Raw genomic sequence first — 140877 nt, forward strand, 5'->3', positions numbered from 1 at the left:
GAGGCTGAGGTGTCTTCCTCTGGGAGAAGGGAGCCTATAAGGAAGGTCCGGCCCTGCGCCTCTGGAGGCCAGGGGTAATGGTTGCTATGGAAACTGAGGGCCTCTCTGTGTGTCTGGGAGTTGTAAGGAGATGGGGATATGGGGGAGGGGGGCACTGAGGCACTGGATCTTTGAGCCTCTGGTCACCATGATCCTCATCTCCAGCCTGCAGCTGGGGTGGGATGGGCGATTCCCTCCCCAAGACCCTCGAGAGATACTGGGGGAGTTAAATGTGAGGAAGCAGGCACGGCACACAGTGACAGCCTGGCCCAGGATAAACCTTCAGGAGGGGCAGCGGGCTCAGTGGGAGGACCTGGGTCTACAGATCTCTGGTCACTTACCATGCTGGCCCCAGGCCTCCCTCAGCCTTACCACTCAGGGGAAACTGAGGTGTGGGGGATGCCTGCTGGGTCTGCAAGAGGTTGTCCTGGGGTATGAGTTGGGGTGGAAGAGAAGAGAAGGGAGACAAGTATGGGCAGATGAAAAGGTGCTGGTCCTCTAGGTGTGGGACTGAGTTTCAGCCCAGATCTGCCCAGGACTGCCTGTATGACCTTGGACCAGTCAGCTCCCCTCTCTGAGCCTGAGTTCTCATCTGTAGCAGTTAGACTGGTCTCTCTCTTCCCCTGTGACTCTGAGCAGACTGAAAGAGTGAGGATCCAGCCCAACCTGCCCAGAAGCCCTTCTAGCCCAGCCAGGTGGCCAGGGCCAGGCAGGGGTCCAGCAGGGAGGAGCTACCCGGGCGCCTCCTGCACACACAGCACTCTTTGTCTTTGGGGTTTTATCAGTCCTGGGATCTGGAGAGGAAATTCAGGCAGCCCTGCTGCTGCCAACCTGGTCTGGCCCAGGCTCCCTCCAAATTCTGGAGGGAGGGAGGAGGGCCAAGCTCCAGACCCAGTGCCTCCTGGCTGCAAGGGCTTATTCTGCCTGGGGGCGGCTGCTCCTCTGTCTTCAAAGCTTCTTTCTCCCCAGAAGCACAGTCCTGGGACCACCAGCCCTGGGAGTACCCAAGAAACCTCCCAGTCTCACTCCCACTCCCACTCTCCACTCTCTCCACAGCTGCAGAGGGAGTGGCAATGGTGACGTCTGGGGAAACAAGTTCACTGTCATGGCGAGTGGAAAGAGGAAAGCCTTGTGCGCTGGTCCTAATCCCACGCTGAATGGTCTGTGCGCTGGTCCTAATCCCAGTTGTCAGTTTGCTTCCTGACAACAGTTCCCTGCCTCATTCCCTGGTACGAGGAGGGAGAGCAGCTATAATTCCCCACTTCATGGGGTGGGGGTGGTGAAGGCAGTGGAAGGAAGAAAGGGTAAATGGCTTCTTGGTAAGGTGTGTAGCTTAAGACACCTATTCTGTGGTCAGACTAAACCAGCATTTGAATCTTGACTGGGGGTTATTACGCAGATCCTTTCATCATCTGGAGATACTATCTGGAAGAGTGTATTAACCTATTGCCATGGAATCGATTCCGACTCATAGCCACCCTAGAGGACAGAGTAGAACTGCCCCGTAGGGTTTCCAAGGAGCAGGTGGTAGATTTGAACTGCTGACCTTTTGGTTTGCAGCCGAGCTCTTAACTCCTGAGCCACCAAGGCTCCAATACATAGCCAGTACTCAGTGAATGTGTGTTGAAAGTGGATGGGGATAACAGTCTGCCCTCCATGGACTCAACTGGGCCTCACAGGGACATGGAAAAGGACTTGGACAGCATCCTTTCCCCTAACTCCTGGCTATAAAAATTGAGGGCCTGAGAGGCCCCAAAAGAGACTGTGGATGCACAGCCTAGACTGACGACCCCAAAACTCCTCAGTGAGGCCAGAATGCTGAACAGAAGATTCCAAAGGGCAACTTCAGAAGACGAAGTATCATAATGAAATGTGCAAAGACCGGCATTCAGAAAAGCAAAAGGGAAGAACATGCCTGGCATTTCTTAAGCTAAAAGAACTGAAGAAAGAGTTCAAGCTTCAAGTTGCCATATTAAAGGATTAAAAATGGAGCCCTGGTGGCACAGTGGTTGAGAGCTCAGGCTGCTAACCAAAAGATTGGTGGTTTGAATCCACCAGCTGCTCCTTGGAGACTCTATGGGGCCCTTCTACTCTGCCCTATAGGGTCACTATGAGTCAGAATTGACTTGATGGCAATGAGTATGGTTTGGTTTGTGGGCAAAATATTGAATCACACAGAAAGCATCAAAAAAAGATGGGGCAAATACAGAGTCACTGTACCAAAAACCATTTCAGGAGGTACCACATGATCAAGAACCAATGGTATTAAAGAGGAAGTCCAAGCTGCACTGAAGGCACTGGTGGAAAACAAGGCTCCAGGAATTGACAGAACTGAGATGTTCCAGCAAACTGATGCACTGCTGGAGGTTCTCACTCACCTATGCCAAGAAATGTGAAACACAGCTACCTGGCTGTGCTAGTTATCTAGGACTGCTGTAACAGAAACTCGACAAGTGTATGGCTTTAACAAATAGAAGTTTATTCTCTCACAGTCTAGTAGGCCAGACATCAGCTCCAGGGGAAAGCTTTCCTGGTCAGCTCTGGAGGAAGGTCTTTGTCATCAATATTCCCCTGGACTAGGAGCTTCTCCTTGCAGAACACCAGGTCCAAAGGATGTGCTCTGCTCCCAGCGCTTTCTTGGTGGTATGAGGTCCCCCAGTCTCTCTACTTTCTTTTATATCTCAAAAGAGATTGGCTCAAGACACAATCCAATCTTGTAGATAGAGTCCTGCTCGTTAATATAACTGCCACCTATCCCACCTCATTAACATCATAGAGATAGGATTTACAACATAAAGGAAAATCACATCAGATGACAAAATGGTGGACAATCACACAATAGTGGGAATCATGGCCTAGCCAAATTGGTACACACATTTTTGGGGGACACAATTCAATCCATGACTGACCAACTGACTGGAAGAGATCCATATTTGCGTCTATTGCAAAGAAAGGTGATCCAACAGAATGTGGAAATGATCAAATGAAATCACATGCAAGTAAAATTTTGCTGAAGATCATTCAAAAGTGGTTGCAGCAGTACGTGGACAGGAAACTGCCAGAAATTCAAGCTGGATTCAGAAGATGTGGGATGAGGGATATCATTGCTGATGTCAGATCGATCTTGGCTGAAAGCAGAGAATATAGAAAAAATGTTTACTTATATCGACTGTGCAAAAACATTTGACTGTGTGGATCGTAACGAATTATGGATAACGTTTCAAAGTGTGGGAATTCCAGAACACCTAATTGTGCTCAGGAGGAACCTACACATAGACCAAAAGGCAGTTGTTTAAAATCAGGAAAGGTATGCATCAGGGTTGCATCCTTTCACCATATTCAATCTCTATGCTGAGCAAATAATCCAAGAAGCTGGACTATATGAAGAAGAACGGGGCATCCGGATTGGGGGAAGACTCATTAACAACCTGCGTTATGCAGAGGACACAACCTTGCTTGCTGAAAGTGAAGAGGACTTGAAGCACTTACTGATGAAGATCAAAGACCACAGCCTTCAGTATGGATTGCACCTCAACATAAAGAAAACAAAAACCGTCAGAACTGAATCGATGAACAACATCATGATAAAAGGAGAAAATGCAGAAGTTGTCAAGGATTTCATTTTACTTGGATACACAATCAGTGCCCATGGAAGTAGCAGTCAAGAAATCAAATGACATATTGCATCGGGCAAATCTGCTACAAATGACCTCTGTAAAGTGTTAAAAAGCAAAGATGTCACTTTGAGGACTAAGATGCACTTGACTCAAGCCATGGTATTTTCAATTGCCTCATATGCATGTTAAAGCTGGACAATAAATAGACAGAAAAACTGCTGCCTTTGAATCATGGTGTTGGCGAAGAATATTGAAGATACCGTGGACTGCCAGAAAAACAAACAAATGTCTTGGAAGAAGTACAACTAGAATGCTCCACAGAAGTGAGGATGACGAGACTCCCTACTTTGGAGACATATTGTCGTAGGGACCAGTCCCTGAAGAACGACATCATGCTTGGTAAAGTAGAGGGTCAGCTAAAAAGAGGAAGACCCTCAACGAGATGGATTGATACAGTGACTGCAGCTGTGGGCTCAAGCATAGCGACTCTTGTGAGGATAGTGCGGTACCAGGCAGTGTTTCGTTCTTTGTAATAGGGTCGCTATGAGTTGGAACCGACTTGATGGCACCACCAACGTTTGTGGAAGTCGACTGCCACATTTTTCTCACGGGAGCGGCTGATGGGTTCCAGCAGCAGACCTTCCGGTTAGCAGCCAAGCGCTTAAACAAAGCACCACCAGGAGTTTTTGGAAGAGGAATTAGGTAAAATAATGTACAATATTATATTCTCTGATATCCGCAAACCTGGGGGCCGCGGTCCCCAACGGCGCAGGCCCGCCCCCTTCCTGCAGCCAATCAGCGGCCGCCTCCCCGCAGCACCTGTTCGCTCCTTCTCCGACCTCCCCTCTCCCATGCCCAGGAGCCTCTACGGTTTGGGAAGGGATCCAGAAGTAGTCTCCATCCCTTGGGGCACGGCTGAGGACCAGGAGGCGCATCTGGGGGCCGGAAAGTACTTTGAGATGACCCTGAGTTCAAGGACCAAGTCGGCCCTCAAACCATTGTATAGATGGGGAAACCCGAGGCCCAGAGGGGCTTATCTCCCACCCAAGGTCTCCCCCAGCCGAGGGCAGAAGGCTGGGCCAGGGTTTTCTCCGCAGAGGTGGGAGTGCAGGTGCGCATTCTTGGAGGTCCAGTACGTGTGGGAGGTGGTACCGCAGCACTAACGATGCTGGCCAGGGGACTGGGATTGCGCTAGGAGGCTGGGCTCCTCGCTGCCTCAGTGTCCCCAGCACCACCTCTGTTGGGGGACGGAAGACGAGGCAACTGGCCAAACGCGAGCCTGCCAAGACACAGTCCGACTGTCCTGAGATTCTCCTCGCGCCTCTTCAAGTCTAGCAGAGACTCCTTTCCGTGCGCTGCTTCCCGGCCCTTTTAAAGCGGGCCCTTCCGTTCGAGACTCTCGGCGTTCGATTGAAAAGATTCCGGGCTCCTGGCCTCTTCTCTAGAATGAACTGCTCAGACTGCCGCCAGAGCTTTCCCGGAGCTGCAAGTGCGCAGGCGCAAGGGCAGCGAACCCGGAGGGCGGAAGAGTCGGGTCCAAACAGCGTCTGGATGTGTCGGGGCAGAAAGTGTGTTAACCAATGACTTGAAGGAGCAGGGAGGGTGGGATTAGGCCCGCTGTTGCTAAATGCTACCGGAGTAGAAGGCGATTTAAGAGATGGGGTGAAGGCAGCTTCAATGGCCCTTCACGTCACCATTCCTCTGGCCTGCGGAAGTTAAGCAACGGAGAGGCGGGCCTAGGACCGGAAGCAGGAAGGAGAGCGCAGGAAGCAGGACGCTACAAGCAGTCTTCTGTCGGTCTGTGGGTCTGTCAGTCCGGAGGGCAGGATGGAGAAGTTGCGGCTCCTGGGCCTCCGCTACCAGGAGTACGTGACTCGTCACCCTGCCGCCACGGCCCAGCTGGAGACGGCGGTGCGGGGCCTCAGTTACCTGCTGGCAGGTGCCACCCTGACCTTTGACCCATACCCTTCGGGGCCCTGACCTCTGACCCCACCGGTCCCTTTCTCTGCGGAGTCGTAGTGGTGACTGCTGTGCTTGGGAAGTCCCTTCCAGGTTCCTGTAGGGTCCAGGGAAGGGACGTCTGGGGACCCAAAGCCGCAGGGTGAGGCGTCCGCTCACCAACGCTTCTTTCGTGCCTTTTTCCCAGGTCGCTTCGCCGATTCACACGAGCTGTCGGAGCTGGGTGAGCCGACCTCTGGGGTGGGTGGTGATGGTCCAGGGCCCAGGAAAGCTCCCAGAGAGGGTCTTTGTCGGTTACAGCACCCTGAATCGGACAAAATGCTGTGTCCACTGTCTTGGGTCCCTCGTGTCCCCGTAGTGAAGAGACTTATCTGGGGACTATGACTGAGTGTTCACTGCCGGTCAGACGCTAGGCTAAGCACCTTTCCTGCCTTTGCCCGGTTAAACCTCCCTACAGTCCAGTGAGGTGGGTGCTGTTATTGTCCTCGTTGTCCACTTAAGGGACCAGAAGTTCAGTGAGGTTAGGGATCAGGCACTGATGGTCCCAGATAGGGTTCAGACCCAGATCTCTCAGATTCCAGGATCCCCAGACTGTAACTGCCTCAGTATGTGCTTGTCCAGTGAGTACTGGAGGCCCTGAGAGAATGAACTGGGTTTTGAAAGGGAGGGAGGGAGTAGAATTTCAGGGACGGGCCGCAGAGACAGCAAAGGCCAGGAGGTGGGATCATATATTCATGGCTGCTTGGCACATAGCAGGCAGTTCTGGGCACTGAATGATTGGTGCTACCCAGCAGGGCAGTAGCTCCTTTATCACTGAGCTCCACTTACCCACTCTTGGTTTAGCATGGAACTCTGAGGAGGTGGGTGGAGAAGCAGGTTGGTTTCGACATAGTCTGTGAGTGGCCCGGAACAGCAGATAACAGGCAGTCTCTGTAGCTCTGGGGAGAATATGACAGGGATAGAGGTGGTAGAGCCAGCGCCTCAAAGCCACACTCTGCCCCTCAGTGTACTCCGCCTCTAACCTGCTTGTGCTGCTCAATGACGGGATCCTACGGAAGGAGCTACAGAAAAAGTTGCCTGTGGTGAGGATTCTGCCAGGGACTGGGGGTGGGAAGCACAGGGACTCAGAAAGGAAATAGTAATGAGCCCATGTGTACAGCCTGTGCTATAGTCACAGAGTACAAGATAGGCTTGTGTCCACTGATGCCTCACACCAGCTCGTTAAGTGAAGTGTAAAGTGTTGGTGGCCTCATCTTTGGATGAAGAGACTAGGTTTCAGAGAGGCGGAGTAGCTTGTCTCTAGGTCACCCAGCCTGTTCGTGGTGGAGGTGGTGTTTGAACCCAGGCCTACACACTTTGGCTTGGAAAGGGGACAATCCATGTCTGCTGTCAGAGGAACCCCCTGGGGGAGGGCCTGGACTAGGGGCACCCCCTAATCTTTTGGCCTGGGGCTCTTGCAGTCGCTGCCCCAGCAGAAGCTACTGACCTGGTTGAGCGTGCTGGAGTGTGTGGAGGTGTTCATGGAGATGGGGGCCACCAAGGTGTGGGGTGAAGTGGGCCGCTGGCTCGTCATTGCCCTCATCCAGCTGGCCAAGTAGGTTGGGACTGTGGAGGGCAGGACCTGAGTGGGGGTGACTGGGTTGCTGTACTGATGGTGCTCAGCAGAGCACCCTGACCCCTCCTGGCTCGCCACACCCCCCAGCGCTGCAATGCTCCCTCACCCAGGGCTGTGCTGCGGATGTTTCTGCTGATCTGGTTCAAGGCTGGCCTCCAGACCTCACCCCCCATCATTCCCCTGGACAGGGAGACCCAGGCGCGGCCCCCAGGTAAGCTGCCTCACCACTCTGGAGGGGACTGATATGTGGATCTGAATATAGTACTCTCCATTTATGGAACACATCTACTCTCATTGACTGATTTTTCCAGATTACCCTATATTTTATGGAAAAGGAAAACAAGTTAGGTTAGGGACAGGGTCAGAACTGGACCCAGGACATCTGATATCAGAGTCCACATTTTTTTCTGTGGGTAGCAGGAGGAGGGGACAACATCAACAGGAGAGAGGGGTCCTGCCAACCTCATCTACAAGAGTCACAGTCCCTGAGGCAAAGCACCCAGCCAGCCTGTCCCATCAAGCCTTGGGGCCTATCACCTGTGGTCCTCTGGGCCCTGCTTTCCTGGCCTTGAATAGGGACAGTTCTTTGCCTCTCATCATGGTCACATGAAAGCAAAGGGCTGAGAGGGTACAGCCCCTCTGGTGCTGTGGTTCCATAGACGTAGTAGTCCGGGCCCCCTCTGCCTTTCTCCCGTATCTGGGGAGCCTGGTTTCTGGCTGGCTCTGGGTGCACGTAGATGCTGCTCACAGGCCAGGGAGGGCTGCAGAATGCTCCCCCTGTGGACAGCTCCTGTGCTGAGCTTCAGCCCCTGGCTGCCATTTCCTTGAGTCAGCCGCTGCCTTCGCACAAGCTCTTCCGTTCCTCCCTGAGCTTGTGAGCATTCGTTCCACATGTGTTCCCTGCAGGCTCTGCTGGAGTCATGTGCCTCTGACAGTGGGGCTTCTGTCTCTCCCTCCTAGATGGTGACCCCAGCCCTGGCAGCCAGGAGCAGCCCTATGTGGGGAAGCGGTCAAACCGAGTGGTGCGAACCCTCCAGAACAGTAAGTGTAGGACGCAGCTGGACTGGGCGCCCAGTGCTGAGGTCAGTGTGGGCCTGAGGGTTGGCTCCTATCACTGCCCTCATTCCCCCTGCCGGCCTGGGCCTGGCTCCCTCATCCACAGCCCTTGTGTTCCAGCCCCGTCCCTGCACTCCAGGCGCTGGGGCGCCCCCCAGCAGCGGGAGGGCCAGCAGCAGCATCAGCAGCAGCAGCACCAGGAGCTGAGCGTCACCCCCGCCCCACTGGGACTGCAGGAGACGATCGCAGAATCCTTGTATATTGCCCGGCCCCTGCTGCACTGTATCCTCAGCACAGGGCGGGGCCGGGGCTGTGGGGTGGGGGCAGATGGGAGAGTGGGTGCCGGGCCCATGTGCCGGAGACCTCCTTGACACCTTGGCCGTCAGTGCTCAGCCTGGGCCTCTGGGGCCAGCGATCGTGGAAGCCCTGGCTCCTGTCTGGTGTTGTAGACGTGACCAGGTGAGCCTGGGCTTGCCCAGGGGCTTCACTCCCACCACTGGGCCTTGGGCTCTCATCAGGCCCCATTCTCCAGGCCTTGAACGGGGGCAGTTCTTTCCCTTTTGTCATGGCTGTGTGAGAGCAAGGGCTGAGAGGATACGGCCCCTCTGGTGCTGTGCTCCCATAGACATGGTGGGCTGGGCCTCCCTGCTGCATGCTGTAGTCCCTGGGGAGCCTGGTTCTTGGCTGGCTCTTGTCAGGTGGCTCCTGTTCCTCCTGTGCTGCCCCTGTGGACACCCAGCCCATGGCCCCTTCTTCTCCCATGGACCCAGACCATGCCCTGGCCCTGACCGTGTCTCCCACCCCCAGCCTGAGCCTCCTGAGCGACAGGAAAGGCCTGAGCCGGCGAGAGCGGCTGGAGCTGAGACGCCGGACCATCCTGCTACTCTACTACCTGCTGCGCTCTCCCTTCTATGACCACTTCTCTGAGTAAGGCCCGTCCCCCGGAGTAAGGCCTGCCCCTGGCGTGGCAGCACTGGAGGGCAGGGGGCCAGGGAAGGGAAGCAGAGCACAAGGGTACCAGCACCCGTGCCACCTTCTCTTTCTCCCTTCATCTCCCATCTGGGGCTGACTGGGTGTGTGCTGTGTGCTGCCCAGGTGCAGTCACTCCCTCTTCACTGGGTGCTGGCCCAGCCCCGCGCTGAGAGCATGGGGCCAGCCCCAGCAGAGAGATACCAAGGGGAGGGTGCTGCGTGCTGGCTGTCCACATCCCCAAGCTCATTCCCTCCTTTTCCAGGCATGTGGTTTGGATTAGCCTCACTTCTCAGAGGAGGCAGTTGAGGCTCTGAGAGGTTGGGCAACTCACCAAAGCCAGCCAGCAGACTGAGCTACATCTCAAATCCATGTTCTCCCCTGGTCTGCCCCTGCCTTACTGAGCCCCCACCCCATCACCTGTGAGGGTCCAGAGCTCCCAGCCTCAGCCAGATGCACAAAGACCTGCAGGGGAGGAGGAGAGCAGGGACGAGGGGCCAGGCCTCCCAAAGGCCTGCCCTGGTGACTGCCTGGGAGCAGAATGAGAGCTGAGGAGGGGTCCCTGCACAGTGGCTGGGGCTGTAACACAGACTGGAGACTCCTGGGACCCCCTTTGTCTGGGTCTCAATAAATGCCCTGCTTAAGACTGAACTATTATGGCCATATAACCCTTGTATTTTTTTTAAAGACAGTAGGAAACATTCTTAAGCCATGTTTAATACTGTTGCTGTTTTTGGGTGCCATCAAGTTGATTCCAACTCATAATGACCTCTTGGGGTAGAGGAGAACTGCCCCATAGAATTTTCTTGGCTGTAATCTTTACAGAAGCAGGTTGCCAGATCTTTTTCCTGCGGAGGCACTGAGTGGGTTGGAACTGCTCACCTTTCAGTTAGCAGCTGAGCCCTCACCCACCACTCTAATCTTTGGCCTGTAAGGTTTCTGTGTGGCTCAGCTCCTCTGCCAGCCTGGGGCTCCCTCGAGGTCAAGGGCTGCAGTGTCCTTCCACTGAGCCCACACCTGCCCTGGCACTGCTCCATACCTGGCACTCGGGAGCATGTGCTGTTGAATGTGGGTGGGAGGAAAGGAAGAAAAAGAGAAAGGAACGGGTGAGTGTCTGAGGTGGTGTTGTGAGGACAGTGACAACCAGAAGCTGATTGTGAGTTTCTGGGCCAGTGGCTGGGCGAGAGCAGAGACCAGAGCCAGCCCCAGTGGCCTCACCCTTTGGTAAGGGGCTATCCTAGCTCACTGCCTTCAGTCAGGTGGTCAGTGAAGGCTTGTAGCACCCTCGTTTTGTAGAGACCCAGACCTCCACTCAGCCCTGTTTTCTTCTCCCCCCAGGGCCAAGATCCTCTTCCTGCTCCAGCTGCTGGCAGACCACGTCCCTGGCACTGGCCTGGTCACAAGTAAGCATGCGTTGGAGCGGGGTAACTATCGAGTGCTGTGGCCCTCGTGTGTGGGGCTGTCCCCCTTGAGGAAGTTCTCCTTGCCTCCTTGTAATTTGATTCTTGGCACAGTCAGGGTCAGGTGACAGTTTCAGGGCATGGCCCCGGGTGGCTGGCAGACCCTTGAGGTGGCTGGGAGGAGGGGTACTCTGGTGGGAGGGGTGTTAGACCACATTAGGCTCAAAGCCTTTTTCCTGCCTCAGTATCCTGGGGTGATATGAGACAGTCTGATGTGGGTGAAGGACTGGCTGGCAGGAAGAGGCCTACCATTTTGCTCTGAGACCCCCACCTCACAGACTTGGGTCTGGCTCTGTCTACAGAGGGTCCAGCCATTTGGCTTCCCTGAGCCTGAGGGTCCCTGTCTATAAATGGGACCCTGCCGATGTGGCCTCCCAAGAGGGGAAGAGCGAGGTCTCAGTGGAGCTCCTGGCAGTGCTGTGTTTGGGTGGCAGTGGCTGAGTAGAAGGGTTGTGGGTAGAGCACAGCCCCAGCCTTGTATTTGTTCCTCTCTCTGTTGCAGGGCCACTCATGGATTACTTGCCTATCTGGCAGAAAATTTATTTCTACAGTTGGGGCTGACAGATGTCCTGTGGTAGGGTGTCAGGAGGGGCGGGGCAGCATGGTCTGCTGCCATGGGCCAGGGTGGCACAGCCCTCGGTCCCCTGGCCCCTCTTCCCTAATAAAACTGACTCTGGCCATTTCCAAGCATGTGGCCTCTCTATGCCCATGCCCAGGGCACCTGGCTCGGCTCTGCTGACAGCCCCGATCCCCACAAGTACTCCCCAGTGCCCTCGTGACTTTGAATAGCCTCTCCAGCGATGGAGTACCACAGCCCACACTGTCACTATGTCATGAAACCGCCACCAGGACTGGGACCGAGTTTCCTTGAGCCACCGAAAGCTATTTCACAGCCCCAAGGCCCTGTCGAACCTGGGAAATGGAGCCCCTCGCCTTGGCAGCTGCAGGGGCAGAGTGCTGTCTCTCACCAGTTCCTGCTGGAAACAGACAAGACTGAACCTGGACAATGGGGTGACAGCTTCCCAGTGTGTCTTCTGCCCAGAGTCTTTGCTGCCCCTTCCTTCTGCAGGGCCTGTGACTCCTGCAGCCCCAGGCCGTGGCTGCTGGCCGACTCCTTGGTACAGCCTCGTCGATGGGCCCAGCTCCAGTGCAGAGGGGCACCACAAGGCAGACAGTCACCTCTGCCCCACCACCCCCAGTCCAGACTGTTTTTGTACACTGCTATTTGTTGCAGTGCCCCACACATTGTCAACTAATGCACGCAAAGTTGCACCTAACCCCTAGGTGAAAGCAAGATGCGTTTTCCCATAGGAAAGACTGTCAAGCACCAGCCAGTCCTGGGGCCGATGTTGGGGAGGGACTGGGAGCCTGAGTGGCTCTAGAAGAAAGCTGGGTGCAGGTTCAGAGGGGATGAGCAGGCGTCTCCCGCCCTCACTCTGCGGCTCTCTGCTTCCTCATAGCCAAGTCTGCCTGGAGCTGTGCAGGCTGCTGTGAGGGTGGAGGTGCCTAGGTCAGGCCGGGCAGCAGGCCAGCTGCTTCCTGTCCCATCCTTCCCTGTCTGCCCCCACTGCCCCTGCTCCCTCTGCTCTGTAGAGAACCATATTTTTCCTGCTGGAGTTTCTATCCAGCCCAGTGCACCTTCAATCATGAGGGCTCAGTGCCTTACTTGGTGCTGGGGCATCATTCTGCATGTCCATGCCTCACCCTCCCCAACATACCCTGGGTGGAGAGCCCCCGCCTGGGAGGTGCCAGCTCTGCTCTTATATTGCTTTCCCCACCCCAGTCCTGGGCTGGGAAATGAATATGCTGACCCACAGGGTAGGGGCAAGGGCTGGACACTGCACCAGGACCAGAGCTCTGGGCCCCCTGGCCTCTGCTAAGTTGAACCAGTGTTGCTGGGTACTTGCTCTGTAGCGAGCCCTGTGCCAGGTGCTGTGCACTCAGAAATGAGTACAGTGCAGTTAGTTGCCCTCAGGCTTTCATCGATTAACGGAGGAGACATGTAAATGCATGCAGTGCGTGGGTGGGTGGTTGCAGTAGAAATGTGTGCAAAAACTGCACTGGGGGTGGTAGGGACTGTGTGCCTGGAGACGGGTGCATGGGAGTGACTGGACGATCAGGGAAGGCTCCACGCAATGCAGGCTTTTCAAGGATAAACAGTGCTCAATAGGCAGAGGGGAGCGAGGTTCTGGGTGGGGAATCATGACCCGCGGTGTCACAGGGAAGTGTGAGGGGCTGTAGTGGCAGGAGCCGAGGGGATGAGGCTGCAGAAGAATGTCAGGGCCACACTGAAAGCATTGCATGTCCAGGCCTGTTTTTAAACATCATTCCCGCAACCTGGTGGTGGGTGGAGCTGGGGGGACATGAGCAGTGACAGTCGGGGCAGAGACCTGTGGCAGTCAAAGGGTTGAATTAAGGCAGTGGCAGTGGGGCTAGGGAGATAAGGATGTAACTGAAACAGCCCTTGGGGACTGGCTGCGGACTGAAAGCGTCTAGGAGGCAAGAAGACCCAAAGACAAGGGGCTTTGGAGTGAAGCAGAGCATGAACTTCTGGGTTCATGGTGGGGTGAACCACAGTGGGGGCAGAGGGCACAAAGGCAGGCTCATGGGAGGTGAGCTGTGAGAAGTTAGTCTGTGGGCTCACAGCGCAGGAGAGGACTGGGCTGAAGGAAACCCCAGAACTTGTCAGCTTCTAGGGATATTCAACCAGGAGTGTGAATGCTGCCACCCATGGGGAGCCAGAGTGGGAAACAAGGCACCTCCCTCTCTGGGCCTTGAGCACGACTCGAAAAGGACAGGGCAGCCAGTAGGTCCACTGTTTTTGTAGAAGTGCCTGGGTAGCAATTAAAAATAACGATTCCTTGGACTCAACCTTCAGATTTTGATCATGTAGAACTGGAGCAGGGCTATGGATTTCCGTAACCAGGAACAAGAGGATGAGTGAGCTGCAGCTCCACCTCAGACCTGTGAAGTTACTCTGTGTTCCCCAGCACACTAGCATGGTGCATATGTTCACTCAGCAAACATTTACTGCGCACCTCCTTGGTGTCCAGTGTGGGACATTCCGCAGGAAAAAAACCTCATCATCCCTGCCCCTTTGCAGATTCCACTCTGTGGAGCAGGTTCAGGGCTTTGTCGCTTCACTTGAAAACCCTCTTTCCAGCCTCAGGGGTGGTGGGAGGGACCTGTGGCGCCCCTGGCCCAGGCTGTTCTAAGCTGTGGGGAGTGCCCCAGAGAGTGGGAGCCCACACTGGCCCCTCTCCTGGTGGCATCATGGAGTGGGTCAGGGTTAAGTGCCCCTCTCTGGGTTCTTCAGCTGGCAGGACCTTCCTGGGACCACGGAGACAGCCAAGGGAGGGCAGGAAGGAGGCTGAGAGGGAATGGCCGGGGCTGTCCGTGGTGAGCCTTCAGTGTCTAGGACCTCGGCTGTGGGCCTACTGTGTGCCAGATTCCATTGGGCATGCTGTGTCCATTACCTCCCAGTCACTTCCAGGTGAGGAACCTGAGGCACACACACTACATAATCTGCCCATCTAGCAGGAGACATGGTCAGACTCTGAAAAAGACACCTGTCCTGCTCCAAGGTCTGTGCTCTCGGTCCTTGGGCAATGACACTCAAGCAGGGTGTGTGGTTTGGCACCTGCTGGCCTACAGCATCAGTGTGGAGTTTTCTGGCCTAACCCCAGAGCTGTTGCTGACACTGAGCCCTGGAACTAATGCCCTTTGTGAGGTGGCCCTGAGAGTCTGGGCAGTAGGTTCCATCCTACTGCTGGGGGTGGGGCAGGCAGAAGCTGGGACCAGGGACCTTGTAGGAGATGGTTCTCGCCATGCTGGGGACTCTGTACCCCAGGGCTGGGCTGAGCCTGTTCCTCCTGTACCTTGTCCTGGCAGCCGCACTTCTTCACCCCCAGCCTCTGAGGTAATGCCTGGTGGAGGAGTGCTGGGCTCCACAGGGTCCCAAGGGCCTTTGAGCTGAGCTGGGGGGCTCTGCTGTGCTGCCCTCCCTCCCTGGAGGAAAGGCTGGCCCCGTTTATCCCATGTGTCAGGGGTCTTGCAGAGTCCCCCCACCCTGGGCACTCCTCTCTTCACAGGGAGGTGGTAGTGGTGGCAGCTTGAGGAGCCTGCCTTGTCTTTGGGGACAGAGCTGAGTACCCCAACATCTCCCACAGGCCTCAGGGATCTGTTCCTGAGGACTTTTCAGCCCCCCTGGAACTCTCGGAGCCCCTTTCCGGCCTGGTTGATGGTATTGTCTCTTGCCCCTTCCCTTTTGTCTCCTCCCATCCCTGGGGGAGGGCACAGCTCCAGCCTTCAGGGTCTTCTCATCCCAAAACAGCACCTGTTAAAGGGCGACTTCAGCCCGCTTCAAACCCAGATTCTCACTCCCAAACTGTCTTCTCTCCCTTTAGACTATGGGGTCCGACCCAAGCACCCCTGGCCACGAGGGCCGCGGCCCCTCCTCTCCCGAGCCCAGCAGCGCAAGCGAGACGGGCCGGACATGGCTGAGTATTACTACGACGCACACCTGTGACGGGAGCCCCTTATAAAGCTATTCTGCACAGCTAAGGCTTGGGCTTTCCTGGGAGTGCGGGCTAGGCGTGGGAGGGGTCCATGGAGATACACCCACTGTGGTCCAGACAGGAAATGGCACTTTAATAATCGTGGCCAGGGTGACAGAGCCAAGATGAGGCTACGGTTGAAGCAGCCAGGAGGCCAGGCCAGTCAAGCACCTCCTTCTCCTGCCAGGCCTGGGCCCTGCTGCAGTCTCTTCTCCTGCCCCGTTGCGGTCCTAAGCCTGCCAGGGGCCAGCATGCTGGCAAAATTAGAGGTGGGAGACATCCTGAGGCCACATGAGTGACAGAGCTGAGAACAGGGGCCTCACCTCCACCTGGCGCCATTTCCTTGCTGGAAAGTCCTCAGGAGGTGGCTGGCCTTGGCCTGAGCTCAGGGCTCCTCGGTTGGGGTCGGGGGCAGGGGGTAGGGTGGGCACTCGCAGGTGGCATGGGCATGGTCAAGGCAGGAGCCAACAGCCAAGGGGCCCAGGCAGGGGGGTGAGGCACAGGATGGGGCAGAACCCTCTGCTTCAACAATGGGTGGGTATCTTTCACAGCCACTGGCCCAACACCCCCAGCCTGTCTCCTGCCAACCCTGGGCAGCCTGCTCTGTCCTCCACAGATGAATCTAATCCCATATATTACAATAAACTGTGTTCGCCTCTCCCCAACCCCGCCCGCCCCCACCCTCAGCCAGCCGCCCCCACCCCCCATCCTCTGGTGGTGGTGGGGTGCCCCTCCTGAGCAGGGCCACCTCCCGTCAGCAGCCAGCTGTCCTGGCACTGGCCTGGGCGTGTAGAGGCAGGCAGCGCTGCTACTCCAGGTAGATATCTTCTGTGGGGCAGGTGTACTCCACAAACTGCTTGTAGAACTGCTGGAATGCTCTCCTAGAAGGCAGGCAGACAAGACACATGGGTGACCGGGGGCCACTGCTGAGAGGAGGCAGAGGCTCTTTACCCAGAGTTCTCCAACTGCAGCCTTGGGGGCCTTTGGTGGGCCTCTGGCTCCCCTGGCCGGCGCCGCTCAGCTCTGTTGTCTATGAATCGGGTTTCCTGAGCAAGAATTTCATTTGAAAGAAGGTCCAGCCCCTAATTTAGGAAACTACTCTTCAAGACCACCCAGCCCTCCCTCCAGGGTGGTCGGGGGGACTGAGGGATGGGGCTGAGCGTGAAGAAGACACTCTGGGGCCGGGACCTGGCAGGACACATGCACACATACCCCACAGACTCCGCCAGGGCTTTGGTGGACTCCTCAGACACAAAGACGTGGCAGGCGAACCGGTGGTCAGCGGGGTGCTTGGTGATGAACCCAAAGTACCTGTGGGAGCACAGCAGTCTATCTGTGGGCAAGGCAAGGGCTCACGCCAGGCCCGCTCGGGCCTCCGGCCTATGTGTAACGGTTCCAGACCACCCTCTAACACCTCTACCCCGCTTCCACCCCCACTTACTTGTTGTTCTTTGGATGGTATCCACAGAAAGAGATGTTTTTTAACTGGAAAAAGTGGCTACATTTATTCCCCTACAGGAGGGAGAAGAGAAGCAAGAGGTGCTCTCCCAGCCTGCAGGGGTGCAGGGGTGCAGGCTGGGAGAAGATGGATACCTCTTCATGGCACATCTGGTAGGTAAGCCAGGGCTGGGCCAGGGCAGGGGCAGTCACCTTGGCCTCCTGGGAGTCGTCAGCCTTGACTCCTATCTTCACGCCCCGCACGCTGATCTCTAGGACGCAGCTGGAGGGTGGGTTAAAGTGCACGGTGAGCCGGCGGGCGGTTGCAATCTGTGGGCGATGGGGCAGAGGACACATCAGGTACCGTCTGTCCCTCTGCCAGAGGCCCCGGCTCCTGGGCTTGGGACCTGAGAGGTCTTTACTGCCTCTGATGGGAGGATGGGGATTGGGCTGGGGGTGGGCAACACACTAGGAAGGGCAGAGAGGAGGATCCAGGTACCTTTTGCATAGCGGCACAGAGGACGTCATTGCCCTTGTGATAGGGGACCTGGACTGAGCCCAGGAACTTCACCCGGAACTGGTCCACCCAGTCACTGCTTTTGGCCACGGCTGCAAAGCGAGCGTGAAGTCAGGTGTGGCCAAACCCGTGGCAACGGGGAGCAGCCCAGCAGAGGAGGGTGAAGAGTGTAGAGTGACAGAGCCAGCAAGGGGTGCCACAACCCACAGATGTCACTGCTTTGCTGGGCCTCACTTTCCTCAACTATGAAATGGGCGGAATCACCTCTGCTTGGCCCCTGTAGGGGCACGGCCGACGAGGGGGCTGGAGGCAGCAGCAGGGGAAAGAGGCGCTACCTGCCATATGTTCAGGCTCCTTGATGACCTCGATGGCGTAGTAGGCAGGAAAGACGCCCCGGGCCCCTGTGCGCATGTTGTAGGCCTCGTACCAGTAGTCCTCGGCCTGCAGCTCCACCAGCAGCGGGTCGTCCACTTCCAGCTCGAGTTCATCTTCGTGTCGAGGCACAAATCTGTCCCCAACCGGGTACGTGAAGAATCCCCTCAGCAGGGCCTCTCCAGCCAGACCCTCCTCCCTCCGCCTGCCCTGGAGGCAGGGAGCCGCGGTGGCAGCGTCAGTTCAATAAACACTGCCAAAGCTTCCACTGTGTGCCTGACACAGCGCTAGCTCCTGGGGGGGACCAGAGCCTATCAAACCCACCTCCTGCCATCAAGGAGCTCAGGAGCAAAGAGAAGAAGTGAACAGAGCCACCGACAGAGCTGTGGGCCAGGGGGTCACGAGGAAGCAAGCACTCCATGTGGGGGCCTGAGGGTCCGGTCGGGGTGGGGGCTTGGGAGTGGTCAGGCACCCTGCCCCGGGCCAGTCCTGGGCTCCCACACTGACCATGGCACAGGCCACACTGCACTGTCACCAGCCTGACTCAGTTCCTAGAGGGTGTTCACTGCATGCCCAGGGCTGAGGAGGCGATGGATGGTCAGGAGGTGATGATGGCACAGGCCATGAGGGGAGTGGCCCTGTGTGCTCCTACCTGAATATGGCCCGATGGGTCTGTTCCTGCTCCTCCCCATTGATGATGCAGGAGAACAGTCCAAAGGACTCTGCACCTGTAGGTGAGGAGATGGAGCTGGAGGGGGTGGTCCCAGCTCTGGCCAAGTTTGGGGGGTAGGTAGAAAGTCCTCAGTCCTAATGACCTGAATTGATGGGGCCTGAGGCCCTCACTCTGGCTCTCCCCACCCATGCCCCCAGCGGCTTCCCTCTTGCCCACTCACTGGAGGAGCGAGAGCGGCCGCTCATGAAGACGTTGAGGAACTTCTTGGAAAAGTGGACATCCGGTTCATCAGGCGTGGAGTCCTCAGAGAGGCAGGCGGAGGGCCGGGGCTGGGGGGCCTCCTCGTACTCCTCCCCAATGGCCGACTCATAGGGTGAGGAGGCGGAGGCACAGTTGTCGTAGACAGTGGCCGAGTCACTCTCGTCGCTGTAGTCTCCGAAGCACGGCCGCAGGCTCACCAGCTCTAGCTGGGCGTGCTCATCCACCACCAGCGTGTACTTGACCGAGTCATAGGACAGGGCGCTGGTGTCCGAGCTCAGTGAAGCCCGCGGAGGCGGTGGTGGCTCCCCTAGGCTCCCCCGCCATGCTCCGGCTGGCGGCTCAGCCCGCTCTGGGGACGACAGGCAGTCGAAGCCCTCGTCTTCTTCGCTGATGGAGGGGTGCGGCCGCCCAGCAGCTGAGGTGTAGGCGGCAGGGTCTGGGTCAGAGCTGACCGACATGCGGCTCTCAGCCGGCGGCAGGAAGGCGGAGGTGGGCTCCACAGGGTCTGGGGGCCTCTGCACTGGTGTCAGGTAGATCTCCTCGGTGGCTTCTAGCCGCACGTCTGCTTGGTAGTGGATACGGTCTCGATGCGAGTGGCCCCGGCCACCAGATGGGGCGGCAGGGGGGCCACCTGGAGGCGCCATCTGGGTGGCAGTACTGCGGCGGCAAGGACTGTCAGTGGAGGTGCCTCGATCCTTGGTGGGAGCAGGGCTGCTCTGGGGGGGCAGCTCATCGCTCAGGCAGATGTGTTCATGTGGTGGCGTCTGCTCCCCTGGAGACGGGCAGGTCAGGGCTGGAGACAGGTGCCCACACCCCTGACTCCCAGGCTACCTGCTCTCTCCACTCAGCATCTCGACACCAGAAACCTAGACAAAGCCGCCCCTGGCAATGGGCTGTTGGCAGGCTCTGGGGCCAGTCAACTCACTCATGCACATGTCATGCTACAGCTGACCTCTGCCCCCAGAGGGGCTTGCTCAGGGCTGCGGGCTAGGTGGGTGACCTCTATTCGGTAGATTGGGGACTGCTGGGTTTGCACTCTGAGGCTGGGACTGAGTCAGGGCAGGGTGAAATAAAGGTAAGGGGAAGGGGCCTGACTTACCCGTCTTCAGGGGTGAGGATGACCGAGACACCCGATCCTGCCAACTGTGCTTCTTGCCCAGAGAGTTATTATTCAGCGTGTCCTGTGCCAGGGACAAAGGGCCCTTGTGGCAGAAGCGGTCAACAGTGCCGGGCACAGCGAGGCCCTGGTCCTGCCCCCTCAGGCCATCCCTGGGCAGTCCGTTGCCCCCCTAACTTGTCACAGCCCTCACTCCCTAACCCTGCTCTGAAGCAAGCAGGAAGAGTAGCCCTCTCAGTCAGGGCTCTAGGGTTGAAGGTTCCCTCCTTCCTGATTTAGGGAAGTCAGCCAACCTCAAGGAGATGCTTATATCAGCCTCACAAAGGTAGAGACGGCCTATGTGTGTGGTGGTGCACGGGGAAAGGAGCAGGGGGAGACGCTGGGCTTCTCTGGGGACATAGCCAGACCGCCAGTCCCAGATGTTGAGGGTTTACATGTAAGATGCTTAATTCCAACCCAAGTCAGAGACAGGGTGACCCCTGCCCTGGCACTTAGGAGGCCAGGCCTAGGGAAGGGGCAGGGGCACTTTGGCTGAGCCTGACAAAAGCATGAGGAAGGGTCTCCCCAGCCGCTGGACAGAGACACTGAGAAGAATCACCCAAATGCTTAACATACCCCCTCCCCACCCCCACCCTGGCCAGTAGCACAGGACTGAGGAGTGACAGGCACAGTTGTCCGTAGCTCTCCTTCCTGGATCTCCTGGGCTGCCCATCCCACCTTCTAACTCCCCTGGCACGCCCCCCGCCCCCAGCCACAGTGCCTGTATACAGGGCTCCCTACACATAACTCAGGCCCCCTCCCTGGGGAACACCCTTAACAGCTCCCACATGCCCTCACATTCATAAGTCTGGCTGCCAAAATCTATTCCAGAGGATCCTGGGAAAGGGATCAACCCCCTTGCCTGCAGCCCCTGTACCATCCACCAACAGCCCCACCTCCCTGGACTCCCCCTCTCTACCTCTCCTGACTGGGCCTAGAAGACAAAGGGCCACAGCCAGCTCTCCCCACCCTCCTCAGCCCTCCTTGGCATCCAGCCACCCAGCCCAGGGGCCCTAGGCCCCCAACTCCACCAAGCGGTTCTATCCCCATTTCTCTTCCAGGCCTTCTGGGGACTCCCAGCCACTTCCCCCTGAGCTTCCCAACTCTCCCCAATTTCTCATGACCTTCTTTGGCCCTAACCATTTCAGATGCCCTATTCTCCAGGCCCTGCTTCTGCCCCACCTTTACCAGGAACCCCACACCCTAGAGGAGAAACTCTCACAGCCTCAGGTCCCAAGCTCCAAACCATCCCACTATCTGAATCCCCTACTTCTTTCCTACCCTAACCCTTCCACCGTGCCCGTCAACCCTTTACTCCTTCCGTTCCTCCTCAAGGCTCCAAAATTAGCCAGCTGGACCCCTGGATCCTACCTGCCCCGCAGAGCCCACCTGCCCAGGAGCTAGCTACTGAAGCCTCTCTCCATGCCTCTCTCCAGGCCGAGGGACCCTCCCCGCGCCACACCAGCAGTGCCCTCTTCGTCCCCCAATCCGAGGGCCAGACCTGAGCCCCTGGAGGCGCTCAGCGCCCCCCCCCCAACACCTTCCCAGCCCATCTCGGGATACCGCCCCCTCTGACCCGCCCCACGCCACTCGCGCCTCACCTGAGACCGCGGCACCTGCGGGAAGAGGTTGAGCGTGGTGGGCCTCTTGGGTCGGTACGTGTCCCCGCTCCCCGGACCCTGGACTTGGCTGCGGGGCGCAGACTCCTGGCCAGGCTCAGCCTCCGGCGGCCCCGCGCTCAGCCGCCGCGCCGCGCGCTCCTCCTCGTCCTCCTCCTCGTCGTCCTCGGCGCCGGGAGTGTCCCCCGCCGCGTCGATCAGGTCCATCTGCAGCATCTCCGCCTGCAGCCGGCTCCCCGCGCCGCCGCCGCCGCCGCCGCCACCCCCAGACAGCAGCCCGGCGCGCGGGGGCTGCGCGGCGCGGACCGAGGGGTGTCAGGGGGCGGGGCCGCCGGGGAAGGGGCCAGAACGCCGCGCACCGCCCCTCGCCCCCCGTCCCCCGTCCCCCGCCGCCTGGGAGAGTCCATTCCGCGGCCCCGAAGGGGGGAGAAGAGGGAGGGGAGCAAAGCCCTGGGAGAAACAGTCGCTCCCTTTCGCCCGTCCGCGAGGCCTCGCGAGGCCGACTCCGCCCCTCCTACCCCACTTCTGTTGATGCCTGTGACAGTCCACACCTCTCCCCTCCCCTCCCCACGGTTCCCCCCTTCCTGATTCTTTACACCCTCCCGTTCCCTTGGCAACGGGCGGTGACCTCACCCGGGTTGTAAGCCGAGCCCAGAGTGAGGTCACCGCTGTTGCTATAGGGACGCAGGGGTCGCTAAGGAGTTCTGGCCCCGCAGGGGCTGGAGCTGGGGCTGAGGGGTTAGTATTTGAAGGAAATTGAGTCTCCGCCAGGCGAGGAATTGCGGGCAGGCCGCAGCGCAGACCGGAAGGACCTGAGAGTTGCCCGAAGGGGGATGTGAGAGGGAAGGGCAGGAGTGGGGAGCACCTGGAACAGTCAGTGCACTCCCCACTCTCCCCTGGAATTTTTTTCTCAGCCTACCCCTGCCTTGATAGTTCAGAGCTCTGCCTCCAACGCCCTGGCACCTCGGACAGATCCCCTGATCCTTCCATTTCCTCACCAGTTAGTTCGGGATAATACAACTGCCTCCTAGCTTCCCAGAGAGGTGTTGCGCTTGTCTAAGGGCCCACAGGGTTTGATTACACCCCTAGCTAGTGCTGCCCCAGAGCCCTGGTTGGTCGTGGGGGCTGTCCTCTCCCAGGTTCTGCTTGTGCCTGTTGGGGGCTGGGGGTGGTGCTGTGGGAGTTCAGAGCAGGTGTATGACCTTAGAGTCCAGAATAAGTGGCCCCTGCCTCCATCCCTTCCTGGACTGGCCAGGAGTGGAGGGTTGGGATAAGAGGTACTAGGGGGCTATGCACCCCTCAGTTTCCTCTTGCCTGGCAGATCTTATAAGATCTCTGGAGGCAGCAGGAAGTCAACATAGATACAGGAACCCCTCCCCAACTCATACTGTAGATCTGCCTTTGCTAAAAACAAACCAAAACTAAACCCGTTGCAGTCGGGTAGATTCCAACTCATAGTGACCCTATGGAAGCAGAATGCCACATCTTTCTCCCACAGAGCGGCCAGTGGGTCCAAACTGCTGACATATTGGTTAGCAGCCAAGCACTTAACCACTGCACCACCAGGGCTCCTCTGCCTTTGCTAACCACATTCTTAATACCATACCTACTTTAGCTACCACCCTCCTGGTGGCTAACAGCTAACTCTGAGCTTTGCCTTCCATTTCCTAGCTAGCCAGTCCCTTCTTCCTGTTCTGGAAAGACAGAGTGGGGATCCCATCTGACCCAGGCTCCCCAGCTGCTGAGAAACCTCCTTCAGGACAGAAGAGAACCATCTGCTCTGTGACAAAACCAAGGGGTCAAAAGCAGCAGCGATGTTAACTTCCCAGTGGGAGACTTTAGGACAAGGTAGCCAGAGAGGGTCTGGAAGGTTGTGTGGTGTGGTCTGGTGCACAGCAGCCAGCAGCCACAACAGCCAGGGCTGCCTTGGCTCATCTTTCCTGCCCCAGAGCACTGCAGATCCCATCAGACTCCACCCTGCTGTTTCAGGCCCTCTGCCAGGGCCACTCCCCAAAGAAGTTAGGGTAGTTGTGAGCCTTCCCCTAACTCTGCCCAGGATTTCTACTGCCCTAGACCCCAAGACCTTCTGCCCTCTCCCTTCTTGTGGGCAGCTGAAGGGGCTACCTCCTGCCTTAATCTTAGCAAAAAAAAATTCTGACTGACCATCCAAGGTATGCCAAGCATTGTATTAGATATTTCCTGCATGCTATTTCATTTAACGAGGGTACTGTGCAGACCCTGAAAAGCCCCTTGAACACAGAAGGAGGTCCTCACTACCGTTCCCAAGGATCCTGCCCCCATCCCCGACTTGGGGGCTCCTGGGAGCCTGCCCTTACCCGTAAGGACAGGGTGTCTTTGCACTGCAGGCTGATGCCACACTCATCGGTGATCTCTGAGAGGTCTTCATCCTCAAATTCCTCCAGGCTGATGTCATGGGTGAGCCTAGGAAGGATGGGAAGCCAAAGTTACACCCAAGAGGGACTGATGAGTTCACTGACGTTTCCCAAGGCGCAGCCTCTTGAGGGAAGATCACAGCCCCCAGAGGACAGAACTGTACCAATGCAGGGGGCTGCTAACAAGCAGGCAAAGTTCTCAGCTGGTGCCAAAAGGCAGTCCCTTGGGTGGCAGTGGAAGGGGAGGCTCCAGGTTCCTTTAGCTCCTCCTGGTTGGGAGGTGTCCATCTTGGTGCCAACCAGAAGGCAACGCCTGGAAGGCCCAGCTGGTCTTAGCCTCAGTTCTGCCAGCAAAATGCCTCCCAGGCAGGGTCAAGGCAGGTGCCAAGGCCAGCTCACCCATGGAAGGCAGAGAGCTGAGTGGAAGACTCCAAGGGATGCCAGGAGTTAGGGGGCTCCATGTGCAATCCCTGCAGCAACAAGGCCTAAGGTCCCTCCCCGGCCTCAGAGGAGTGATCCAGGCCCACCAGCCCAGGAAGACCCCACCTCTTGAGCCCTGGGAACAAGTGAAGGGGAATCTGGTGCGTCAAGGTGGGTAGTTGCAGCTTGGTCTTATCTCTTCAACCACAAAATCTCCTCCTTACCCAGTGTTCAGACCCTAAACAGGAGACTGCACAGATGGGGTTCAGGGAAGGCTCCGCATTGGGGACAATACAACTTCCTCAGGAGACAGGCCAGACCACTTCAACAGAACCCCAACTGGCTACAATGGACCCCACCCCCCCCCCCCCGCCACCAGGCCAGCCCCGTGCCCTCACCCGAGAGTGCAGGGCTATGTCAGCCACTGAGGTGTCTGCCTGCCCCCTGCCCCTGCTCACCCCTGGTCCTGGCCATTCCGCCTGGTTTGGTGAGGGTGGGATGTTTGGGAAGCCTAGGAGAATGTCTGAGCCTTTCCCCCAGTGAGACCACGAGATCGAGGCACAGAGCAAGGGAGATTCATTAGTCCAAGGTCATGGAGGAGAGGTGGTAGCCCAGTCCCCGGGGGAGCCTAGGAGGTCCGCACACCCTGTCTCTTGTCAGGATCAGACGGAGCAGAGACCCAGTGCTTGCCTAAGCTGCCCCCAGCCTCCCCCACCCGGCCCATACCCCGTACCAGCGTTCCCACTGGTCCTCCAACCAGCTGTCATTGTCTGGGCTTGAATCCATCTTCAGCACCAGCTGCATGGAGAGCCCTGCCCGGCCGGGGGGCTGCAGGGCCCCAGGGCCGCCCTCTCATGCCCAGGAGGGTGGGGGGGGCTGGAGCCCAGGGCAGGGCTGGCGCTTCTGTCCTCCACCGCCTGGGCCTGCCTCTCAGTGTCCTGCCCGCTGCAGAAGCCTGGGGAGCTCATTAAAAATAGATGGGCAGGGAGAGGCGGCCGCGCTGCGACCCGGGCCCCAGCCCCAGCTCTGCCAGCCCAGCCCTCAGCTGCAGGCGGCTCCCTCCCCCGGCCCGTTGCGCTGCCGCTGTTGGTGCTGCCTCCCCCGCGGGATCAGGTTACTGCAATCGATGCCACCGGCTCCACCTGCCCTTCCAATGCCCCTGTCGGGGGCTGGGGTGGCCCCCCTTCCCGGCCAGCCCAGGCTGGTAGGAAGATGGCAGAAATCTGGGATGTTTTCTCCCAAAAGCCAGCCCCTGATCTGCTTTAAAGGGCCAGCGCCACACTCAAGGTGCCTGGTGGGGAGCAAGGGGGGGCTTCTGGAACACCCCATGCACGGGCACCCCATCCACGCTGCCACAGCTCAGCCCCCACACCTTAGCAGGGCAGCATCTGCAGGCCCAGCCTAGTCCAGATGGTGTGACTGGGGTGGATCTGGGGCCGCTAGGGCCCACCTGGAACAGGACAACCCTCACCCCCACCCCGGGGCTCAATCCTTCAGGACCCAGGAAGGGCCTAAGGGCGCAGGGGGCTCTCCAGGCAGGGCCAAGCACAGGCCAGTGTTTGGAGCCCTAGGAGCAGGGGTGGAAGGGCTGCTGGGTGGTAATGAGCTTCCTGTTAGTGAGGGAAGCTTACTGTCAGTGTTTCCTGTGGAGTGAGAGAAACAGACGCTGGAAGGTGAGGGGCCTGCACAGAGGGGTTTGGGCAGGGACGGGGCTGTTTAAGGCCTCTTACGACCTGCAGCCAAGCTGGTGGTTCCCAGGGACACGGGGAGGAAGGCCCGACCCCAAAGCCACAGGAGCCCTGACTCAGTCTGGCCAGGCAGGACAGGATGGCATCTCTAGCCCTGCGACAAGACCCTGGGTGCCCAGCACTAAGTAAGTGTTCAATCCACACGCGTCCCGCCGGCCTCGGACCCTCGGGCCCCACAGCCGCGGAACCAGGGTCGACCGGGCACGGCGACGGGGCGGCGGTGGATTTTTTTGGTTTTTTCTCCCTCCCCCCATTCCTTCTTTTTCTTTCTTTCTTTCTTCCCACCTCTCGGCCGCCGCCCCGTCATCCTGCTTCCTCTTCGTGGACTCCAGGTCGACCAAGCTAGCTAGGGGGGGTCGCGGCCCCGAAGGACCCCGTGAATGATGGCTGCCTGGATGGACCCCAAGGTGGTGAAAGGGGGACCCCTGCACGTCTGACCCTCCCCTCAGATGCCCCACACTTTGCCAGTGACTCCTGAGCACATCTGTGTCTTCTCCCTTCTCTGTCCCATAGGCAATCTTGCTTCAAGTTGTCCCACATTTCTGCTTCTTCCCCGCCTCCACCCTCCCAGACCACCCCACTGGCCTGACTCAGTCTCCCCATGCCTGCATCACTACACTGGCCACTGTCAGGCAAAGCTGCCTGAAATATCACCGTTTTCTGTCTCCCTTTCCCCCACAAATCTTCCAGGGCTCCCTGGTGGCGGCAGGCTCCTTGGCCTGGTATTCCAGGTCCCAGCTCCCTATGTAACTGGCCCTTTACTGATCAGGCGCCTCAGGGCTGATGCAGTGCCTTACCCCGCTTCCCCCGTGCCGAGTTTAGTGCTTGGGATGGAGCGATGGCAGGCTCTCAACCTGGCTTGCTCTGTTCCTCCAGGGAGCCCTCCTGGCCCCCAGGGGCTGCCTCCTCTAAGTCCTTACAGCCCCCTGGCAACGACAGTCACTGTTCTCCTGCCATCACCTCTCTTGAGGTGTGTCACCATCTTCCTGGATATAAGACAGCATGGTGGAGCAGACAGAAGCTGGCCTTGGTCAGAAACACCCCATACCGCTCCCCTCTCTGCCCCCGCTTTCCTCCCCAGGCATCATCAAAGGCAGATGGAGACATCCCCCATCCTGTACCCAGCAGGCACTCAGTACACACCCTGCTTCCCCCCTCCCCTCTCCCAACTGGACTGTGTGCTCCTGGAGGGCAGAGCTGGCAAGGCCATCTCGCATTCAATAGGCACTCAGCACATGCCTGCCAGATGTTTGTCAAAGGACATCCTGAGCACCCCCTCCTCTCAAACTCCAGTGTCAGGGGCAGAGCCTCAGGGTCTGCTGTGGCCTTGGGCTGGAGGCTTCTAGCTCATCTCTACATCCTTGGCATCACCCACTATTCCCACTTGCTTGGATGGCAGGTGTGGGGTGGGGCAGGGACAGGTGTGTCAGGTCCTTTGCCTTTGCAGGACCTGAGTTAACTGGGCAGGGGTGGAAAGAGCACTGAGCTGAAGGTCAGAAAGCCTACCCTGGAGGCCTGGCTTCCCTGAGGCAGGCTAAGTTAGGGTCCTAATCTTACTTGTTGGGTGCTTCTCAAGAGAGGCAGTATGGGAGCATGGCCACAATGTCCAGCTTGGAGGCTGGAGGCCTGGGATCCATCTGGTCCCTCACACGCGAGGCACCACAGCAATCAATCCAAACCTGCTGGCCGTCTGGGTTAGAAGGTCTCCAAGGTCTCTTCCCAATTAACATTTGGTGATGCTGTCATGAGTGTGGTCTCAGGAGACCTCTCTGACCTTCGGAGTTTATCTTTACACCCAAAGCCCTTTCTTCCTGCCTTAACCTTACCTCCTCCTCCTTCCATGCCCGGCCCTTTCCTTGGCCAGCTGGGCTCCTCACAACTTTCTGAACATTCTGTCCTCCACGACCCTCACCCTGGGCTGAGCCTTCCTAAATGGTCCTGAACAAACAATGCCTTTCACATTCTGTCTACTTCATGGCCTTGTTCCTTGCCTTGCGTTGTCATGTTCCCTGTTGTCCTGGTTCCACCTTTCTGATGCACGACTTTAACTCAGCAGTGGGCTGAGTTAGAAGTGTATACAAAGTAAAAGTTAAGTGGTAATGTGCTGGGGTTTAGCTGAGCAAGGCCAAATCTGCACTAAAGGCCATTCTTGTGCCTGCCTGGTCCTGGATGCCAGCTGAGTGACCTTGGGTCCCAGCCAGGGTATCACCCAGCCCCTCATGACAGGGGACACCTGTGGTCCAGGGGCTCAGCCTGTGTCTCTGTGGCCCTCTCCATGCTCAGCACAGAGCTGGGAGCCAGGACACCTGTTGCTCAGCTGCTGAGCTCTGGCTGGGTTCCCCATTTCCCTCTGGCTCCCTTGCAGGCCGTTTTCCACCAGGCAGCCAAAACCAATGTCTGGCCAAAACTAACGTCTGAAATGCAAATCTGGCCCTGTCACTCCTCCCCAGCTCACGAGGCTTCAACAGCTTCTCCTGGCCTTAGGGAACCACCAATGGTCACTAAGTTGATTTTGACTCATGGTGACCCCATGTGTGATGCTAGAATAGAACTTTGTTCCTAAGGTTTCAGTGGGCCTTTCTTCTGAGGTGCCTCAGGGTGGACTCGAGCCTCCAACCTTTTGGTTAGTGTGTTAACCATGTGCACCAATCCAAGGCTTTAGGGAAACAAGCCAAAATTCTCACTAGTGGCCTGAAGGCCCTGTAAACCCATTCCTCCCTCCCCTCCAGCCTGTATCGTCCCCCACCTCTCACTCTCCAATCTCCTGTACAAAGTCTTCTCTGACCTTCCTGAGGAGGCCAACCAGCCTACCCTTGGAGGCAGTGAATACACCCTGATCAACGGCAACATGTGTGCTGCAGAACAGGAACTTAAGAATGTTGTTGAATGAAACACGGGTGTCACAGGGTCTTTCTGGAGTTTCCCCTTGAAAAGCTCTAAGTCAGTCCCCCTTTTGACTTAGAGAGTCCCCGCCTACACCAGAGAGTCTGGGGTAGGATGTCCAGGCCTCCTGGGATGATGGCACTGGCTGAAATGGTGGGGGAGGGAAGCAAGCCAGGCCCAGGTTCATTCTCAGGACCCTCTCTCCATCCCGACCCCCCCAGCTCTGGGTGGACCCTAGAGTAAGGCTGGGCGTCTTGCTTTGGTCTGGAATTATCTTCCCTACCATGTCCACACTGGGGAGATCTCCAGTGAAAAACAGAATCCAACCCAATAAACTGAGTCCAAAGGACAACCCCCACCTGGGGTTATAATGTGTGTTTCATGGTTAAATACCTTGATGCCCATATGTAGCAAGAACTCTGGGACCCAGTGACGCAGCTTTGGGAAACTACCAGGAGGAAACAATCCCACATGTGGAAAAACTATTAAACAAAGATGTTTATTCCTCACAACAGCAAACACTGCCCAAAGCCAGGGGGTTTGGTTAAACTGGGACCATCCGGTGATGGAACACTGGGCAGTTTTTTGGAATGAACATTATAAAGTCTGTGTATTAATGTGGAAACTGGCAACTAATATAATGAGCAAAAAGGCAGAATATATGCCCCTATGGTTTCACCATGATGAATCACCCACAGGAAAATCTCGTGGACATGTGGCTGTGAGATGTGGAGGAATCCGTGGAGATCTTTTCTCCATGGCAAACGTTCTACACTAGGTCACACCAGCTGAGCGCCCCACTTCTAGTCCTGGCTCTGGGTGGCCTGCCCTCTCTTGGAGCTGTCAGTTTCCCCAGGGCAGGGGCCATCATATTCTGCTTGGCACTGACTCCCCACCCTTGCTCCAATCCATGCACCAAGTCCAAGACCCTGCACACAGAAGTTGCTAAATAAATGGTTATTAAAGGAAATACTGGTTGACTGAGGCACTGGCAACCCCACGAGTGGGAGCTATGTGTCCAGCACTTGTATCTCCAGTGCCTAGAACAAGGCCTGGGATGTAGTAAATGCTCCAACATAGTGTATGAATGAAGATAAGAGGAGGGCTAAGGTCCTTTGCCATGAAACCAGAAGAATCGGATGGTGCCTGGCTATCATTACTGATTGTTTTGATCAAAGATTCTATAGAAGAATCCTGACCAAAAGGGGGAAGAATGCAGGACAGAATTTGAAATTCGCCTTAGAAGCCAGACGTTTTGGAGCCATTAAGGCTGGATGAACCCCCAAAGCTATGGCTCTGAGATAATCTTTAAACTTGAAACTGAAACTATTCCTGAAGGTTTCATTGAACCAAAAAATAGTTTATCTTAATATAGTATGTCTACGTTGACCATTGTGCTCTTTTAAAGAATTATCTTTAAGATATTGAAAGATTAGATAAGAAGCTTAGGGGGCAGTGAGTCTAAGTCAAGGGTGGTAGAAAAATTCAGAGAAGGATAGTGAGAATGTTTGCACAACTTGAATGTAATTAATGTCACTGAGTTGTACATGTAGAAATTGTTGAAATGGTGTGTGACTGCGTATGTTTTCAACAAGTAAAGTTTCAAGCCCTGAAAAAGAAGAGCAGAGCCAAGGGACAGAGATGGTGTCCTAGGGTGGGTGAGAACCCCTAGGTGGGAATGCTGGCAGTGACCCAGTTTGTAGGACCCATTGAGGCCCCAAGTTGTGGGTTGTGGCCCATTCCCAGGAATCCAAGACCAACATTAAGGCTCTGGCATCAGAGAAATGAGTGAAATCCTACAACTGGGTCACCCAAGGATCACCAACCTCAAATTCGGCAGGCCCCCAAATGCCTTCATATCCTGGTCCACCAAATCTCTCATCTCCCCTAGGCCATCCCTACCCCCACTCTCGAAGGGGCTCCGGCATTATCCCGGACTCCTGCCTCTCCTCCATCCCTTATGCCCGATTTCTCACCACGTGGGTCAACTCACCTCCTGAATCTTCCTCACATCTTCTCCCCGGTCCTCTTTCTCCCCTGAGAATGACCAGTCTCCCAGCTGGCCTCCCAGCCTCCTCATCCATTCTCTACCCAGCAGCCAGAGTGATTGTCCCCAAATATCAATCTGATGCTGCTGTTCCCTGCCTAAACCCTTGCTGGCTCCCGTTGCTTGTTGGTGAAAAGGCCAGGGTCCTAACAAGGCCTACAGGTTCCCACTCACCTGGCTGGCCACACACCCACCAGGCTGGGCGTCAGACACACCCTGCCCCCACCTGCTTTCCCTGGACTCTTCACATAGGCTGCTCTCCCCTTTTCATACCCCCACCCCTTTCACACAATGCTCAGGCTCCCACCAAGCCTGAGCAGAGATCTCCCTTTCTCTGGGGACCCTCTGAACCTTCTCTTGAAACACTCAACATGACCTGACCTGCGTCATCATGGCACCCACCAGCTTGTCTGGTAAAGTCTTGTCTGTCTGTCTGTTTCCCCTCTACACCGTCACCTGTGTGATGGCCAGAGCCCATGTCTGTGCCTCTAGAGTGCCTCCCCAGTGAGCCTGGCAAAGTACAAATATTTTTGGAGAGAACAAGAACGACCAAGTACCAATAAGGAGGTCCCTGGTGACGCAGCTGAGCATTCAGCTACTAATTGAAAGGCTGGCAGTTCAAATGTACCCAGAGGCACCTTGGGAGAAAGGCCTGGCAATCTACTTCCAAAAAATCAGCCACTGAAAGCCCTACCGAGTGCAGTTCTATGCTGACTCACATGGGGTCTGCATGAGTGGGAATGGACCTGACAGCACCTGGTGGTGGTGTCAGCTCTTGGCAGCCTCATCTCTCATCCCCAAGGCAGTGTGGTGGGCTAGCAAGAACGCCATCCAGGGAGTTCTATCCCAGCTCTGCCACTAACTTGCTGTGTGTTCTCAGGAAAGTCCTCCCCCTCTCTTGTTTCCTCATAAGTAAAAGGACTTCCCTTGGCCTAGGGTTCCCCTTCCACACACCCAATGCAGTCTGCTGACTTTACTCTCCGTGAATACCCCTTTGTCCCTGCTGTTTCTGCCCCCATGGGCCGTCCCTCCCCTTTATTCCACCTGTCCAACTCCAACTTATCCATTGTGTAAATCTTTTCGAGAATTTTTTATAGTTAACTTGTATCACTTTAATTTTAAATTTTCATTTATTATTTTGTAAGTTACAAAAGTGACCCATGCTCATTATTAAAAAAAAAATAGTAATAATACAGAAGTATGTAAACTAAGAAGTGAAAATCCCTCACCTGATACCATAAACAGGAGAAACTACTAGTAATTGGTTGGAGCAGTTCTCTAATCACACACACACGCCCCCAACATGTTTATTTAAAACGACCACCAACAAACAAATGTTCCCCATCCTCCTAGGTCCACATCACACTTACCCCCTCCACTGTGGAAGCTATGATGCTGAAAAGGTTTCAGCAGAACTTCCAGACTAAGATGGACTTGAAAGAAAGGCCTGGAAATCTACTTCCAAATCAGCTGATGAAAACTGTCTGATCCGCAAGGGATGGTGGGGACGGTGCAGGACCGGGCAGCATTTCGTTCCATGTGCATGTGGTTGTCATGACTCGTGGGGGCCAATTCAGCGCTAACAACAACACTCGTAACATTCAGGTATTGAGCCCGCATGCCTTCTGGGAGCTGACGGTGCTGCTGAGGGCCCAGACGCACGCACACACACACACACACAAAACAGCCCCACATCCATACGGCTCTTCATTGCTCTTGAAACGCTCAACATGTAGTGTCCCAACTGAGTCTTAGGGCTGCCCTGAGAAGGGGTCAAAGCAATGAAGAAGCAAAGAAGAAACAGAGGCTTGGTGGGGTTAAGTGCCCCATCTTGGGGCACTTAGCTAAGAAGGCCAAGCCAGGATTCAAACTCAGCCCAGTTGGCTCCCTCACCCCAACAAAGAGGCCCAACAGCACTAACTGCACAGGGTTAAATCGAGCTGGGCCAAGGGCTGTGAGAGGCGGGACAAGGGAAAGGGCAGCAAGGGCTGTTGGAGCAGGCGGGGCAGGCCTTGAGGGCCTGAGACACAGACCCCTATTATTCACACAAGCTGACCTTGTCTTCACAGCCAGGCCATGGTGTCCTGGAAGGCCAGGCCCACGCCTCAGCCTTATTGCATGCTGCCACCCTCGGCCCACATGGCCCGGAGCTGGACACACACTCACTGGCTGGCGTCCACCCCATCAGCTGTTTGCACTACAGCTTCGTAACAATCTGTCTGCCAGGGGGCAGGGCAGGGATGGAAAACACTGGTACCTGGGGAGCAGAGGCCAGAGGCAGGACCTGGGGGACAGCGGATACCTACACACAGACCTGGGGTCCCTTCCAGCCTCGACCTCTGCCTATCTCAGGATCCTTAGGCAAGTCACTGTGCCTTCCTGCAACTTAATGTGCTCATCTTTACAACAAGCATACCAATACTCACTCACAGGGTGGTCACTAGGGTTAAATGAGCCAACACTGGGGAAAAGCTCTGAACAGTAAGCTGCTACAGAAATGCCTCCAGACACTTATTGAGCACCGACTCGATATCCGTGGTCTCGTTTTTACGCAGGGATTAATATTAGCAGTTAGGACTTAGGACAAAAATCATACAGTTGGTGGTGCTAGAATTGGAACCAAGACCCTTGACTCTAAGTGCAATGCTCCTCCACTGCCGAGGGGCCCCCGTCTGGGCCAGCAGTGTTTCCATGGAGGCAATGTGTGCCACGGCAGGTGGAGTCTCAGCCTGAGGCCCCACTGGTCTGAAGGCGCTAACCACAGAGCTTGGCCTTCTCCATCTGGTCCCCTTCCCTCTGGTTTTCTGGCTCAGCCCTGGGCCTCGGCTCAGCTCCGGGCCTCAGGGGAGGTTCCTGGCCCTGATGATGCCATTAGAGATCCCCAGAGGTCCTGGCCCACCTGAGGGGGCCAGGGAGCCAGCCATCTTCTGGTCAGAGGGGCTGGCGCCAGAGCCCAGCTGGGGCCCGGCTGGGTTGGGGGCCCCAGGAGAGGTGGAGGCACAGGCTCATTATATGGAGAAACAATGGGATTTGCCTAAGCCCCTTCTACTAGGCTCTGGAGCAATTACACCCTCCTCTTCTTCCCAAGTGAGGTCAGGATTATGGGGGAGGGGCATCTATCCTTCCTCCCAAGAACACTCACTTCAATTCTCTGAAATCTCCCTCCTAGTGGGTAACACCAGACTGCGGGGAGAGGAGAGGAGGGTTGGAGAGGGGGAGTTCAGGTCAGGGTCTGGGTATTTATCCCAGCAAAGGCCTCCCAATGTCCCTGGCTCCTCCTTGGCCCTCCAAACCAGAACACCCTCCCAGAACTGGGCCTAGGATCCCGGGGAGGAGGGAGGGGCGGTGGCAGGGAGGGCGGGGAGGGAGGAGGATTAGAGCCTACTGCTTGCCGAAGTCCACAGAGGGTCCAGGCGGAGCCAGACCTGAGAGTTGGGCCCATCTGGCCAGGCAGGTCTGGGGAGGACGCCCCGACTCCTCCTTCCAGCACCAAGGTGGTCAGCTGCCCCAAGAAACTGGGTCTCACCGGGCACACCAGCCTACTTCCATCTCGGTTCAGAAGCCTTCGGATTGGGCACAGGCAAAGTTCCAGCCTACGTGCCTCCTCCGGGATCACACAATCCAGACCTAGGTCCAGCCGCAGCCCCAAGTGGGGGCGCAGGCGGCCTCTGAGCCCCCTCCTCCAACTCCAGCTCCGGATCTCCTACCCTCGAATGTGGAATGGCGGAGGGAGCTGCACCATGAATATGCAGGGGCAGTCTGGACTGGAGGTTGAGGGGGGCTCTGGGTGGGCTCCGTACAGTGAAGAGACTCCTGTGCCCAAGCCGCCCTCTCGCTCCCGGGGTCCGGTGTGTATGTGGGGGGGGGGGCAGATCTGTACCGGCTGAAGGGTGGGGCGCGCGAGACTCGGGGTTCTCACCTGAAATTGGGAGGCGACGCGATGTGCAGCCCCAGGAACGGAGAGGCGGCAGGCGGGGACGCGGTCCCCCCGCCCAGGCCGCCGCTCTCTCGCTCCGCCATTCTCGGGCCCAGCCCTGGCCATCCGGGCGGAGCGCGGAGAGGAGGAGGCGGCGGCGGCTGAGAAGGTGGTGGTGGCGGCGGCGGCGGCGGCGGCGACGGCGGCGGCGGCGAAGTAGGCGCGGCTAGGGGGCCGCCACCCGGGCTCCGGCTGGGCGGGCTCGCGGGCGCACCTGCGCAGGGCGGGGCGCGGCTCCGGACCGCGCACCGCTCGGCACTGGAGAGAGCGCCCCCGTGCGCGCCCCGGGCCCTCGCCGGGGTCTCGTGCGCCCCGCCCCCTGCCCCGCCCCCGGCACGCCGAGCCCCGCCCCGGGGCGCTCGCCGAGGTGCTGAAGTCGCGCCCCCCCCCCCCCCCCCCGCCTCGGGGCCTCTGGGTTTGGCCTCGCTCCGCCCTAAGTTTGATGCTGTCCCTGTCCCCCACCACAAAGCCTCCCTGGGGGCGGGTCTAACGCCCAGGCATCATCAGGTAACTAATGACGGGCCCCTTAGTCCCCAAGGCCCTGGTTGGCTCCCCCGCAGCAGACAAAGAAGGCAGGAAAGGAAGGTCGCTGAGAAAGGAGAGAGGGTGGTGAAGAGCAGAAAGGTTTGGAGTGACGTGGCGTGAATTCCCAGTGAATAGGCGGTGGGGCGTTGCATTCGTGACTTGACAGTCCTAAGGTCTGGTTTTCTCATCTGTGAAATGGGGACATTAATACCACTCTCATGTTTATGAAAATACAACGTAATATGAATGTGTTGTCACCCGAATCCAGGCAACACCCCTCTCCTGCACTAGGATCCAGGCCTCTCCCCATTCCTGTCCCTTTACCTTGTCCCTCTCCTCCCTGAAGACTGGCCCCAGGCTCTCTTCAGCCCCAAACAGCTACTAAAGGTGAATTGAGTCCTTCCTCTTGGCTTCTCAGTCCCTCAACTTCCCCTACCTTATGTCAGGACTTGCCCAGCTTTCTCTCTCTTCCCATTTACTGCCTCAATTGCATTTCCTGCAAAGCACCTCTCTTTTGCCCCCACAAATACCCCATAGCTGGCTTCTCTCACTCTAAGACTTTGGGCCTTTCCCTCTGCTCCCACCTGTTGTCTTCCTGGGATTCCTTTGGTTAAGTTTCTGTTCCCTCCTGCACCTCTGCCCCTGCCAGGTTGGGGCTGTGGTTCCCTCCTGATCTTCTCTCCCCTCAGAGGGCTAAGCCTCGACCTGCAGGCCTTACGTTCCCTGCTTCTTTCACAGCAGAGGCTGTTTGACACTTAGGCCAAGACCACGGCCCTCGCTTTGGTGGGTCATAGAGCTTCTGGCCAAACCTCACTGGCTTCTCTAGCCAACTGAGAGAACCACACAGGTCCTGTCCTTCCCCTCCTTGGAGAAGGGGCAGACAAACTGTTTCACAGCTTGAGGAATCCTATTTGCAAATCTGGACTGCCAACTGGTCATGCTGGCCTCTTTTCTTCCAATGTAGCACCCAGAAAGGAGCTGCAAGCACTCACCTTGCAATAAACAACCTTTCAGCTACAGCCACAACAACATTCCAATACCTAGAACCAAAGGCCCTGGCTGCTTCTCTTCTCCTTGCCCCTGGGGCCCAGACGGGTGGCCACTTTACCTCTCCCACTATCTTGGCCCAGGCCCCTTTCCCTAGGTCTTCACGTTAAACATCTGCTGCTGTGTTGCCTGGCTTTTCCTTCCAGGAAAGCAGTCTTGCCATCATGGGTAATAATTGTTCCTTAAAGTATGTGGTTGTCTCAGCTACGGAGGATGGGAAGGTCAGGAGTGTGTGTGTGTAGGATAACTCTCTTCCAGAACCTTCTACCCAAGAACAAAGGAATCTTAGCCTCAGGGCCAAGCCAAAGCCACATTAGACAGAAACCAGGAGAAGGGAAGGACAGGCCCAGGTGTTGATGGGGAGACAGCAAGAGCTTTAAAACAAGGCCAAGAATAAGATAAGCCCCAGGGTTATGTTGCTCCATTTTCTCCCTTTCTCACTGCAGGGCAGACTGTGACATCCCTGGGCCTTCCTGAAGTCCCTTCCCACAGGGAGTTGGTATGGGGGCTACCAAAGCCCCCAGCCCAGTGGTCCAATCCAGGGCAAGTGTCCCCAGCAGGAAAGCCCATGCACACTGCACAGAAAGGGGCCACTCTCTGGCCACATGGCATGGGGGAATGCCAGCATCCAGACTCTGGGCATAGCTATGGATAGTTCTTGACCATCTACCCACACAGCTCACTGCACAGCTGCAGCTGAAGTGGTGGCACTGAGGTAAAGGATGGACTGAGGGCCTGAAGAGGGCCTGCCACCATCTTGGGTGGGGGGGCATAAGGGGCTGACAGGTAGGGTCACCACAGGACAGTACTCAGGAACCCCATCCTGCGCTGGACTGCTCAGCACCATTATGGCCAAATGACCCCAACACTGAGCACCCTGCTCTGGAGCTATCATTGGTCTGCTGGGCTGCTCACCTGGGACAAAGGAGGGGCGAGAGGCTCTGCCTCCAGCAGGATCAAGATGGTCTGGCTAAGGTCTCAGCTAGGCTCAGCCTTACCAACCCCAGTCCCCAAACCTCCCACAAAACTGACAACAGCACAGCTTTGCTTTGACAGGATCAGATGTTTATAAAACGAGTGCATGTTCACAAACAAACTGCGGGAGAAACACACCTTCCCAGCAGTAGAAAACCTCTGTATAAAGTGCATTTTGCCTGCGACCATCTCTTCCCCATGCTGGCCCTTGGATCAGGGTTTGCATCACTCTGTGGCACCCCCAGTGCTGCCCGAGCTAGAAGAGGGGAGGCGTGAGGCCCCGGTGGAGCTCCAGGCCACTGGCTGTACCCTCTCCACCCCGCCCCTCCAGCTCCAGGGGTGGACTGCCCCACCCCACTGCAAGGTTGTCCTGGGGGTGGGCCAGCATGCGAGGGAAGGTGGAGAAGCAGGGGGTGTGGTCCCGCCCGACTTGTGCCTTAGGGGAGAGAGCCACCATTAAGTCATCAGTACCATCAAACCATCCTGATGTTTGAAGGTGCTGCTAAATAAATACTGATTTTGGCCCTAAGCCCTTGGGCATCCTCCATGTCTCAGATTAGCCCTTCCAGGCTCACTCCACTCCCCTTCAGGCAATAGCCCCGATTCTCTTTCCTCCTGGCTGGGACTGAGGGAAGCCCTCAACCCAGTACTCTGAATACACACCAGATGTGTGCCCTACCCTCCCCACATGATTACAGGATATTTCTAGTAAAGGTGACATACAACAGTTGGACTCTAAAGGCAGCTCTCTGGCTGAGAAAACTGAGGACCTCTCAGGAAGAAGCCTGTCAACATGCTGGACAACTGCAGGAGACAGGGGCATGACCCCAGGGCTCTGGTCTGGGGACAGAAGACATCGAGGGACAGGGCAGGGGCCAAGGGCATTAACAGCTATGAGACTACGAAAGGTCACAGGGGAGGTAGAGAGGAGAAGGCCAAGAAGCCAGCTTAATGTTACACGTGAGGACAAAAACCCAAAGAGGAATCGGCCTCTCAGCTACACAAGCACGTGTATGTACGCACGCATGCACACACAAAGGCACACACAGACACACACACGAACTTTGTGGCCCAAGTGCAGGCCACAGCGTGGAAGGAAGACTTGCTCCAGCTGACAACACAGTCCTTTTCATTAAGTGTTTCTCAACAGAGGCCTTCGACAGTGGGAGGGGAGTGGTGGGCGGCACTGGCCATTCCCGTAATGCGAGGCTTGACTCCTCTGGGTCAAACCTCCCACCTGATGCTTCTGGAAGGGTTGGTGTGTTGGGTATGATCTCTAGTTTGACCTCTGCCAACTGCCTCTGGCAGTCCCCTGAGTCCATCTGCCTGGGTTCTTGGAGTCCAGCTACTGGGACAGCTGACATGGCAGCTTGGATGATATCCAGTGCGGGGTAGGCCCTGGAAGGCTCCAGAAGAAAGACTAGAACGGCCTCCATGGCTGGGGGTCAGCTGTCCTCACTGGTGGCACTGTGGTCTTGGAGTGGGGCCACAGGGGCTGGGGCTCTATGCCCCCAGGAACCTGGCCTCCTCATGGAGAAGGCATGTCTGCCCCTGCCCTCCCCAGCTCCTGGATAAGCTCCAGGCTGGCTCTTAGCTTCTGGGGAAGTACAGAGCTGGAATTCTCTTCCTAGCCTTGGGCTTTCAGCTCTGAAAAGGCAGCTGTGCTGGCTGAGGCTGCTACCTACAGTCTGCGTACATCCCACCAGGCAAGTATTGGGTATCCTTCCATGTGCTGGTTGGTGGGAACTTTTCAGAGCTATCATCTGTACACAGCCTTGTGCTCAGTCCCACGTACCCGAGGAAGGGTCTGGAGGACCAGAGCAGGGGCTTTTAAGATGAGAAAGGTGCCAGACCAGGTGGCTAGGTCTAGACGGCATCCATCCACTCCAGTCTGCTCAGCCTCCAGGGTCAAAATGCAGAACTTTGCAGGGCTCTGGCTGCCTCTAGAATCCCATACTCTTGACAAGAGCCAAAGATGTTGCCTTTCTGCTCCTTGGCCTGATGTGAGGAGGGTGAACTGAGGAGGCAGAAGCCAGAATCCCAGCTAAGATCCTACCACTATGTTCCACTCAGACCAGGCTGTTGGCTGGTAGGGACAGGTCTCAGCTGTGACATCTAGCCTTGTGTCTGGAGGCAGGCACAGCACTCGAGGTGAAGCGTGCTGCAGGGACTGCTCCAGCCCAGGCAGCATTCAGAGTCACAGAGTGTAAACAGACACATGCACACACAAACAGCACACCACTCCCCCTGCACAGGCGCACACAACACACGCACACACGTCTTTGCGAGCTCTGTCAGCGCCGGCTTGCCCGCAGGTTGCGCTCTGCTGCCACGGTGGCTGCCCTGGCACCCAGGCTTGGCTCACGGAGCAGCGGCTCTGCAGCTGGAAGAGAAAAACAAGTGTCAAAAGAACATTTAGGAGGCTGCTCAGTTGCCCAGGGACACCAGCTCCTCTGGCTGCTTCTCTAGGGACACTCAGGCTGGGAACTGGGAAGTCCCTAAATAATGAGCTGCAAGGGCCACGGGACCAGGGATGAGGCTGTTGCTGGGATGCCACTGGACTGACTGCACACTGCCCCTCTGAAGTGCTTAGACAGGATCTGCTGTCCCCTGCAGACCCTCTGGGCCACCTCTGAGGCACAGCTGAGGGCAGCCAAGGAAGAGGAGGAAAAGGTCCCCTGAGACTCACCTGAGGCCTTTGGTGACACTTGCTCAGATATGACAAGGGCAGTGTCTCAATCAAGACACAGGGACTGTTGCCAGAAATGGAGAATCAGAAAAAAATAGCTGGAGGGGAGGCTAGCTGGGAGAAGTCATTTTGAAGAGGAAGGCAAGGACTGAGTATAGAATCAGCAGGTGAGCAAATTTCCACATACAGATAAGAGAGGCCTGGTGCAGCCCCGCAGGATGGCTGGGAGGGGGACAGGAGACACCAGATGACTCACTGGGAGATTTATAACATCCGGAATCTGGGGCAGAGGAAAGAAATGGCCTCATCCCTGATAACGGACAACAAGGTAAGCCCGTCATAATGCTGGGTGCCTATTTAAAACAGGCTTAGTGTGTCTGGGATTCTGCAGACACACAGTGCTCCATTAAAAGGTTTGTCCAGTTTAAATTTTGATGAGGCAGATAATAACATCACATCTGCTCACCGAGCCTACCGTGGGCCAAGCGCTGTACACCTGTGACCTTATTAACCCTGAAGATACGGCCTCCAATTTTATATAGGAGAAAACTGAAGTGCAGAGAGGATAAGTAACTTGTCCAAGACTAGAGCATTCGTAAGTGCCAGAGCCCATGTTTTTACAAGTAACCTCTCTCTACAGTATCACCCACTAAAGCCTTTACTGAAAAACCAAACCCAATGCTGTTGAGTTGATTCCGACTCATAGCGAACCTACATGATGGAGTAAAACTGCCCCATAGGGTTTCCAAGGAATAGCTGGTGGATTCAAACTGCCGACCTTTTTGGTTAGCAGCTGAACACTTAACTACTGGTGTCACCAGGGCTCCCTAACTCCTATAAAAACTAAAAACAAAACCCGTTGCCACCGAGTTGACTCTGACTCATAGCGACCCTGTAGGACAGAGTAGAACTGCCCCATAGAGTTTCCAAGGACTGTCTTGTGGATTTGAACTGCCAAATTTTTGGTTAGCAGCCGTAGCACTTAACCACTATGCCACCAGGGTTTCCAACAGAGGACCTAAAATGAAGAAACTCAACATGATGGCACAAAGACTAATATCTAAGTAATGAAAGTGGAAGTTAAGACGTCACTGGAAAAGGGAAAAATGTCCTTAAAGAGTCAAAGACACTGGGCTATCCAAGATACAACAATTAGTCCCTAATTGTTTGGAGCAACAGAGGAAGAGGAGATCCAGGAATTGGAGAAATAAATGGTTTGCAGCTCTAATTGCCTTGCCAAGAGACCAGAAGAAACGGATGGTGCCCGGCTACCATTCTTGAATGTTTTGATCAGGGACTCAATAGATGGATCATGATTTAAAGGGGGAAAATGGAGGAAGAGAACTTTAAATTCTTATTGGAAGCTAGAATTACTGGACACATTGAGACTGGAGGGACCCCCAAATCTACTGCCTGGAAACAACTTTTGAACCTGGAGCCAAAACTATCCCATGAAGTCATCTGCAAACTAAATACGAATTTATAAATAAATACATACAGAATATCTTTCCTGAGCTTTGTGCCCTATTGAAGAATTACCTATAGGAGACTGAAATGACAACAGCAGCTCTAAACCACAGGTGAGACCTTGAAGGGGCAGAGAGTGTAAGTTAACAGCAGTGAATCAACAGGGGCAGAGATGGGGAGGGTAGTGACACAACGTGAAGAACGTAACCACGGTCAATGATCCATGCGTGTAAAAATTGTTGAACTGGTACATGTTTTGTTATGTGTGTTTTCACCAAAATAAGTAAGATTATTAAACTGGAAAAAAAAAAATAGTCGAAGACACGCGCTCAAAATCAGTCTTCCACCCCATGGAACTCCTTTAAGGTCACATGCTAACTCTGAAGCAGATTTCCCCTGGACAGTGATATTTTATGCAGAAGCTGAGAAAAATAAAGAGCAAGCGTAGGAGTGGTTACCATATGGGTCAGTACTGAGTGCCTCATTCTTTCAAATGTATGTTATTTTCAGCAATTTTCCCCCACACGCTTCTACTATAAAACTTAGCCATTTTTTTTCACTACCAATAAACATATTTGTTACTAAGGTGTGTATCGTTTATTGAAACATGCTGACCGTGTGCCTACATTCCATATTCGAGTCTCTGCCCCACTGTTAAACCAAATTGATGATGGCTCGTTTTCTAAAACAGAACATTTCAGGATGAGACAGTATAACTCTGAGACCCTCCTTATCTGACGCCTTCATTTCCTCTATTTTCTCCACCTTCAGGGATCGTGAGACAGAGTGCTTTCAGATTCCTTATAACAGGGCTCTTAATCTGGGGTTCCTAAACGCTTAGGGCATCCAATGTAGGTCTAGGGGGTTCATCGAGACCCTGAAGTTCTATGGACATTTTTGTATGTGTGCGAATATGTGCGGTTTTCCAGGGGAGAGGCTTCATCCTTTACCCATCTCATGATCCTCAAAGGGGTGAGTGTAACCCAAAGAAAGGTTAAGAATCAGTGCCTACACACAGAAATTGCTGAGATGGCGCAGGTTTCGTTATGTCTGTTTTCAGCACACACACAGAAAGAATCAATGCCTTAGCTTAGAAGAGGGGTGAGGTGCAGTGGGTGGATGTAACGGTAACATTCAGATCTACTGATTCAGGCACGATTTAGTTGTGGGCCAGGCCCATGAAGGGTTATTCTGGCCTTAAAGAAGCCCTAGTAAACCTGAGGACTCAGTGGTTAAGTGCTCGGCTCCTAACCAAAAGGTCAGCAGTTCAAACCCGCCAGCCACTCCGCAGGAGAAAGATGTGGCACTTTGCTTCCAACCCATTGCTGTCAAGTTGATTCCTACTCATAGCAATCCTAAAGGACAGAGTGGAACTGCCCCATAGGGTTTCCAAGGAGCGCCTGGTGGATTTGAACTGTCCACCTTTTGGTTAGCAGCCATAGCTCTTAACCACTATGCAACCAGGGTTTCCTCCATAAGGATTGTTAGGTACCATCGAGTTGGTTCCAACTCATAGCGACCCTACGCACAACAGAACAAAACACTACCTGGTCCCATGCCATCCTTATAATCATTGTTATGCTTGAGCTCCTTGTTGCAGCCACTGTGTCAATCTACCTTGTTGAGGGTCTTCCTCTTTTCCGCTGACCCTGTACTCTGCCAAGCACGATGTCCTTCTCCAGGGACTCATCCCTCCTGACGACATGTCCAAAGTACGTAAGATGCAGTCTTGCCATCCTTGTTTCTAAGGAGCATTCTGGCTGTACTACTTCCAAGACAGATTTGTTCGTCCTTTTGGCAGTCCATGGTATATTCAATATTCTTCGCCAACACCATAGTTCAAAGGTGTCAGTTCTTCTTCGGTCTTCCTTATTCATATGATGCATATGATGAGATGGAAAATACCACGGCTTAGGTCAGGCACGCCTTAGACTTCAAGGTGACATCTTTGCTTTTCAACACTTTAAAGAGGTCTTTTTACCCAATGCAATGCATTGTTTGATTTCTTGATTGCTGCTTCCATGGCTGGAAACCCTGGTGGTGTAGTGGTTAAGTGCTACGGCTGCTAGCCAAAAGGTCAGCAGTTCGAATCCACCAGACGCTCCTTGGAAACTCTATAGTGTCCTACAGGGCCATTATGAGTCATAATTGACTCGAGGGCATAAAGATCAACCTTAGAAATCCTATGGGGGCATTTCTACTCTGTCCTACAGGGGCGCTATGAGTTGAAATCGACTTGATGGCAGCAGATTAACCCAAACCCTTCAAAAACACCAATGCTGATAGCCAAGGTTTAGAAGAACCAGCTCGTCTTTGTCTACAAAGCTAGTCAAAAACTGCTCAACTGGTGACTCCATCTGCTTGATCAGCAAACAACTCACTGGCCTGTGCTCCTGTTTGGAGCTGGGGCTAAGTCTGCAGAAACGGGGCCTGGGGAAATCAAACAAGGCCTTGCAGGAAAGCGATGACAGAGCACTAAAGGGAAGGAAGAGCAGCCGGGGGAGCGGCACCCAGGGAAAAATGAACTCATAAAATATGCACTGAAAGATCAATCTCTTGGCTGTCCAACTCCTTCACCTGTCATTAATCAGGCAACATAGAGCAGCTGAACAAGAAATAAGTTAACGACTGCCTCTCTCTTTGCCCCTGCTATTAGTTAGGATGGGCTCCTGGGTACCCCTGCCATCACACTCCTTCCCAGCCATTAGAAGCCACCAAGAAACCCAAAGCCCTGAGTTGATACTTTTCCCGATCCTAGTCCAGGAGGGCTGGGTGTAAGGAAGCACATTATACAGGCACGTGTGTGTATGTACGACAGCAGAGGACACCACAACAAATGAATGTCTAGGGGGAACTTTGTGGGCAGACTGTACCCCATTGTACTTCAGTCTAAAATGTTTTCTTCTCTCTACTACACTGGGCGAGGCACAGTGCCCAAAAGCTTCAGAGAAGCAGAGACTTTGGTAAAAAACAAAAACCAGTTGCCACCGAATCAATTCTGATTTATGAGTCAAGAGAAGAATTCTGCACCTGTACGAGGCAGGGCCACGGTGGCTCCACAGATACATCCGAACTCCCTGAGGGACCGAAATGCTGGGCTGAGGGCTGTGGGGACCATCACTCGGGGAATATCGAGCTCAACCAGCATCACAGAGTTTCTAAAGAATATGTTCTACGTTCTACTTTGGTGAGTAGCGTCTGGGGTCCTAAAAGCCTGTGAGCAGCCATCTAGGATACTCCACTGGTCTCACCCCTTTGGGAGCAAGGAAGAATGGAGAAACCTAAAGATACAAGGGAAAGATTGGCCCAAAGGACTAACGGACCACATCTACCACGGCCTGCACCAGACTGAGGCCAGTACAATGAGATGCTGCCCTGCTACCACCGCTGACTACTCTGACAGGGATCACAATAGAGGGTCCCAGACAGAGCTGGAGAAAAATGGAGAACAAAATTCTAACTCAAAAAGGAAGACCAGGCTTGCTGGCCTGACAGAGACTGGAAAAGCCCTGAGAGTATGGCCCCTGGACACCCTTTAAACTCAGTAATAAGGTCACTCCTGAGGTTCACCCTTCAGCCAAAGACTGAACAGTCCCCACGGTACAAAACAAGAATAAAGCGGTGCACCAGCCCTGGGGTAGGGACTAGAAAGCAGGACGGAAGAGGAAAACTGGTAATACAGAACCCAGGTTTAAGAAGGGGAAGTGCTGAAATGTCGTAGGGTTGTTAACCAATGTCAGAGAACAATGTGTGTACTAATTGTTTGATAAGAAACTAGTTTGTTCTGTAAGCCTTTATCTAAAGTACAATTAAAAAAAAGTTTTAAGATTAAAAAAAAAAAGTAGAATTGTGCTCCATAGGGTTTTTCAATGGCAGATTTTTTCAGTAGATCATCAGGCCTTTGTTCCAAGGTGCCTCTGGGTGGACTCAAACCACCAACCTTTCCGGTTAGCAACCAAACCGTCTGCACCGTCCAAGGACTCGAGAATTTGGTACCGGCCCCCGAGTTAGGAATACAGAGAGGCAGCTGGGCCTTGCCAGGGTGCAAAGCTGAAGCACTCAGCTCAGTCCAATTCCTCATGTTGACCGCATCTTGCCCCACAAAAATCGCATAGAAAAGTGGAAGGGATGCCAATCATTCAACAACACTTACTAAGTGCCAGGGCAAGTGTGAGGGACACTGAGTCCAGCTTCTCATTCTCAGGTCAGGAAGTGAGAAGCAGAGAGGTGCGGCAACTTGTGCAAAGTCTCACCGCCAAAGTGGCCGAAGTGGGATTCAGACACTGGGCTGAGTGCAAAGACCAGGCTCTTTCTGAGTGCCACGGTGCCTTCTCTTCTGATGGCTGTGTAGCATTTTACAGTCTGCCCAGTGTCTTTCTCTATATTATTTCATGTAATGAGGACATATACAATTAGACAAGTGTCAAAAAGACAATAAAGAGATTCCAGAAATCAGCTTTTACATGATAAAGTCCTATGGCTAGCAAAGCTCTAGGGAACGAAAAGTGGGAGAGGGGAAGAGGCAAACCTCGCCCATGGACCTTTTGTATCAATGGGGCTGTTCTCAACAGATCACTGTGTACCAGCCAAAGGGCGAATGGGACACGTGAGCTGTTCTCCTATGGTAAAATAATTGGACCAATGAGAAAAATCTGTAAACAATTCAAGGCTAATGGAATCCTGAGCCGTCAGCAGTTTTGGGGATTATGGGGAAGCAGCTGGAACAATAGCCATTTGGGGGCTGGCTTGTTTTTCAGTTTAGTGAATACTGCAGAACAGAACAACGCAAAACAGGCAGCAAGTGTAGGCTTGAGGCAAGCGCGGAACCTACCTACAGCAGGGCCTGGTTTTCTACACGATCAGTTTAAATTGTAAATGGTTGTCTGCCCTGTGGACTGCCAAGGCCAGAGGCATTAGAAAGAAGAGGATCCTGAAGTAGAGAGCTCAGAGCTAAACAGATCTCACAAGGTCCAGGAGGGAGCCCTCAGGCTCCTAATCGATGACTATTCGTACTTTACACTGAAAACCAGAAAAACCCCAAACCCACTGCTGTTGAGTTGATTCCGACTCATAGCAATCCTATAGGACAGAGCAGAACTGCCCTGCAGGGTTTCCAAGGAGCTGCTGGTGGATTCGAACTGCTGACCTTCTCGTTAGCAGCTGAGCGTTTAACCATTGCTCCACCAGGGCTCCTTGACATGGAAGGCATCTCACAGAGGTTGTGTATCCAGCCCAAAAAATGCCAGGAGCAGGAAAGAAAGGGGCAAGTCTCCTGGCACTCAGTATGATGCCTGATCAACTTGGGCCATGTGGCCACAGCTTTGCAGTCCTGGCTCTGACTGAAGTGACAACAACCCTATCAGAGCTGCCTGAGGAGCACATGCAAGGTGACAGAGGGACTGCATCTGTGGGGACGTTTCAATTATTCAAAGATGTTTCACATATGCTTTTCATTTTCTTTCCCCAACATGTATGTTGGTGGGTAAGGCAGGTGACAAGACGCTATTATCACGTTTTTACAATGAGGATGCTAAACATCTTCAGGCCCAGATGTCACCATAGGGCACAGTGAGACCCAAGTGCACTCTTTCCTCTCAGGGTTTCTAAACACGGTGTTCTTCCCCAGTCTGCCTCGGAGGGAAGTGATGAACCTGTCCACGTCCTCTGCCCTCCTGGCCCCCACCTCCAACCTCCACAGCCTAGCCTGGCCTAACTGCCCAATCAGGCAGCAACTAAGAACATAGTAAAACGAGCCCTGATGGCGAAAACGGTTACGTGGTTGGTGGTTTGAACCCACCAGCGGCTATGCGGGAGAAAGACCTGACGATCTGCTTCCATAAAGACTGCAGCCCAGAAAACCCTATGGGGCAGTTCTACTCTGTCACAAGGTTGCTGTGGGTTGGAATTGATTCAGTGGCACCCAAAAACCATCAGCACAAGGGTACAGTAAACCTCTGAGAACGAGTCCTTCAAATCCCAGTATGCTGATGGACAATTTCCTGGACTGCAAGGCAGGCAGGCGACAGGCGTCAATCTCAGCACCCTCGTAATGCCTTCACTTGGGATCACTGCTACAGCCTCTCAGCTGGCTCTCCTGCTTCCTCTCCGGGGCCAGACCAACGCCTGGTTAATCCTCCCAAAATGCCAGTTCCATCACATCACCCTCCTGTTCCACAACGCCCCTTAGCTCCCTCTGAGTTCACCAGAGGACGCATCTGCCTGACATTTAGACCTTCCCTGGTCAGACTCAACTATAATCTTATGTTCTTCTAAAATAATAATTACAACAATACCCATAATAATCATAGCTGCCACTTACTGAGTACTTATCATGAGCCAGGCACTGGGCAAAGTGCCGGGCATATTCTGCAGACACTGTTAGCTGTCTGCCAGGACCCACAATTCTGAGACAACAGAACCTAAATTTGTTCAGGGGGCTGTGGGCCTGGCCCAGACAACAGAATGTGACTGGCCTAAGTCAGTGACTCTCAAAGTGTGGTCCCTGGACCAGCAGCAAATGCAACCCCTGGGAATTTGTTAAAAAATCAGATTATTGGGCCCTAACCCTGCCTTATCAAATCAGAAATGCTGGGGTGGGGTCTAGCTATCTGTGGCTTAAATCCTCCAGGGGATTCTGATGCCCCCGAAGGTTGGAGAAGCACTGGTCTAAGCCAGTCCTGACAATTCTGATTCCCACTTCCTATCTTGCGCTTGAATTTGTGACTCAGTTCTGGCTAATGAGACCTGAGTGAAAGGCGGGGTGGGGGGGGGGTGTTCTGGGAAAGCTTTTATTTTGATAAAAGGAAAGAGGCCTTCCAGGCAACACTTAGCACATAAAATCACAACCTCCACTGTGCCCCAACTTTTGTTTCTATCTTCTTACCAAACTTTATATTTTCTTTATAGGACTTATAGCCTCTGGACATATATATCTCTTTATTTGTTTACCGTGTCTCCTCCCACTAAGATGCACTCCAAAGGAAGGGACTTTGTCAGCCTTGCTCACAACCATATCCCCAAGGCCTAGGCAATGTCTGGCAAATCGTGGACACTGATGTATGTTTACTGAGTGAATGAGTACAGCTGCCACTGTTCTTCCTTCTCTTTCCTGCAATGAATAAGGAATTGATGGCTACAGCTGTGGCAGCCACCTTGCAACCATGAAGAAAAGGCCAAGAGACTCTCGGAAATATTCACTCTGACACTGTCGAGTCACCAAACCAAAACCGGCAACACGTACCTCCGGGCTTCTTGTTAAAAAAAAAGAAAAAGAAATCTCCATTTGTTTAAGCCACAATAGTCAGGTTTCAATTATTAGTAGCTCCACACATTCCCAGTGGCAACCATTTCGGCTGAAGGGTAAGTGCTGTCTAGTTTATAAATGAGGAAACTGAGTCTTGGAGCAGTTAAATAATTTGTACAAGATCTGTATGCTTGTAACTACTACGGATGTAACTATTGAGCAGTTCTCCTTGTCTCCTCACGACCTAAAAGCAATTCACCTTTTAGTGTAAGCGTCCGTCAGGCATCTGAAGCACTCCAGCCCACCGAGAGCTGCCTTTTGATAAGCTTGTACTGTCTAGGAATTACAGGTTATTTGTCATCTTCTCCTAATCAGACTGTTAAATCCTTGTGGATGCCTTATGCATTTCCTTCCTCATATACCTGCTGGCAACAATTTCATGCTGAGTTAGATGCCACTAGCTCACTGATCAACCTTGACTCAAACATTTAACCTTTCTGTTCATCAGTCTTCCCACCTGAAAACCAGAGTATCAGCCTGGTGAGTTCTAGATGTGTAATACAGAAAGAACCTTGCTTAGTGTCACAGAGCTAAGAGATGATTAAGTCTGCACAGTATAGAAGCTTGTCAGTGCTCCCAGAAACAAGACAGCATGAACTTGACTGTCAGCAATGTCTGTGACCAAAAGGCTCGTCAAAGGGCACAAGCATCCAACAGTCACCATCTTACTGGGCATAAAAGTTCAGACACACAAAAGAGATGGCCCCAGCCCTGGCTCCAAAGTGAGAGGGATCTGGGAAAAAGAGAATCAATTGCTCCACTGAGAAAACTGCTCTCCAATCTAATGATGCAGACACGACTCAAAAACAGCCCGATGGAGCAAGGCCCGGGGTTTGGGGACCATGGTTTAAGAGGACTTCTAAGTCAATTGGCAAAATAATTCTATTATGAAAACATTCTGCATCCCACTTTGAAATGTGGCGTCTGGGGTCTTAAATGATAACAAGCGGCCATCTAAGATGCATCAATTGGTCTCAACCCACCTGGAGCAAAGGAGAATGAAGAACACCAAGGTCACACGACAACTAAGAGCCCAAGAGACAGAAAGGGCCACATGAACTAGAGACCTACATCATCCTGAGACCAGAAGAACTAGTTGGTGCCCGGCCACAATCGATGATTGCCCTGACAGGGAGCACAACAGAGAACCCCTGAGGGAGCAGGAGATCAGAGGGATGCAGACCCCAAATTCTCATAAAAAGACCATACTTAATGGTCTGACTGAGACTAGAGAAATCCTGGCGGCCATGGTCCCCAGACCTTCTGTTGGCACAGGACAGGAACCATTCCCGAAGACAACTCATCAGACATGAAAGGAACTGGACAGTGGGTGGGAGAGAGATGCTGATGAAGAGTGAGCTAATTATATCAGGTGGACACTTGAGATTGTGTTGGCATCTCATGTCTGGAGGGGGGATGGGAGAATAGAGAGAGTGGGAAGCTGGCAAAATTGTCACAAAAGGAGAGACTGGAAGGGCTGACTCATTAGGGGGAGAGCAAGTGGGAGTACGGAGTAAGATGTATGTAAACTTATATGTGACAGACTGACTTGACTTGTAAACGTTCACTTGAAGCTCAATAAAAGTTAAAAAAAAAAAAAAAAAACAGCCCGAGATGATGCTCACAGCAGACCAAACAAAAACCAAACCCATTGTCGTTGAGTCGATTTTGACTCATAGTGACCCTACAGGACAGAGTAGAACTGCCCATAGGGTTTCCAAGGAGTGCCTGATGGATTGGAACTGCCAACCTTTTGGTTAGCAGCTGTAGCTCTTAACCACTACGCCACCAGGGTTTCCTCAGAGCAGATATTAATGTACATTTCCCAAAGAAAGGCATCAAAGCCCTTCCTTCTCTGGGGAAGGAGGAGCCAGTTTTTCACACCATTCAGGAGGCTCCTAAGAAGGCTGAGAGCTGACAGAGCAGCACAGAGTCTAGCGGCCCTTAAGTGGGGCTGAACTTGCAACATCCGCTAGGTGGGGCTGGTCTGAGTGAGCCGCAGTGTACCCTGTCTGCAGAAGGGTAAGTGCTGCCCTCCACTGGTCGGCCTGCAGAACACAGCCTGCTGGGGAGAATCAAGGGGCTTGGAGCATCCTCAGATGCAGCCATGAGGCCATTTCTCCCACAGCTCCACATTTGGGTCTCATTCTTTTCGTTGGATCTGACTCATTTTGAAAGGCAGAAAGAGCCACAAAAAGGAGGGGGGGAACGATTCTCTAGCTGGCAAAGAAAGGAAAGAGATGTACCTTTTTTGTATTTTAGAGAGTACAGAAGTCAGAAGGATGGAACCTTAGAGTTGAGATTCTCAAAGTCCTGTGGTCCCAACCAGTTTTTTTTCAGTGTACATAACTAAAGTTTTATTGGAACACAGCCATGCCCATTTGTTTACACGTTCTCTATAATGCATTCAATACATGCCACAGTGGCAGAGTTGGACAGTGTGACAGAGACCTTACGGCCAATAAAGCCTAAAATATTTCCTATGTGGTTGGGCCTTCTATAGAAAAAGTTTGCTGACCTCTGCACTAAACCACTGTGTTAAAAGCCTGGAGCCAGACCTCCTTGTTAAGCTCGAGGACAATATGGAGAATGATGGATGATACCAGCTTTACTAAACCAAAACCCACTCCCATCAAGTCAATTCTGACTCACAGTGATCCTACAGGACAGAGTGGAACTGGCCCCCCACCAGGTTTTCATGTAGTTTCCTGTATCTTAATCTTTAGGTAAGGCTTCCTGGGTGCCACAAACAGTTAAGCACTCGACTACTAGTCAAAAAGTTGGTGGCTCGACAACGATGAATCTGTGAAACATTTCCTAACATGGAAGAATCTGGAAGCCATTATGCTGAGTGAAATTAGTCAGTTGCAAAAGGACAAATATTGTACGGGACCACAATTATAAGAACTTGAGAAATAGTTTAAACAGAGAAGAAAATATTCTTTGATGGTTACGAGAGTGGGGAGGGAGGGAGGGAGGGTATTCACTAATTAGATGGTAGACAAGAACTATTTTAGGTAAAGAGAAAGATAACACACAATACAGGAGAGGTCAGGACAACCGGACTAAACCAAAAGCAAGGAAGTTTCCTGAATAACCTTAACACTTCGAAGGCCAGCGTAGTGGGGTGGAGGGGGGGTGGGGGTTGGAGACCATGGTTTCAGGGGACATCTAAGTCAATTGGCATAATAAAATCTATTAAGAAAATATTTTGCATCCCACTTTGGAGAGTGGCGTCTGAGGTCTTAAACGCTAGCAAGCAGCCATCTAAGATGCATCAATTGGTCTCAACCCACCAAAAGCAAAGGAGAATGAAGAAAACCAAAGACACAAGGTAATTATGAGCCCAAGAGACAGAAAGGGCCACATAAATCAGACACTACATCAGTCTGAGACCAGAAGAACTAGATGGTGCCCAGCTACAACTGATGACTGCCCTAACAGGGAACACAACAGAGAACCCCTGAGGGAGCAGGAAAGCAGTGGGATGCAGGCCTAAATTTCTTGTAAAAAGACCAGAATTAACGGTCTTACTGAGACTAGAAGGATCCCAGAGGTCATGGTCCCCAGACCTTCTGTTAGCCCAAGACAGGAACCATTCCCAAAGCCAACTCTTCAGACAGGGATTGGACTGGACTATAGGATAGAAAATGATATTGGTGAGGAGTCAGATTCTTGGATCAAGTAGACACATGAGACTATGCGGTCAGCTCCTGTCTGGAGGGGAGGTGAGAGGGCAGATGAGGTCAGAAGCTGGCTGAACGGACATGAAAGTAGAGGGTGGAGAGAGGGAGTGTGCTGAGTGTGCTGTCTCATTAGGTGGAGAGCAACTAGGAATATACAGCTAGGTGTATACAAATTTTTGTATGAGAGACTGACTTGATTTGTAAACTTTCACTTAAACCACAATAAAAAAAAAAAAAAAAAAAAAAGTCGGTGGTTCAAGAGAGATGCCTGGAAACACAGCCCAGGTGATCTGCTTTCAAAAGGTCACGGCCTTGAAAACCCTACGGAGCAGTTCTACTCTGCACACATGGTGTCACCATGAGCTGGAATCAACTCAACGCCAACTAACAACAACAACCTTTAGGTGGGAGGGCAGAAGTTTCCACAACCAACCCCCTCCCTCTCTCCCACCTTGAAGCTGCTGGGACTCACTCTCAGACATCCTTGCTCGGCAGCTCTGGGCCGGGCAACTTGGCCACCCTGGCCCGTTTGCTGAGTTCTTCACCAGGTGGCTCCTCAGCTGCTTCCAGCTTGCGTTTGGGGGATGTTGGGCCACTGGGTAGTGGTCTTGGGCCTGTAGGGAAGTGTGTCAAAGTGTCACACAGACTATGCAAGGGCAGTGCTTTAGCAGGGGCAGGGGGCCTGCTCACTTATGGGATACCACACAGTGCTCCCGACTGGCCCCTCGGCCTTCCTTCAGCAGTGACCTTGCGTAGAAGTGCCTGCAAAGAGGAGGACCAAACCTGCTGGCAGCAGGGCCAGCTTTTGGCCCCTAAATCTCACAGGCCCTAGGCCAGAGCCTGACTTGGCCCGTCTGCTGTCCCTGCTCTTTCTAAGATGAGGGACTTCCTCTGCAACCCTGTAATTGGCCCCAGAGCAGAACGTGCACAGCCTCACCCAGACCCAGGCTGGCTGGGCAAACAGGAAGAAGTCTGGGAGTTCTGGCAGTCTCACATTATCAGCCTTCCTCCCAAAGCTGGAGGGTGTTAAGGATACAGCAAATCTGCCTCCTTTTCTCTTTCCTGCCATCAACCCGGCCCCGCTGCCGTCGCTTGCCTGGACAATGACAGCAGCCTCCTCCTAGCCTCCCTGTGCTCACTCCCTACATGGAAGGCAGAGTGACATAAATCAGATCATGACCCACCCTGCCGACCACCTTACTACTTCTCAGGGCATGATGACAGGATCCTAATCCTCCCCAGGGCGCTGAGCCCTGGCCCATCCTCCTCCTGCCTTCATCTCAGCCTCACCCGTCCCAGCTCCTCCCTCAGGACAGTCTAGCCACACTGGCCTCCTTCATTTCCTTGAATAGGGTAAGCTAGTGCTTGTCTCTGGCTTTTTTTCTTGTTATTCCTGTTGCTTAGAATGTTCTTCCTCCAGTTTGTGGAAGGTCTATCTCCTGCTCATTCTCTGCTCAGGCAGGTGTTCCCGACTACTCCAATCTACAGTAGCCCAAAGTAACCACTTCTTCCTTCCCTAGTCACCCTCTATCAAACCACTCAATTTTATTTCTCCCCAAAGTCCTTGGCATGAAATCATCTTCCTTGGTCCCTGTCTCCCCCACGTGGAATCTAAGCCCCATGAGGGACAGGACTTGTTTTGGCTTCTATCCTCAGCCCACAGTGACTGAACTAGAGACGCTTCACTATGCTCTGGGAGGCGCACAAGCTATGGAGAGGCCAACTGGCACTCACCTGCACTGTTCGAGCTCCCAGCCTGGCTTGAGCTGGGCTCAGCCACAGGGCTGCTGAGGTCTTCCACACAGGAAGGGACAGATGCCAGGAGACCTGGGAGAGAGGCAAGGGAGCAGTCAGAATATAACTGGACAGGACTGCAGAGGGCCACAGGGCAGGAGATTAGGGAGAAGGGGTTGGCCCATGACACTGAGAAGCCATCTCTTCTCATCACCCCACAACTGCTCAGGGAGGCCCAGCCTGTAGACCCTGGGAAGTCGGGTCTACTTAATAGCCTGGAAGACAGCACTCAGCCTCCATCTGCAAATGTCTGGAAATCCCCACTTGCCCCTCTCGGAGCTCACAGGTGTCCTCCCCTTCAGGGAGCTAGGGGGTGGGGTGGGGTGGGGTGGGGTGGGGTGGGGTGGGGTGGGGTGGGGTGGGGAGTAGAGGCTGCTTACAGAGTCCCCGGTAGCGGGACAGCTGCTGGTAGATCTGCTTCATTCGCTCAATGTTGAGCCGGCTGGTCTCAGCATGGTTGACGATGGGCCGTGGGTAGTCCACACCAATGATGCACTTGGCTGCCTTCTGAATTGACTCGGGGGCATTCCAGGGCTCGTAGATGTAGCGAGAGGGGAACCCTTTCAGTTTGGGCAGGTATCGCCTGAAAGATACATACCGGACGACCCGTCACCACACTTGGACCCACCTTCAATGGGCCAAGGGTCTCCCACCCGAGAAGAAGGCTGCAGGGTCAGAAGCCAGAGTGTCTGGTCTGCACCCTTACCTGATGTAGTCTCCGCTGGGGTCCGTGCGACGGCCAAAGCCCACAGGGCAGTAGCAGTGGAAGAACTGCTGGAAGAAAGCACTGCAGGACAGCCACATCCAGCTGCCCGCGTTCACGCTGAAGTCTGCATCCAGAAGCAGCTCGTCAAATACCTGGAGGGGGCGGGTGGGGAATCAGCCTCCTTGGGGACTTATGGCCACAGTGGTTTCCAAGTAACCGCAGTCCCCAGTGGAGAAAAGCCAAAAGCTCTCTGCTGATGGCATGCCAAGCAGGGTTTGGAGGGAATCTCCTGGACCCAGGATCCCAGCCCATCCCCCAACCTGGAAGAGGGCTGCCCTTTGCTGGGCCTGACCAGAGGGGACAGGCTGCTTCCCGCTGCGAGGGCACTCACCCGGACCCCGCTCTCCCAGCTGACCCAGAGGTCCCCACGGGTAAGGAAGCAGGCCACGGCGTGCCGGGCCAGATGGTGGATCCAGCCCTCCTGCCTCAGTTGGGTCATGATGGCGTCGATCCAAGGAAAGCCTGTTTTGCCCTCGGCCCACTTGGCCAGGGCCTCTGGGTTGCGGTCCCAGGGGATCTGGATGCAGATGGGGTTCCCCTCCATGCGGTCAAACCTGGGGTTGTTGGTGGCTGCCGTGTAGAAGAACTCTCGCCACAGGAGTTGCCCAAATAGGGAGAGAGGGGGTGTGCTGTTCCGCTTCACCTGAGGGGCGGGGGGAGCACGTGGTTACAAACACCTGACCGGCTCTCGGTACGCATTGCTCAGGCCTCTCCCACAGAGAAATCCGGAGCCACCACAAACTTGGTGGCTCTAAATCCCCTAAACACATGGAAGGACTACCCCTCGAAGCAGCAGCAGCACTGTATGCCTGCAGATTAAACCCCTCCTTGGCAATGACCCAGTCCCTGGCTGTGCTACTGCCCTGAGGAGTAAGGTGGCTGGAGAGAGTCAAGCAGTAGAAAGGGATATCCCAGCAGGATTCTGCGTTAGGAACCAGATGCCGCAAGACTGGGCCATGATCCTAGTCCTCACGGCTCCCTGTCTGGCTCCACTTCCTAGAAAGTCAAAAGGAAGTTTCCCATCAGCAGGCATAAAATATGCTCAGTCTAGATTCTGATTAGGTAAGTTATATACAACAGCCTGAATCTGGGGGTGTGAGGGAACGAAAAGATCAGGCCTCCATGTAAATAATGATTTTCTTAACATTACAAGATGACCCACCAAAGTGGCAAAGCCACCCCATGCTGATGTTGGCACAAAATCCTGATGCTGGCATGGATGAGGAAATTACATTACAGACTGTAGACACAAGGATGATCTGATGACTGTGAACAGGCTGTCCTCTCTCCTTTGGGGATGTGGGAACACAGGGTTATTTGCCTCTTAGGCCGCATGCAGCCCCTCTGAGTGTTTCCTCCATCGCCGACGGGCAACAGCTGCTCCTGGACTGTGCTTTTAATGCTCTGGTGCAGCCCCCTAGAGGGTGGCTGTGCTTCTCGGCCTAGGCCTGGCTCTAGACTCACCCTTCCTGCCTCCCACCCTGAGTACTTTGCCCCCATCCACCTGCAGCCAGCAGACCTGCCACCTCTAGGGTCACACCCAGCGGTCTGCTTTTCTGCCTGTCCTTCTGCTCTACAGGATGTGCTTGGCTCTGCCACCTCTTGGACAGGGGCTCTTCATACCTCCTCCAGGCTAGATGCCCATTTAAACCCTCTAGGATGCACAGCCCAGCCCCTCCCATTCCCAGGGCTTTTTCAGGGTGACTGACTAGCCCAGAAGGCCCTGGCCCTCTAGGTGCAACTGAGAGCAGGGGCGTGCTGCCATCACTCCGCCCTCACCTTCTTATACAGCTCCCACAGGCGGTAGTAAAACAGGCGGCAGGAGAGGCAACCGAAGCGCAGGTAGGGGCTGAGGCCCGTGGGGCTGGCCAGGAGGGAGTTGGCATTCATTCGGGGTCTCTCATAGTTGGCAACCCAAGCCTACAGTGGAAAAAGAAGGGGAAGATAGGAAAGGCCTGAGAAAGACTCCTGACTTCCTGGCATGATTCCCAACCAGGGCTGAATTCCAGCTCATGGAAGTGGCCATTGTTTCTTTTCTAGGCCTCCCATTTCCTCCACTGTCCACTCTACTAGCACTTCCCTCCTCTACTCCTTCAGGACTCAGGGGCCTCTGACTGCCTTTTCAGACAGACTTTTCTACCAGGTCAAGGCTCCCCACTCCTCCTGCTCCCCTCCTGCACACACACTCTCCTGTGTTAGGATATCCCCTTCCCACTGGCATTTCTTATGCGAATTGCTAATATGTCAAGTTTTCAAATTGAAGCTGGAGAAAATTAAAACAAGTTCACTAGAGCCAAAGTATGATCCTGAGTATATCCACCCTGAATTTAGATACCATCTCAAGAACAGATTTGACGAATTGAACACTAATGATGGAAGACCAGACGAGTTGTGGTATGACCTCAAGGACATCATACATGAAGAAAGCAAAAGGTCATTAAACAGACAGAAAAAAGACTATAATTGATGTCAGAAGAGACTCTGAAATTTTCTCTTGAATGTACAGTAGCTAAAGCAAATGGAAGAAATGATGAAGTAAAAGACCTGAACAGAAGATTTCAAAGGGCACCTCGAGAAGACAAAGTCAAATACTACAATGATAGGTGCAAAGACTTGGAGTTAGAAACCCAAAAGGGAAGAGCATACTTGGTATTTCTCAAGCTGAGAGAACCAAAGAAAAAAAATCAAGCCTTGAGTTGTAATACTGAAGGATTCTATGGGTAAAAAATTGAAGGATTTAGGAAGCATCAAAAGAAGATGGAAGGAATACACAGAGTCACTGTACTAAAAAGAACTGGTCGACATTCAACCATTTCAGGAGGTAGCATATGACCAAGAACCAATGGTACTGAAGGAAGAAGTCCAAGTTGCACCGAAGGCACTGGCAAAAATCAAGGCTCCAGGAATTGACAGAATACCAGTTGAGATGTTTCTACAAATGGATGCAACGCTGGCAGCACTCACTCTTCTATGCCAAGAAATTTGAAAGACAGTTACTTGGCAAACTGACTGAAGAGATTCATATACATGCCTAGTCCAAAAACGGTGATCCAACAGAATGTGGCAATTATCAAACAATATCATGAATATCACACACAAGTAAAATTATCCTGAAGATAATTTGAAAACAGCTGCAGCAGTACATCGACAGGGAACCGCCAGAAATTCAAGCTGGATTCAGAAGAGGATGTGGAATGGGGGATATGTTGCTGATGTCAGATGGATCTTGGCTGAAAGCAAAGAATACCAGAAAGATGTTTACCTCTGTTTTATTGACTATGCAAAGGCATTTGACTGTGTGGATCATAACAAATTATGGATAACACTGTGAAGAATGGGAATTCCAGAACAGTTAATTGTGCTCGTGAGGAACCTGTACATAGAGCAAGAGGCAGTCATTCTAACAGAACAAGGAAGTAATGCATAGTTTAAAGTCAGGAACGGTGCGTGTCAGGGTTGTATCCTTTCACCATACTTACTGGATCTGCATGCAGAGCAAACAATCCAAGAAGCTGGACTATATGAAGAACAGGGCATCAGGACTGGAGGAAGGCTCATTAACAACCTCCGTTATACAGATGACACAACCATGCTTGATGAAAGTGAAGAGGATTTGAAGCACTTACTGATGAAGATCAAAGATCATAGCCTTCAGTATGGATTACACTTCAACATAAAGGCAACAAAAATCCTCACAACTGGACCAATAAGCAACATCATGATTAATGGAGAAAAGACTGAAGTTGTCAAGGATTTCATTTTACTTGGCTCCACAGTCAATGCCCATGGAAGCAGCAGTCAAGAAATCAAACATGATGTATTGTACTGGGCAAATCTGCTGCAAAAGACCTCTTTAAGGTGTTAAAAAGCAAAGATGTCACTTTGAGGACTAAGGTGCACCTGACCTAAGCCATGGTATTTTCAATTGCCCCATATGCATGCAAAAGCTGGACACTGAATAAGAATGAAGGAGAATTGATTCCTTCAAATTATGGTGTCGGCAAAGAATACTGAATATACCATTAAAAAAAAAAAACCATTGGTGTAGTTTAGATTCCAACTCACAGTGACCCTATAGACAGAGCAGACCTGCCCCATAGAATTTCCAAGGAGCAGCTGGTGGATTCAAACTGCTGACCTTTTGGTTAGCAGCCATAGCTCTCAACCACTGCATCACCAGGGCTCCAGAATATACCATGGACTGCCAGAAAAGCAAAATCTGTCTTGGAAGAAGTACAGCCAGAATGGTCCCCAGACACGGGGATGGCGAGACTTTATCTCACATACTGTGAACACGTTACCAGGAAGGACCAGTCCCTGGAGAAGGACATCACGCATGGTATAAAGTTGCGGGTAAGCAAAAAAAGAGGAAGTTCCTCAACAAGATGGACTGACACAGTGGCTTCACTCATGGGCTCAGGCACAGTAACGACTGTGAAGATGGCGCAGGGCCAGGCAGTGTTTTGTTCTGTTGACACAGGATCACTTTGAGTCAGAACCAACTTGATGGCACCTAACAACAACAACATGCTAAGTCTTACTAAGGTGATACCTTGATTCACAGGACATTTTGAGAATTTGTGTTTTAAAACACTTAAGTCTCGACTCAAAGTAATAAATTTCTAGTGGTTGAATTTTATACTTTATGACTGTATGTTGGAGAAAAGGGTTTTTGGCAGGAAGACTCATATGCAGCCACCTACTTCATCTGTTTGAAAAGCCAGCCCTACTCAAATTGGGGATTCACGTTTCCTTTTGTGCCAGGGACCACACTAACAACAACAACAAAAATAACCTACTGCTGTCGAGCTGATTCTGACTCACGGCAACCCCATGTGTTTAGAGTAGAACTGGTCCATAGGGTGTTCTTGGTTGTAATCTTTACAGAAGCAAGTCACCAGGCCTTTCTTACATGGCATCGCTGGGTGGGTTCAAATCACCAACTTTTAGGTTAGCAGTTGAGCATAAAGGGATTTCATATACGTATTATCTTACTTTAACCTTCACAGCAGTCATACTTGGTAAGTGTTGTTACTCTAAAGTTACAGTGGAGAAAACTGAGGCACTGGGTGGGTAAGTAATCTGTTTAAGGTCACGAACAGAAAGCCATGGTGTCAGGATTTGAATGCTGTGCTCACCCCACTAGTTCATGCTAGCAGAATGTGAGAGGGAGACAAGAGCAAGTGATGAGGTCCTCGTCCTTGCCCTCAGTTATTTAATTTGTGGTATGATCCTGAACAAGTAAGTTAGTCTCTCAGCTACTTACCAGTTATATGAGAACAAAATTTCCTACCACCTGGGAATAAAAATAGCTACCGCTACTATCCAAAAGGTCAGCAGTTGGAATCCACTAGGTGCTCCTTGGAAACCCTATGGGACAGTTCTACTCTGTCCTATAGGGTCGCTTTGAGTAGGAATCAACTCGACAGCAGCAGATTTGGTTTTGGTTTTTCGGGGGATAAAATAAAATGACAGATATGAAACAATTCTGAAAGCATCAAACAACGTCTATCATTATACAGAAGAAAGGAAAAAGGCTTCTAACCCGTAACCTGTTGCTGTCAAGTCAATTCCGACTCACAGTGACTCTATAGGACATTATAGAGTAGAACTGTCCCGTAAGGTTTTCAAGGAGCAGCGGGGTGGATTCAAACTGCTTACCTTTTGGCTAGCAGCCCACCAGGGCTCCAAAAAAAAGGTTTCTACCTTCTAGGAAAAAAAAAAAAAATCCCTATCTCAGGCCCTGCTCTATCTATCTGCTAAGGGCCCCTGAAGTTGGTGCTGCATCAGAGGTACCCAGGAACTGCTCGTCGCCGTTCAACAGGGACTGGGAAAGCAGGAAACTCCCAACCCATTCCGGAGGAGCAGCACTGTCATGTCTGCAGTCATTTGTGATACACAATTGGTCTTGCTTTTATCAGCAACTGCCACTGGTGTAAGGCTTTACTGTCATAAATCACGGTTACGTGCTTGCTTTCCTTTGAGCTTAACAATCCTCTCAGGCAGCGTTTATCATGACCTCCTTTTGAAAATGAGGAAACTAAGTTCAAAGCATATGTGACTCTCCTGAGGTTACAAAGATGGTAAGGGGCAGGCTGGGCTGGACTTGGGCTTCTGACGCCAGACACCGGTCTCTCTCCACAACATCTCCTACTTCTTCGTGGTTAACTCCTAGCACTCGCCCCTTCTTCTCCATGTTGACCGTTTTACCAACTTTACACCCTCCTCAAAACTCCATCTGTCCTGACCTTCATCAGATGACCTCGCTTCCTCATAAAGGAAATGGAAGCAATCAGGTGGAAACACCTCAACTTTTAGCCACCAAATCTACAAACTCACCCGCATCCACACCTCTGCCCCTTCCCCCCGCCCTGTGACTCTGTCCAGGACCATCTGGCTGCGAAGCCCTCTCCTCTTCCTTCTCTCTCTTGCACAGTCAACCTCTCCCTCTTTACGGTCTCCAGTCCAAGAACACTGGAGAAATTATTTGTCTACACATGGGTCTTCTCTCCTCCCTCCACAGCCAAACCCTGTCCATTTCCTCACCCCACCTTCAGTTCCTAGCCACCCCAGCCTGGCTTCTGCCTTCACTCAACCAAACTGGCTCCCACCGAATGCTGAGCCATTTAAGCAGGGACAGAAAAGATTGTGATTTCAAGGGCCAGTTGATACGTCTGGAAACTAGGAAACTAGGAGCTGACCACTCTCCACAGCCATAAGAACCTCCTCTGCTCTTCTAGTCCCAGGTATGAGGTCTTGGGACATGGTGGTGAAGTGCTTGTGGGGCCCCTTTCTTTCCCATTGCCAAGTCCCACTTCATGAAAGGTGAGCCACTTGTTGTGTGCCCAAGAAAATGGAAAGCAATGCCCTGGAGGAGGCTCAGCAAAAAGTGGGGACACACGTATACACGACATAATTAATCTCACGTACTTCAGTGACCAGATACCATCTGAGTAAGGAGAGCCTGCCCACCGATACGAAGAAAGGCAATCTAGTTTAAGCCTCAGAAGCACATAGAACAAGGTCTTGCTCTACTACTTACTAACAGTGTGACCTCAGACAAATTACTCAACCTCTCCAAGCCTCAATTTCCTAATCTATAAAATGGAGAGCTGGACAATGAGTAAAGAAGACAGAAGAAGAATTGATGCCTTTGAATTATGGCGCTGGTGAAGAATACTGAATATACCACAGACTGCCAGAAGAACGGAAACCCTGGTGGCATAGTGGTTAAGTGCTATGGCTGCTAACCAAAAGGTCGGCAGTTCAAATCCATCAGGCACTCCTTGGAAACTCTACGGGGCAGTTCAACTCTGTCCTATAGGGTCACTATGAGTCGGAATTGACTCGACAGCAGCGGGTTTGGTTTTTTTGGGGGCTAGAAGAACAAATCTATCTTGAACGAAATACAGCCAGAATGTTCCTTAGAAGCAAGGATGGCGAGACTGCATCTCACGTACTTTGGACATGTTATCAGGAAGGACCAGTCCCTGGAGAAGGATATCATGCTTGGTAACGTAGAGGGTCAGTGAAAAAAGGAAGACCCTCAGTGAGATGGACTGACACAATCGCTACAACAATGAGCTCGAGCACAACAATTCTGAGGGTGGCGCGGGACGGGGCAGTGTTCTGTTCTGTTGCACACAGGGTCACCATGAGGTGGAACCGACTTGATGGCACCCAACAACAACAAGAAAATGGAAAGAGTAACAGTTGCCTTGTAGGACTGATGGGAAGGCTAAAGGAGACGGTGCGGTGCTTAACCTAGAAATGCTCACCCCAGTGACTGGCACATGGTACCAACTCAATAAGTGGTAGTTTTTTTTTTATTATTGCAGAGGAAAAAAATTTTTTTTTTTTTACATTATTGCAGGAGGATTTTCATTTTCCCACCAGGTGGAGCTATGAGGCACTAAGGGACATGCACTGGACTCCACGTTCCTGCTGCCTGGGTGTCAGCACACACAGTTCCCAGGGGTCAGAAATGGGGGCCCATACCTTCCGTTCCAAATGCTTATCCAGGCGGGCCAGAGCTTCTGTCTCTCCTCCTTGCCAGACAGCTGGGCCAAGTCCTTCGGTGGGGAACCCTGCAGGAGGAGGCGCAGGTCACGGGACTGGAGGCCAGGCTGGCTCATGGGGAGCTCAGCACGTCTTGACGCAGTGTTTTACTCTGTGTGTATGGGAACTAAACCACAGTGTCCCTGGCTCTGCTGGGGTTGAGTCACCCTTAGGGTTTCTGTGTGCTCTAGGTCATCCTGGTTCTCTTCCCACTGTTACTATTTCCCCTCCTTTCCCTTGTCTCCCCCACCCCAGATGCTCATCATTCCAGGCAAGTGACAGCAATCCTGGCCTTCTCGCCCTTTAAGGTTGACTGACAACAACTGTGGTTTTCAGGTGTGAAGATTACCTTTGCTCAGATCAAAAAATGGGGGGAGGTGAAAGGGGAGGGAGAAAGGATATGGTCAGTAACCCAGAGGATGACAGACTCCCTTTCAAGAGGCAATGCTAGTTATCCTGGCATTGAGAAGCCCACTGATGCCAGCACCAGACGGGTCTACACAGTCTGAGAGGGGGAAGTACGAAACTGGAGGCATGACTGAGAAACAGAAGATTACATATGTCAGTACGAATGGAGAATGGACTAGAAGGACACACAACAACATTAATAGTGGTTATCTCTGGGGGCTGGGAATTGTGACTGTTATTTCCATTTTTGTTTTTCTGTACTTTCTCATCTTTCTATAATAGCATGTATTATTTAACAAAGAAGAAAAAAACTGAGGGAAAACCTCAATGAGATGGATTAACACAAAAGTCACAACAGTGGACTCAAACACACCAACCATCATGAAGATAGTACGGGCCTGGGCAATATTTTGTTCTGTTATACGTAAGGTTGTCATGCATCAAACCGACTTGATGGCAACTAACGACATTGCAAAGGAGAGTCCAGCAGGAGGCTGTGGGCAGGAGTACACACCTAGCTCCTCCAGGGACGGCACACCATAGGTTTCGTCGTGGTTCTCCTGGATCTCGGCCCTGCAGCTCTCCATCTGCTGGCTGGTCACCGAGCCCACTGGCTTCTTGGGGAGCTCCATGCGGCTGATGATGGCCTGAAAGCGCTTGTAGGTAAGGGGTGGCTTTTGCCCATTCAGCTCAATGATCCTGGGGATTCCAAACACACCTGGCATCACTCACGAGGCCATTTGTTTTGTGGCCTGGCCCACTCAAAAAAAAACCCAGACTTTGAAGGCTCTGAGGTGACTTTTCTCTTCCGCTCATGGGTCCCGCCCCTAAGTGGGAAGGAGGGGGCAAGGGAGGCCGTGTCTCCATTTTACCGAAAGGGAAAATGAAGCCCAGAGAGCTGGAGCAGGTGCCTCAGGTAATGGAGCAAGGCAGGGCCAAAACTGGGACTCAAGTCCAGGTTCCCTGGTGTCCTCGTGGAGCCACCTGAAGACAGAGACTGACCATATCTCGCTAATCACAGAAAAGTCCCCACTGGCCTTCTTGGTACTTGGCCTATTCATCCAAGCTGCAGTGTGGCTGGGCCTTCCTCTCTCCCCCAGCCAGGGCCTTGGAGGATGTGCTCTGAGAAGAGCCATAAACGTGTTCCTTTCTGAGAAAATCATTCCTTCCTGCCTCCATTTACTAAGAACAGAGAGGCCAAGTATAGCTTGTCCTCCCTAAATCAGACACCGGGGCTGGGAACGTTAATAGTAGCAGTGAATACCGAATGCTTTGCAGTTTACAAAGTATTTTTCATGTGCAGAGGAAACATAGCTACTCCTGCAAGAAGGCAAGATACAGGAGGGTGAAGCGGCAAATTGAGGATGTTTTATATAAGGGTGAATTGGGACGGTAGGCAGCCAGATTCCTGGGGCTCTTGTTGGCTGAGAAGTAGCTTACGCAAGACCTGGCTGGCGGGCTAAGTTCATTTCTCAGTTTGTTTTCTCTCTTTCTCCCTCTGCTAGCAGAGAAATAAGGTTGCTGCCCTGCAGTACCCCCCGCCCCTCTGGCACGTGGCAGGAGGAGGAGCTCCACACACAGCATCTCCTCCAGACGGCCCAACTCACGTGCACAGCTGTGTGACCTGCACCGGCCTTCTGGCAGCCACCAGTGGGCGGGAGAGGGGGCCGGGAGCAAGGTGGCTGCTGGCTCGGCGGCAGCAGCAGCAGGAGGGTGACAGGAAGGGTTGGAGAGGGTTTCCTCCTAGACTCTGAAAGCACAGAGGCCTGTCGCCAGGGGGAGAGGCTGCTCTGTGGTTATCAGCTCCCTGCAGGGATGGCTAGGGCCTCCTGAGCCACATGGAAACGCATGGCCTGGAAACCCAAATAGCAGGGAGCCCAGAGAACTCATGCTAGGTACAGAAACTGGGCCTATCAGAACAAAGATCTGTCGGTAGGAATAACAGACAGGGCCCACTGAGGTCATACGGCAGCCTTTGAGGCACAGGACGGAGTGGGGGTATGAGGTGCAGATGGGGCTGCAGCCGTATTTGGAGCTGATCAGGAAAAGGTCTGTGCAGGTCCTTAGACAGGATCTCATTCCTGGGGCCTAACCAGCCTTTGCCACCCAAAGAGGGTAAAGCTCTTTGTGACTCGCTCTACAGGCCCCAACCCTAGCCCCTTTTCTCCAGCTTCTAGAAAATGCCACACGGTATCTGCCAGGTGGCCCTATTCTGAGCCTCCTCAAGTTCTACTCAGCAGGGGACCAAATCACCAACCCTCACAACTGGCCCCGAGCCCTGGGACCCATCCCTCACCTGTCCAGGTCATAGAGGGTATGAGAGTTCTCAGTCACCACCTCCACACCAGCCTCCTTGGCCATCTTCATGATGGCGGCATCCCGTTCTTTCCCAAAGGGTTCAGAGTCATATTCAAAGGTCAGGCGGGTCACGCCCCATTCCTGTAGGGGGAGAATCTGTTATGCTCAACACTGGATTTGGTGGGAGGGGGAAGTGGGACACTCGGCTCCTTCCTGGGAGGGAAGAGAGTAAGTCTAGAGACTTAGCCGAATGGGCTGCAGGATGAATGAGAGACAATGACTTGAACAGGAAGGCAAACAACTTGCGGTTCATAAGGTTTGAGGACGGCAGGCCAGTGGGGTGAGACCAGCAGCACAGATACAGCACTGCTGAGGGAAGTGGTCTCTGTGAAGCCAGGCGAGAGGCAGGCTGCCCCACGTAGCTGCGGCATCCCTGCAGGAGGAGAATGCAGCAGGAGCTATAAATACAATGCGCCCAGGGGATCCCCCAGTCCCAGAAAGAGGCACTGACTCACTGCTGGAGACAAGGCGGGGGCAGGAGACCACCATCTCCTGCTGCTCGCAAGCCTTCCCCAGCCCATCTCTCAGCAAACTTGTGGCCTAGTTTCCCTGGCAGATTTGTGTGATGTGAAGTGTCCCAATGGTTTCCACAGCAACGCTGCTGAGGCCAGTGGCAAACAGGGCTAACAGGCTCCAGCTCTCAGAGTCAGGGAAGGAGGAGCCGTGTTCCAGGGGTCAGAGAATCCAGAGACTAGAAGGGCTCTGTGTTGAAAAAGGAAATTCTTTTCCAAGCTTGTAGTCATTTGTGGCAGGAATTTCTAGACCTCTTCGCAATGCTGAGAGCCCTTGTGGTGCAGTGGTTAAGAGCCTGGCTGCTAACCAAAAGGTCAGCAGTTCGAATCTACCAGCCTCTCCTTGGAAACCCTGTGGGGCAGTTCTATTGTGTCCTATAGGGTTGCTATGATTCAGAATTGATTCAATGGCAAGGGGTTTGGGTTTTAGCAGTGCTGAGAGAGAGCTGGCCCAGTGAAAGACTGTACAGACAACCCACTTCTGAAAGCCCCAGAGCATAGAACCAGCAAGAGGTAAAATGTATTCCAGCCAAAGTCTCTGATCCCTTCAAGCTCTTAAACCCTGAGCAAAGGTCCTGGCCATGCACAGACTGGCCTGATCCTGACCCAGGTCTGCTGGGATAGGTATGGGTCCTGAGCAGGGCTGGTATCCCAAGGATAAGAGCAGTAAACATTTACTGAGTCCACACTATGAGCCAGTTCATATGGATTACATTGTTAAATACTTAAAATAACTCGGTGAATGATAACAGTATTATTATCAAATGACACCTCCTCCAAGAAGCCTTCCTTGACATCCTCCTTCAATACGATTTTTCTGCCCTTTGCCCTTTCTCCATTACAGCTTTGATCACCTGACAATAAAGCTGCCACTATTGGCCCGTGTCCCCATTAGAGTGTGAACTCTCAGAGCAGAAACCACACTGGCTCACTGATCCTGATCCTAGGACCTAGTATGGGGCCTATACATACTAGAAGCTCAGTTAATAGAGGTTGGAGGATTAAATGAATGAGCTTTCTGTATCTCTGGCTATAACAGGGCTGGCCTCTGAGGTGCTGGGGGGACAATGTGGCAAGAGAAGGGAGGCAAACATCTTTATATGGTGTGGTGGTTAAGAACGCACTCTGGAGACACAGAGCCAGGGCTCCAATCCTAGACCACCACTTATTAAGCCTCATGACTGTGGGCAAGTTATTGTTTCCTCATCTGTAAAACAGGGATAACAGCACCTCCCTCTCAGGGCTGCTGTGAGGAATACGTGAGGTAATATATGCCACGCACTCCGAACGCTGTCTGACTCACAGTCAGCCCTGAGTGAAGGTTAGCTATTACATGTTGTGGAATCTGTGTAATGTGTACAGGGGTGACTTGAGTGACGGAGTGTTTACTAAGCTGCTTGCCTTTCCGTGAGACCTTTACTTCCACCTTATCCCCAGGAAGAGTAGGGAAGGATGCTGGATTGGACAGGCACATAAAAGCAATCATGTGCTGTGGAGGACGAAGGGAAGCTGTCTGAGAGCCCTCTGTCCATGAGTATTTAGACTCTATTTGGGCCTTCGGGCTTTTTTTTTTTTAAATTGCGCTTTAAGTCAAAGTTTACAAATCAAGCCAGTCTCTCATACAAAAACTTGTACACACCTTGTTATGTACTCCTAGCTGCTCTTACCCTAATGAGATAGCACAGTCCTCCTCTCCAGCCTGTACTTCCCGGGTCCATTCAACCAGCTCCTGTCCCCCTCTGCCTTCTCATCTCCCCTGCAGACAGGAGCTGCCCACATAGTCTTATGTGTCTACTTGAGCCAAGAAGCTCACTCTTCACCAGTATCATTTTCAGTCATAGTCCAGTCCAATCCCAAGCCCTAACAGAAGGTCCATGGTCCCTCCAGTCTCAGTCAGACCATTAAGTCTGGTCTTTTTCCAAGAATCTGAGGTCTGCATCCCACTGTTCTTTTGCTCCATCAGGGATTCTCTGTTGTGTTCCCTGTCAGGGCAGTCAGATGTGCTTTTTAAAGGGGCTGGGGAAAAAGCAACTGGCCACCTGATACAGCAAACTGAGGCCTATGTGGTACCCAAATGAAGGTTTTATCAATCACTTACCCTGGGGAAGCAGGGACACTCCTTCTGAAAGACTGGCTTCTTTTTTATTCCCAATAAATAAGCAAGACAGGAAACTCCCTTGCTAAACAGGAAACCCCACCCTCAAACTCCTGGCACAGAAAAAGTCCTAATAAATCTTTCTGGCTTGAGCCAAGCAAACAGCTAAGGAAGTCAGTGATATCCAGGGCGGAATGACTTGCCAAATGCCATGTCTGGACTGGGCTGGGAGCTTTCCAACAAGACGCTGGTTTCACAGAATTTTTTCCTTAATAGTTTCCATACTGGCGTCAATGTGAGCAGCTGCCTTTGCTCCCAACTTCTCTAGCAGCCCCAACCATTTCCATTTTCCCAGTCAGAATATCACATTGTTCACCTGTGGGGACCCCTGGGCAGCAGACTCTCACTGTCTTCTCAGGGCCTTGAGTACATACTCACCTTGAACAGCCTTGGGAACACGTCAGCTGGCTGGCCCCGGACTACAAACAGGCGGGAGTTTAGTTTCCTTAAACTTGTGTCCAAATCTTCCAGAGACTGAAGTAGAAACCTGCAGAGTCCACACAGGCCTTGTCAGTCGTCGTACAATCAAAAGTAGCTCTTTGCTAACAAAGCAGGGAGAAGCTAGCCCACTGTGCAGCCAAACAAGGAGCATTACCAGCACTAGGATGAGAGAGGCAGGGGGGCTAGCCCCAGAGTGAGATGGCAGTGGATCAGGGCTGCCTTGCTGAAATCCTGGGTTTGCCTCCTACTAGCTGTGTGACCTCAGGCAGTTATTTAACCTAGTTAGCCTGTTTTCTCCTATCTCATAGAATTGCTAAGGAGAAGAAATCAAACAATGAGTGAAAAACATTTAGCATAGTGCCTCGCCCATAGAAAACACCAGAAAAATGTGAGCCCCTTCTACTGCTACCATTCTCTGGGACCCTAGGCAGTCACTCATTCCCTCTAGGCAGTCACTCATTCCCTCTAGCCTCAGGCCCTGTATGTAAGTGTCTGCGCTTGTCGCAGGATGGTATGAAAAAGCTAACAGGACCTTAATGCTGCTATACCACAGCATCACAGCATCGACCTTGTTCATCAGCTGGCTTTTGTGTCACAATCATTTCGCCAACTTTTTTTTTTTTAAGCAGAGGAACAAGACTGCAATAAAAGACCAAAACCTGTCCCCCCACGAGTTGATTTACACTCCAAGCAACCTCAAGGACAGAGCAGAATTGCCCCATAGGTTTTCCAAGAACTGGCTGGTGGATTCAAACTGCCGACCTTTTGGTTAGCAGCCAGGTTCTTAAACAATGCGCCATCAGGGCTCCAGAGGAACAAGACTGAAATAGCCCTGGAAAATCCCACCTACCCTGGTCCAACAGACTCTGTGCCTTTCTGGATTCATGTCTCTGGGCTGCATGTGTTTCTCCTGCCACAGCCTGGGCTGCGCCCCTGTCCCTATGGTTTTCCAGGGCTTGCCTGGCAGGTGGCTCACTCTCCACACCTCTCCAGGGCTCTGGCATCAGGCTCTATCCTGAGAGGGAGAGGGTCTAGAAGAACCTTCTTGATAGGATCCTCATAGGATACCTCACACAGTTGAGGGAGAGGGAGCAGGGTACTGTGGATCTCAAGAGCTTTAAGCCAGAGAGGAGTACCACATTGAGCTTGTATCACCAGGGAAAGGAGAAGGGGGTTAACACTTGCTGAGTACGTTCAGTGTTTTACTTTATTTTTAAATTAAATTATGGTCTGATCTGTAACCGATCATGAGGATGGAGCAGGACTGGGGAGCGTTTCATTCTCTTATGAATGGGTTCAGGGTTGACTCTATGGTAGCTGACAAGGACAGCATTTTAAACAGGTAACTATTCATATGGTTAAAAATTCAAGTTACAAAATGGTACACGTAAAATGTCTCCACCTCTTGCTTCCCCAGGAATTTAATTCCCCTCTCTGGAGGCAGGAAACCCTGGTAGCATAGTGGTTGAGAGTTTGGCTGCTAACCAAAAGTTGGAATACAGCAGGTGCTCCTTGGAAACCCTACGGGTCAGTTCTACTCTGTCCTACAGGGCCGCTATGAATTGGAATTGACTCAACGGCAATGGGTTTCTCCAGAGACAGCCAATATAATCTGTTATGCTTCTTAAGTGCATTTCCTCATTTAATCCTCTCAACAAATTTTGAAGGGAAATGTTATTATTCTCATTTTATAGATGAGGAAACTGAGCACAGAAATGTTAATTAATTTGCCTAGGGTCACAGCTATTAAATGACAAAGCTGGAACAGAAACCTAGGTTGGTCAGGCTCTGAAATCCATGTCTTCTCTGTGCCCCATTCTTAAAGCCTTGTAGGCACGCCAAACACTGCTGTAGGTTCTGGGGTTTTGCAGGACCTCGTGTATCTGCGATCCACTTCTCTGGCAGATGCAAACCTGACTACAAGTAATCCACTGACATTCTTCCCTTTCACCTCGGGAACCAAGCCCGACAGCTGAGCCTACATTTCCAGATACTGCTGGGGCGCCTCTACCTACCCTTTGGTGTCACCCACCCATCCAGCTCCACAGACTTTATCTCTCTCAACAACGGGAATCGCCACATTTCATCCTGAGCACGACGAAGCCCGGTCGGTGTGTTCCCACGGCACAGCACTTTCTCTGACTTGCAGAGGCTGCCAGGGAACCTGCTGCCAGCCAGAACCCAACCCCGCTGCTGCTGACGTACAGAACCTGCTACACTCCCACAGGTGAAGGCCACACACCCACATTCCAGCCTGAGCTGAGTCCATGCTTTGCCCAAAGCATCATGCAAGCTACAGAGCACCAGAGCATGGGGGGAGCCTCCCCAAGGGGTTGCAGTGGGAGGCTCTGATGGTTTATGCAAATTGAAAGCCCTGCCTCCGTCAATTTCTGCTTTTAAAAAACTAACACTCCCAGAAAAGGAAAGAGGAGACAAGAGTGACGCATTTGTGTTGGCCTCCTCTGAGGTCTCACATGCCTCCCAGAAGGCAAACAGAGATACATGCAAATAGCTTCATGCCACCTGAGACCTGCGCCCTGCCACGCAGAATGCCTGCAGATGATCCTGGTGGTTCAAATTCCACAACTCCAGGACAGGTGACCTCCATCTGTGCTCCAGGAATGTCCTTGCCATGCCTTGGGGGCCTCTTTCCTCACAGCCCACCAGACTGTAGAAGGCTTACGATTTGAAGCTATAGATAAGGTTGAAAAGGTTGAAAACTCTAGACTCCAGACCAGGAAGCCAGCTGCCTTCTAGAGAACCTTATCCCTAGACCTCATTTACTAAACGGGAGATTCTTTTGCAGCTTCTTTGAGGGACAGATAATTCCACGAGGGCCCTTTTCTTCTTTGGCAAGAGATGTTGATAGCTGAGGCAGGAAGCAGAAAGCCCACCTCTCAACTCAGCAACTAAATAATGATAATCACAACAGCAGCTAACATTTAATGAGCACTTACAATGAGCCAGGCACTGTTTTACATACATTACCTCATCTAATTCTCACAACAGCCTTATGAACTAGATACTATTATTATTCCCATTTTATAGATAAGGAAACTGAGGCACAGAGAGATCAAAGAACTTACCCAATGTCATACACCTAATACCAGTACCAACTGCTGTCAAGTCATTCCAACTCAAGGTGACCCCATTCGTGTCAGGGTAGAACTGTGCTCCATAGGGTTTTCAGTGACTGATTTTTCAGAAGTAGACCACTAAGCCTTTCTTCTGAGGCGTCTCTAGGTGAACCTGAACCTCCAACTTCCTGGTTAGCAGCTAAGTGTGTTTAACTATTTGTAGCACCTAGGGACTCCTTCATGCACCTAGTAAGTGGCCAGAATTCAAACCTAGGCAGTCTGGCTCAGAGAGTCTGTGTTCTTGACCACTGGGTTCCATTACCTCTCAACCAAGGCTTAGCCATCAACCAAGGCTTAGCCATCAGGGAGCATCACAGCCCAACTCAGACGCCAACACCCTTGCTACCTGAATGTGGTCTGCAGATCAACAGCATCAGGCTTACCCAGGAACTTGCAAAATGCAGAGTCTCAGGCTCACCCCCAGACTTCCAGAATTAGAATCTGCATTTTAACAAGATCCCTGGAGGTTTTAAAAGTACTGCTCTAGAACACTGAACTTTACTTCTAGCTTCTGTTTACAGGTTGACTTTCTTTGGTTTCTACTAAGCCTTCCCTCATCAAGCTCCTGGTTTCTGCCTCCCCTTTGGCCCTCTAAAAATACTATTTCTTTCTTCTCTCCAGAGGCAAGCCTTGTAAGGCTCCTGCAGGACGAGAGGGCTCAGGCTGGCCTCCACAGGAGGCAACAGGAGACAAGAGACAAGAGAGGGGTCCCAGCACCCCCAGCCTCTTTGAAGCCTGGGGTGACAGCCTGGCAGGACAGTAAGGTAGCCTGGAACAGAACTGTTGCAGGCGAACACAGAGGCAGTCTGCGTTCTTTCTACCAGGAGAAGCCTGGGCCTCCTGTGCCTCTGTAGCACCCTCCTCTCCCCATGGCCAGTTTCTATTTACTCCGAGGTAGGACTCTAAAGAAAACTGGCCTGGGCGTCAGAGGCGCTAGTGCTGGGGCTGGCACTTCACCCTTGGTTGCTGTAAGCTGAGCCCACGTGGCTCGAATTGGGAGCACAGAGTCCTCCCTGTGTGGGCAGTTTAAGCTTTCTGCTCGGATTAGACAATGTGTGCAATTGAATTATATTACGTAAGTACGCCGGTGCCAGGGGCAGACAGAACTGGACAAATTCAAACTGGATTTCCAAAAATACAGACAGGACTCTAATTCAGGCACCCCACAGGGCTAGCCCTGTAGGATAAAAGAGGCAGACCCTTCTGGTTAAGGATCTGTATTTAGCAAAGGTCTGTCTGGGGGATGGCCAGTTTTGTGTTGAGGAATATTTTGTTTATTTGTCGTTAATGGGGGAAGGGTGATAAACTCCTTTTTTGGATCTAGATCTGCCCTTGACCAAGTTTCTCTGCTTCAAGCCAGGGTTATCTAGCCATAATGACAATACTACAATCCAACTCAGGCTGGCTACATAGGCTATAAATAGACACTGTTTCTCCTAAAGAATTTAGAGGGCTTCCCATGGGAAGGAGCCCTGGTGGCACAGTGGTTAAAGTGCTCAGCTACAAACCAAAAGGTCGGCAGTTGGAACCCACCAGCTGCTCTGTGGGAGAAAGATGTGGCAGTCTGCTTCCATAAAGATTTACAGCATCAGAAACCCTATGGGACAGTTCTCTGTCCTATAGGGTCGCTGAGTTGAAACTGAGTTGAGATCGATGACAGCAACAGTTTTTTTTTTTCAAAGCCCCATGGGAGAAGCCCTGGTGGCCAAAGGGTTGGTGGTTCAAACCTACCCAGGGGATCTGCTCCATAAAGATTACAGCCTAGAAAACCCTATGGGGCTGTTCTACTCTGTCACATGGGGTTGCTGTTGAGTTGAAAACCAACTCAAGAGCACCCAACAACAAACCCAGTGGAAAAGGATAACCCAAGCCCAGAATCCGTGACAAGGACTGATCTCTAAGTACTATACAGATAAAAATAATCTCAAAGAAGACGAAGATGAAGGTTTTCATCCTTTTTGGGCCAACAAACATTTCCTCAGCAGCGGAACGGTAAAGTGACTTGCTTGGGTACCAGTGTGAATAGCTCAGAGAGACTAAAATTTCCCCACCAAGACTGGAGCTCTCAGTACCCTTCTCACTGACCAAGTTCCAAGAAAGACCCACCTATGATGACAGTCCAACAGCACCCAGCATTTGGGAAGAGAGGTACATTTTCCACTATGCCTCCTGGGGAGTTCCCATTTCACCCCACTTACTAATTCTGAACTAGACAAGCTGAGCGAGAACCCATTAGTTAGCTGGCACACATTCCTACCAACTCCCTCTGTCCCACTGGTTCCTGAATGCAGATGCAGCCCAGCGGCAGGGACAAAATGATCTGAATAAAGAGTGAGAACTGTCATCACCCACACAAGTTGCAGTAGGGCGAGGGGGCAATGAAAAACTGCAAGAGCCAATTTCAATATCCATTTTTAAATCTAGAAGCTGCTCACAGCTTCCTTTTGGGGGGGGTTCTGACTGTAGTACCTCCTAGGTTTCGGGAATATATTGGGGTAAATAGCAAAGGACTCAGCCAATTTGTGCTTTAAAAAAAAGTCCTAAGGCTCATCTAACTGCAGTTAAAAAAAACCCAGTGAGCCCATAAATTTCCTACTACCACCAAGGAGGGGGTAGTGGTGGTTCAGCGGTAGAATTTTTACCATCCACGCAGGAGACTTGGGTTCATTTTTTGGCCAATACACCTCACGTGCAAACACCACCTGGCTGTCAGTGGAGGCTTGTGCGTGCTATGATGCAAAACAGGCTTCAGTGGACCTTGCAGACTAAAACAGACTAGGAAGAAAGGCCTGGTGATCTACATCCAAAAATCAGCTGGTGAAAATCCTATAGATCACAATAGTCTGATGTCATTGTGCATAAGGTCACCAGGCGTCAGGGGCCAAAGTAAATACACATATTTCTTCATTGCCTTTCTCTGTTCTTTTACTCTTAGAGAACAACGTTCATGGCTATCTTAATTTGATTTCATCCACAGAAAAATGGTAGGTAGGAGTTAGTGCAGGAAGCAAAAGAAATCACAGATTCTGATTCCCCCTTCTCTTGCAAATGGTTCTGGGCCCCCCATTCCTAGGGAGGTTCCTTAGATGCAGCAATTCAAGCAGTTGCAGTGCTAAGACATTATGCTACAGCACAATTCTCCCAGACCACTCCCAGATCCCAAAACAGCCACCGGAAGATTACACACATTGTAGTTATGCGGAGGTAGGGCTCCACCACTTCCCCTCACCCCCAACTGGTGCACAAACCCCTCCGCAGCTCTGCCGCTCCCTCACTCCCATGAGGAGCAAATAGTCTGGTGGGGGTGGTATGAGTGTCTCTTCCCAGGCCCCAGAAGCAGTTACCATATTCCATCTGTTTTGTGTTATTTCACCTCTTTCTTCTGAATGCCAAAACGAATCAGACTTCCTGCCAGCACACTGCAACACATTTCCCAGGTTGTCTGGCTTGGGTCTGTGGTTCTCTAGTTCTTTCTCAAGCTTTGCTGCACGGGAGAGCTTTAAAGCCCTGATCCCAGATCGTACCCCAAAACAATGAAATCAGGATCTCAGTGGTAGGGGATGGGGAACTCAGGCATCTTTTAAAGGTCCTTAGGTGATTCCAATGTGCAGCTGCGACTGAGAACCACTGCTCTTGCTCAGCCCGGTTCATTTTCTTCATGGCACTTAGTTCTACTGAATTATGGTTGTTTACTTGTCTTCCTCCCCTAAAATGTAGCTCCAGGAGCCCTGGAGGCACAGACACCACGTCAGCTTGTCCACAGCTGTACCCCTACCAGCACCTAGAGCAGGGCCTGGCAGATAGTAAACCAAACCTGTTGCTGTCGAGTTGATTCCAACTAATAGCGACCCTATAGGACAGAGTAGAACTGCCCAATAGGGTTTCCAAAGACTGCCTGGTGGATTCCAACTGCCAACCTTATGGTTACCAGCTGCACCTCTTAACCACTACCCACCAGGGTCTCCTGGCAGACATCAGGCACCCGCTAAATAATTGCTCAATTAACATCTACATTCTTGCAAGGCCCGGACTTTAGGATTTGACTCAGGCATCTGGCCTGCCACATTCCTTTTCTCCTTCACTCGCGACAGCACAATCACAAGAGAGTGACCCAGAAAAATTTATCCTGAGTTTAATCAGCAGCATAACATTCGTTGTTGATTTTTAACCACCCCCCATTACCACAGCAAAGGAGGCAGTCCTCTACAAGGTCCCTTGAAACTGAATAAAAGAAACTTCTTTGTGACAATGTAACAGTAAACAGATTCCACGGACTCTGCTCTGACTGGCACGCTGCCACAGGAGGGGGCAAAGTCTGAGGCTTGGTTTATTGTCTACACTAGAGATGGTCATTTGAGGATGTTTGTCAAACCCAGCCTCCTATCTATAGAAACTGGAGCAAAGGCAGCGCAACAGGGCAGACTGGAAACTGTGTGGGCAGGCTCTCCACAGGACTATCTTTAGTAGTTCCCTCTAGAAAAATGGGGCAGGAGCGGGCATTTAATAGACCCCCTTTACAAAGCGCTCACTCTCCTAGCAGGGCATACACCTTGGAGATTAAAAAAAAAAAAAAAACATGGTGTGCTGAGAGCCGCTGTATCCTGGGAATACCCCTGCCCATTGATGCAACAAGGCATAAGCAAACATCCCCCAGAACAATGCAAACAAACCAAGCAGGTGCAGTACGGCATTTTGAAAAGTGCTGGGTACATAATGTTTCCAAACTCCTTGGTCCTGAACACTGGTTATGGAGAAAAAACATCAGCTACCTATCTGCTAATTCCTTCCCATGTCCCTGTCAACTCCATCTCCCAGGAGTCATCAAAGAGAGGTCTCCGATACCATAGCTTTCCTGCTCCCTTGCCTTGGTGTGTCAGTTCATAAAAGCCTATCTATAAGGGCTCAACTGCCCTCTAAAATCATCTTACAGGAGAGAAGGAAGCGGGCGATACCTTGTTTGGTTGCTTTTTTTTCCTAGCAAGCTCATAGCTGCTAACAGAATTCTCCAAAATGGGTTAAGTACTACTACTCTACAATTGGGGACACACAGTGCCTCTAACTGAAGATGCCCTTGGGGGAGATGGCACCTGCCTTACCTAATGCTAAGCCAGGGTCTCTAGACACCTCCAGAAGCAGGGCCTTCTGGGTGGAGGGGAAGTCAGGATGGAGTAAAACAAACCAAGGGTGACCTTCAGGAGCTCAGCAATGGGCTCTTTACTTGAAGTAATGGGAGTATCTGCTCTGCCCCAGGATCAGAAACCCGTCCCCGCCCTCACGCCACAATATCTCCTTTTCCTCCCCTCCCTGGGCACACCCCTAAGAGACACCTGGAGTCCCGGTTCTGCCACTGGCTGGCTGCATGATCTTGGGCAGGTCAACTTTGTGCCTCTAGGGCTCAAGGGCGTCATCTGTACAATGGGGATCACACCACAGGGATGGTGTGAGGCTCAAAGGGGATAAAACACGGTGCGAAAGCCCCTTCTTAGAGGTTGAGTCCTCGCCCACCTAAGGGATTAGTGTGATGACTAACTAACCCCCTGGTGCCAGCTTCTCGCCTCTGGAGACCCCGCTCCGTCTCCCTGCCGCGCCTCCCTCAGGCCCGGGTCTTCGGGCCGTGGGTGGGGGACAGAGGCTCCCCCTTTGGAAGGGCCCGGGGGTCAGCCGGCGCCTCCCGGGCCTGCGACCCCGCCCGGGCCCTCTCACCTCCATCGGTTGATCCCGACCGAGGAGGAGGCCGCGAACCAAGGGTCGAGGATGTAAACGCAGCGTACGCAGCGCGCCCCGCGCACAGCCGCCAGCAGCGCCGGGTTGTCGTGGAGTCGCAGCCCCTTGCGGAACCAGTGCACAGAGGAGGCGCCATCCATGCTGGGAATGGGCACCAGGGCCGCCGCTCCCGCCGTCACCACTGCCGCCGCCATCACCGCCTAGACTGCTCTGGCCGGCGGCGCTCCGCCCCCGACAGCGCCGCGGGCCCCACCTCCAGCCCGCCCAGTGACCTATGACGCCTCCGCGGCTTGCCGTAGCTCGGCCCCTGGGGCTCTGGAGCGCCTCTATCATTGGCCGAGCGCCTCCCTCCGGGCGATTGGCTCAGCGGCGCGAGATGAGGGCCCGCCCCCTCACGTTCCCACCATGTGTCGCCGCCTGGGAGGAGCCCGCGGTCTTGGCTGCTGACGCAGGCGGGCGTTCCCAGTGGAGGCCAGGGCGTAGGCCGGGCCTCAAGGGACAGGATCTCTTCCAGGCGTTCTAGTCGGAGCCTGTTGCTAGAAGAAGATGCCTGGGCTGGTGGGCGTTGTTGTGACTCCAGCCAACAGCACTGGGCATATTTAGGATATAGCACCTACCCTGGGTGCCACTTGGGGGAGGGTGGGGCGCCAATGAGCAGTTTCCATCTAGTTTCCATCTTCAGCTTTGAGAGATCATTCAGCAAGTTAAATCTAATTGTCATAGGTATTATTTTCCCATAGATACGCAGCTGCTCTGTACCCCACTCTATTAAGTCATCTACGTCATTCTACTAAAGCTACCATTTATGGAGTGCATCTCCTATACAAGCAACGTGATCTTCTTACATAGACTTTCTACTTTACTACTTTCATTCAGTTTTGCCAGTTCTGTTCATTCAACCAAGGAGCTGTTACCCTAATTTTACAGATGAGGAAAACAGAGGCTGCTCCAGGTTGACTGACTAGGTCAAGATCATAAAACAAAAAAGAACTCTATCCAGATTATTTGGGAACCCTGGTGGTGTAGTGTTAAGAGCTACCTCTGCTAAATGAAAGACTGGCGGTTGGAATGCACCTTGCGCTCCTTGGAAACCTTATGGGGCAGTTCTACTCCAACCTATAGAGGGCTATGAGTCGGAGTCAATTCAAGGGCGATGGGTTTGGTTTTTTGTTTTTTTCCCCAGATTGTTCTCATTTTGAAGCCTCTGCTTTTATCCACAAAGCTGTGCTTCTCTCTGTGCTGAGCTCCTTGGCATTTGCAAGAGAAAAAGTCTGGAATGGAGGAGGCGTGCCCTGATAATGCAGCAGTGGAGTGTTTGGGAGTAGGGAGTGGGAATGTGCAGGATGTGGGTTGAGATAGTAATTATGCCATCAGATGAATTGATTTTCTTTTAGTTCTATATTTAGTAGACCTGATGGTACTATTAAATGCAAAGCATTGTTCTGGATTCTGTGTGGGATTTAGAGATGTGGAGGACACTGTCCCCACTCCTCTGGGAAGCCAGATGGGTCCTTGGGTGTCTTGCATACTGCCCCATTTCACTCTGCCCTTCTTCTTATCACTGCCCCTAGTACATGGTACTGGAATTGCTTGCTTAATTGTCTGCCCCATTAGACTATAAGCTCCTGGAAGATAGGGGTTGTGGCTTTACAAATGTATTTCCAGGGTCTATCCCAGTGCTTGGTATTTGATTCTCAAGGATTATTTGAGTAAAAGTTGAACAAGGACAAGAGTCTCAGGTTGTCAGGGACCTTAAAGGTCTATTCTAGTCCCCCTCACCTGACTCTGCCCTTATTTTTGAGTCTTCTCTCCAAATGCTTGCTGAATGAGTAGATGCCACCTCTTGTTACTTTTCTTTTCAGGCTTTGTGTTCCCACCTCTTTTGTGCCCCTCTTCTCTCCACAAGGTTGATGCTCTTCTAGGAATAGAATAGAGAAAGCAGGAAATGGTTCTTCCCAAGTAGCCTCAAATATGAGTACTCTCTTCCTCCTCTGAACTCCCATAATGCTTTATCTGTAGACTGTAAACTCCGTGAGGGCAGGGACTGTGCTTGTCTTGCTCATCGGTGTATTTCCAGCACCTATCCTGGTGCTTGACATGTAGTAGGTGCTCAGTGAATATTTGTTGAATGACTGAATGCCGTTTATCCCTTTCTATCTTATTAGGCTATTTTGAGAGGCAGTATGATGTAGTGGTCTCAGGCACAAGGTCTCAGGCATTGGAGTGATTAAGTTCAAAATCTCATTCTGCTTTAACTGTGTGTGACCTTGGGTAAGCTAGTTAACCTCTCTGTTCCTCACTTTCTTAATGCATACAATAGGGATGATAATAATTTCTAGGACATAGAAAGCACTTACTAAGCATCAGCTACTATTATTTTGAATGGCAGGATCTGTGTCTGATTTTGTCTTCCTTGTAACATCTAGCCCAGAGTCTTACGTGTAATGAATGCTTCATAAGTTGCTGAGTGAATAAAAGATTTTACTTACTTTTTTAAAGGGTCGTCAACATTATACCAATAATGGAAACTGAAGAGAAATAATTGCCATCAAGTCCAAAAACCTAACAAATCAATTTTTTCCCCATGTTTCCTCCTAGGCTCTGTCAATAAGCACCTAAGTTTTATGGCTTTAATCAAAGCAGAGGCACAGTTTTGTAGATTCTTTTTAAACTTAAAGTATTAAGCATATTCTATGTTGCTATGTCTTTGTTATTTCAATGACCATATAATCCTTCATCAAGTTGATAGGAAGACTTTTTTTTAAATTGCATATTGCTTGGATTTATTACCAGGGTAACGTTCAAAAACCAGGAAGTAAATCCGGCACTGGATAGAATATTGGAATGCAAAGTCCACTCTTGGTCTTTACACTTTGAAACGGACAGGGAGAAATTGGAGTGAGACCAAAGAGATGTGTAAATTGCTTAGGAAGTGAAATGTCATTGGGGGCGAGGCGTATCTAAGCATGGCAGGTATGGCACGTGCCCTGGGTGCCACTTGAGGGGGCATGGCACCAACGAGCGGTTTCTATCACTAGCTGTGACAGCTCATTCAGCAATTTAAAACTAATTGCCATAGACATTATTTTTCGTAGCTACGCCAGGACATCTCATTATTTACAAGCATTTCTGACCAGTGGTTGCTATGAGGATGCCAAACAGTTGCTCCTTGTTGCCAGGAAGGGTAGACCAAAAGAAGAAAGGCTTAAAGTAGGAGAGTAAGAGGTGGTTTTAAAGATGAACCAACTAGCCTGGAAGTGGATGGTGTCTTTCTTCCCTGATGATACTTAAGAAGACAGATCTGTTCACGTTTGTCCCTCTCTGTTAAAGTCCTGCATGGAGACTAGATGAGACAACTTTCATATTCCCTTTGAACGGCGAATTGAGTAAATATTTGATGACTGGTTGAAAGGTAACCAAGCACCGAAAGGAGAGGCATCCCTGACGAGTTTAAGTTACCCGCGCCCTCTAGTGGTGTGACTGGGAACGAAGCCGTGGCCCAGTTTCGGGCTGAGCCAAGAGCACCCCGGCCCTAGACTCCTCTCCTTAGTTACTGGCCTTAAGAGCTTGCAGCTGAGGCATTTCTATTTCCAAGACTTTACGCAAGGCTTACTTTGATGTAGTGACATAAAATGCTCATTGTTTGAACTATGCAGCTTGAGAAGCCGTAAAGCTTATTGAGAGCGTGGACTGTAAGGCTGGAAGGCCTGGATTCCATTCCAACTACCTGATTACTTACTTGGGCAAGTTACTTCACCTCTCTGTTCCTCAATTTCCTCATTTCTGAAATGAGGCTTGGCTTTTCATTCTCTTAATAATGTTTGGGGATGAATAGAAGTTCTTAATTTTAATGTGGTCCAATTTATCCATCTTTCCCTTTATGGTTAGTGCTTCGGTGTCTCGTATAAGAAATCTTTGCCTACTTCCAAGGTCATGAAGATATTCTCCTATATAATCTTCTTAAAACTTTATTGTCTGACCTTTCAAGTTAAATGTACAATCTACACATGGCGAGGGACTTCATTACCCAGGGCTAGATGGTTGGGAACTGGCTTCCTCTGTTTCCTGGGCCACTTTACTCCCAGAAGCCCTTGGGCCCAGGCTCTCTTTATGGATAGACAAGAGAGAAGGTAATATGGTGCTTCCCATGCCTGCCGGCCAGCAACTAAACATAACCCCAGAGCTTCCAGTGGTGGTTCTCAAATATAAGTGTTCCCTGGAGTCGTTTGATTAGCACATGTTCAAATTGTACGCGTCCCTGGGTTGTGTAAACAGTTTACACACTTGGCTGCTAACCAAAAGTTTGGAGGTTCGGGTCCATACAGAGGCACTTTGGAAGAAAGGCCTGGCAATGTACTGAAAAAAGCTGTCATCGAAAACTCTATGGAACACAGTTCTGCTCTGACACACATGCGATCACCACGAGTCAGAATCGACTTTTTTTTTTTTAATGATGTTATGTTACTATTATTATTGGTAGCAGCAGCCACAGAAGCCTCTAGGTTCTCTCTTTCCTGCCCAATAGCAAGGACGCAGTAAAACCTTCCACACACTCCAAGCTTGTAAATGTTTATTATACTGATTTTTGCTGGAAAATGGTGGAAACAGCTAGATGGAGCCCCTCCGGGAAGCTTCTCATCTGTGGAGGTGGAAAAAGAAGGGCATTTTAACTGGGACAGGCAACAGGGGCCATCCCATTAGCTCTGGTTCATAGAGATGCTGCCATATTCCCTCTGTGTTCTGTGCCTTGCTTAACCCCTCACAGATATGGCCAGGCTTCCAGAGGATTTGTATTCTAAGAATGAAGTTGTGACATGGTGGCCTGAGGCTGAATCTGGTCCACACATGTGCCATACATGCTGACACAATACATATATATATATTTAAATTTTATTAATTTTGTTGTTGAGAATATACACAGCAAAACATACACCAATTCAAGTTTCTACATGTATAATTCAGTGACATTGACTACATTCTTCAGGTTATGCAACCATTCTCACCCTCCTTTTCTGAGTTGTTCCGCCCCCCATTAGCTTAAACTCACTGCCTCATACAATTATTTAAAAAATTTGAGCCATTGTTTAAAAGCCAGGAGATTGCATGTAAAAGTTTAGATTTCTGGCTCCTTTTGCAAAATTAGAAGTTCGAGCGATATAGGGCCACATTTCCAAATGGCGAAATCTGAGAGGAGCTGAGTAGTAGCTTCCCTGGTTAGACATGTCCAGCTCAGCAGCCCCCCACCCAGCTCACCTCCCTCATTTATGTTACTGTTGTTCTCTGTTGGCACTTCCATTAGGAGTTGACTCCTGTGATGAATAAGTGTCCATCTTCTCTGCTGCCTTGGTTTCCTGGTGCTGCTATAAGAGAAATACCACAGTGGATGGCTTTTAAAGAACAGAAATTAATTTGCTTACAGTTTAAGAAACTAGAAGTTTGAATTCCAGGCCCTGGCTCTAGGGGAAGGCTCTCTTTCTGTCTGCGCTGGGGGAAGAAACTTGTCTCAGCTTCTGTTGCCCTGGCATGCCTCCTTTCGTTGGTGATCTTCACGCTACATCTATCTTCTGCCGGTTTGTGTTTTCTTCTGGGTCTAATCTACCGTTTTTATAACTCAGAAGCGATTAGGTTTAGGACACACGGGACACGGATATGATCTCGTTAACATAACAAAGAAAACTATTCCCAAAAGGAATTACATTCACAGGTATAGGGGTTAGGATTCCAACACGTGTTTGAGAGGACACAATTTGATCCATAGCACCTGCTATTGGAGCAGGAGGTAGGGAAGCAGAGAGGGAGCAGAGGTCTACTTAGAAGAGGGCAGCAGAGATGGATGTGGGATGGAGCTCAGGCATCTTGCGTTACCCATCACTAGCTCCTCCAGGGCAGCTCTCTTGTATCCAGCAGGCTCTCTTCTCAGAGCTAATGCATGCTCCATGCTGGGTGGTGGAACAGGCCTGGGAGGCAGAGGGGACAAAGTTTCATCACTCCTTCTGGTGCTGTTTTTGTTAGTTGCCATCAAGTTGACTTCAACTAATGGTGACACCATGTGTTACAGAGTAGAACTGCTCCATAGTTTTCTTAGCTTTAATCTTAACAGAAGCAGATCACCAGGCCTATCTTCCGTGGTACTGCCAGCCTTTAGGTTTGCCATCAAACTCAAACCATTTATGTCACCTAGGGACCATTCCTCTTTCTGCTACCCTGTAATAATCACGTCAACTGTTTATGTACCTAGACAGTATGCTAAGCATGTAGCACACCTTATCTCAATCATTGCACCACTCTCTGGAGTAGGAGTTATCATCATTCTTATTTTACAGATTAGGCAGCTGAGGTTCAGAGACATCAAGGCATTTGCCTAAGGTCACACAGCTAGGAAGTGGACAGGAACTGTGGCTGCAGCAGAGATGTTCTCTTGCTCAACCGAAGTCATGCGGCTGGTTGATGGCAGAGCTCAGTTTCTAATTCAGATCCAACTGACATCAAACCCCAGAAGCTGAAAACTGGTGGCGAGAGGAACAACTAGTTTGGCCAGCAATATTTTTGAAAATTTGGAATTTTGGACCTTTTGCTGGGCTACCTGCCCTCCACCAGTACCTGTTGCCTCATGCCCTGGCCCATTCTCTCATGTGTGTTTCCTGGCCTCAGGAGGTAGTGACAACCCCTGCATGGTCTCTCGAAGTCCTGCAGTCTAACCTCAGGTGAGCTTGAGCTCTTGGTTCCTTCAGTGGTGTTACTAAGGTTGGTGTCACCCCCACCTAGACCTCCTCTGGTGCCAGACCATACAGAATGCTTAGTAATGTTTTTTGTACTAGCGTTACTTGTATATCATAATTTCCGTATATGACTCCTTCTTTTCCTTTTATCACTACTTCATATAGTTCACAAATACTAATTACCACAATACTATTCCTAAAATGTCAGAAAATCCCACCCCGAAAATAAGTGGCTGTAAAAACACTGTCGGCAAGGAAAACAGCAGACTGTGTTTGTAGCCTGTGCGGATGAAACCACGTGATTTGAAGCATCACTGTAAGTGCGTAATAATGACAGCTCTGACCGGAGGAGGACATTAGCAGGTCCAAAAAGTAAATTAGCATAGAGTTTTAGTCTAGTAGGTATACTGATACACGTAAGCTGGGCTTAGGAGAAACGTTTTTGTTGTAACTAACTACAGGGATATTTTTATAAAAAATAATAAATTTCTTCTGAAACACTGCAGAGAATTTTATAGATGGTCATTTTGGTGTCCCTTCCTCTGACAGTGTTACCCAGTGTGATCCACACCCCTATACCGCCCCCCTAGTGATGCCACTGGGTTCCAGTAAAGAGCTGGAGATCTGTGTTTGTATCTGTTGACCCCACCTCACCAGGATTTGCAAGAGTTGAGAGTAGAGACTAATATGGTTTGGGTTCAGGCTCAGCTCCCCAACCATCATGCCGTAATGGGGGGGGCTCCCTCTCTGGACTGAAAGCCTCCTATAAACCTTCTGTGGCTATTTTTTTGGCTATAGGACAACCTGGGAGTCAGGCCATTGGCCTGGCAGAAATGCAGTTGTCCCCAGCCCCACCCCTTCCTTAGACTGGCGTGGGGCTCCTCTGACAATACCACCTTCTCCCAAGCCAGCTTCCACCTAGACAGAAAGACGATGGGTCACTGGGGACTGTAGGAATAAACAAAGACCACCCAAATCAGAACAAAAGGGGCTACTTACTCAGAATTTGCTGTAACAAGGGAGTCAGCCACCATCACCTGTATTTGGCAAAGACTCAAAGGCAGGCAGAGGAGTGGGAAAGTGTAGAGTCAAAAGAAGGGAAGGCTTCAGGCGTGCTCCAATTGGAGATTGTTGGCACGGACGAGTTGGAGGCAGGCTAACGAGAAGCAGGGCCTCTTATGTGATTGGTTAGTCCTGAGTTGGGAGTGGCGGTGGGGGGCAGAAAATAGGGAAACTGGCCATCATTGACCCAGTCCTGTCAGTTCTGGGCCAGTTTCTGCAGGGGCTGTAGTTTGGCTTCTGGGATGACTGCTGCAGAGGTTATGGACCAGCTTTCTATTGCCATGTATGGTCTGGCCATTGTCCATCTCTATACTCAGCCTCTCAGCATGCGGAGAGGGTACCCAGCTATGTCATCTGGGGCGTGTTGCTAACCTCTTTGGGTTTTCTCATCTGTAAAATAGGGATGCTAATAGTATTTCTCTTAGAGTGTTAATAGGTGTTACGTGATTAGAATAGTACCTGGCATGGGGTGAGCACCCAACAAATGTTAGCTATTATGATGATGATGATGGTGCTCAGTGGAAAGGGCACTGGCCGGTGGAGCAGGTCTGGGTAGCTCCAGTCCTGGTTCTGCCCCATCACTCTGACTTTGGGCAAGTCAGCCATACTCTCTGAGCCTCAGGCCCGCCTGTAAAACAATGGAGCTGGACTCAGTTTTTCTCATCTGGCAATTAGGGAAGAAAAACAATCTCATGTTTCTGTGACGCTTTATAGATTATAGGACAATTTTATGTAGGTTGACTCCTTAAATCATCTCTTAAATTAGAAAAATTTTCTTTTTTTTTAGTAGGAGGAAAAGGATCTAGGAGGTTATGTGATTTGGCTAAGCCCACACAGATTTGAGGCTAGATAAGCCCACACAGATTTGAGACTATATCTTTTGACAGCCTGCCATCTGACCCACACCTGCCATCTGACCCACCCTAAGACTGTCTCCTCCCCTCCCCCCGGCCAACCGTCCTCCATCATAGGCTCCTGGCACATCTGGCCCAGGTGCTTCAGAGAAGCAGGCTTTGCTGTCCTTTCTGAGTTGGTTTCAGGTCCTAAATTTAGCTCTTTCACAGGAGCCGAGGTATGTGGTGGGGGCAGGGTCAGGGGCTGGGTAAAGGCTGTGTCTGGTATGGCAGCTTCTCCATCCATGTAGTACTAAGCAAGTCATTTGACCCTTTGGGACCTCAGTTTTCACATCTGGCAAATGGGGAACAAAAACAATCTCATGCTTACGTGGCACTTTGTAAATTGTAGAGCAATTTCACGGACATTGACTCCTTAAATCATCATGTTATCTTTTAAATTATAACTAATTTTTTTAATGTTTCCTTTTTTAACATGAGGAAAAGGATCAGAGAGTAATGTTAAGTGATTTGGCTAAGCCCATACAGATTTGAGTCTAGATCTTTCGATCCTAAGATCTGGCCTCTTTTCATTCTTAGATGCTCTCACCTTTACCTACATCGTGGGATTATAATAAGGATAACATGAAAATACAAAACTTATACTAGATAAACTGCACGTTTTTATGGTTGAGAGCCACACTGCTTGGGTTCAAATCTTAGTTCTGCCACTGATTAGCTGTGTGGCATTAGAGAAATTACTTAACCCCTCTGTGCCTCATTTTTCTCACCCGTGAGGTGGGAGATGATAATAACTCCCACTACATGGGGTTGTTATGGGGCTTAAATGAGTTACTATTTGTCAAGCACTTTCAATAGTGTCTGATACCTTGTACAGTTTAAGTGTTTCCCAAATTAAAAAAAAAACAGCTGCCCTGCCAATCAGCTGTGTGACCTTGAGCAGACAGAAACATCTTAGATTAAGGTCAGGAGCCTCGTGTTCTACTTTGGGCTCAGCCACTGATTTGCTCTGTGATCTCAGAACTTTTCACCTTTCCATGCATTAGTCTCCTCAACTGCAAAATGAGAGGCTTGGACAAGTTCAATGATTGAGCAGCATTTTTTTTGCACAAAGATCAAGTTAGGAAAAAATAAAAACTTTTTGGGCCACATCTTATCTATTTGAATCCACTGGGTAGGGGGAGGGGGAGATATTCCAATGTAGTGGGGCTGCCTGGGCTACTGTCCCAGCACCCTTGGGGACTGACCTATGGGGTCCACAGGAGTGGTCTGAGTGACATATGTGACACTGTCTAGCGGTATGGGACACCTGAACCAATGACACCCCCACCCCCAGGACCTGGGGAAGCTGACATGCAGGTGAGACTGAGCAACAGTGGAGCTAAGGTACATTAATGGTGGCACCCTGCAGGATGGTCATGAATTCCCACAGCTGGTAGCCCCAGAGACTTCCGGCTCCTGTGGTTTCTGAGGCCTTGCTTCTCTGATCTTCCTGGCATTCCATAAGAAACACACATTTCCTCCGAATAACCCACTCCTCCTTTACTTAGGCTAATGGGGGCACAAACAGTTAAGCATTTGGTTGCTAATTGAGAGGTTGGTGGTTCAAATCCACCTAACAGCCTTTTAGGAGACAGACCTGGTGATCCGGTTCCACAAAGATCACAGGCAAGAAAACCCTATGGGGCACTGTAAAACATGGGTTGAGAAATAACCTCAGGGCACCTAACAAAAACAATGCATCAGTTATCTATTGCTGTGCTACAAAAAAAAAAAAAAAAAGCACCCCAAAATTTAGAGGCTTAAAGCAATGATTTACTCTTTCTCTGAATTATGTGGGTTGACTGGGTGGTTTTTCTGTGGGCCTCACCTAATGTTACTTATGTGGCAAATTCATCTGGCAGATGGGCAAGGGCTGTTGGCTGGGGTGCCTTTGCTCTCCATGTGGCCCCTCTACATGGCTAGCTTAGGCTTCCAGATAACATGGCGACCTTGGGGCCAGGGAGAATGGTGTTCTCATCACTCTTATGGTCTGGGGTCAGGGGCCCTGAATGTTACTTTTTAGTATTCTGTTGGTCAAAACAAGTCACAAGGTCAGCTCTGATTCAAGGATTCAATAGACTACACCTCTTGATGGGAGATGCAGTACGTGCATATGAGAATGAGAGGAATGGAAGGTGACCTGTGTGCAGACAACTATTGCAACTAGTTTTGGTTGATTTCTCTTACTTGTAGCCAAAAGAAATTTAACCAATATATTCTATGACTTACAAATTCCCACCCACCACTCGGACTCATCTCCCACCTTCTCTCAGCTACCCTGGTTTTACTTCTCCTCACACCAACCGCATTCCACCCCAGAGCCTTTGCACTTGCCAATCCCTCTGTCTGGCACATTCTGACCCTAGATCTTCTCCTGACCATGCCTTTGCCACATTTAGATCTTTACTTACATTTTTACTAAAAGAGGCTTTTCTGACTCCCCAAACTAACTAGGCTTTATACTTTTTGTGGCACTTACTATGTATTATTTATCTTTTGTCTTTTTGTTCATTTGTCATTCTTTCCTTACTAAGAATGCAGGGACACTGTGATTTCTAAGGCTGAAGTCTTCTTTAAACCAAACAACCGTGTAGCTTGACTAGTAAAGAATGTCTGCCTTGAGCATTTTGCCCTTTTAAGAGCTATCTATATGGGATGTTTACCTGTATTTCATTGACTATGCAAAGGCATTCGACTGTGTGGATCATAACAAATCATAAATAACATTGCGAAGAACGGGAATCCTGGAACACTTCATTGTGCTCATGAGGAACCTGTACATAGATCAAGAGGCAGTCGTTCGAAGAGAATGATGGGATACTGCGTGGTTTAAAGTCAGGAAAGGTGTGCATCAGGGTTGTATCCTTTCTCCATACTTGTTCAATCTGTGTGCTGAGCAAATAATCTGAGAAGCTGGATTATATGAAGAACGGGGCATCAGGATTGGAGGAAGACTCATTAACAACCTGCGTTATGCAGAAGACACAACCTTGCTTGCTAAAAGTGAAGAGGACTTGAAACACTTACTGATGAAGATCAAAGACCACAGCCTTCAGTATGGATTGCACCTCAATATAAAGAAAACAAAAACCCTCACAACTGGACCAGTAAACAACATCATGGTAAATGGGGAAAAGATTGAAGTTGTCAAGAATTTCATTTTACTTGGATCTACAATCAACATCCATGGAAGCAGCAGTCAAGAAATCAAAACATGCATTTTATTGGGCAAATCTGCTGCAAAAAAACCTCTTTAAAATGTTGAAAAGCAAAGATGTCACCTTGAAGACTAAGGTGTGCCTGAACCAAGGCCATGGTATTTTTGATCGCCTCCTATGCATGTGAAAGCTGGATGTTGAACGAAGAAGACTGAAGAAGAATTGATGCCTTCGAATTGTGGTATCGGAGAAGAATACTGAATATACCATGGACTACCAAAAGAAGAACAAATTTGTCTTGGAAGTACAACCAAGATTCCCATTAGAATGGATGGCGAGACTACGTCTCACATACTTTAGCCATGTTATCAGGAGGAACCTGTCCCTGGAGAAGGACATCATGCTTGGTAAAGTACAGGATCAGCAGAAAAGAGGAAGACCCTTAATGAGATGGAGTGACACAGTGGCTGCAACAATGGGCTTAAGCATAGCAATGATTGTAAGGATGGCGCAGGACCGGGCAGTGTTTGTTCTGTTGTACATAGGGTCGCTGTGAGTTGGAACCAACTTGATGTCACCTAACAACAACAACAACAACAACATGAGATCAAATTGTCAACAGAAACTCAAAAGATTAGATACGAAACTTAGGCAGCAGTTGAATTTATTATGTTAATGATGCAGGAACAATTTGGAAAAGGAGGATGAGAATGGCTGCACAAATTTCAAAAATGTAATCAGTGCCACTGAATTGTACATGTTGAAATGGTTGAATTGGTGTATGTTCTGCTGTGTGTATTCTCAACAATAGCCAAACAACAACAATGGCAACAAATTAAAGAGCTCGTTTAGGCAGTACATATACTAAAATTGGAACGATACAGAGATTAGCATGGCCCCTGTGCAAGGATGACATGCACATTCATGAAGTGGTCCAGATTTAAAGGAAAAAAAAAAGAATACAAGGACTATGGTCTGTTTGGATCTCTGATGTATGCCTGGCACATACTGGGCACTCAGTAAGTATTTACGGAAAGAAAGAATGCATTTTAATGCTTTTTGCTTTTTAGATGTTATAATATTAATATTCACAAGGAACTGACATGGCTAAAAGACAATAAATTCCTGTTCTTTAAAGCCACTCACTTGTGGTATCTATGTTATGGCAGTTGTAGGTGACTCAGACAGTTCACCTCTGATATTCTCCATTTTGGTTTTTTGTTTGTTATTTCTTTCCTTGTCCTTTACCACAATTACATTTATTTGATTGTTTCCTTGTTTTTAGTGCCTTGTCAACTGTTTGTCTCCCTAGTGCTTGGTGCAGAGTTAGCGCTTAATAAAGAGACTGATGTTTGTTGATGTCGATAATAACAATAGGTCACAGTACGCCAGGTACAATGGTAAGCATATTACATGTATTCTCAACCATCTTGTGTGGCCGGATGGGAAAGGATTATCCCCATTCCTCAGGCAGGAAAAGTGAGGTCCAGAAAGATTAGGGGACTTGCCTAAGGCTGTGTAGCTTCTAAGAAGTGGAACCTAGGTCTCCTGACTCCTGTTAAAGTGCTCTTCAAAGCAGCAGTGAACAGCAGTGCCTTCTGAAGGAGAAGGTGTGTGGCAGCATTGGACTAGATCACTGTTCTTAAAATTCTCCCTCCTTACTATTTTTTTTTTTCCTACTGGGCAGCCTGGCTTCTGCATTCCTGGGCCACTGCTTTCAGAAAAGGATAAGAGAGAAGGTGAGGTAGTCTGGGCTGTCAGAGGAGGGGGCATCATTTCTGCCTTCCTACATAGTAACATTCTTGGAGGAGGTCGAGGGCTCTTTAAATACCATAGAGATGAGCTGGGGTGGGGGTTGGGGTGCTTCGGGTAGGAGCAGGCTGGGATGCTGGAAGATTGACTGCAAGCGGTTCCCTAGGCTTCATCTGCATCAGAATTGGGGTCTGTGGCTGAGTGTGAATTCCTGCCTGTCTGCGCACACTGCCATCTGTGCACACTGTGTCTTTGTGCGTATGTCTGTGTGGGGGTGGGTGGGCGGGGTTCTGCATAATGGGCTGTCCAATTTTTCCTGAGAGTTGGGGCCCCCTGAATTTTTTTTTTTTTTAATTTATAAATTCATTTGAGATTTGAGATGAAGCTATGCATCTTTTGTCTGCACTTTTTTTTTTTTTGGTAAAAAGTTAAATTTTAGGTGTCTCTAGTTTTTTCTTAAATCTTGCCCAAGAAAGTGCAAATAACATCAAGAATGTTGCCCCATACAAAGGGTGCCCATTCTGTGCTTAAGGGACCTGGCAGTGGCATTTGAGGCCCTTCACACCACCGCCCCCTCCCTCCCTTTCTGACCTCCTCTCCACACCTACTTGCCCTGACTTCGCTTCGCTCCCCAGAGGTGCTCTGTCCCTGGATTGGCCTTGTTCTCCTGGCCAGTCTACCCTTCCTCCTATATCCTGGAGATTCCTGCTCACCTAGTAAGACTCAGTTCAAACATCCTGTCTTGTAAAGACTTGGCTGATTCTCCCCAACTTGGTGTTTCCATCTTCTGAGTCTTTAAGACAAACACGTTATATTTCCACGATTGCATCGCTTATGAGATTTTGACATGTGTTCACATGTGAGCCCCCCGGAAGCACGTTTGGGTCTTCATGTTAATACCACCTACCACAGTGTTTGGCACACAGCAGGTACTCAGAAAAGTGATAGGTTAAGGACACTGTGGTTAAGGACCCATGTTCTGAAGGCAGTGTGCCAGTCTGAATCCTAGCATCGCCCCCTCCTTCCTGTGATCTGAGCTCTCTGCGCCTCAGCGTCCTCATCTGTAAAATGGGGATTGGTGATGGCAACCATTTCACAGTTTTGTTGTGAAGATGAATGATGAATATAAAGCACTCAGCACAGTTTCTACCTTACAGCAACTCAGAAACCAAACACACTGCTCTCCAGTCTATTTCGACTCATAGCTACCCAATAGGATGGAGCAGAACTGCCCCATAGGGTTTCCAAGGCTGTAAATCTTTATGGAAGGAGACTGCTACCTCTTTCCCCTGTGGAGTGGCTCGTGGGTTCAAACAGCAGACCTTTCGTTAGCAGCCACGCTCTTAACCACTGCGCCATCAGGAATCCTTCTGTATATGGCAGCTACTGCTAATATGGAGGAAATCCTGGGTGGTGCAATGGTTAAAATGCTCGGTTGCTAACCGAAAGGCTGGAGGTTTGAGTCCACCCAGAGAGGCCTCAGAAGAAAGGCGTGGTGATCTACTTCTGAAAAATCAGCCATTAAAAACCCTAAGAACGACCCCTGATGGCTAGTGCTTTGAGGTGATCTGTCAAACTTAATCCAAAATTACCCCCTGAAGTGATATGTAAGACAAACAGTAGTTTAGCGTGTCGTTGTCAGGTGCCAGGGAGTGGACACCAACTCATAGCAACCCTACAGGACAGCGTACAACGGCCCCATAGGGTTTCCAAGGGGCAGTTGGTGGATTTTAACTGCCAACCTTTTGGATAAGCAGCTGAGCTCTTTAAACCATAGTTTAGCTTAGTTAGTGAAGAATGTTTGCCTCGAGCTTTTGTGCTCTTTTAAAGAATTATCTATATGGGATCAAATCAACAATAGCCGCTCGAAAGGTTAGATGAGAAGCTTAGAGGGCAGTGAGTTTAATGGTAATGGCGGTAGACTCATTAGGAAACGGAGGGTGAGAACGGTTGTACAACTTGAATATAATGTCACGACACTGTACATGTAGAATACATGTAGAAATTGTTGGAATGGTGTGTGTTTTGCTCTGTATATTTTCACCAAAAAATAACAAATTAGAAATAAAGAAAGAAAACCTTATGGAGCACAGTTCTACTCTGACACACATGGGGTTGCCAAAAGTTGAAATAGACTCAGTGGCGACTGGAAAATTTGAAAGTTGAGGTCTAGGCACCCACCTCCCAGGAAGGACCCTTGGCATTTGACCCTTCTGGATGGAGCCCTTCCCAGACAAAGAACAGGCTCTTTATATCTCCGGCTGCCTCTGTATCTAAGGTATGGTAGGTGCCCTGGGTGCCACTTGTCGGGGGAGCCACTGAGCAGTTACTATTGGCCATCGCCAGCTGTGAGAGACCATTCAGCAATTTAAAATTAATTGCTATTTTCCATAGACATGCCCAATACCCATACACCCTCAGCCCTGCTAGGACCTGAGCTTGTTGAGGGCAGGGGCGAGTCTTCCTGCCCTGTACACAGGCACAGCTTCTCCACAGGGCTGTTCATAAACCCCACCCTGTCGTGCCTGCCCTCCCTTCACTCACTCCACACACAGGATATCGTACCCTCTTTTTTTTTTTTAATTAAATCACAAATAATTCAGGGCACTCAGCCCCACCAACTTCATTGGAAACCATGTGAGGTGACCTGGATCGGGGGAAGGGGTAAGGGGAGAAGACCTGCTCTCCCCAGGCCTTCACTACAGGGACTAAAAACATCAGAAATCACCTCGAGGAGATGGGGGGTTCAAAATGCCAGGGCTTGAGCCTGCCAGAAGGGGGAGGGGGAGTGAAAGCCACCCCTGAGGGCTGGTGTGGTGCGGAGACAAGCAGGTTCTCTCAGACCTGAACCTCAGGGAAGAATTCAAATGCTCATTTATCATCTTTGCAGGGAGAAAGGCTCAGAATCAGGTTGCCTCACCATCCCCACCTGGACCTGGGGGTGCACAGTGCCAAGCACGCTGAGATGGAAGGCTTTGGGCCCAGACCCTTGCTCCATCAGCTCCACCTGGGGATGAAGGATTTAGGGAAGGCAGGGCTGGGAGCCCGCAGGAGGCTCCCTGGCTCCACAGGGGAGGAGTGAGGCATGTGAAACTGGTGTCTGGGTAGGGGGAAGGGTGTTAATGATGCTGCTTAACCTGTAAAAGATGTGTGGTTCAGAAGCTGGAAGTGGGGGGTGCAGGTGTTGGGGAAGGGAGCTTTTCTATGATCCATGCCATTCCCAGGTCACTTCCCAGCAGCCCCTGGGGGTACCAGGGCCAGTCACGGGGACAACTGACTTTTCACCTCCTTCCACCGGGCCTGCTAGTCTCAGGGCAGAGAAGAGGGAATACCTGCCCATTCCTTCCCTCAAGCCTAGCCCTCGCTTTGCTAGAAAGGAAGGTTGGTTTGTAGGGCCAAGGTCTTGCTGCCTGCTCAGGGCCTTGAAGTGTGAGTTTCCCAAGCCCCTTCAGTTGGCCTGTGGTGGGACTACACCCCCAGCTCCCCTGAGTGTAAGTGAGGACTTAATGGCATCACCAATACTGCCCCTGAAAGCTTGCAGCCCATCCCCAACCCGAGGGGGTGTGGAGGTAGACAGGTCCTGGGATGGGGGCAGAGGGGTGGCACCCTCTCCCCCTCCCCAGTAGCTAGTGCTCTTCCAGAGAACCAACTGGCTATTCCCATGGGGGGACCCTTTTCCCTAGGGGAGGACAAAAACCCAGAAATAGGAAAGAGGGTAGAGATATTTGGCAACTTTCTGTTATTACTTGGAAGCATCAGTTCCTTTTCAATGTCCACTTTCTGTCAGGTCTGTACGCAATATTCCCTCCCCGCCACCTGTTCTGGGCTCAAAGGGACAGGCTTCATTGCTGTCCCGGCCCAACCCTGAATGTTCTCAGGGGGTGGACCATCCCAGGGCCCTGGGAGGAACTCATACCCCTAGGGGGCTCTTCTCGCCCTCCTTGGGGCTGGGCTCCTCCTGAACCTTCTTCATCTCCCAACCCCTGACCCAGGTGTAGGCAGAGGAGCCACCCAGCACCATCATGTTGCTTGTCCACCAGAGGAAGCTCTTGGTCTCCTCATAGTAGAGGACAGCCAGCACCGTCTGGGCACAAGCCTTGGCCGTGCCCGACACGTTGTGGGTCAGGGGGCTGGTGAACTTGATCTGCAGTCCTGTCACGTAGCCAATGGCGAAGCCGAACAGGCCGCCCAGCGTCATCATACCCCAGAAGTGGGCGCTGCCCAGGTGGGCGAAGCTTCGGAGGGCCTGCAGCTCCCCCAGCAGCAGAAGCAGGGGCAGGAAGAGGACGCAGGCGTTGGCATTGTTGTAGAAGGTCAGGCGCCAGATGCTGCCGTCCACCGCCGGGAGCACTTTCTTGGTGTAGATGGCATTGAGTGAGACACAGAGGCTGGCCAGCACGCCAAAGAGGGTGCCCACCCAAGACAGGGTACCCTCTGCCCCCTCCTGGTCCACGCCAAGCCAGAAGCCACCTGCAGCGGGGGAGAAGAAGGATGATGACAGGGAGGAGGAAGGGCAGAGAATTTTGACACCAAAGTTCATGACCTGTACAATGCTGCCCTCACAGCCCTGTCCTCTCTACCCTCCTTTCCACAAATATGTCCAAAGTCTCTACTACGTGCAAAAGGCTATAACAAGGCCCCAGAAATGGCCCAGGACAAGACAAAGCTCTTCACGGAGCTTACATCCTAGCAGAGGAGAAAGGCGTTAAAGCAGTTCATTTCCCAGTTACTCATTTAATTGTGGCAGGATCTCTAAAGCAGTACAGCGTGCTATGAGAACCCCTAACGGGAGACTGTGCTGGCCTGCAGTATCTGGAAAGTACCATTTGAGCTGAGGTCTGGAGGATGAGCACTGCTTAGCAGTTAAGGTGACCTTGGGCAAGTGACTTCAGGTCTCTGAGCCTCAACTTCCTCTTCTGTAAAATGGGAACATACCACGTAATCACGACAGTGAGCAGTAAGGTGGAATTATTTGTGGTCTGAAGTTGTCTGGGACAGCCACTCTCATGCCACCTCCTTGTTAAAGAGCCTCTATGGCCTCACACTGCCTACCATCAAGTCTACGCTCCTCAGCCTGGTACCCCACTCTGGCCTTCCCACACTCTTGTCACCCTTCTCCTGAGCCCTCCTTCTGCTCGCCTTCCTTCTCACCCTGGGGTTTGATGAACCAAAACCAAACCTGTTGCCATTGAGTCGATTCCAACTCATAGTTGACCCTATAGGACAGGGTAAAGTTGCCCCACAGAGTTTCCAAGGAGTGCCTGGTGGGTTCAAACTGCTGACCTTTTGTTAGCAGCTGAATTCTTAACCACTATGCCACTAGGGTTTCCTGTCCTTGTTCATTTCCTGTACCAGAAAACCTTCCTTCCTCCAGAGCAAAGCCCACCTCCTCCAGGGGAGGCCTTTCCTGATATCCCAGCACCCAGACTTCTTCCCCTCCTCTTACTACCTGTGTTTTCCTTCAAAACCACTTGTCTGCCCTGGGCTGCCCATGGGGATAGTCTGGTCTCCTTAGGTAGACCCCACACTTCCAGAAGCAAGGGCTGAACCTTATACATGTTATATCCCCCGCCACAGCATCCAGCATCATGGGGTGTGGGAAAAGCAGGGTTGTTGGAGTCAAAGAGATTTGGGCTCCAATTGGGCCCTGCCATTCAGAAGCCGAGTGGCCTGGGACAAGTTACTTAACCTCTCTGAGTTCCAATTTCCTTCATCTATAAAGATCTGGTCGCTTTCTTAACCCCTCACTGCAACCAATCTACTCTCCACTATGGAGATCACCAGGGTGATCTTCCTAAAGTACAGATTAGCTCAGGCCCTGTCCTGGCTTAAAGCCCCTCCGTGAACCCCCATTGCCCTTGGGAAAAAGTCCAGACTCAACTGTCAGGGCTCAACTGTACCATGTGGAGTCAGCTTAACTGGGCAGCCTCATGTCTGTGAGCTCGTACTGGCCCAGCCACAAAGTACGCGTGCTCTTCCTTCTGCTGAGAACATTCTCTACTCACTCCTTTCCTTTCACCCATGCAGCACCTCCTCCAGAAAGCCTGCTTGGATTGCCCCTCCTTAATCCCCCACCTTCTGTGTCCCCATCACAGCCCCTACCACTTTAGCATAACTGTCATTTACTGGCATCCTTCATCAACACATCCTCCCTGAGTGCAGGAACCGAGTCCAGACTTGTATCCCCATAGCCTGGCACAGTGCCCAGCTTGCTCTTGGCTATAGATTAATATTTATTGAATGAATAAATGAATGAATGGAGGTTGTTATGAGTATTCTGAGTATGTCATACTGTGGTGGCTTGCGTGTTGCTATGATGCTGAAAGCTATGCCACCGGTATTTCAAATACCAGCAGGGTCACCCATGATGGATAAGTTTTAGCAGAGCTTTCAGACTAAGACAGATTAGAAAGAAAGGCCTGGCGATCAACTTCCGAAAATTAGCCAGCGAAAACCCTAGGGATCACAATAGAATATTGTTTGATATAGTGTTGGAAGATGAGCCCCCTAGGTCAGAAGGCACTCAAAATACACAGTGGCCACAACAGTGGACTCCAGCATACCAATAATCGTGAAGATGGCGCAGGACTGGGCAACATTTTGTTCTGTTGTACGTGGGGTTGCCAACTCTGGTGACAGCTAACAACAGCATGAGTATTAAAGAAGACAAGGGACCTAGTACCTTCTAGGCCCTCAACAAACAGTCTGTGCCTTTTCCTTGGCATAGCTCTGGCAGGTATCTGCCCTGTGTGGGAGGGCCACACCGCCGCCTCACCTGCTCAGCCAGAAGCACCACCTGTCCTCTGGCTGGTTACCTTTAGATCCAGAAGAGTTTGAAACCTCAAGGTTCCAGACTCCAGAGGGATTCTCAGCCAGGAGCTTTGGAAGGTACCATGTGACATGAGGTGGCAGGGAGAGAAGTCTGGGAGTACTTGCCAGCCTGCAACCCATCTTCCCCACAGGGAAGAAAGCGGGCCAGGTCCTGGGGCAGGTGAGGGGAGAACACCAGCCTCCCTGACTCCCTACCCCACCAGACCGGCAGGTCACTGCACAGTTCTCTGAAGCTATCTCACCATTGGCCCTTTTGATTACTTGTTGGACTTGGGCTCCGTTTCCCTAGTGACTACACCTTCTTGCCCCAAAATTCTCCTACCCATAGAGGTCTCCAGTCCTGACAGGCTCAGCAGGTCTGTAGTGAAGATTCCATTTCGGGGGGAGAGAGAGGAAGTGAGGCTAGGGGCTCCCGTTCCAGCTCCCCTGAGGGAAGGGGGACAGGTGTGAGGGCAATGTCAGGAGTGTCTTAGTGGCTCCTCTCCCGCTTACCTTGCCCTCCCCCGGCCAGCCTTCCCTCTTGGGCCTAGACTGAGCATCCCTAGATCCAGGGGAAACATTTTCTAGGACAGGTGGCATGGGATGGGCCTCTCTTACAACCAGTGCATTTCAGCCTGGGGTTTGGAAGCACATTGAAGAATATGTAGGCCAAACTGTGAACTTTATGGCACCCAGGAAAACCTGAACAGATTCACATAAAGGTCTCATCCTCGGATGACACAGCTACGGGGCACCCCGAGGGTATGGCATGCGGGAGGCTCTCCAACCCAGAGTGCTGCCCAACAAAACCTTCTGCCGTGACAGAAATGTTCTGTAATGCACTATCCAACATGGCAGCCACTAGTCACATGTGGCTATTGAGTGCTTGAAATGTGGCTACAGAATCTGGTTACACCAAAAAAGAATGAACGGAATTTTTTTATTTCATTTAGTTCTAATTAATTTAAGTAGCCATATGTGGCCAGTGACTACTGACTGGACAGTGCAGTTCTAAATCTTTCCTGGAAAAGAACAGAGCAGAGTGGTTAGAAACACAGGTCCAGGAGTCTGGTCGACCTGGCCAACTGGACCACTTATTAGCTGTATGGTTCTGGGTAAGTAACTTCACGTCTCTGAGCCTATGTTCTCATTTGTAAAATGGAGATGATCACAGTGATGCTACCTACCACCCAGGGGACCTCTCAGGAACAAAGGAGATGCTGTATGTGAAATGATTAGCCCAGTGTCATCATCAATGATTATTATTTCTGAGGGTCAAGCCTGGGAAGACAGCTAAGACCTCTCAAAGCACATCTCTGGGCACTGTCTCAGGCATTATCGCGAGCTGGCAAGATCAGAAGATGTATTAATTAAAAGATACATGGTCCTCTAGAAAGAGCACTGGGTGGCAGCAGGGCACTTGGGCTCTTGAGAGGCAACATAGTGGTCAAGCGTGTGAACTATGGAGCCAGACAGCTTGAGTTCAGATCCCAGTTCTGCCACTTATTGGCTGTGTGACCTTGGACAAGTTATTTAACCTCTCTGTGCCTTGGTTTTTCTTCTTTAAAATGTGGATTATAATCATACCTCTTTATGTGGACTAGTTGAGTTTGTATGGGTAAGAGTGCTTAGATCTGTGACTGGCATATTGTAAGCACTCAATCAATGTTAGTTCCTTTTGCTACCGCTGCTGCTCCTGTTATTATTCTAGCCCTGGCTGGGCCTCTAACTTGTTGGGTGACCTTAGGCAAGTCATTTGCTCTCCCTAGACCCCAGGCTCTTCTTTATATGACTGCTGCACCAAGAAAGCTGGGACAGATGAAGTCCAAAGATCTCGGAAGGGTTTTTCTGTTGTTTCAGCCCCCAATCCCAGCCCATTCCCCGTGGCCTAGCCACCACTCACCAATGATGATGCCACAGGTGAGCAGGGCATAGAAGGAGGTGGTCTGCTTGAGCAGCAGGTAGGACAGCAGCACGTTGAACACGGTGGTTAGTGAGCGGCCCACATTGTAGAAGGCCACCCCCACATACTTGAGGCAGAGGTTATTGAAGGTGATCATGCCGATGAAGACCACAGACAGCGGCAGGACACTGCGGGCCACTCTCAGGTCCAGGTGCAGAGTGGGAAAGTCCACAAAGCTGGGGCAGCAGGCGGCCAGTGTGCTGAGGCCCTTGCACAGCAGCGTGGTGACCAGGCACTGGTAGAAAGTGACGAAGATGGGGGTGTCCAGCCGCAGGGAGGGGCTGTCCAGCAGGTATTTGTTAAGGAACACCATGGAGATGGAAGTGACCCAGTACAGAGAGACCACCAGTGCGATCTGCAAAGCCCGCAGCAGAAAGGGCTTCTCCTCGCTGGCCTGGGCCTCTCCAGAGGCGTCGGAGGCCCCCATCAGTGCCATGTGCAGGATCCTGGACCGTTTCAGAGGCGCCCTGTTCATGGTGGCAGAACAGCTGGGTCACCTCACTGCCCGAACCCTGACTCCCTGGTGCACGGGGCTGTGAGGTCGTTTCTGCTTTCTGCAGCCCTCAACTGTCACATGGGTGTGGCTTCGAGGCCTCCCCACAGCCCTTCTGTTTTGGGGTGAGCCCAGCTGCGCTGCTCTACAACCTGCTTCTACCCTGCGGGCGCTCATGAGACAAGGCACGAGTAAGGAGTCGGGACAGGCTAAGATGATGGAGCAGGGCAGAGATGGCCGTAAGGGGAGAAGGGAGAGGATAGAATAGAAGGAGAAGGTGAGGGGAGAAGGAGCCGGGGGACTAATGGAGGGCGAAGATGCGAGAAAAGGGCGGAGGGACACTGTGGGGAAAGGATGCAGAAAAGGGTTTACGAGGGTGAGGGAAAAGTGAAGGGAGCAGAATGCAGGGAGGGCCTACGGGACGGTGGAAAGAGGGGTGCAGGGGGTGTCAGAGATGACCAGGGCGGGGGCCCGAAGAATGCGGAACAGGCCCGCGCAGTCCACCCGCGCCAGCTCAATCCTGGAGCCTCCGGAGGCCGCCTCCCCCGGCGAGGCGGGCCTAGGACACATTTCCTGACACGCCCCCGACCCCTTAAAGGGCCCGCACGCTCCGCGTCACTCTTAAAGCCACAGCCCGGGAAAAATGGAATTGGGGCGGGAGGCGCGCGTTGGCCCCCCAGCCAGCTGCCGGGCTCTGGCACGCCCCCCTCCTGCCCATGGTGGGGGAATCTCAGCAGTCGCGGAAGGCATCTCTGGGTGCTTGAGCTGCGCCCCCTTTCCTGGATATCTCTAGCCCCCCGTCCCGCCCACCCTCAGGTCGGTCTTCTCCAGAAGCCACCTGCTCCCCACTGGGCTAAGGGGCAGGACCATCCCGGCCGGGCCGCGCCCCCAGAGACTGGGCACCTCCTCCGGGCCCCTCCGCTTCCAGAGGCCCCATATCAGACCCACGTCTCTTCACCAAGCCCCGCTCAGTCTTCCAGAACCTTGTTGCAGTCCCTTCCTTCCCCACATTTTCACCGCCCCCTGTTCGTCTCCCCAGCCCGAGATCCCGGTCAGGGTGCCCAGAGACCGGAAGCCGCTCCGTCCATTCCAGACCTCAACTTGTCCACCCTGATCCCTATTCGAGACCCTTCCAGAGGCCGGGATCTGAGCTCCCTGAGCCTCAATGCAGCGCCCCTCCCCGTCACTCCCCGCCCCCCTCATTTCAGTGCCCCCGGCCCCCTGCCGAGCCCTGCAGCAAGCCCTGGCAACAGGGCCCGCGCTCCCGGGCTGCGAAGGCGACCCTGCGCTCACCTCTTGCTCTGCGCTGGCTGCGCGCCTGCACCACCCTGCGCCGCACCTGCAGCCACCGTTTCTACTAGCCTCGCCCTGGGAGACTTCCTGCTTCCCGCTCTAGCACGGGCAAAGAGCTAGCCTTCGCACCTGCCCGCTCCCACTTGGGGCCCTGAGGTGGTGGCGGGGCGACCCATGCACCAGCCTGGCCTCAGCCCCGGGTTATCCCGCAGGCCTTGGGGCCAGGCACCCTCCTCTTTCCAAGGCCACCCCGGCCCCATCCCAACACTCCTGCCCGCCAGGGACCCCCTGCTCCAGTTACCGCAGCTTGCATATCCTGGGGCCCGGCTGCACCCCTGGCCAGCCCGCATTCGGACTGCGCTTCCTGAAGTGAATGCGGGGAAGGGCCCGGATACTTCCCGCCTGCAGGGAGTGAAGGGTCCTCCGCCCCCTCCCAGGGACCGAGCCTGGGGAAGTCGATCAACCGGATCCATCACTCACCAGGAGTCCGGGAGGGCTATCTCCTGCTGCCTGTCTAGCTCCGACAGCTTCTTCTCCTGGGGCCTGAGTTCTAGTCACCGTGAAACCCCGGGGCTGGACTATAAATACTAGCGGGGCTCAACCTCATTGCTCAAAATTGGTTGGTATGGTGGAGATAGGTGTCCTCGGGCGGCGTAAAAGGTTAAGCGGGCAGATTAACGGTTTGAACCCCCCTAGAGGGACCTCGAGAGACAGGAAACTTAACAGCCTTGAAAACCCTGTGGAGCAGTTCTACTCCGCACACATGAAGTCGCCATGAGCTGGAATACACTGGATGGCAACTAACAACGACGTGGTTGAGGGTAATAGCCAGTTTTTAATATTTCAAAAACCAATTAATTAATACCATTCAGTATACTGGTGGGAGACCCTGGGTAGCTCAGATAGTCCACCCAGAGGTGCCTCGGAAGAAAGGCCTGGCGATCTACTGCCAAAAAAATCAGCCACTGAAAATCCTATGCAGCACAGTTCTACTCTGAAACACCTGCGGTCGCAGTCACCACAAGTGCGAATTGACTGGATGGCAACTAGTTTGGCTTTTTTGGGGGGGCTGGGGTTAGTATAGTGGTGAGATGTTATGACCTCTGTGACTTGTTTTAAAATACTCAATGAGAGAGAGAGAGAGAAACAAGATAGGCAGATAAGATGAAATAAGATAGGCAAAATGTTGCTAATTGTTGAAGCTGGGTGATAGGTACCTGGGAGTTCATTATGCTTGTCTCCTTACTTTTGTGTACATTTGAAAATTTCCATAATAGGAAGGTTAAACCTATGCAGTGCGTTTAAATTCTCACCTGCTAACTGCACAATCCTAGACCTGGCTCCATTTAACACAGCTCTTGCTGGGCTATAGGGAAATGGCAAATGGAATTCTCCAGAACGAACTCTGTGCCAGATTCTATCCTCTTCCACCTGGCTCTGGGATGCCCAACTCTTCCATTATCCACCCCACCCCGCCCCCCACTTCCTTCTTCCTTGTTATGGGCTGCTAAAGTTAAAATATTCCTTTGGGGAAAGCAGAGACTTACAGGGGCTGAGCTGGTCCCCTGATCCTGGAGTGTCCTTCCAGGGCCAGACTTTGAAAGGTGTGAGTTTCATTTCATAAAGAGCACTGTCTGGCTGCCCAAGTCTCTTCTCTCTTAGGCCTGAGATTTCTGTCTCTATTGTCACAAGTGATTTAATGACAAATAGGGCTGACTTGTCTCTGAGAAGTCCCTGGTTACGGAAAGTAACAGGAATCGACTTATTTGATGAATGTGCTGCCGCCTTGAGCCCCAAAGGGGAGGGATATGTACCGTATATAGGACAGATGCTAGGTGTGGTGGTGGGGGGGGGACAGTCTGGGCTCTCCATTGACCTATCTCCAGTCTCTGTTTCTACACTGAACCTGCAATTCCACCATTAGAGGCCCTCCCTTGGATTAAGGCTGTAACAGGCCAGTACAGCAAGTTTCCCAGTTTCTAATCCTTTTGTGGCATCTGGGTTGGAGAAAGATTCATTAACAACCTGCTCTATGCAGATGATATAACTTTGCCTGCTGAAAGTGAAGAGGAATTGAAGTACTTACTGATGAAGATTAAAGGCTACAGCCTTAAGTATGGATTACACCTCAACATAAAGAAGACAAAAACCGTCACAACTGAATCAATAAGCAACATCATGATAAACAGAGAAAAGATTGAAGTTGTCAAAGATTTCATTTTACTTGAATCCACAATCGACACTCGTGGAAGCAGCAGTTAAAAATCAAAAGACACATTGCATTGGGTAAATCTGTCAAAGACCTCTTTAAGGAAATTTCTAGAAACACACTACCTACCTAAACTAACACAAATAGAAGTAAAACAACTAAATAAATCTTAAACAAAACAAGAGATTGAAAAGGTAATAAAAAAACACCCAACAAAAAAAAAGCTCTGGCCCTGACGATTTCACTGGAGAATTCTACCAAACTTTCAGAGAAGAGTTAACACCACTACTACGAAAGGTATTTTGGAGCATAGAAAAGGACGGAATACTCCCAAACTCATTCTATGAAGCCAGCATAACCCTGATACCAAAACCAGGTAAAGGCACCACAAAAAAAGAAAATTACAGACCCATATCCCTCATGCTTTTTTTTTTTTTTTTTTTATCCCTCATGCTTAGATGCAAATATCCTCAACAAAATTCTAGCCCATAGAATTCAACAACATATCAAAAAAATAATTCACCAGGACCAGGTGGGATTCACACCAGGTATGCAGGGATGGTTCAACATTAGAAAAACAATCAATGTAATCCATCACACGAATAAAACAAAAGAGAAGAACCACATGCATGATCTTATCAATTGATGCAGAAAAGGCATTTGACAAAGTCCAGCAACTATTCATGATAAAAACTCTCAGCAAAGCAGGAATAGAAAGGAAATTCCTCAACATAATAAAGGGCATTTATACAAAGCCAACAGCCAACGTCATCCTAAATGGAGAGAGTCTGAAAGCATTCCCCTTGAGAACGGGAACCAGACAAGGATGCCCTTTATCACCACTCTTATTCAACATTGTGCTGGAGGTCCTAGCCAGAGCAATTAGGCTAGACAAAGAAAGGGCATTCACATTGGTAAGGAAGAAGTAGAAGTATCCCTATTTGCAGATGATATGATCTTATACACAGAAGACTCCAAAGAATCCACAAGAAAACTACTGGAAATAATAGATGAGTTCAGCAAAGTATCAGGATTCAAGATAAACGTGCAAAAAATCAGTTAGGTTCCTCTACACCAACAAAGAGAACTTTGAAGAGGAAATCACCAAATCAATACCATTTACAATAGCCCCCAAGAAGGTGAAATACTTAGGAATAAATCTAACCAGAGACGTAAAAGAGCTATACAAAGAAAACTACAAGACTGCAAGAAACTAAAAGAGACCTACATAAGTGTGAAAACATACCTTGCTCACGGATAGGAAGACTCAATATTGTGAAGATGTCAATTCTACCCAAAGCGACCTACAGATACGATGCAATCCTCATCTAAATTCCAACAACATTTAAAGACAAAATTTTATTGCGCTTTAAGTGAAAGTTTACAAAGCGAGTCAGTCTCTCATACAAAAACTTATATACACCTTGCTATATATACTCCTAGTTACTCTCCCCATAATGAGAAAGCACACTCCTTCCCTCCACTCTCTATCTTCATGTCCTTTCGGCCAACTTCTGATCCCCTCTGCCCTCTCGTCTCCTCTCTAGACAGGAGCTGCCCACATAGTCTCATGTGTCTACTTGGTCCAAGAAGCTCACTCTTCACCAGTATCATTTTCTATCCCATAGCCCAGTCCAATCCCTGTCTGAAGAGTTGGCTTTGGGAGTGGTTCCTGTCTTGGGCTAACAGAAGGTCTGGGGACCATGACCTCTGGGGTTCTTCTAGTCTCAGTCAGACCATTAAGTCTGATCTTTTTACGAGAATTTGAGGTCTGCATCCCACTGCTCTCCTGCCCCCTCAGGGGTTCTCTGTTGTGTTCCCTGTCAGGGCAGTCATTGGTTGTAGCCGGGCACCATCTAGTTCTTCTGGTCTCAGGCTGATATAGTGTCTGGTTTTTATGTGGGCCTTTCTGTCTCTTGAGCTCATCATTACTTTGTCTTTGGTATTCTTCATTCTTCTTTGCTGCAGGTGGGTTGAGACCAATTGATGCATCTTAGATGGTTGCTTGCTAGTGTTTAAGACCTCAGACACCACTCTCCAAAGCGGGATGCAGAATGTTTTCTTAGTAGATTTTATTATGCCAATTGACTTAGATGTCCCCCAAAACCATGGTCCCCAAACCCCTGCCCCTGCTACGCTGGCCTGTGAAGCGTTCAGTTTATTCAGGAAACATCTTTGCTTTTGGTTTAGTCCAGTAGTGCTGACCTCTCCTGTATTGTGTGTTGTCTTTCCCTTCACCTAAAATAGTTCTTGTGTACTATCTAATTAGTGAAAACCCCTCTCTCTCCCTCCCTCCCCGCTCTCATAACCATCAAAGAATATTTTCTTCTCTTTTTAAACTATTTCTCAAGTTCTTATAGTAGTGGTCTCATACAATATCTGTCCTTTTGCAAGTGACTAATTTCATGCAGCATAATGTCTTCCAGATTCCTCTGTTATGAAATGTTTCACGATTCATCATTGTTCCACTGTGTGAATACACCATAATTTACTTATGCATTCATCTGTTGATGGGCACCTTGGTTGCTTCCATCATTTTACTATTGTAAACAATGCTGCAGTGAACATGGGTGTGCATATATCTGTTCACGTAAAGGCTCTTATTTCTCTAGGATATATTCCAAGGAGTGGGATTGCTGGATACTGTGGTAGTTCTATTTCTAGCTTTTTAAGGAAGTGCCAAATCGATTTCCAAAGTGGCTATACAATTTTACACTCCCACCAGCAGTGTATAAGTGTTCCAGTCTCTCCACCATTTATTATTTTGTGTTTTTTGGATTAATGCCAGCCTTGTTGGAGTGATTTGCATTTCTCTAATGGCTAATGATCATGTGCATTTCCTCATGTATCTGTTAGCTACCTGAATGTCTTTTTTAGTGAAGTGGTTGTTCATATCCTTTGCCCATTTTTTAATTGGGTTATATGTCTTTTTTGTAGTTAAGTTTTTGCAGTATCATGTAGATTTTAGAGCTCAGATGGTGATCAGAAATGTCATAGCTAAAAACTTTTTCCCAGTCTGTAGGTAATCTTTTTATTCTTTTGGTGAAGTCTTTAGATGAGCATAGGTGTTTGATTTTTAGGAGTTCCCAGCTATCTTGTTTCTCTTCTGCGTTGTTAGTAATGTTTTGTATACTGTTTATGCCATTTATTAGGGCTCCTAGCGTTGTCCCTATTTTTTCTTCCATGATCTTCACCACTTTAGATTTTATATTTAGGTCTTTGATCCATTTTGAGTTAGTTTTTGTGCATAGTGTGAGGTATGGGTCTTCTTTCATTTTTTTGCAGATGGATATCCAGTTATGCCAGCACGATTTGTTAAACAGACTCCAATGACATTTTTTAATGAGATAGAGAAACAAATCACCAACTTCATATGGAAAGGCAAGGGTCCCTGGGTAAGTAAAGCATTACTGAAGAAGAACAAAGTGGGAGGCTTCACTCTACTTGATTTTAGAACCTGTTATACCACCATGTCAAAACACCCTGGTGCTGGTACAACAACAGATACATAGACCAATGGAACAGAGTTGAGACTCTAGATGTAAATTCATCCACCTACAAGTAGCTGATATTTGACAAAGACTCAAAGTTCGTTAAATGGGGAAAAGACCATCTCTTTAACAAATCTTTAACAGATGAATGGGTAAACAAATTACGGTATCTTCACACAGTGGAATACTATGCAATAATAAAGAACAATGATGAATCCATGAAACATCTCATAACATGGATGAATCTGGGAGTCATTATGCTAGGTCAAATTAGTCAGTTGCAAAAGGACAGATATTGTACGAGAGAGCTATGCTATTTATGAACTCCAGAAAAGGTTTAAGCACAGAAGAAAACATTCTTTGATGGTTATGAGAGTGGGGAGGGAGGGAGGGGGTGTTCCTTAACTAGGTGGTAGAGGAGAATTATCTTGGGTGAAGGGAAGGACAACACCCATTACAGGGGAAGCCAGCACAACTGGACCAAACCAAAAGCTAAGAAGTTTCCTGAATACAACCAAACACTTCAAGGGATAGAGTTGCAGGGGCGGGGGTCTGGGGACCATGGTTTCAGGGGACATCTAGGTCTATTGGCATAACAAAGTTTTTTTTTAACTTTTTTTTTACTGTGCTTTAAATGAAAGTTTATAATTCAAGTCAGTCTCTCATACAAAAACTTACACGTACCCTGTTATGTGACCCTAGTTGCTCTCCTTATAATGTGACAGCACACTCCTCCTCACCACCCTGTCAGGGCAGTCTGGCATAACAAAGTTTATTAAGAAAATGTTCTGCATCTCACTTTGGTGGGAGGCGTTTGGGGTCTTAAAATCTAGCAAGTGGCCATCTAAGATGCATCAATAGGTCCCAATCCACTTAGAGCAAAGGAGAATGAAGACCACCAAAGACACAAGGAAAATACTAGTCCAAGAGACAAAAAGGGTCACATAAACCAGGAACTCCATCAGCCTGAGGCCAGAAGAATTAGATGGTGCCTGACTACCACCAATGACCTCCCTGACAGGGAACACAACAGAGAGCACCTGACAGAATGGGAGAAAAGTGGGGTGCAGAACTCAAATTCTAGTAAAAAGACTAGACTTCATGGTCTGACTGAGACTGGAGGAACCCCAGAAGACTTAGTCCCCGGATTCTCTGTTAACCCAGAACTGAAAACATTCCTGAAGCCAACTCTTCAGACAAAGATTAGACTGGACTATAAGACATAAAATAAAACTTGTGTGGAGTGTGCTTCTTAGTTCAAGAAGATACATGAGACTAAATGGGCGGTTCTTGTCTGGAGGCAAGATGAGAAGGCAGAAGGGGGCAGGAGCTCATTGAATGGGCATGAGAAATCCAGGATGGAAAGGAGGAGTGTAATGTCACATTACAGGGAGAGCAGCTAGGGTCACATAACAAAGTGTGTATAAATTTTTGTATGAGAAATTACCTTGAGCTGTAAACTTTCACTTAAAGCACACACACACACACACACACACAAAAAAAAAGACCTCTTTAAAGTGTTGAAAAGCAAAGATGTCACCTTAAAGACTAAGGTGGGCCTGACCCAAGGCATGGTGTTTTCAGTTGCCTCATATGCATATGAAAACCGAATAATGAATAAGGAAGACTGAAGAAGAATTGATGTCTTTGAATTATGGTGTTGGTGAAGAATATTGAACATACCGCGGCCTGCCAAGAGAATGAACAAACCTGTCTTGGAAAAAGTACAGCCAGAATGCTCCTTAGAGGCAAGGATGGCGAGACTTTGCCTTACATACTTTGGACATGTTATCAGGAGGGATCAGTCCTTGGAGGAGCACACCATGCTTCATGAAGTAGAGGGTCAGCAAAAAAGAGGAAGACCCTCAATGAGATGGATTGACACAGTGGTTGCAACAAGGGCTCAAGCATAACAACTATTACGAGGATGGCACAGGACTGGGCAGTGTTTCGTTTTCTTTTACGTAGAGTTTCTATCAGTTGAAACTGATTCAATGGCACCTAACAACAGCAACAAAGGAAAAGGGGACGTGGAGATGTTTCTTAGGAGTCTAAGTAGTTGAGGTTTTTTGCACAAACTATCTGCTTTCGAATTTTCCTTAAAATCCATTGCTGTGAAGTCGATTCCGACTCCTAGCAACCCTATAGGACAGAGTAGAAGTGCCCCATAGGGTTTCTAAGGAGTGCCTGGTGGATTCAAACTGCTTAACCACTACACCACCAGGGTTTCTACTGACTGGAAGAGATCCATATTTATGCCTATTCCCAAGAAAGGTGATCCAACTGAATGTAGAAATTATTGAAGAATGTCATTAACATCACACGCAAGAAAAATTTTGCTAAAGATCATTCAAAAATGGCTGCAGCAGTATATAGACAGGGAACTGCCAGGAATTCAAGCTGGATTCAGAAGAGGATGCAGAACTAGGAATATCGTAGCTGATGTCATAGGTTCCTGGCCGAAACCAGGGAATACCAGAAAGATGTTAATTTGTGCTTTATTGACTATACAAAGACTTTCCACTGTGTGGATCATAACAAATTATGGATAACATTGTGAGGAATAGGAATTCCAGAATGTTTAATTGTGCTCATGAGGAGCCTGTACATAGACCAAGAGGCAATCTTTCAAACAGAACAAGGGGATACTGCGTGCCTTAAAGTTGGGAAAGGTATGCATAAGGGTTGAATCCTTTCACCGTACTTTTCAATCCTTATGCTGGGCAAATAATATGAGAAGCTGGACTATATGAAGAAGAACAGGGCATCAGGATTGGAGGAAGACTCATTAACAACCTGCGTTATGCAGATGACACAATCTTGCTTGCTGAAAGTGAAGAGGACTTGAAGTACTTACTAATGAAGATCAAAGACCACAGCCTTCAGTATGGATTGGACCTCAACATAAAGAAAGCAAAAATCCTCACAACTGGACCAATGAGCAACATCATAAGAAACGGAGAAAGGATTGAAGTTGTCAAGGATTTTATTTTGCCTGTATCCACAATCAACAGCCATGGAAGCAGCAGTCAAGAAATCAAAGATGCGTTGCATTGAGCAAATCTGCTGCAAAAGAGTTCTTTAAAGGGTTGAAAAGCAAAGAGGTCACCTTGAACATTAAAGTGTGCCTGACCCAAGCCATGGTGTCTTCAATCGCCTCATATGCATGCGAAAGCTGGACAATGAAAAAGGAAGACCGAAGAAGAATTGACGCCTTTGAATTATGGTGCTGGCAAAGAATATTGAATATTCCATGGCCTGCCAAAAGAAGGAACAAATCCGTCTTGGAAAAAGTACAACCAGAATGCTCCTTGGAAGCAAGGATGGCATGACTATGTCTCACATACCTTGGAAATGTTATCAGGAAGGATCAATCCCTGGAGAAGGACATCATGCTTGGTAAAGTAGAGGGTGAGCAAGAAAAAGACCCTCAAAGAGATGGATTGACACAGTGGCTGCAACAACGGGCTCTTGCATAACAATGATTGTGAGGATGTTGCAGGATTGGACAGTGTTTCATTCCGTTGTACACAGGGTCGCTATGAGTGGGAACTGACTCGACAGTACCTAACAACAACAACATGCCTCTGGTTATAACACCATTTGGGAATGAGTTGTCCTTGTTATGTTAATGAAGCAGGATTAGGGTGTATCTTGAGTCAATCTCTTTTGAGATATAAACAGAGACTAAATAAGCCAGTAGAGATGGGGAAAAATAGTTGCCAAGACACATGGAGATCTCTAAGGAAGCAGAAGCTGGAGACAAGAACCTTCCTCCACAGCCGACAGAAAGAAGGCATTCTCCTAGAGCCAGAGCTCTGAATTTGGACTTCTAGCCTCCTAAAGTATGAGAAAATAAATTTCTGTCTGTTAAAGCCATTGACTTGCGGTGTTTCTGTTACAGACGCACTAGATAGCCACTGTCATTGTGGTATGATGGATTGCTTTTGTATGGCCTTTCTTGCCATGGTCTTGTAACTTCCGCCAAATGATTGGGTGGGACTATGCAAATACAGTGTTTGTGGCCCACAAGGGGATTGAACAACTTGCTAATAATGCAAATAAGGTGCATGGCACTCTTGTGGGGGTGGGACCATGCAAATAAGGTGTATGGAACCCTAATGAGGGGATTGGTCAGTTTTGCTATCTGCTAGGCTTAAAATGAGCCATCCCAGAGGTGGACGTGGGAAACCTCAGGACCATCAAGAAAGATCTGGGAGTACAGTGCATCCTTTGGACCGGGGGTCCCTGCCCTGGGAGCCTCCTAGAACCAGAAGACAAAGAGAGAGTGTTGTAACACTGGAGACAGTGCAAGACAGCAAGAAGGGGCAGCAGAGAAATGGCAGCAGCTGAGGCAGCAGAACCAGGAGACTGGCAGGAGACTACAGGGTGGGTGTGCTGACCCCTGGAGTGAGAGAGCTGAGTGCCTTCAGATAGGAGGCTTGCTGGTGGAGTGGAGTGCCTCTGGGTACTTACTGGTGGAGCTAAAGAGCAGAGCAGAGGCTGGGCCGAGGCGCTGAGAGATAGAGGGAGGCCTGCCTGTTGGCATGGCTGAGAAGAGGCTGCCCAGATCAAAGAATTGTATCCTGAGTCATCGGTCATCCTGAATTGTAACGTGCTGCTTCCCAAATAAACCCCATAATCATGAGTATTGTCTGTGACTTCTGTGTGGTCATTGCAATGAATTATCAAACCCAGCAGAGGAGTAGAGAACGCCATGGTGTCAGGACTGGTAAAAAGGTTGCACGGGAGGCAAGTCTGACCTCTGCCTCATAGGAATTAACCTTGGGCTGTTGATGCTAATAATGGTTCTCCTTCCCCCTCATAACGTTAGAGGAGGTCAGACAACACTCCCACACCATTCTTGCAGTCGCCTATACTCCCTTCTCCTCACAAGCAGATTCCCTAGGCAAAATGAGAAGGCACGACGTTGTTAGGCTGAGCTCTGTCTCTCTCTCACTTTCTTTCTTAGTTTTTCCTTCCTCCCTCTCCTTCCCTCTCTCCCTCCCACCCTCCTTCCATTCCTCCTCCCCCTCTCACCCTCCCTTTCTTTCTTCCTAATTTATGCTGTCATCATCCAGGACCTAGCACAATGCCTGGCAGAGTAGGTGCTCAGTACCTATTAGCGGAATGTATGGAAGTGGGACCCTGGGGCGTTGTTAGTTGCCATGGGGTAGATTCCGACTCATGGCAACCCCATGTGTGCAAAGCAGAACTGCCCCATAGCATTTTGAAAGGCTGTGACCTTTCAGAATCAGATCACCAGGCCTGTCTTCCAAGGCACCTCTGGGTGGGTTTGAACCACCAATTTTTTGGCTAGTAGTCAAGTGCTTAATCATTTGCGCCACCCAGGGACTCCTAGGACCTTGGGTAGCAACTGCCTGAAAATCGGGGCTGATTCAAAGCCTTTAGTGGCCTTAGGCCCTGAGAAGTTCATGAGGTCCCTCATTATCCCATATGTTATCCAAAATAAAAATTAATACTGAATAAATATAAACAGCAAAAAAATTCTGATTTTACTTATGACTGGAATGCCCTTGTGAAAATAAATTCTTTCTTGAAAAAAAATTGTGCCTTTTTCTGCTGAGTTCTGTGGCAAAAGAAACAAGAAAACCCAAACCCGTTGCCAGCGAGTCAATTCTGACTCATAGCAACCGTATAGGACAAAATAGAACTGCCCCGTAGGGTTTCCAAGGAGCAGCTGGTAGATTTGAACCACCGACCTTTTGGTTACCAGCCAAGCTCTTAAGTACTGTGCCACCAGGGCAGTGGCCAAAAAAACCCAAACCAAACCCACTGCCATTGAGTCAATTCCGACTCATAGCGACCCTATAGGACAGAGTAGAGCTGCCCCGTAGAGTTTCCAAGGAGCTATTGGTGGATTCGAACTGTTGACCTCTTGGTTAACAGCCAATAGCACTCAGCCACTACGCCACCAGGGTTTCCAGGGCAGTGGCAGACACTACTAATTTCCTACCCCCAAAAGCCAAAACCAAACCTGTTGCCATCGAGTTGGTTCCAACTCATAGCGACCTAAAGGACGGCGCAGAGCTGCCCCATAGAGTTTCCAACTCATGGCGACCCCATGCGTGTCAGAGTAGGACTGCGCTCCATAGGGTTTTCAATGGATGGCTTTGGGAAGTAGATCACCAGGCCTTTCTTTCAAGGCACCACTGGGTAGACTCAAACCTCGAACTTTCAGTTAGCAGCTGAGCACGTTAATTGCTTGCACCATCCAGGTACTCCTAGAGATAATAATAGCTAATAGTTATTGGAGGAGTCTGCGGGTGGCACAAATGGCTAATTGCTCTACTACTAGCCGAAAGGTTGGCTGTTCAAACACACCCAGAGGCACCTTGGGAGACAGGCCTGGTGATCTGCTTCCAAAAGGTCACAGCCCTGAAAACCCTATGGAACACAGTTCTACTGTGACAGACATCAGGTTGCCACGAGCCGGAATTGACTCGATGGCAACTAACAACAAGAACAATAGTAATTGGTCTCTTACTGTTTGTCATATCATGGCTTAAACGCCCTGTGTGGATTAATTTCTCTAATCCTCATGATAGCTCTGTGAGATGGGCATGCTTGTTATCCCATTTTACGGAAGAGCAAACTGAGGCCCAGACAGGTGAAGTAACTTGCCTGAGATCACACTGGCTAGTAAGTGGCGCAGCTGGATAGAACCCTGGCAGACTGGCTAACACACTTAACCACTAATGCTATACTGCCTCTCCTTGTGAGTATAACACTTTACAGTTTACAGTGCATTTTGTATACATTTAAAAAAAAAAGCTCTCAGAATATCAGAAATTCAAAGTACCTTAGAGATTACCTACTCCAAACTCCTCACGCTACAGAGAAGGGAGCAAATCCAGAGACAGAGTATGAGTTGCCCAGGATCACACAGTTTATGAAAGAGTAAGGCAGAACAGAAACTCAGCTCTCTCCTAACTGCTTACAGTTCCACCAGACTCCAAGCTCCTTCCCTGGACTGTGAGCCCCGGGAGCCATCAGTTTCCTCTTCCTTATAATGGGATAGTAAGAGTGCCCATCTCCTAGAGCTAACATGAGAATTAGAGAAATTAATCCAGGTAGGGAGTCATATATTGTTGTAGTTAGTTGCCACAGGCATGATTGGGCCTTTGGTGCCTAGCACACAATAGGTGATCAGGAAATGTGTGTTGAATGAATGTCAGTCTGGTGCCGTGTTATTTTTAGACCCACTATCTCATTTCAGTACATCTCTGGTATCTCTCATGGCACGTATCATGATGCTTGGTGTTCTGGGTTGAATAGTGAAATGAGGGGAGAGTGTTCTGGAAGCTGCCTTAGCACTTAACTCTAAAAATGGGAGGATGAACAGCCATAGAGGGATCCTCTGTGCCTTCCTTTTGGTGTCCCTCAGCCAGTGGGTCTGTCCCCCTGGAGAGGCAGTGAGGTATGGAGGACAGTCCCCAGATTCAAGTTCCTGGCCTGGTGAATAGAACACTCTATTTCCTTTTGGGGAGTGCCCTCCGCTGACCACTGCAGTCTTTGGAAGCCATTAATCTAGGTGCCTATTCTTCTCTAGCCAAGGAGGTTGGCACCTGGCCCAGGCCAGGCCGATAGCCAATTGCTTTCTTATTTTGTGTCTGAATTGAATCTAGAACAAAAGCAAGAAGAAGCTAAGAATGGATTCTTAGCTGATTCACAGTATCCGCAAAGCCCTCAAGGGCCATTCACCGTTTCCTGTCATTGAGACCCCCCCAGTGCTACTGTCCTTGACCAGCCTTGGTCTTCAGCTTTTTCCTCAGTTCTGTGAGCGCCTCTGGATTCTTCCAGCAACTTCATTTTTGCATAAGTTGGCCGGAATCTGCATCTCTTGCTTGCCATCAGAAAACTCTGGATAGTACTGTGGGTGTTTCCCTCTGGAAAGGCAGGAACCAGATGTACCTGGAGCCCCCCGCCAGCTCCAGGAAGAGAGTTCGGTCACCACAGCCCCACCTCTTCCTCAAGTGCTGGGCTTCCAAGAGCACAAAGGAGAAAAAGAAAGGACAGGGCAGCAGGAAGTATAGACCAGGGTGTGTTAATACTGGTGTGTTTGCAGAAGCACTGCAGGCAGGCGGGTGCAGGACAAAGTTGACTTCACTCTCTGGGTCTTTGCTGTAAACCTGGCAGATGGGACAGGGTAGTGGAGGTGTAGGCCAGTGTAGATGCTAGGAAATTTGAAAGTGGTTTCACACTTCTTCTGAATACCTTTTCTGCCTGTCCTCTCTGTCCCCTCCCGCTGGCAGGAATCCCCCAAGCCACTCGGTAACATGCTCTTTGTGCAATTCATGTGCTTTATGGGGCACCTTCACTGTCATATGGATGGCTCTTTTGCCCTTTAGTGGGTTTTGAATGGTCCTAAATGGACATGAAGGAGCCCTGGTGGGGCAACAGTTAAGTGCTCAGCTGCTAACCAAAAAGTTGGCGGCTCGAACCTACCCAGTGACTCCTGGAGAAATCTGCTCTGTAAAGATTATAGCCTAGAAAAACTCTATGAGGCAGTCATACTCTGTCATACGGGGTCAAAAAGAGTTGGAATCGACTCAGTGACACCTAACAACAACAATAAATGGAAATGGCAAAACCGAGTTTAACATATAAATGAATGAGTGGGCAGAGCCAACATGGAGCTATAGACAGAAGCGCCATGCTGTCCCTCCACAGCAAAGACCTAAAAAAGTAAGTAAAACAGACAAACATGAATCCTGGAACTCTAAGTGTCATATGAAGGGATAAAGAATTCAAACAAGCACCGAATGAAATAAAAGACTGACAGAGAACAGAGAGGGAGAAGAGATACAGAGTGGAGGTCCCTTCTCAGCTAAAGAAACCAAAACCAAACCCACTGCCCTCGAGTTGATTCCATCTCGTAGAGACCTTATAGGAAAGAGTAGAACTGCCCTGTAGAGTTCCCAAAGAGCACCTGGTGGATTTGAACTGCTGACCTTTAGGTTAGCAGCCGTAGTACTTAGCCACTACACCACCAGGGTTTCCAGCTAAGGAGGCACGGATTTGCCACCTTGGACTCCTCAGCCACTGAGAACGGTGGACAGGGATTACAGGAAGACAGCTTCAAGGAGCCTCCAGCAGGAGACAGAGCACCCGGTAACCAGCGATACACGCTTTCCCACCGTTCACCCTTCTTACCACTGCTCAGCCTCTGCCACTTACTGAGTTGCTCACCTGGGGAGGCACTGGCTCCTCGCCACTTGGATTTGCTCTGCTTACACTGGCCAGCTCCTTCAGTGCCATTTTTTTGTTGCTGTTTTTGCTTTTTAAGGCTTTTTTTGGTTTTTTCTCTCTCTTTCACCTCCTTCCTTTCCTTTATCTCGAACACCTGGCTCTGTGCGCCATCTTCTTTCCTTCTTGACAGGTTGTCAAGCACGTCTCAGCTGGGGAACCACTTCCCTGGTCTGTGCCACCGTACCAGTGGGCTTCCTGGGGACATTTTTTTTTCTTTTTCATTTCTCATCTCTCTCTACTTTTCTTCTTTTCCTGTCTCCTGAATACCTGGTGCTGTGTGCCATCTCTGTGCAGTGCTCCTTGGCTTGGGCACCACTTCACTGGTTCATGCAGCCAAGCCAGTTGGCTTCCTTGGGGATTTTTTTTTTTTTTTCTCGATTTCTTGTCTCTCTCTAACCTCCTTCTCTTCTTTTCTCCTTAACAACTGGCACCGTGCGCCATCTCTGATCCTTCTAGATGGCCTGTGCAGCACCAAGTGGCTGAAGAGCCACTTCCACAGTTCGTGCCACCACACCAGTGGGCTCCCTCAGGGCATTTTTTTCTTTTTTCTCAGTTTCTTGTCTTTCTCTACTTTCCTTCCTTATCCTTTTCCTGAACACCTGGTGCTGTGTGCCATCTCTGGCCCCTTCTTGACGGGCTGTGCAGCACCACTTGGCTGGGGACCCACTTCTGGCATTTTTTTCTTTCTCTTTCTTTCTCAGTTTCTTATCTCTCTCTAACTTCCTTTCTTACCCTTCTCCAGAATGCCTTGCACTGTGTGCCATCTCCACTCCTTGACGGGCTGTGCAGCTCTGCTTGGCTGGGGACCCACTTCTCCTGAAGACAGCAGACAATACCAAAACATATAAAAAAAAGCAGGACAGGATGGTTCCAGTAGAGGTACAAAATAAAACACCAGATGACCTTCCAGTACAAGAAAAGGCACTGGAACTACCTGCTAGGGAATTCAAATCTCTAATATCCAGAGCTATGCAAGAGTTGAAGGAAAAGGCAGACAAAAATGAGGAAAAATAGACAAAATCATGGAAAATACAGACAAAACAATATAAGAATTCAGTAAAACTATACAGGACCAAAATGTCAACATAAATTTACAACTAGAAATCATACAAAAACAGCAATTAGAAATTCAAAAAATAAACAAGATTTCAGAAATGGACAGTGGTTTGAGGAGATTTGAAACAATGGAAGACAGGATCAGTGAAATTGAAGACAAATACTTGGACACCACTTTGAGGACAAATCAGAGGAAAAAAAAAAGACAAATGAAGAAACCCTAAGAACAATGTGAGATACAATCAAAAGCAAAAATTTTCAAGTGGTCAGAGTTCTAGAACGGGGGAGAAAACGGAAAACATAGAGAGGATCATTGAAGAATTGCTGACAGAAAACTTCCCTAATATCATGAAAGATGAAAAGCTGACCATCCAAGAAGCTCTAAGAATCCCATATAGGATAGATCCCAAAAGACAATCACCAAGGCATATCATAATCACACTTGCTAAAACCAAAGACAGAGAAAGAATCCTGAGAGCAGCTCAGGAAAATTGAAAAGTCATATACAGAGGGGAAACAATAAGATTAAATTTTGATTACTTGGCCAAAATCATGCAGGTAAGAATGCAATGGGATGACATATATGAAAACTTGAAAGAAAAAAGTGCTAGCGAGATCAACATATCCTGCAAAACTCTTGCTCAAATAAGATGGTGAAACTAGGGCATTTCCAGATAAGCAGAAATTGAGGGAATATGTAAAAACCAAGCCAAATCTACAAGAATTATTAAAGGGGAGTCCTTTGGTTAGAGAACAGACAACATCAGAAGACAGGCTGAATCTAGGAGGCAAGACCACATCAGCCAGATACCCACCTAGGTAGTGAACTCTCAAATATTAATCAAAACTAAAAGATTTACAACAGGGAACCAGAGAGGTTAATCTCTAAATGACAATAAAGTTAGAAAAATAAAAAAGGGAATAAACGGTGTAGGTATAGAACTTTCAAATGGAGAGGAAGTCAAGTTGATACCAAGTAATAAAAGACTGGTTCAAGCCTAGGCAGACAAAAGTAAATTTCAAGGTAACCACATAGAAAGTTAACAAACCTACTCATTAAAATAAAGAAGAAAAACATAAAGTCTTAATAAACACAAAATCTCCAAAAACAAAAGAAATGAAAAAAAAAAAACCCCACAAACAAAAGGAATTCAGCACAGAAGAGTAAGAGGAACAACAACAACAAAAAAGTCAGCACCACAAAAAAAGCACTACAAAATGACAGCGATAAACTTGTACTTATCAATAATTACACTGAATGTAAAAAGAAGCAGAGAGTGACAGAATGGATTAAAAAACAGGATCCATCAATATGCTGTCTACAAGAGACATGCCTTGGAAACAAAGACGTAAGTTTATTAAAAATCAAAGAATGGAAAAAACTGTAGCAGGCAAACACCTATCAAAAAAGCAGGAGTGGCAATATTAATCTCAGATAAAATAGACTTTAAAACAAAACCCACCGTAAAAAACAAAGAAGGGCATTATATAATGATTAAAGGAGCAATCCATCATGAAAAATAATCATAATAAATATCTATATACCCAATGACAGGACTCCAAAATACAAAAAAAAAAAAAAATTCTAATAGAACTGAAAAGAGAAATTGACAATTCCACAATAATAGTAGGAGACTTCAACACACGCTCTCAGTAAAGGACAGAACATCTAGAATGAAACTCGCCAAAGGTACAGAAAGATCTAAAGACCACAATCAGCCAACTTGACCTCATAGACATAGATAGAACACTCTACCAAACATCTGCAAAGCACACATTCTTTTCCAATGCACATGGAACATTCTCCAGACTAGGCCACATCTTAGGCCACAGAGAAACACTCAAGAAAATCCAAAACATTGAAATAATGCAAAGTATCTTCTCTGATCATAATACCATCAAAGTAGAGCAAGGAAAAAAAAATCAAACACATGGAAACTGAATAACATCCTGCTTAAAAACCACTGGGTAATAGAAGAAATCAAAGATGGAATAAAAAATTCCTAGACTCAAACAAGAATGAAAACATACCATATCAAAACCTTTGGGACACAGCAAAGGCAGTCCTCAAAGGTCAATTTATAGCAATAGATGCACACATTGAAAAAGAAGAAAGGGACAAAATCAAAACATTAGCTACACAACTCAAACAAATAGAAAGAGAACATCAAAAGAAGCTCACAGCCACCAGAAGAAAGAAAATAATAAAGACCAGAGCAGAAATAAATGAAAATAGAGAACAGAAAAACAATAGAAAGAATCAACAAAACCAAAAGCTGGTTCTTTGAAATGATCAACAAAATCGAAAAACCACTGGCCAAAATTGACAAAAGAAAAACAGGAGAGGATGCAAATAACCCAAATAAAGAATAAAATGGGGGACATTACAACAGACCCAACTGAAATGAAAAGGATCATAACAGAGTACTATGAAAAGCCATACTCCAACAAATTTGAAAACCTAGAGGAAACAGACAAATTTCTAGAACATACTACCTACCCAAACTAACATAAACTGATGTTGAAAATCTGAACAGATCCATAACAAAAGTTTGAAAAGGTAATTAAAAAAACTCCCTCCCTGCAAAAAGCCCTGGCCCAGATGGCTTCACTGGAGAATTATACCAAATATTCAGAGAAGAGCTTACACCAGTACTGCTCAAACTATTTCAAAACATAGAAAAGGAAGGGATACTTCCAAATTCATTCTGTGAAGCCAGCATGACCCTCATACCAAAAACCCAGGCAAAGACACCATAAAAAAAGAAAATTACAGACCAATATCTTTCACGAATATAGATGCAAAAATTCTCAACAAAATTCTAGCCCATAGAATTCAGCATCATATCAGAAAAATAATACACCATGACCAAGTAGGATTCATACAAGGTATGAAAAGATGGTTCGACATTAGAAAATCAATCAACGTAATCCATCACTTAAGTAAAATAAAAGAATCACATGATCGTCTCAATCGGTGCAGAAAAGGCATTCGACAAAGTCCAACACCCAATCCTGATAAAAACTCTCAATAAAATAGGCATAGAAGGGAAATTCCTCAACATAATAAAGGACCTGTATACAAAATCAACAGCCAACATCAATCTTAATGGAGAGATGCTGAAAACATTCCCCTTGAGAACAGGAACAAGACAAGGATGCCCTTTATCAACACTCCTATTTAACTTTGTGCTGAAAGTCCGAGCTAGAGCAATAAGGCAAGAGAAAGAAATAAAGGGCACCCAAACTGGTAATGAAAAGGTAAAACTGTCGTTATCTGCAGATGATATGACACTATACATAGAAAACCCATAAGACTCCACAAGAAAACTACTGGAACTAATAGAAAGATTCAGCAGAGAAGCAGGATATAAAATAAACATAAAAAATCAGTTGGATTCCTGTACACAATAAAGAGAACAACGAAAAGGAAATCAGGAAAACAATTCCATTTGTAATCAGTTAAACCCATTGCCATCATGTCAATTCCGACAATTGTCCCTAAAAAAAAATAAAATACTTAGGAATAAATCTAACCAGGGATGAAAAAGACCTATACAAAGAAAGCTACAAAACACTATGCTAAGAAACCAAAAAAGAGCTACATAAATGGAAAAACTTACCATGTTCATGGATAGGTAGACTCAACATTGTGAAAATGTCTATTCTACCCAAAGCGATCTACAAATACAATGTAATTCTGACCCAAATACCAACAGCTTTATTTGAAGAGATGGAGAAACTAATCATTAACTTTATAGGTAAAGGCCCCAGATAAGTAAAGAACTATTGAAGAAGAAGAATAAAATAGGAGGATACGAACTACCTGACTACAGAACCTACGATACAGTTATGGTAGTCAAAATAACCTGGTACTGGTACGACGACAGATATATTGACCAATGGAACAAAATCGAGAACCTGGGTGTAAATCCATCCACCTACGGTCACTTGATCTTCGACAAGGGCCCAAGGTCCATTGAATGGGGAAATGACAGTCTTTTTTAACAAATGGTGCTGGCAAAACTGGATGTACATCTCTGCAAAAAAATGAAACAGGACCCATAACACACACCGTACACAAAACTAATTCAAAATGGATCAAAGACCTAAATATAGAACCAAAAACTATAAAGATCATAGAAGAAAAAAATAGTATCAATGCTAGATACCCTAACACATGGCATTAACAGGATACAAACCGTAACTAACAACAGACTCCAGAAGGTAAGCTAGATAACTGGGATCTTCTAAAAACTAAACACTAATGCTCATCAAAAGACTCATACAAAGAGTCAAAAGAGAACCTACAGACTGGGAAAAAAAATTTGGCTAAGACAAATCAGACAAAGATTTAATCTCTCTCTCTCTTTTTTTTTATCTATAGGAAAATTCAACATCTCTACAACAAAAAGGCAAATAATCCAATTGAAAAATAGGCAAAGGAAATGAACTGACACTTTACCAAAGAAGACATTCAATGGCTAATAGACACATGAGGAAATGCTTGCTATCACTAGCCTTTAGAGAAAAGCAAATTAAAACCACAATGAGATACCATTTCACCCTGGTGTTGCCACCACAAAGCAAAAAAAAGAAAAAGAAGAAAGAACAGTGTTGGAAGGCTTCAGGGAGATTGGAACTCTTAGGTACTGTTGGTGGGAATGCAAAATGGTACAACTATTTTGGAAAATGATGTGGCACTTCCTTAGAAAGCTAGAAATAGAAATATCATACGATCCAGCAATTCCACTCCTAGGAATATATCCTACAGAAATAAGGGCCATCACATGAATAGACATATACACACCCATGATCATTGCAGCATTGTTCACAATAGCAAAAAGATAGAAACAACCTAGATGCCCATCAACAGATGAGTGAATAAACAAACTATGGTACATACACATGATGGAGTACTATGCAAACCCTAAAGAACAATCATGAAACTGTGAAGCATCTCACAACGTGGTTGAATCTGGAGGGCATTATGCTGAGTGAAATAAGTCAATCACAAAAGGACCAATATTGCATGATACCACTACTGTAAAAACTCATGAAAAGGTTACACACAAAAAGAAACAATCTTTGATGGTTACGAGGAAGTGGAGGTGTGGGGATGGAAAAACACTAAATAGACAATAGATAAATGGTAACTTTGGTGAAGGGTAAGGCAGTACACGATACTGGGGAAGCCAGCACAACTTGTCTAAGGCAAGGTCATGGAAGCTCCATAGATACATCCAAACCTCCCGAGGGACCAAATTCCTGGGCTGTGGGGACCATGGACTCAGGGAACATCTAGCTCAATTGATATAACATAGTTTAGAAAGAAAATGTTCTACATTCTACCTTGGCGAGTAGCGTCTGAGGTCTTAAAAGCTTGTAAGCAGCCATCTAAGATACTCCACTGGTCTCACCCCCTAGGGAGCAAGGGAGAATGAAGAAAACCAAAGACACAAGAGAAAGATCAGCCCAAATGACTGATGGACCACAAGTACTACAACCTCTACCAGATTGCATCTAGCACAACTAGATGGTGCCCAGCTAACACCAGCGACTGCTCTGATAGGGATCACAACAGAGTGTCCTGGACAGAGTTGGAGAAAAATGTAGGACAAAATTCTAACTCATGCACACACACACAAAAGACCAGACTTACTGGTCTGACAGAGACTAGAAAAACCTGAGGATATTGCCCTGGGACACCTTTTAGCTCAGTAATGAAGTTGCTCCTGAGGTTCAACCCTCAGGCCAAAGATTTGTTGTTGTTGTTGTTGTTAGGTGCCCTCAAGTCGGTTCCAGCTCATAACGACCCTGTGCACAACAGAACGAAACACTGTCTGGTCCTGAGCCATCCTTACAATCATTGTTATGCTTGAGCTCATTGTTGCAGCCACTGTGTCAATCCACCTCGTTGAGGGTCTTCCTCTTTTCTGCTGACCCTGTACTCTGCCAAGCATGATGTCCTTGTCCAGGGACTGATCCTTCCTGATAACATGTCCAAAGTATGTAAGACGCAGTCTTGCCATCCTTGCCTCTAAGGAGCATTCTGGCTGTACTTCTTCTAAGACAGATTTGTTCGTTCTTTTGGCAGTCCATGGTATACTCAATATTCTTCACCAACACCACAATTCAAAGGCATCAATTCTTCTTCGGTCTTCCTTATTCACTGTCCAGCTTTCATATGCATATGAGGTGATTGAAAATACCATGGCTTGGGTCAGGCGCACCTTAGTCTTCAAGGTGACATCTTTGCTTTTCAACACTTTAAAGAGGTTTTTTGCAGCAGATTTTCCCAATGCAATGGGTCTTTTGATTTCTTGACTGCTGCTTCCATGGCTGTTGATTGTGGATCCAAGTAAAATGAAATCCTTGACAACTTCAATCCTTTCTCCGTTTATCATGATGTTGCCCATTGGTCCAGTTGTGAGGATTTTTGTTTTCTTCATGTTGAGGTGCAATCCATACTGAAGGAGGTGGTCTTTGATCTTCGTTAGTAAGTGCTTCAAGTCCTCTTCACTTTCAGCAAGCAAGTTTAGATTTACGACATGTTACAAAACGGAGGATAATTACACCAGATCACAAAATGGAGGACAACCATGCAATACTGGGAATCATAGTCTAGCCTCATTGACATATTTTTGGGGGACAAAATTCAATCCATAACAGAATCTTCTTGCTACCTGTCATGGATTGAATTATGTCCCACCAAAACTGCGTGTATCAACTTGGTTAGGCCATGATTCCCAGTATTGTGTGGTTGTCCTCCATTTTGTGATTGTAATTTTGTGTTAAGAGGATTAGGGGGGATTGTAACACCACCCTTACTCAGGCCACCTCCCTGATCCAAGGTGAAGGGAGTTTCCCTGGAATGTGGCCTGTACCACCTTTTGTCTCTCAAGAGATAAAAGGGAAAGGAAGCAAGCAGAGATTTGGGGACCTCATACCACCAAGAAAGCAGCACCGGGAGCAGAGCGTGTCCTTTGGACACGGGGTCCCAGCACCCGAGAAGCTCCTTGACCATGGGAAGGTTGAGGACAAGGACCTTCCTCCAGAGCTGACAAAGAGAGAAAGCCTTCGCCTAGAGCTGACACCCTGAATTTGGACTTGTAACCAACTAGACTGTGAGAGAATAAATTTCTTTTTGTTAAAGCCATCCACTTGTAGTATTTCTGTTACAGCAGTACTAGATGACTAAGACACTACCTTAACACTTTTTTCTCTTCCTTGAAGTTGTTAGTTGTTGTTAGGTGCTACTGAGCTGCTTTCAACTCATACAGACCCTATATGCAACTAAACAAAACAATACCAGGTCCTGCACCATCCTCACAATCATTGTTATGCTTGAGCCCATTGTAGCAGTCACTGTGTCTATCCATCTGGTTGACAGTCTGCCTCTTTTTCGCCGACCCTCTACTATACCAAGCATGATTTTGTTCTGCAGGGACTGGTCCCTCCTGATAACATGCTTCTAAGGAGCATTCTGACTGTACTTCTTCCAAGACATGCTTACTCTTTCTTCTGGCAGACCATGGTATATTCAATGTGCTTTGCCAGAGCTGTAACTCAAAGCGTCAATTCTTCTTCAGTCTTCCTTATTCATTGTCCAGCTTTTGCATGCATATGAGGCTATTGAAAATACCATGGCTTGAGTCAGGTGTACCTTAGTCCCCAGAATGACATCTTTGCTTTTAAACACTTTAATGAAGTCTTTTGCAGCAGATTTGCCCAATGCAATGCATCATTTGATTCCTTCACTGCTACTTCTATGGGCATTGATTGTGGATCCAAGTAAAATGAAATGGTTGACTATTTAAATCTTTTCTCCTTTTATCATGATGTTGCTTATTGGTCCAGCTGTGAGGGTTTTTGTTTTCTTTATGTTAAGGTGTAACTCGTACTGAAAGCTGTAGTCTTTGATCTCTATCAATAAGTGCTTCAAGACCTCTTCACTTCTCAGCAGGCAAGACTGTGTCATCTACATATTGCAGGTTGTTAATGAGTCTTCCTCCAATCCTAATGCCCCGTTCTTCTTCATATAATCCAGCTTCCCAGAATAGTTGCTCAGCATACAGATTGAATAAGTACGGTGAAAGGATATAACCCTGATGCATATCTTTTCTTCTTTTAAAACATGAAGTATCCCCTAGTTTGAATAACTGCCTGTGATCTACGTACAGTTTTCTCAGGAGCACACTTAAGTGTTTGGGAATTCCCATTCTTCACACTGTTATCTGTAATTTGTTATGATCCACACTGTCAAATGCCTTTGAATAGTCAATAAAACCCAGGTAAACATCTTTCTGGTATTCTCTGCTTTTAGCCAAGATCCATCTGACATCAGCTATGATATTCCTTGTTTCCATCCTCTTCTGAATCTGGCTTGAGCTTCCTGCAGTTCCTTCTCGATGATGAAGTGCTGCAACCACTTTTGAATGATCTTCAGCAAAATTTTACTTGTGTGTGATATTAATGATATTGTTTGATACTTTCCTCATTCTGTTGGATCACTATTCTTTGGAATGGGCATGAATATGGATCTCTTCCAGTCGGTTGGCCAGGTAGCTGTCTTCCAAATTTTTTGACTTAGGCAAGTAAGCACCTTCAACACTGCATCCGTTTGTTGAAACTTCTCAATTGGTATTTCATAAATTCCCGGAGCCTTGTTTTTCGCCATTCCCTTCTGTGCAGCTTGGACTTCTTCCTTCGGTACCATCGGTTCTTGATCACATGCTGCCCCCTGAAATAGTTGAACGTTGACCAATTCTTTTTGGTGCAGTGACTGTGTATTCCTTCCATCTTCTTTTGATGCTTTGTAAATTGTTCAATTTTTGCCGTAGAATCCTTTAATACCACGACCCGAGGCTTGAATTTTTTCTTCAGTTCTTTCAGCTAGAAAAATGCGAAGCATGTTCTTTGCTTTTGTTTTTCTAACTCCAGGTCTTTCCATGTTTCATTACAATACTTTACTTTGTCTTCTTGAGTTGCCTTTTGAAATCTCCTGTTCAGCTCTTTTACTTCATCATTTCTTCCTTTAGCTTTAGCTACTCGACATTCAAGAGCAAGTTTCAGAGTCTCTTCTGACATCCATTTTGGTCTTTTCTTTCTTTCTTGTTTTTAATGACCTCTTGCTTTCTTCATGTATGATGTCCTTGATGTTATTCCACAATTCTTCCAGTCTTCAGTCATTAGTGTTCAAAGTGTCAAATCTATTCTTGAGATGGTCTCTAAATTCAGGTGGGATGTACTCAAAGTCTATTTTGGCTCTTGTGGACCTGTTCTAATTTTCCTCAGCTTTGACTTGAACTTGCATATAAGCAATTGATGGTCTCTTCTGCATTTAGCTCCTGGCCTTGTTCTGACTGATATCAAGCTTCTTCATTGTCTCTTTCCACAGATGTAGTCAATTTGATTCCTGTGTATTCCATCTGGCCAGATCCATGTGTATGGTCGCTGTTTATGTTGTTGAAAAAAGTATTTGCAATGAAGAAGTCTTTGGTCTTGCAAAATTCTATTGTGTGATCTCCAGCGTTGTTTCTGTCACCAAGGCTGTGTTTTCCAACTACTGATCCTTTTTCTTTGTTTCCCGCTTTCACATTCCAATCACCAGTAATTATCAATGCATCTTGGTTGGACGGTTTTTCAATTTCAGACTGCAGCCTGATCTTCCTTGCAGAACAGCACAATTAAAATCTTACCCTCTAGAGTCAGACAGGTCACTGCCCTTGGCAAGCTACTTAATAATCTTATTTGTAAAAAAGAAGCAGTGATAATATATTACTTAGCATAGTGCTTAGTGCATGTTGTTGTTAGTCGCCGTTGAGTTGGCTCTGACTCGTGGTGACCCCGTGTACGACAGAATGAAACATTGCCTGGTCCTGTGACATTTTCATGATTGTTGATGTGCTTGAGTGCATTGTTGGGACCATTGTATATTTTGAGTGCCTTCCAACCTAGGGGGCTTATCTTCTAGCACTCTGTGGGTACAATATTCTGGCCTGGCCCATGGTTAGCTATTATTACTATTCCGTGTGAGTTTTTTATCTTGCGCTGTTCTTTCATCAGTTCCTATGTGTCCTTGAGGAGTCCTGGTGGCGCAGTTGTTAAGTGCTTGGCTGCACACCCAAAGGTCTGTGGTTCAAAACCACTAGTTACTTCTTGGGAAAAAGATGCGGCAGTCTGCTTCTGTAGAGATTACAGCCTTGGAAACCTTATGGGGCAATATACTCTGTCCTGTAGGGTCACTAGGGAACCCTGGTGGTGTAGTAGTTAAGAGCTACAGCTGCTAACCAAAAGGTCAACAGTTCAAATCCACCAGGTACTCCTTGGAAAACCCTATGGGGCAGCTCTACTCTGTTCTATAGGGTCACTACGAGTTGGCAACAGGTTTGGTTTTTTGGTATGTAGGGCCACTATGAGTCAGAATTGACTCAATAGCAATGGGTTATGTGACCTTTTAGCACTGGACATATTCATCATTGCACCAGCATTCTGTATCAACTAGCTATTGCTGTGCAACAAGTGTCTTCAAAATTTAGGTTATTAGTGTATGAGTTTATTGGACAGTTCTGCTGATCTTGGCTGGGCTCTTTAACATGTTTAGTGGTCTGGTGGTTATAAGTTGGTCTAGGATGGCCTCATCTGGGACAATGGGGCTGTCCTCCATGGGGCCTCTTATCCTCTAGTAGGCTACCCCGAGGGAGAGCCAAAGTGGCAATGTCTCTTATGACCCAAGCTCAGGATTGGCACGGTATCACTTCTGCTTTTTACTTTATTGGTCAAAGCAAATCACAAGGCTAGTCAAGAGTCAGAGCGGGAGGGGGCTACAATGTTATCAGGCAAAGGGCATGTGTCTTAGTTTCTATGACAGAAATACCACAAATGGGTGGCTTTAACAAACAGAAATTTATTTTCTCACAGGTTAGGTGGTTAGAAGTCTGTATTCAGAGTGCTGGCTCTAGGGGAAGGCTCCCTCTGTCTTCTCTGGGGGAAAATCCTTGCCTCTTTTCAGCTTCTGTTCCTCAGTTCCTTGGTGATCTTCGTGTGGCATGGCTCCTATCCTTCCCCATCTGTGCTTGCTTGCTTCTGTGTGTAATCTGCTCTTTTAAATCTCCAAAATAATTGGTTTAAGACACACCCTACAACAATATGGCATCATTAACTAACAAAGAAAACCCTAATCCCAAATGGGATTCTATCCACAGGTATAGGGGTTAGGGTTTACAACACAGATTTCTGGGGGACACAGCTAAGCCAATAACTGGGGCCATTAAGGCAGTCACATTTACCGCACACACTGTAATGTTGCTAACTGGCCACCTGTCTCTCTCAAACAAGACTTTGTCTTGTTCATCCCTGGATCTCTGGTGCCTGGCACAGAACTTGGCATGTAGTAGGTGCTCAGTAAAGGTTTGTTTACTGAGTAAATATATAGCTGGGTTGTGGCTATACCTGGTATGCTGGAGAGCTGACTACCCTGCTAACTCCCTGTAAAAGAAATCCCAAACTTGATGTGAATCATTGAAAGTCAGTATGCACTGAAGTTTGGTTTCAACCTTCAAACTCTTCTATTTAGCCTGAGCTTCAGCCTTTGGAGGAGTCCCTGGGTGATACAAACGGTTAATGTGGTTGGCTACTAAACAAAAAGTCGGAGGTTTGAGTTCACCCAAAGGTGCCTCAGAAGAAAGGCCTGGCCGTCTACTTCCAAAATATAATCCACTGAAAACCCTTTGGAGCACAGTTCTACTCTGACACACGAGTTGGAATTGACTTGACGGCAACTGGTTGGTTCAGCCTTCGGAAGGTCGTAGAGTTGAATGCCTATTTTGGTGTCATTTCTGACATCCCTGAAGTTGTGCAAGATGATCCTGTGATCAGGAAGGGATCTTCATATTTAACTATTTAACCAATATAATTACATCAGGAATACAAATAAGGCCAGTGTCGTGGATTGAATTATGCGCCCCCCCCAAAAAAAATATCTGTTAACTTGGCTAGGTCGTGATTCCCTTGTATGATTGTCTACCATTTCATCTTCTGATATGATTTCCCTAGATGCTGTAAATCCCATCACTATGATGCAATAAGATGGATTAATGGCAGTTATAGTGATGAAGTCTACAAGATTATATGGTGTCTTAAGCCAGTCTCTATTGAGATATAAAAGAGAAGTGAGCAGAGAGACACGGGGGGACTCATATCACCAAGAATGTAGCACTGGGAGCAGAGCGTGTCCTTTGGATCTGAGGTTCCTGCGCTGAGATGCTCCCAGACCAAGGGAAGACTGATGCATCACAAGGACACTCCTTCAGAGCCTACAGAGAGAAAAAGCCTTCCCCTGGAGCCGGTGCCCTGAATTCGGACTTCTAGCCTACTGGACTGTGAGAGAATAAACTTCTCTTTGTTAAAGCCATCTACTTGGGGTATTTCTGTTACAGCAGCACTAGATGACTGAGACAGCCCATTATCTGAATTCATTAACATTTGAACATTTGTTTTCAAACATAAAAACATAGGTAAGCATTTAAGAAGTAACTTGAACTGAAAAATCTCCTTTTGTGCTTTATACAGTGAAATTATTCCAATCAGTTGATGAATACACATATACTTATTATTTCAGGCACAATAATTAATAATTGTGAAAGCTGTTAATATCATGTGCAAATGTAATTGTTAGGAAGTTTCAAATATTTAAATAAATAGGAAAATAGAGTGATAGTTCATGTGACTATTAAGAGAGGGTGTGTTAGCTAGATACCTTTAGGAAGAACTTCCTATTCTTTTGAAACCAGCAGATGTTTATACAAATTTAAATAAGAATACTAGGCAAAATAATAGAAATTCAAGTATCTTCTACAGTTCCAAACTTTTTAGAATTGTTCGGCAGGATAGCATTTTTAATGTTAAATGAGGTAACTTTTAAGAACTGCGTTTAGTTCGTAGTTATTTAATTCCATTTAGACCATTAGTCTTTCAAGAAAATGTCAAACTTGGGAATTCTTCATATCTTGTGAGATCTCTTAAAAGCAAAATATCTGTTTTCTACTTCACTTTTGCACAAGGAAGGGAAATTCTGATATCAAGTACAACAAAATCCATGATGAATTAACTTCCATTCCGACATGATGAAGAATATAAAAGTATGAAGGAAAAAAGAAGGTGGTTAAAAAAAAAAAAAAAAAAGAGATGTCATTCAAATATCTTGCTCTTCCACTAACCTCATGTGAAAATGACTGTCTATTTAGTATCACAAATATGCAGTATATGGTTGTGAGAGAAATGTAGCTGCTGACTGTACTGAGAAAGTAGTATTCCTGCATATAATGTCGATTTTCCTTAAACTTAGGTTTATTGAGGTATACATTACATACCCTGGTGGCGTAGTGGTTAAGAGCTACAGCTGCTAACCAAAAAGTCGTCAGATCGAATCCACCAGGTGCTTCTTGGAAACCCTATGGGGCAGTTCTACTCTGTCCTCTAGGGTCACTATGAGTTGGAATCAACTTGACGGCAATGGGTTTGGTTTTTGGTTTTTATTACATACAGTAAAACTTACCCTTTTTAGGTGTACAGTTCTGAGTTTTGACAAATATACATGCTTGGGTGACCACCACCACAGTCAAGATACAGAACAGTTCTATCACCCAAAAATGTTTCCTCTGAAAATGTTCTACATTCTACTTTGGTGAGTAGCGTCTGAGGTCTTAAAAGCCGGTGAGCGACCATCTAAGATACTCCACTGGTCTCACCCCTTCGAGAGCAAGGGAGAAGGAAGAAAACTAAAGATACAAGTGAAAGATTAATCCAAAGGACTAATGGACCACAACTTCTACAGCCTCCACCGGACTGAGTCTGGTACAACTAGATGGTGCCCACCTATGACCACTGACTGCTCGGACAGGGATCACAAAGAGGGTCCCGGACAGAGCTGAAGAAAAACGTAGAACAAAATTCTAACTCACAAAAAAAGACCAGGCTTACTGGCCTGACAGAGGCTGGAGAAACCCTGAGAGTATGGCCCCCAGACACCCTTTTAGCTCAGTAATGAAGTCACTCCTGAGGTTCAAACTTCAGCCAAAGATTAGACAGGTCCGTAAAACAAAATGAGACTAAAGGGGCACACCAGCCCTGGGGCAAGGACTAGAAGGCAGGAGGGGACAGGAAAGCTGGAAACCCAAGGTTGAGAAGGGAGATTGTTGTCATGTCGTGGAGTTGTTAACCAATGTCATAAAACAATATGTGTACTGTTTAATGAGAAGCTAGTTTGTTCTATAAATCTTCATCTAAAGTACAATAAAAAAATAAAAAAGGAATATAGGTATTTAATATGGAAAAAAACTGTGGAGAGAAACTAGTGTTTTCTTTTTTTAGTGAAGAACTGATCTAAAAAGAACAAAAATTGAGGAAAAAAACTTGGAAAGTTATTAAGAGGCTTCTCTCTAAAGTTGTGCAAAATCTGACTGGTTTTTCAAATGAGTAATTTTAAACTCTTAAAGGATGGGTAACTGGTGCAATGTTTTAAAAGTTCCAGAGGATAAAAAAAAATTTTTTTTTTTTTTTTTATAGAGAGAAGGAAATCATCCTAACTGTTCTTACGAGGTCATAATAATCCTGATATGGAAACTTAACAAACAATACAATGTAGAAAATTATATTTAAAAAAAGAAAAAAACTTACCCAGTAAGATAGTACACAATACTGGGGAAGCCAGTACAACTTGTCCAAGGCAAGGTCTTGGAAGCTCCATAGGCACATCTAAACTCCCTGAGGGATGGCATTACTGGGTTGAGGGCTGTGGGGACCATGATCTCGGGGAACATCTAGCTCAATGGGCGTAACATAGTTTAGAAAGAAAATGTTCTACATTCTACTTTGGTGAGTAGTGTCTGGGGTTTTAAAAGCTTGTGAGCAGCCGTCTAAGATACTCCACTGGCCTCATCCGGTCTGGAGCAAGGGAGAATGAAGGAAACCAAAGATTAGTCCAGAGGATTAATGGACCACAACTACAACAGCCTCCACCAGAGTGAATCCAATGCAACTAGATGGTGCCCAGCTACCACCACCAACTGCTCTGACAGGGATCCCGATAGAGGGTTCCAGACAGAGCTGGAGAAAAAAGTAGAAAAAATTCTAACTCACAAAAAAGACCAGACTTACTGGTCTGACAGAGACTGGAAAAACCCTGAGAGTATGGCCCCCAGACATCCTTATAGCTCAGTAATGAAGTCACTCTTGAAGTTCACCTTTCAGCCAAAGATTAGACAGGCCCATAAAACAAAATGAGACTAAATGGGCACACCAGCCCTGGGGCAAGGACAAGAAGGCAGGAGGGGACAGGAAAGTAGGTAAAGGTCAAGAAAGGGAGAGTGTTGACATGTCATGGGGTTGGCAACCACTGTCACAAAACAATATGTATAATAAGTGTTTAGTGAAAAACTAGTTTGTTCTGTAAACCTTCATCTAAAGCAAAAAAAAAAAAAAAAAAGTTCCCTCTGGCCATCAGTGAACTGATTCCTGTTCCCATAGTTTTGCCTTTTCCAGAATGTCCTACAAATGGAATCGTACAGTATATAACCTTTTGTGTCTGACTTCTTTCACTTAGCATAGCACTTCTGAGATTCATCCGTGTGGTTGCATGGCTCAGTACTGTAGTTTGTTCCTTTTTATCACTTACCACGGTTTGTCTAACCAGTCAGCAGTTGATGGACTTTTGGGTTATTTCCAGTTTTGCGTGACTATGAATAAAGTTGCTGTAAACATTTGTATACAGGTTGTTTTGGACATCTGTTTTCATTTCTCTTGGGTAAATACCACAACGAGATGGATTGACACGGTGGCTGCAATCATGGGCTCAAGCATAACACGGATTGTGAGGATGGCACAGGGCCGGGCAGTGTTTCATTCTGTTGTACATAGGGTTGCTATGAGTTGGAAACGACTTGATGGCACCTAATAACAACAACAGCAAATACCTAGGGGTAAGATTGTTGGAAGGCGGCTAGGTGGTGCAAATAGTTTGTGCTAGTCGGTTAACCTAAAGACTGATGGTTTGAACCCATCCAGTGGTATAGCTGAAGAACAGGCCTTGCAATCTGCCTCTGTGAAGATTGCAGCCAAGAAACGGAGCAATTGCTCCCTATGGAGAAATTCTACTGGGTAACACATGGCGTTACTGTGAGTTGAAATCTACTTGACAGCAACTAACAACAACAGCATTGTTGGGTCTTATGGTAAGTGTATGTTTAGCTTTATAGGAAATTGCCTGTTTTCCAAAACGACTGTACCATTTTGCATTCTCACCTGCAGCGTATGAGAGTTTCAGTCGTGCATCCTCGCCACTACTTGGTATTGTCAATTTAAAAAATGGAGCCATCCTAATTAATGTGTGTTGTTGGATGCAGCTGAGTCGATTCTAACTCTTAGCAACCCCATGCGACAAAGTAGAATGCCGCGTATGGTTTTCTAGGCTGTAATCTTTACGTGAGCAGATTGCCAGCTCTCTCTCTGGTTGAGTCACTGAGTGGGTTCAAATCGTCCACCTTTAGGTTAGTAGCCGAGTGCTTAACTGTTGTGCCACCAAGGTATCTTATTGTGGTCTCAACTAATAGCAATGATTTTGTCTTTTCATGTGTTTATGTGCCATTCATATTTCTTCTTTGGTGAAGTGACTGTTCTAACTTTTTGCCCTTTTTAATGGGATTGTTTGTTTTTTATTATTGAGTTCTGAGAACTCTTCATATATCTAGATATAAGTCCTTTACCAGATATATGGATAGCAGGTATTTTCTCCCAGGCTGTGGCTTGTCTTTCCATTCTCTTAACAGTATCTTTAGAAGGGCAGATGGTTTAAATTTTGACAGTTCAATTTATCAATTTTTTATTTTATAATATTGCTTTTATATTCTATTTAAAAATTGTTTTGCCTAACCCAAGATGACAAACATTTTCTCCTAGTATTTTATGATTTTAGGTTTTCCATTTAGTTCTATGATCCTTTTTGAGCTAATTTTGTATGTGGTGAGAAGTACGGGTCAAAAATCTCTACTTAGTGAGACTTCAGGTGCTGTTGGGGTTTTCCGTTCTTGCCCACACTCCAGGTATTACTGCCAGACAAAAAACTTAGGACACACCTCAATTTTTTCCCCCTTTTTCCAGAAATAACAGCCCGAGTTCCCAGTTGCCCCAAAATTTGAAAATAGTTGCTTTCTATATTTTGCCTGGTGTTCTAGGCATTTACGGAAGGGAGTTTATTCTGGACCATCTTATTCCCTCATTGCCAAAGCCAGAAGTTCTTGATTTCTAATGTTTTAGAAAGTTAAAAGCTAAGAACACTTAGGTTTTTTTGGGATAGAAAGCTCATTCTATGATGTTCATTCCGGAAGTTTATCCTATGATGATAAGGATCAGTTTGCCCTCAGCTTTGCCCAAAACTCCTTGGAGGCATTAAGGTACTCCGTGCTTCTGAAGTAATTTGCATCTGTTCAGTACTTCACAAATGGGTACATATGATCCAGGGTGAAGAAGCCGGCAGGGTGAGGATTGCTGTTTACATCTCGTTGGCAAAACAGAATTTGAGGGGTGAAGTGGCCAGCTCAGGGTAAGCAGTGCCTGAGCAGGAGTCAAACCCCAGCCCTCGTTTCCTCATCCAGGACATTCTTCATGGCACAGGAGGTGGCAGGAGTGGCACGTGTATGTGTTTGTATATATGTGTGCATTTGTGTGAATGCATGCAAATATACATGTGTGCACACATTTCATGTGGAGAAGGAAGCAGACTGCTTGATAAAAAACAATTTGGTTGAACAATGAGATACAACTGCTTACGTCCTAGAATTAAAAAAAAAAAAAAGGTGCCATTGAGCCAACCCTGACTCATCCAGCCTCAATGATTCTAGAAGTCTGGATTCCATTGAGTGTTTGAAATTCTGTTCTACATTTCTCCCCCTTTTGATTATGATTCTGCTATAGACTGTTTGAGCAGAGAGTTCACTAATGGTAGCTGGGCATCATCCACTTCGGGTCTCATGGCAAAGGAGGAAGGTGTCCATAGAGGCGATCAGATATACATTCAATTTCCTTCTCCAATTCCTGACTCTCCTTCTTCTTCTGTTGCTTCAGGTGAATGGGGACCAATTGTACTTTGGATGGCTTGCTAGCTTTTAAGTCAAGTCTTATGAATTTTTACATACCATGGGTGGCCCTATAACTTCTAGAGTTCATTTTAGTTTTTATTGGTATGCCACTACTCTCTGCCACCACCTCCAGACTTTTGACCTGTTAATTTCTAAACGATTTTCCAGCAATTATGTGTTTGTTTGGCAATGCTATTACAAATATCAAAGTTTCTCCTGGTTCCCAGTGAATCAACGGAAAGGAATTTGGTTGAAAAGGAATGGTTATAGCCATTAGTTCACGGCTTGATAAGGTCATTGTACCCTGGGGAGATTTTGCAACTTTCTTATGAATTTTGAAAGCAATTTTGTCTGCTTTCTAGGTTGTTTCATTTTAAAAATTCATTTTCAGTCATCCATGTCCACTTTACCTATTTAGCTATGTTTTCATAAATCCCGCGGAATATTTCTACTCTCTTAGAGAGGAAGGCAAAATTGACAGTTCACAGAAACATTGCCAAACAAACAAAGCAGGCATAACAGACTGAAAATAGATTACCCAAACCCATTAGGACATAAAAAAACAAAAACAAAACAAAAAACCCAAAGCCTGAAGGAGGACTACAAATATGCAAAAATATTGCAAATCTATTGCATAAAATGTCCCCAAATTCTGTCCCTAACTTGCTATGTAACCTTGGGCAAATTTAACTTCTATAAGTCTCATTTCCTGGCTTGAAAAGTGGGGACAAATAATAGAACCTACCTCGTGGATTATTTTAAGGATTAAATGAGATAACTCATGTGAGAGCCCAGAGCCCAGAGCCAGCCATATAATACCCATTGCCATTGAGCCGATTCTGACCCATAGTGACCCTATAGGACAGAGTAGAGCTGCCCCATAGGGTTTCCAAGGAGTGGCTGGTGGATTTGAACTGCTGACCTTATAATAGGCATTGAATAAATATTGGCTGTTGTTATTATTTTTATTACCACCATGGTGTATAATAATTACTAATTACACTGAAAAAACCAACCAACCAACCAGTGAGTGGACATATTGTCAACCTTCTTGATCATTTCTTCGGGCCATGCTGAGGGTCTGACTGGCTTAGAAGGTGGTCTTATTATTGGGGTGGTGTAAGGACAAGGAAGGGCAGTTGCAAAGTCAAGTAGGCTGAGAGGCTTAACTTTGAGAATGCTTTATTTAGATCTTGGTGTCCCCAAGTTCTGCATTCATTCTTTTAGTCACTCAACAAACATATGGATTCCTCAATGTTCCATGAACACATCATGGATCTTGCTCTCAGGCTAGTGGAGAGATCACACTCAGGGTGGGGAGTGACTGGCCTGAATGGCTGCTAAGCTAACATCCCACCTTCAGGTCCAAGAGAGGCCCAGAGGCTGAGAGGACTGGACAGATGTTTGGGCTGGGACCTGCCACCGCCCCCTAGGATGAGCAATCCCCGCCCCCAACCTCTGACCACCACCCAGGGTGGGAAGTGCCTTGGGCCCTAATAGGGGTGGTCCCTTTCATCTTGGACATAATGACCCGTAAGCCTGGTATTGAAAGATGTGAGCATTTGAACCCAGGTGGAGGAAGGGCTGTCCAGGGGGTGAGGTGTGGAGTTCCCAGACCCTCACCATCCCAGGCTGTCAGTAAATGTTTGCCTGATTCATTCACCTTCCTAATTGCAAAGAGAACTAACCAGCATTTCTAGAGCGTTCACCCTGTGCCAGGTACCCTATCACCTGGGGACTGCATTTCGTTCTTGCAGTCACCCTGGGAAGTAGGTGCTGTTATTACCCCTATTTTACAGAGGTGGACACTGAGGCCGAGAGAGGTGAAGTTCCTTGGATAGGGGTTTGCCTAAGGTCATGTGGAAGCAGGGTCAGAACAGAACTCCAGGGGCCAGTTCAGAGCCTGCCCTGGCTTACCCCGCTTCTGCAGAGGGCCTGGCCCTCCTCTTCTGGGGCCAGACCCAGGCCAAGCTGAGATGGCTTTTGGGAAGGAATTTCCAGGAGAGGAAGGAGAAGAAGACAATTCATAGGAATTGTGCTGAGATGTGGTTCTTGAGATGTGGAAAGTGCGATGGTCTGATAAATGCTTGAAACTGAGACCCAGATTTCCTTCATCCTTTCCCTTCCTGCCCCACTCACTCCCCAATACGGATCTAAAGTCCTTGCAGGCTCCCTGGTGTGGTGCGGGCGAGGGGAGGGCAGCTGGAACAGAATGATAGACCACATGAACCAAATACTAAGGGAAGAAGAGGTGGGAGTGGGAAGAGACTGGGTATCTCCAAGGGGAGCCCCCTTCCTAGACTGCAAGGAAACCAATTGCCATGGAGTGGACTTTGACTCACTGCGACCCCATGTGTGTCATAATAGTGCTGTGCTCCATAGGGTTTTCAATGGCTGATTTTTTTGGAAATAGGTCACCAGGCCTTTCTTCCAAGGTGCCTCTGGGTGGATTCCAACCTCCAACCTTTCAGTTAGCAGCCGAGCCTGTTAACCGTTTGTACCAACTCAGGGACTCCAGACTGTAAGAGCTGACTTTGAGAAGGGGGTAGGGCCAGCCAGACTGGGCAGGGGGCCTCTGCTGCTGCCCCCAAAAGGGTACCTGTATAAGATTGTGGGCAGCTGGAATTCCCAAAGGCCACATGTGTGATTGCTGGGTGTGGCCCTAGGTTTCCACACTTCTGGGATTCAGGATGTAGCAAAGGAGATCAAACAGGGTGAGGTCCTGGTTTGTGGGAATTTAAAGGATGTGGCTTCCAAAAGGTGCAGTATAAAAATAGTAATAAATGTTTATGCACTGAGATGGCAATAATGCAAATCTCCTCAGTTAAAATACATTGTCAAGAATTGCACCATCTCCTGGAGTCGGAGTTGCTAAGTGAGTTGTTAACTAGGAATTGTAAATCTGCCACAGGGCCATGGCTCTTTAGTTATTCCACAGAAATACCTGCCGTCTGAGCCTGTAAAAAAAAAGTACCGCTGTTTATATGCAACCGAATTCCTCATTTCTGCGCCAGAGTCTGGCGACCATTGTGCCGTTTTCTCAACATTTACAGTTATTATAACTTTAAATCTTTTCTCCGTATCCAATAACAATGTCATCCAAGTGGTCTTTAAGTGGCGGTGCTGAAGAAAAGCACCTGAAAATCAATAACACGGGAAGGGAAGTGAGATGTGATAAAACGTTATGAAGACGGCCAAGCCGCTGGCGGGAAACGCTGTGCTGTTAATTTAGCACAGCGCGCGCTGTGAAATATTAGAGATAATGCCAGGAAAATAAAAAGCAGCTTTAAAGCAAGAATATGCCACAATGGCGGTAGATTGACGCAACGCACCCTTTCGACTTTGCATTCGTATCTGTGACAAAATTAGTCTGGAATTATGCACGTTTTGAATTATGCAAGGTCTTCGGGAACACATGCTTTGCATAAAATGCGACCGCCCTGTGCAGATCAGTGGGAGAGGGGTGGGAGACTGGGGGAGGGGTTGTTCCAGGATTATTTTGGGCAAGGCAATTTCACCTTTCTGTCCTGGGTTGAGCCTCAATGACTTCACCTGTAAAACGGCACAGTCTTACTTTAAACCGATAAATTGGTTTATCTCAATCTCTCCGCTTGACTTTGTAGAGACTGGTGCATTGTATTTCTGCCTTGAGGGCATCCTGTCCAGGGTGGAGCCCACAGCGGACACTAAGCTCATCTTTATTAATTGTGAAGCTAGCCGTAAAAATACTAGGTGCCTGAGAGGGCTCCTCACTCATCTGAATCCAGGTAGGATTGACCCCGGGAGACTAAGTCCTCTTACCCCATCCCCAGAGTTGCAGAGGGATGAGCTCCGGGGGCTGGTGACAGGTGGTTAGGAACCAAACCAAACCCGTTGCCATAAAAAATGCCCCCTGGAGAGCAGGAGACAGCCAGGTGCAAGGGGCGGCAGTGCCACCAGAGGGCAGCACCGGCACACAGCTGAGGCCGCCGCTCCTCCAGGAGCGGGAAGGGAAGGCATCATCCCATGGCTCCCGAAGCGAAGCCCACCGTTCGCCAGGCCCTGCTCTGGGCGCTAGCGATCCAGGGCTCAACAGGACACACCAGGTTCCTAATCTCATGGAGTTCACATTCTCCTAGGAGAGACAAAATAAACACGTGAACATATTAATACACGAGACAGTTTCACATGTTGGTGTTATGATGCAAATAAAATGGGGAGCGGGGGGAGGGACACTATTAGAAAGGCCTATCTGGGGAGGTGACGCTGAGCAGAGATCTGAATGAAGAGAAAGACCTGGAAACCTGAAGGTCTAGATGCTTATGTACGGATATAGGAAGGGATTTGTTTAGGATCTTCCAGAAAGGACTGGGGAGGCCTAGTTCAGGGAAAGCAAATTTTTCACAGATGAGAAGACTGAGGAACAGAGAAGCCAAGTAACCTGATCAGGGTCACAGAGCTAGGAAGTTGGGAACAGTGTCTGACAAAGAACCAGGAGAGCTTACCTTCCACAGCCCCAGCCTCCCCCTCCCATTTTTTTCTCCAAACTTCCCCTACCCCAGTCCTAACCATAACCCTGGGAGGGAAACAGGGCAGGGATCACTGGCTGTGAGAGCTCCAGCAAGTTCTCTCCCCAGTCTGGGCCTCAGCTTTCTCAGTTATAAAATGAAAGGGTGGGTCCCGAGAACCTCCCAACTCCCTCTTCTAAGTATCAGCTCGCAGGGCCTCCTGAATCCTAGCTCCTAAGCACCCTCTTGTGGAAAATTTTGGA

General features: G+C 49.2%; 5 protein-coding genes, 1 long non-coding RNA gene and 1 other non-coding gene across 12 annotated transcripts; 3 read left to right on the plus strand and 4 right to left on the minus strand.

Annotated features, from left to right (window-relative positions):
• Positions 1-2783: 2783 nt before the first annotated feature.
• LOC135231692 (uncharacterized) lies at positions 2784-5081 on the minus strand. Its single transcript, XR_010322443.1, has 2 exons — positions 3529-5081; positions 2784-3167 (listed from the first exon to the last, which is right to left on the minus strand). It is a non-coding gene; the product is annotated as an uncharacterized LOC135231692 (long non-coding RNA).
• A 155-nt stretch (positions 5082-5236) lies between these two features.
• Positions 5237-13572, plus strand: PEX16 (peroxisomal biogenesis factor 16). Of its 6 annotated transcripts, XM_003412262.4 has the most exons (11): positions 5249-5595; positions 5803-5838; positions 6621-6697; positions 7076-7209; positions 7341-7441; positions 8191-8271; positions 8407-8568; positions 8673-8745; positions 9094-9213; positions 10594-10658; positions 11218-13539. In XM_003412262.4, exons 1-11 carry the CDS (start codon positions 5484-5486, stop codon positions 11274-11276), a joined length of 1020 nt encoding a protein of 339 aa, XP_003412310.3. In that variant the 5' UTR covers positions 5249-5483; the 3' UTR covers positions 11277-13539. The 6 variants fall into 6 exon arrangements, with proteins under 6 accessions (XP_064144303.1, XP_003412310.3, XP_064144307.1 ...); XM_064288233.1 differs by having other exon boundaries at positions 5237-5595; positions 8191-8568; positions 11218-13559; XM_064288236.1 differs by having other exon boundaries at positions 5458-5708; positions 5803-6081; positions 8191-8568; positions 11218-13562.
• A 951-nt stretch (positions 13573-14523) lies between these two features.
• On the plus strand, positions 14524-15952 carry FREY1 (Frey regulator of sperm-oocyte fusion 1). Its single transcript, XM_003412263.3, has 3 exons — positions 14524-14634; positions 14885-14958; positions 15122-15952. Exons 1-3 carry the CDS (start codon positions 14531-14533, stop codon positions 15241-15243), a joined length of 300 nt encoding a protein of 99 aa, XP_003412311.1. The 5' UTR covers positions 14524-14530; the 3' UTR covers positions 15244-15952.
• An 8-nt stretch (positions 15953-15960) lies between these two features.
• On the minus strand, positions 15961-34836 carry MAPK8IP1 (mitogen-activated protein kinase 8 interacting protein 1). Its single transcript, XM_064288239.1, has 12 exons — positions 34717-34836; positions 23643-23748; positions 21289-21597; positions 19631-19712; positions 18491-19303; positions 18250-18325; positions 17561-17733; positions 17208-17317; positions 16922-17038; positions 16713-16783; positions 16484-16582; positions 15961-16152 (listed from the first exon to the last, which is right to left on the minus strand). Exons 1-12 carry the CDS (start codon positions 34815-34817, stop codon positions 16080-16082), a joined length of 2130 nt encoding a protein of 709 aa, XP_064144309.1. The 5' UTR covers positions 34818-34836; the 3' UTR covers positions 15961-16079.
• A 387-nt stretch (positions 34837-35223) lies between these two features.
• CRY2 (cryptochrome circadian regulator 2) lies at positions 35224-78027 on the minus strand. Its single transcript, XM_003412109.4, has 12 exons — positions 77798-78027; positions 68895-69003; positions 65788-65930; positions 64006-64190; positions 63024-63112; positions 56805-56945; positions 55357-55668; positions 54966-55117; positions 54640-54842; positions 54200-54292; positions 52938-53079; positions 35224-39703 (listed from the first exon to the last, which is right to left on the minus strand). Exons 1-11 carry the CDS (start codon positions 78010-78012, stop codon positions 52940-52942), a joined length of 1782 nt encoding a protein of 593 aa, XP_003412157.1. The 5' UTR covers positions 78013-78027; the 3' UTR covers positions 35224-39703; positions 52938-52939.
• Positions 78028-90493: 12466 nt separating this feature from the next.
• On the plus strand, positions 90494-90597 carry LOC111751249 (U6 spliceosomal RNA). The gene has a single exon (XR_002786341.1). It is a non-coding gene; the product is annotated as a U6 spliceosomal RNA (small nuclear RNA).
• Positions 90598-93964: 3367 nt separating this feature from the next.
• Positions 93965-101218, minus strand: SLC35C1 (solute carrier family 35 member C1). Its single transcript, XM_003412264.4, has 2 exons — positions 100119-101218; positions 93965-95875 (listed from the first exon to the last, which is right to left on the minus strand). Exons 1-2 carry the CDS (start codon positions 100651-100653, stop codon positions 95316-95318), a joined length of 1095 nt encoding a protein of 364 aa, XP_003412312.1. The 5' UTR covers positions 100654-101218; the 3' UTR covers positions 93965-95315.
• Between the last annotated feature and the right edge of the window lie 39659 nt (positions 101219-140877).

Source organism: Loxodonta africana, chromosome 7 (assembly GCF_030014295.1).
Source record: "Loxodonta africana isolate mLoxAfr1 chromosome 7, mLoxAfr1.hap2, whole genome shotgun sequence".
Lineage (NCBI taxonomy): Eukaryota > Metazoa > Chordata > Mammalia > Proboscidea > Elephantidae > Loxodonta > Loxodonta africana.

Coding starts and splice junctions, on each gene's coding strand:
- PEX16 (XM_064288233.1), top strand. CDS start 5,484: ATGGAGAAGTTGCGGCTCCTGGGCCTCCGCTACCAGGAGTACGTGACT. Junction 7,442..8,190: donor GACCCAGGCGCGGCCCCCAG/GTAAGCTGCCTC, acceptor TCTCCCTCCTAG/ATGGTGACCCCAGCCCTGGC. Junction 10,659..11,217: donor TGGCACTGGCCTGGTCACAA/GTAAGCATGCGT, acceptor TCTCTGTTGCAG/GGCCACTCATGGATTACTTG.
- FREY1 (XM_003412263.3), top strand. CDS start 14,531: ATGGTTCTCGCCATGCTGGGGACTCTGTACCCCAGGGCTGGGCTGAGC. Junction 14,635..14,884: donor CTTCACCCCCAGCCTCTGAG/GTAATGCCTGGT, acceptor CATCTCCCACAG/GCCTCAGGGATCTGTTCCTG. Junction 14,959..15,121: donor CCTTTCCGGCCTGGTTGATG/GTATTGTCTCTT, acceptor CTCTCCCTTTAG/ACTATGGGGTCCGACCCAAG.
- MAPK8IP1 (XM_064288239.1), bottom strand. CDS start 34,817: ATGGCGGAGCGAGAGAGCGGCGGCCTGGGCGGGGGGACCGCGTCCCCG. Junction 19,713..21,288: donor CGCAGGTGCCGCGGTCTCAG/GTGAGGCGCGAG, acceptor TCCCTGGCACAG/GACACGCTGAATAATAACTC. Junction 16,583..16,712: donor TACCATCCAAAGAACAACAA/GTAAGTGGGGGT, acceptor GTGCTCCCACAG/GTACTTTGGGTTCATCACCA.
- CRY2 (XM_003412109.4), bottom strand. CDS start 78,012: ATGGCGGCGGCAGTGGTGACGGCGGGAGCGGCGGCCCTGGTGCCCATT. Junction 69,004..77,797: donor GTCGGGATCAACCGATGGAG/GTGAGAGGGCCC, acceptor TGGACTCTGCAG/GTTTCTACTTCAGTCTCTGG. Junction 54,293..54,639: donor GTCCCGCTACCGGGGACTCT/GTAAGCAGCCTC, acceptor CCTCTCTCCCAG/GTCTCCTGGCATCTGTCCCT.
- SLC35C1 (XM_003412264.4), bottom strand. CDS start 100,653: ATGAACAGGGCGCCTCTGAAACGGTCCAGGATCCTGCACATGGCACTG. Junction 95,876..100,118: donor CACCTGTGGCATCATCATTG/GTGAGTGGTGGC, acceptor CCCCCGCTGCAG/GTGGCTTCTGGCTTGGCGTG.